Source organism: Thermobia domestica, chromosome 13, assembly GCF_964235325.1.
Source record: "Thermobia domestica chromosome 13, izTheDome1.hap1.1, whole genome shotgun sequence".
NCBI classification, from domain to species: domain Eukaryota; kingdom Metazoa; phylum Arthropoda; class Insecta; order Zygentoma; family Lepismatidae; genus Thermobia; species Thermobia domestica.
In genome coordinates, this window is record NC_137466.1 from 212,023,883 (window position 1) to 212,168,061 (window position 144,179).

Sequence of the window (144,179 nt, forward strand, 5' to 3'; positions counted from 1 at the left end):
TTAGACTTAATGCTTTTTTAAAATCATTATCTAATTATATTCTTACAAGAAGACAGTTATAGATATGCGACAATCATTTTGGACATGAGTGTACACCCGCCAGTCAAGGTCACTGCCCATTCGACCACTGGGCCACCCTGTCTAACCTCAGTCGTTGTTTTACCGCCAATTCAGTAACGAAATTAGTACGTAATATTATTTCCCGGGTAATCCGAACCCCCCGAAATCCGAACAGGCTTCAGCCCCAATTAGTTCGGATTTGAGGGGTTGTACTGTAATACGGCCGTAGGAGTTGACTCCTTTGAAGAAACAATAAATTTACACTTATTGTATGGTGGCTCCCTGATAGTTCAATTGCACAATTTGTTTTCCTTCATTTTCTTTACTAATCTTATAAATCAGCATTCTATTGTTTTATGGCCTAATTTGCTAGTATTTGAAAACTTCGAGCTCTTGAGGAAGAATTGCGTACATTTTTTCAGTACACTATATTGTGATTTGAGTGAGTATACAGATAGTGCCACCTGCTAAGAAAAGTGGCGGGGAGAAATAAAAAAAAAATATATATATATATATATATATATATATATATATATATATATATATATATATATATATGTGTGGAAAGCGTCTTCCATTAAACCTCAAAGTGAACAAGAAAAGCGCGTCGCAGAGGGTGCAATTGGCTTGAAAGCCTTTCTGATCTAAGGGTGAAGAAAGTTCTGCTTCTGCGGATGACATGTGAAAGCTTCCTCGATGGACAGCTACTGTCAAGTGTCCCTCCTCCCAAACCACTCACGCCTTGGCTTGCTTTTGGCAAAGTTGGGCCGCCAACTTCACCAGACGATCGACTTCCGGAAATAATCGTTGGCTCAAGTCCTTCAGATCGATCTTCCACTCAATGGAACTCTCAAACGTTTTTTTTTTTTTTTTCTGACTGCAACTACAGTTTTTTTTTTTTTTCCCTTTACAACTGCCTTTGGAAACAGGACGAACAAGAGCATTGCTTTCAGGTCGCATGGATGGTGACAAAAGTGCAAGAATGGCAAGGCGCCACGTGTGATAAGAGTTGCTGTAGCAGTGTTGGAAGATTGTACACAGTGGTACAATTCAATCATAGAGGAGGTTGAATATATCAGTGGTTCTCAAACTTTCAGATGATTTACACCTACCCGTTAAGAAAAAAATTGCAGACCCCTTATGAATGGTTCCAATGACAAATACAGTATGAAGTGATAAAACTTGTAATTATTGTTGTTGAAAACAGTGGCAGATCTTGCCAGGGGACAAGGGGCCTAGGCCCCCAGTTTTTTGAAGCACAAAAATTATTTAAGGTATTGTGTCTATATTTTTGGAAGTTTATGTAAACTCATGATATACCAATCATAGTCTGGGCTCTGGCTGCCATCCCTCCGCCCCAGTTTTCATCTTCTAGATCCGTCTCTGGGTGAAAATAATTTGAAAATGAGGAAAATCAACACTTCGTTATTATATATGAAGTAATAGGCTACAATAAAAAACAAAATGAAAGTAAAGAGTGGTTAAATTTAAGTAAAGTCTAAAAGTTATCAAGGAAGCTTGGCATGTAGCTACAAGTGTGGCCTTTGTGTTGTACAGTCAAGAACAGAAGTTCTTTCCGTTTGGTAAAAATTATTTTGGGAACAACGATGGAACGTACACAGTCTTACCGAGTTTCAAGGCTTGGACGTATAGAAAATTACATTTGTTTTTAATTTAGTAAAAACTGTACTCAAATTGTCCTTCCATTCAGAAATTAGGAAACTAATTTCATCAAACGAAAAAGAAAAAAACTTTTGTCGCTGACTGTACATAGGTGCAAATATGAAAAGTAAATAACTAATTGTAGATCTAGAAGTTACTGGGAAAGAATGGGCTTTTGCACACTGTAGGAGGGACACAAACACACATACATACACAAAACTAATAACTGAGAGAATGAAATATAGACACACAACGCGGACACGGATTTTGTCCCATTGTCGAATTCAAAGATTAGATAGATTGACAAAAGATGGTATACGCGTTGGTAGCAATCGATTTGATTTGATTGATTTTTAATTTAGATTCCCTTTCAGCAGCGAGCCTCTACGAAACGTGGACCTACAGCTTAAATTGAGCGTCCGCATCGAATCGAACCCTGGTCTCCCACGCCATAGGTCCGTATGCTAACCGCTTAGCCACGAGGGAGCACGCTTGCACTCAAAATCATTGATAGGTGCTGCCTATGAGACGAGACGAGAAATAGGTCTAAGTTTTCTTATCTCACATCGTAAATTTATTAGAAAAATCTGGTCTCGTCTCGATTCTCAAAATTGTTTAATCTCGATTCTTAAATGATATTCTCGTCTCGTTATATATATATATATATATATATATATATATATATATATATATATATATATATATATATATATATATATATATATATATATATATATATATATATATATATATATATATATATATATATATATATTTTCAATATTTCAATTTTTTTTACGTAAATTAATATACAAGGTAATATGCAATTAGAAAAAAATATTTTTGCATGAATCGCGTATTTATGAATGTTACCAAAATGTTACTGTACCTGCATTATCTTGCGCCATCCAATTCGAAGCACAATATAGGAATAAGATGTTATACCCCCCCTATAGTTCTCTGCACTTTACACTTATCGCTACTTACTACGTTTTCGGTGTGTTGCTTTAATTTGTGAGTTAATTGCAGTCCAGTAATGACTTTTTTTTTTTAAGACAATATGCGTACCCGTGGTCAAAAATACCAAACTTGTCTTCTTGGTCAGAGATTCCAGCGGAACAGTAGAATGATGTCATCCCAAACAGTGGGCAACTGTCAATCACTTTTGTTTCTGACGCAGGTTGGGTGGGAGTGGAATGCAAGCAAAGGATATAAGGGTGTTGTGAAACAGGGTACCTTTCTCTGGGTTACTGAACAGACAGTTGAGGAGGCAAAATGTTGTCACACCTTCATGTTCTTCCTTGGTGACATACGTATGAATTACTAAAAGTGTATTTTTACTGTAATTTTCAACTTGTTTCTAGGGAAATTGTCCGTAAAACGGAGGTAAATAATACATATGAAAGACAAGAAAGACTGTCCGTGTCCGTACTAGAGAGTGTCCGCTTTAGAGAGGTTTGCCAATATGTTTTTTTCCTATTACAGTGTTTGGGGATGACAAAATATGTCCGTTATGGGAGGTGTCCGCTTTATAGAGGTTTCACTGTATATATATATATATATATATATATATATATATATATATATATATATATATATATATATATATATATATATATATATATATATATATATATATATATATATATATTATGTGTGTGTGTGTGTACAAACTTTATGCTCTGATTTTCTTCTTAATTTGACCCGGAAGTAGTCAGATCCTCGCCCCAACAGAGCCACTGTGACCCACAGACCACGAAACTTCATGACACAGAATCTCGAATCCCCCCTCTCTTTCTCTCGTCTCAATAAATCTTTTTCTTTCTTGTGTGCATATGTATATGTATGTGTTTCAAGGCATTGCACTCAAAGATAACTGCAAGGAATGTCAAAGTATAAGCACGTGAGAATAATCGGAAAACAATGCTAGATGTTTTTCTTATGCTTGTCCAAAGTCTAAGTAAACGGGCATCTGTAACGACCAAAATGCTTTAAAAAAAGTTATCGCGTAGAATATGAGCAATACTGTTAAGCTCAAACAGTATTGTGTTAAATTTTCTTCTAATCTGTGTTGAAAACCAATGTATTACTTTTCAAGTGGGAAAAAAGAATAAACATAAAGGATTTAGATTTCTGGGCTTTTGGTATCTAAGGCCATTTAGCCCGTCACGTTTTGAGGGATGACGTCCCTCGGCGAGCACACAATCCCGGGAAAGGGAAGGAAGAAAAGATTGGGGGAAGGAAGGAAGCGACCTGGGACCTCTAAGTTAGGTACCATCCCGGTATTTGCCTGGTGTCAATGAGGAAAACCCAGGAAAACCTCATTCAGGGTGGCTGGCCTCAAAAAGAGTTCTACATTTTTTGACCGAGTGCTCCCACTGGGAATCGAACCCGGGACCGCTCGCACCGAAGGCAATGGCGTTAGCGACTACGCTACGCGCGGTCATGCATAAACATGAAATTGAATTTGGTATTTGCAATATTGTATATTGATTCCTAATCAAGAAATAACCTCCCTCGTGTTAGCGTATGTGCCTTTGGTAGGAACTCATGTGATTCGAATCCCATAGCCTGAGTACTAAAACTCCAATTCAACCAATCATTGATTGAAGAAGAATGTCGCATCCGTGAACATTCGAGCTCGTACACTGGACACCGTTAATGCATTATAAAATTCTACAATAAGGCTGGAGAGCTAATATATGGCGTTTTGGGTAGCAAGAACTAACTCAACAAAGGCAATTTGACCAAACTGTCTATATTCACTTGACGTGTTCTGAATAGCATTGGGCACAAAACCGTTTTTTTGTGTGTGTGTGTGTTTTGTAAAACCAACACTGGTTTAGAAAACTACCGAGAAACAAATTTTCTCAAAACCGGTTCTGTTTTCTATTAAAAACCGGTTCGGTTTACTATCAAACTGGTTTGGTTTTCTATCAAAAAAACGGTTCGATTTCCTGTCAAATTGGTTTGGTTTTCTGTTAAAAACCGGCACGATTATCTATCAAAGTGGTTTGATTTCTATGAAAAACAGGTTCGCTTTCCTATCAAACTGGTTTGGTTTTCTATTAAAACCGGTTTCTCTTTCCTATCAAACTAGTTAGATTTTCTGTCGAAAACGGTTGTTTCCTGTCAAACTAGTTCGGTTTTCTATCAAAAAGCCGGTTCAATTTCATATCAAACTGGTTTAGTTTTGTGTAAAAAAAAACGGTTCGATGAAAACTAAAACGGTTTTAAAAACCGATTTTCGTCCATCTGTAGTACTGAGCAGTAAAATTTCCAACTAATCTATGGAAGTCAGTTCTCGTGGTCACAGTCTATGCATAGGTTGTCACTCGTCTTTCTTTAAACAACGTAGTTTCCAAATAAATTTATGGTTATTTCGATCGTTTCGAGAACATTAGTAAGAGTGATTTTCGGCAAACAAGTCTTTGTTGAGTTCGCCCTTACTACCCAAAAGGCTTGATATGAATTCGACTGGTTCGGGTCGAACCGAGTCTGAGAAACGAAAGTGAGATGCAGGTAACACGGAAAAAAGGATCATAATCCAAGTGACCTACCGTATCACTGCTAAAATTATGATTCTACAGCGTGTTAAAAGCAGTCACGGAGCGGGTCACTTGTCCGGGTCATTCAGGCCTGGGAGTCTCTTCTCAGGTCCGTCTGACCAGGATAAACCAAGCGGCCTGAAAGTAGCTAAAATATCAGCCTTGTAGCGTTACTGTAGAATTTTATATTTGGTTAATGACGTCCATTACTTGACCTCGAAAATTGATTGGTTTGATTCCCGGTGTGGCATTTCTTAACCGAGGTACCATACCTTGAATATTTCAAATATAATTTCATTTTTATTTGTCTTCTCATGAAAAATAGCACAATAGATTTTGAACATAGACTATACAAAAAGAAATAACGTTATTGCGTTAAATACCGTTTTAGCCGTTGCTGACACACTTACGGTACCAAATTTCACAATATACCCAGGCTCCTAACTATGAAAACATTTACGATCACTCCAACCCCAATCATTTCACAGATTCAACCTGTTGCATATAAGTTATTAGGACGTAAAACTGAATGCAGTTTATACGAAAAAGACCTTTATGCATTGCAAGACCTGTAACGCCCAAATATTCACCACAAACTTATAGTGTTATCGACATAAACAAAAAAAAGTGTAGAACAGGAAACTACTTTACACAAAAGTCTAAACAAACTCGCTGAAGACGTACGAACTGGTCGAGCGGTCTATCAATCATAAGTTTGTGTTCAAACCCTGTAGGAAGTATTGGTTTCGTTTTTTTTTTCCCTTAAAAGTGTGTTCCTTGTTTTCATCAGAGGACTGAAAACATTTCTTTGAATAAATCTTTGGCAACTACTTTTCTCTGAAATTCGATTAGAAGGGAACATTATATGAATTGCAATTCTAAAATCCAAAACTGAAAACAAAATATTAAGTATGTTCAATATTTCATTATTATCCTTTGATTTGTAATGAAAAACTAATTATAAGCATTGATGATTTCAGAAGATGCTCCCCGGGTAATGGTTAATATATGAATGAGAGGAAATTGATAGAACATTATTAGTCCACTTTGAGCATGGGTCGAAGATATGGCCACGAATTTATGTCGACAGTGTCTCAAATTCTCCCACAGGTCATGCCCTGAAATCATCACTGTTTCAAAGGTTTCCTTAACAAATACCTAGGTAGAATATTACATTTATTTCTCGTTCTACGTTTTGAAATGACAAAATCATAATTTTAAAGATAATTATAATACGATAAGCATAAAGGTTTATAGAACTAATGAAGTAAATAGTATTGCATAAGTTATCGGTTTCTAATCGGATTAAAACTAGAATATTCGCTTGCATCGCACTTTAAAGTAAATCCTCTCTATATATAATTCTTACTGGAAAGCATGTTTAACTCCAATTACTTAATCAATATTTTTAATAATATATTTTTTATTGTAATATTTTTACTATTCAATGTCGTATACACTTCATTTCCCAAAGCAAAACCTCGCAAATATATAGTGGGCTAGTGAATATTATCAAATAAATTATCATTTAGTTTACGTAAATACTGCATCGCCTGATTTGAAACTTCGTACTTTAACTAATAGTAATAATAATAATAATAATAATAATAATAATAATAATAATAATAATAATAATAATAATAATAATAATAAAATCATAGCCATATCTTATAAGAATTTCAGGCTTACTCAATAAATGAATTCAACGTGATCTCTATTCGAAGTTCTATTTATTCGAATCCGATAGAAATACAAAGAGAAACTTCGAGAACAGGTAAAAGAAAAATGTTACTTTGGTGGGACTGGAACTAACCTTTAAGAATTCCTTTCAAGTTACAAATGCCTTAGACACTTTGGGCCTTATGCAGAGTTGTTTTGAAGCGCGATTAGCGCCATACTAAAGAGTTCGACTAACATAAATCTCCTGCAGTAGTCAGTGTTTTAGTATGATGCTAATCATACGTCGAAACGACTCTGCATAAGGCGGTTTGTTTCTTGTCTTTAAGAGTCTTCATCCCGGCGTAATTAAAATACCGCTAATTTTACAGTAATTATGTGATATCTTCAAATAGATAAAAGATAATCGAAATGTGGAACAAGAGCGCCCTAGACAATATTATTTTACATGAGAAACCGTTATCACGACTCACTTATCTGCTTTCGATTTCGAGCCATTTTGAAATCGGCATTTATTTTCGCGTTTCTAAACAGCTGAAAACGGAAAGCCACTATGTGACTTTTGATAACGGTACCTCACGCAAAATAATATTGTCTAGGGCGCTCTTGTTCCATATTTCAATTATCTTTTATATATTTGAAGATATCACATAATTACTGTAAAATTAGCGGTATTTTAATTTCGCCGGGATGAAGACTCTTAAGTTAACTGATTCACTGAACATATCTGAGTAAGTTGTCTTTATTTTCTACTCGGTTATACACGTTTTACAATCATTTCCTTTAAGCTTGAACGACAGGAACACGAATGCAAAAACATTTAGGTCAATTAAAATTCCCCCACCGGGAATCGAACCGGGGACCCCGTACATCAAAGGCACACGTGCTAGCCACTAGACTAGCGGTAAGAACGAATGAAATCTGTTTTGAAGTGTCTGAAATTTATGCCTATTTCGCCCTGATGTAATATGTCTATTGATGTTTTTATGTTTGCCGTATTCGTTACTTTGAGGAACGATATACGTTATTTATATAGGTTCTATTACGTATTCGTCCATAAATACTATATAAATTATCAGAATTATTCATGATCTTTCATGAAAATTCGCTGGTGCATGCACAGTAGACGGACAGTGTAATTGGTAGGTGAGTTCATCAGATATGTATTTCGCCGACATTATTTAATAGCTATATAGAAGAGATAGCGAAAACGAGTCTACCTAATGAAGATGGAATTTCGATAGAAGAAGAAATGATGAGGTGTATACGGTTTGGGGTTGATACAGTTGTTGTTGCAGAATCTAAAAAGAAAATTAATAAGATGTAGAAAACTTGAGAAAGGCTTCTGAAGAATATGGGATGAAAATAAATGTTAGAAAGACAAAATCCATGGTGATTGAAACGAAGCGATGGGTGTCAAATATAGAAGTAGGAGCGGGAGAAAAGAACAAATGACTAGTTTTCGATATCTGAGTATTATTATTAGTGATGATATGATATGCGAAGGTGAAATAAAAGCAAGGATAGAAATGGCGAAAGAAGCCTTTAGGATGAAGAAAATACTATTTTGTGGGACCTTGAATAGAGTTGAAAACGACTCATAAAATGCTTCGTGTACTGTATATTACTGTATTTATAAGGCAGTATCATGGACATTACGCAAAAATGATGAGAAACAATTGAAGGCTTTCGAAATATGTGCGTGGAGAAGAATGGAGAGAAATAGCTGGGTCGAGAGGAAAACGAATGAGAGGGTGTTAGAAATGGAAGGAGAAAAATATTATTAAGGAGAGGAAGAAAAATTGGTTGGGATATTGGTTAAGAAGGAACTGTATCATGAGGGATGTGCTAGAGGGTATGGTGGCAGGAAAGAGAGGGAGGGGATTAATTAGACTATATAGAAACAGAATTAGGCTATTGGCGATATCAAAACAGAAAAATCATAAGTGAGGATAGAAGATCGTGGAGCATGGCAGTTTCTCAGTCGCGGTGACCCGCTGGTAATGGCGGAATACTTCTGATATAATGATGCCGATGATGCACAGTAGAAACAGAAAAATCAACTTTACTGTCATTGCTAATACGAATCACAATGCAAATTTCTACAGGCTGTCAAACGGAAGCAGTGGTTGCCAACCTGAGGACGCGCAGCTTCCTCCTGGTTAAGCGTGAAGAGAGAGTAAGGGGGCGAAAGCTACTGGCAGAAATGAATTCTGAAATAAATAAATAAAGCACCACTTACAATGACTCTTTAAAATTTAGCTTGACAATTTTATAATGATCGTTTGAAAAATAATACTGTACTAGGAGGGTATGCTAAAGACTTGCTTTAAATAAATATAAATACCTGACATTATTATTATTATTATTATTATTATTATTATTATTATTATTATTATTGGTCTCCCACTTCTTGGCCGAGATGTGAAACATTCACCACCTTCTTCATATCACTACATCAATTTCTTCACTGTTTTCTTGTCACAGCCCATACTCCTAGCTATCTGAATGGCAGTTTGTTCCATAGTTACTCGACCTACAGTAACAGATAGTTCATAGTAATAGTTCCCCTCTCAGAGTAACAGATAGTTCTCTACAGCCTTTAGAGCAAGGCATTTTGACAGCACTTGATACCTTCTTCGCTTCACGGTCCACCAAGTTCTACCGCGATAGAATCCATGGTCTTCCAGAACGTTGGCAGAAGGTCATCGATGCTGATGGGGACTATTTTTGATTTTCCAGGTACGTCTTAGGTGACAGTTCAGTGTTCAGTGTGGTTGGTGAAAAAGTGACAGAACTTTCTTAGTTCCCTTTATATTAGGGTACTAGCATTCTGTTCCTAACTAAAAGCACTTTGGTGCAGACACTATAGTTGCTGATTCGCTTGTTTTCCTTCTGTCTTTCGCCCTTTTCTTTCGAATTTTCAGCAAGCGAAACTCTTTTGCTTAGCTGGTTTCTCCTTTTTTGCTCTTGTTTATTGGCGTACAAATTTACACTTCAGCTCATAAATTTAGAGTGAATAAGATGTTCAAATGTTAAAAAAAAAAAAAAGTCAATTAGGTTATATTGCTTCCTTCTATATTTAGATAGAAATAAAATAGGACTATCAGCGAGGAAAGGTTAAAAGCATGTTTGTTACTTTGATTTGGCTTTGTTCTAACCGAATGACCTGGATGGCATAGAATTGTTTATATGTAATCCGTTCACTAAGGTTGTGCTTAAAAACCTAAAGAACAACTTGACTTTTCCCCACAAGGTAGGTTTTCAATGGGGCTTGAAGCTTGCAAAAGTTTGGCAACCGCTCTTCAGATTTTGATAACACTACGCGTATCTGTCGCATCATTTGAAAGGTCTTTCAGCAAAATGAAGCTGATAAGACCATACTTACGCTCCACTACGAGTCAAGAAAGACACGAATCCGGACGTTCTTTCTATCGATAATGGAATAGCATCTACTTTGGATTTTGGTAATATAGTTGATACTTTCGCAGCTACTAAAGCGAGCAAGGTAGCATTCTGAATGCTGGCGGAACACAGGCTAATAAAGTAGTGGAACTATTGCCGAAAGTAGTTTCATGTTTCAACTTAAGACAATAAAAATACAAAAGTACCAAAAGAATAATAAAAAGCCGTCAAGATCTGTTAATTGGCTGGTGATGGGTGGTAATGAAAAGTAGGATGGTACACAACCCATAGTAGAATTCTGTGCTCACATATTTAAACTATGATGTAGCCCTATCCCCAATTATTCAATACATTCAGGATTTTTTGTTACAGTATATTCTAATACTAAGTGTGTTAGTAAGTGGTAATGGAAACAGTCATAAGTGGCAGAATATAAATATGACTGAATTATTAAATACAAAGTAATGGACTCATAAAACAAATGTGAAATCTGGAAACAATAGTAAAAAGAACAAACAGGAGAGAAAGATTCTAATGCTTAACTATTTATTGATATTTCGGCAAAAGCAGTGGCACTAAATAGATCGTATCTTATCACTGGGGAGAAACCTAGTAAACGATAAATGAAGAAGATACGCACTGGAGAGAAATTTATTCTAGCCATTATTTACTAGTTCGGTAAAAAAAAAAAAATAAATAAAAATAAATAAATAAAAAATAAAATAAAATAAAAAAAATGAAATGAAATATTTGAGTTTTACGTCCCATGGTTATGCCGGTTAGGCTAAAGGAGACGGTGATGATGAGTAATGAATGAAATGGTGGAATGAAGAAAGTGGGAGGAAACGGGAGAACCTCGAGAAAATCCACGCACACGGTGTTTGTCCACCACAAAGTTCACTTGGCGGGGGCTGGGATCGAACCCGGGACCCCAAGCACCAGAGGTGAACGAAAAAAAAAGTGTGTAAGTATCATGTATTATCACTGGAGAGAATACGAATGTTAAAGTGAATGAAGCTAATTGTATGAGAAAAATCTAATCAAATAAAGCCCATGTAGCGTAAACTAAGACAGGTGAGAGACTATGAATAAACTTATCACATGAGAAATTGCACAGAACAAACACCAAAGGCGAGAACCGAACAAGAAAATTCTAAGGAAACTGATAACTTACATTTAGAAACCACATCGGTTATATTATTATTTGCATATTTTTCAATATCAGCTCATTGTTACATTTTGTACGTAAATTTGTCTCTAAACGTATTATTAGGAGCATTACTTAAACTATTCTATCTAATTACAGTACGCTTTTAACCTAGAATATTATAACTTAGGTGTCGAATAAATTCTGGATTCTTTGTTGTTGTTATGTTTTGTTTGTTCTTATGATTATATCATTTCTGTCATGGGTTGTAGTTTCCGTTACACTTGTATCCCTAATCCTTTTTCTGTCATGCCCCTTGTTTAAAAATGAATATATACTGTACATATATGATATATATCCTGAATGTCACCCCCATTTATTTAACATATCCCAAACTAAGATGGTTTAAACACACACACACCAACGGGAAAGGGGGAGGAGGAGTAAACAGAAAGAATAAGTATGCAAATGAATGTCAAAAATAGCAATGCATAAATCATGATTGTTCGAGAAGGGGCCCGATCTACTTCACTGGCCCCGGGCCCCAGTTTGCCTTACGCCGCCACTGTTGTTATGTAAAATTAAAAATACAGAATATAGAGAAACATTACACTACTCCTGGACTCTAGGATAAGCAAACTGATCTGAAAGAACTCCAATATTACATACCATCAGCAAACTATTTTCTAGTAATAAAGTAGGCCTGCTCATCAGAACACAGTTTTTTCATATTAACCCCTTACTGTATATCGTTAATTATGGCACCCTAGTTGTTGATAAATATTTTCTGCCGGGACACTTCAGACACTATACTTTTAAATTCTGTCCACCATCACCCTCAGCTTTTAAGAAAAAGTATTCTTTCAAATGTTCGAACGGTAAAATATTTTCGTTTTCCAGCTTTATAAAAACAACACCAATCAAAGCAAAATAGACTATCGGTATCATTGTTTGGAGCTGTCAAAATCTACGACAAAATCTTCCAGGTGCTTGCAATCAGTACACGTGATTTCCCTAAGGCTTTCCTCATCTTCAAAAACCAGCAAGTCACACTACGAACTTATCTGTTTCTCTGTGTGTCTGTGACTGTCGGTCACTGACATACGTAGTTCATGCTCGATTGTTTCATTCTGAGAAATTCACTTACAGGAAAGAAACATTTCTTTCCGAAAAAAAAAAATATATATATATACATATATTGTAGTTACTCATCCGAAATGTAACGCAAACTAGGTATGTTACTTAAAAATTTGTAACGCGTTACTTGCGTTACGTTACTTCCCAAGACTGGAGATTTGTATATACGTAGTGTGAAACTTCATCCAAACATTATGATGTACAATCCGCGGCAAAAAACCTGCAACATGAGGATGTAAGTTTATTGTGATACTACGCCTAACAGTACAGGGAATGAACATAACGTCTAAGTGGAACGAATCACGCCAGGATAAACCTTGTCCTCCTCCCGTGTACGCTTATTTTGGAGCAAAAGACTTCGTCATTTCACAATAAACTTATATGCTCATGTTGCAGGTTTTTTGCCGCGGATTGTACCAACGAAACAATTAAATAAAGTTTTTGTCCATGCTAATGAATCAGTTTCGGTCACTGCGATACATTGAATTGTTTCAGTTTGCGTCCATAAAGTAGGTTACCGAACAAATTATGTACTTTTTGAATCGCCTGTCGAATTTGCTTTTCGCTTTGGTTATGGGAACTGTTCTTTTAACGGATGCAACGCAATTGCACATATAAAATGTTCATGGTGCAAGGAAGTCTTTTACCTCCGTCATTTTTTTCACCGAACAGAAGAACAACAGTGATCAATTTTCATCTCTAACTTATCGTTATTGTGAACACTATAATGACTAATTTTAACTAACAAATCCGTTAGTTATTATAAAACAGTTTTTTTTCTTTTTTCCTGTTACTCCGATTGATTTCAATTCGTATTTCTGCTAATAATGTTGTACTTAACGTATTTAAATGCGCAAATACTCATTTTTTTCATATAACATTCCAAGTTGAATCTCTCGAACAGTTCTCAATTTTATTAGCTTGTTGTAATCAGCATGAATTGGTCTTTCAAATAGCATGTTTAGTTTCTCTGCAGGCGAGTGCTCACTCTAGAACTTCCCTTGTCAGAACGAGTTTTTAAAAAAGCGCGGGAAAGGGGGGGGGGGGGGATGAAGCAGTTCCGAGTTATTCCTGAAAGTCAAGTCCTTCAACTCTTGTAAAACATAACATGCTAATGAACAAATATACCTGATACAAATAAAACACACAGAATGAAGAAACTGATTTATATTTATTAAAGGGGAGGAAATGTAAACTACATCAAGAAAATGGAGTAATATGGTGATTAAGATTTATATTTTTCAAAAACATTGGTCCGTTTTAAATCTTTATATATAAATTCTATCAGTCAGCATTCTTTTTACTGTAAGATGCGAGATTGTAGATAAAGCAACTCATGTCTACAGAAAATAGCACCAATAATATGGCTGTATTTTTCATTACAAAAAAGGGAAAAAATGTCATTAGTATTTTATATCAGTGTTACAGAAATTAAGATGTATATTACATATTAGCAGAAATGAAAATTAATTTCTACTAGACACAGAAAAAAATTATTTATAAAAATATTAATATATATTAATAGAAAAAAATGGAGTATGATTTTCTAACAGTACAAGTTGATCCCATCAACAATCTTGTCTAAATTATGAGATTTTCTTAAGCTGTTACAAATTCAAAGGTATTAACAATGATTTTGAAACAATGAGCATTGCTTCAAAATTCTAAATTCAAGTCTTTTCTAAATCCATACAAGGTTCGCTTCGTACCTTCCTCTCCTATCATTCAACTTCAGTGGCTATATTTTATTGAAAGGCAAATAAGTATTGCCAACCCATTCTATACTCACAAATCGCTTGATATTTTTTAACTTGTGGCCTTATCAGCGATCAAAGATTGATTGAAATACAGAAAGAACGTTGGTAGATTCTGCAAGTTTTCTAATGTTTTCTTCTGTTAATTAGGGTAACTTCCAAATCAATTCGCATGCTTAATTCCCTCTAAAAATATACAGTGATACACTGAAGACGAAATATAAAAGAAACTATAGACAAAGCAACTAGATCTAAATTGGCGAGAGTTGAAGTAAATCTTCAAAAGGGTGTTACAAAACTTCGTCACCATGTTTTGGAAATAAATTTCTCACATCAAAATAAGAAAGAAAGAAAAAAAAGTTCATATGGACCTGTGGTCGGAAGTGCATAGTTTCGTCGGAAGTGTATAGGGTCCGAAAATGTAAAAAATAAATAAATAAATAAATAAATAAATAAATAAATAAATAAATAAATAAATAAATAAATAAAAATAAAATAAAAATAAATAAATAAATAAAATAAAATAAAAAATAAATAAATAAATAAAATAAACTTTAAAGGTCCATAGTTCCACAACTATAGGACCGATCGTAGTCGGGTCAAGACATCACTCAGAAACTAGTATGTGAACTACCCAAATATCCATCTTTCAGAACCTCCAGTATTTGCACAATCATTTTTAGAGAGGCTGTTTGAGAGTACTTTATCACTCTCCATCTACCCCTCTAAAAATTGGTGCGCACGTAATAGAGTGTTCTGAAAGATGGATATTTGAATAGTTCATATACCAAGTCCCTCGGTGATGTCTTAACCCAACTACAATAGGTCCCATAGTAGTGGAGCTATGAACTGTTAAGAGCTCACTTGTTTCACGTTTTCGGCACCCTATAACTCCGAAACTATCCACTTTTGAGCACAGCTCCATATGATTTTTTCTTCTTTTTATTTTGATGTGAAGAGTCTGTGCTCAAAATATTGTGACCCTTTTTACAATACCCTGTGTATATATATGTTTTCTTCTCTTTATGCCATTTGCCTCCTGTCCCAGTGTACATGCCTATGATTACTACATTAAATAATAATGATGAGGACGTATTGATCTGTAACAGAGAATTCTTGAATAATTTTGGTTACAAATGGATCCGTTGTACTGTTATAAAATCGCACTATTTAGTACGCAGCAAAAAATACACAAATACAAAAGCTTAAAAAAAAAGTAGCGACCATTTTACCAAGTCAAGTTTAATAAAGAGAGAAAAAAACAATTGTTTCTATTACAATATTTTCACATATGTACAAAATAAATATTTTTTTACTTATCTATACAATATATATATGTAAGTAGAGATGACTTAAGTCTTTTTACGTTACTAAAATATCGTGGGAAGACTAAGCAGGGCGAGTTCTAACAACGTTATAAATATTTATAATTACACAAATAATTAAGAGAGAAAATGAAACGTCATGTATATGTTTTAATATCCGTTCTTTCTTTGATCATTCTTATAAACGAGATTCACAATCAGCCGAAAGATTCAACTAAAATGTATAAAAGGTAACTGTACAATAATACCCCTCTATTTTAGTGTGAAGGATGCTGGATTCAACTTCGGATATCATTCATGAAATTTGCTCAGCATACGGTAGGATTGTAAACTTGCCAGTATTTCATCAGCCTAGCAAAGGAATATTGCTGTTATTTTGATTAAGGCCGGTGACAAGTACAAACTTGTTACCAGCTCCTTTATGACCAGTATTTTGAAACTGTAGTACAGAATAAAACATCGAACATCGAAATTCTTCACCAGTGCCTTTACAGATACTAATTTCCGTTGTATTATACATTAAGCAATATACAGGGTTTGGTCGGAAAGTAGTAGGACTGATTTTCCCCCCCGCCCAAACGTGGTGAAGGAGGGGGATCTTGTTGGGCTGGTTGGGTGATGGTGGGCTTAGATACCAACGCACCAGTCGTCAGTAGTTTCCAAGCCTTTACGGAGTGTAGATCGAATTTAAGGTGAATCCCTTTCAAGTTGCCTTGTCAGCTCCACAATGAATCGTTTGTTAGAGCAGCGTTACGAGGTGAAGTTTGCGTCAGACTGTGAATCCTGTATTCTACGTGGAAATACTTGAAAGACTCAGAAAACGAGTCGCCCATGTCCGTCCAGCAATCGCTGGATCATGGAAGCTTCATCACGACAATGCGCCGAGCCACATCGCTTTTGCTGTCATGGACTTCCTGACCCAACATGGCATCACACAGCTTCCCCAGCTACCCTACAGCCCAGATGTCACCCCTGCAGACTTCTGTCTCTTTCCCCGACTGTAAAAGGTCATGAAAGGACGGCACCATGGCTCGGTCCAGGTCATTCAAGAGTCCGTAACCATGGACCTGAAGAGCATTCCAGTTTCTGCGTTCCAGGGAGTCTTCAGTGATTGACAGAGTCACTGAAAATGCTGTGTTGATGCAGAAGGGGCATATTTTGAAAACGATTAAGCTGATGTGTCAAAATCGTGAATAACATTTTTAAAAAATAAATCAGTCCTACTACTTTCCCGAAAAACCCTGTATTTTTTAAATCTATGTCGGTTTTTACATTTATTTAACATAAGAAATTTGATAACAATTAAATTTTACTGTGAAACATTGTTTTCAACAATAGAGACAAAAGTGTTTTGTCATAATTGTGCGGCATAAAAATAGCGATAAATTTAAATTGTCCGTCGATTGTTGGCAAATAACTGTTAGGCATTTCGCTAGTACAACGTTTCTTTAATTTCACGTCCCTAGCTGCTGCACATGACAACTTTTCCTTAAACTTACAACTTCCTTCCTTAGGACTTCTTACAGCAAATTCCTGTAGTTGAAGTATACGTTTTAAGTGCAAATTTCATTTTGTAAATCCAAAATTCTCACATAAGGATTAATACATATGTGTTCATCTGTTCCGATAATTTTAAAGAAGAGGCAGTTATTGGTAAATACAATAAAAAGATCACTACCGACTTCAGTTTCTCATTTTTAGCACAATATATCTATTAAGTTTATTGGTGAATGTAGTAAGGATATGCAGAATACATGTGCTAATGCACTTCTGTCCACAATAATATATTTCCTTCTCAAGGATGAGCTCGAACAGAGATACTTCACCTTTAGGCCTATATCATAGGGAATTTTGAGGGAGTTTCGGTAATTTTCTTTTCCAGAGTTGGCAACCCTAGCATACGGAGAGACCGTTTTTAAGATTTTGAAAGTTATCTTGGTTTCACCACACGAATACCAGGATAGTACACTATATACTTCTCACTGCAACCATTACTTAACAGATTAAATAAACAAAAATTATCTTGCATTGCAACATCGCTACACAAAGGTTCCTTAAAATACAAATAAAAATTGGCAAGTTTCGACCGTGTATACATTGTCTTCAGGCAGAAAAGTTGTAAATGTTTACTGTCAATAGCTATATTACCTTGCGCCCTATAATGTATTTTCTTATCTATTCTTGTTTGCCGACGATGTATCAACGATCGAAAGTGTTCACAGTTTTATTTATTTATTGGTAGAAAACATGTTTTCATTTTCTCATGCCCGCATTGAGATTCCTTAGTTCTAAATAATATTAATTATTAATTCAGACAATTATTTGGTCACCTTGGCTGGATTAAAATTTATCTTCATCCGGTGTAAAACGTCCCAGAATTGACGCAACCTCACTAATTATGTAAATGTTTCACAGTAATTCACTGTCATTGTGGTTAAAAGAACCATGCCATCAGTAAAAGGTTCCCACGCTTGGATAAATTTTTAATTGTTAATACTAATTTAAGGGCATTGAATTCAATGGAACGGAATTTTTGTCCGTTGGAGTCACAAAAAAGACCTCAAGGTTGGGACCTTTGAAGTACTACTTATGCCAATGGTAAAGGCGCCCACGCTTCGATATATTCTAATAGCACTTTTTATACCAATTTAAGGATTCTTAATTGTTTTAACTTATTCTTTAAGGGGTCAGGAGAATTTTTACAATTAGTATAAGCGGTATCCTCGAACATTCCAACTCAGACGTAGAAAGGGTTTCTGGCGCCTGGGGACAAAGTCAGTTTTCTCACCCCTCGTGACAAAGTGTGAGCTATAAAGGGTCCGTCATGCTTTCCCGGAAATGTTAAGTTTCAAAATTTGAACACCTTCATTTTGTTGCACATTTTCAGGGTATAAAAAGAGGATGAAAAAAGTAAAATTGGAACATGACGTGAATGGATTGTGATTCAATAATTCAATAATTCCATCTCCCCCGGCCTCAACTTCCTCGTCCTCAGCTGGCAAAGGTCAATGTGGCCATAGATAATGTGAAAGTACGATTTGACATTTCCATACTCTCGACACAAGAAGGGGTGATTTCAGCACCACACTTCGACCGCCCGTTACTCCCCAAATACCCATCCGACAAAGCTGAATTTGAATGAAAGTAGAACTTCTCCACCGGAGATCAAACCCGAATCATCTGGTGGGTAGGTAGACACCTTCCTGAACATGCCATCACAGCTCTCATCTAACGAGAAAGGATTTCATTTAGTGCACACACAGAAATTGGTGTAATTCCTCAAATAAGTATTTTCCACCTGAAGAAGGAGAATACCACAAAACTGAGCCTAAACGATAAAATTTAGAAACAACATTCCATTTTAGAATGACAAGAGAGAGAGAGAACAGAATACACGGTACAATTTTCTGCCCTGAAAACTGTGGAATTTGTACTGTTGATTCCAGAATTTTTTGGAATTCATGCGAAACTGAAAGGACTTCTTGGTGGCAAGAAAAAATAAAAAGGAATAATAATTATTATTATAATTATGTGTATGCATACGACTTGCCGATTGCCATTAGATGGCGTTATTTTTTACACAGGCATTAATGTGGTAAAATCTGTATTTAAGAGAGACATGTGTCAATTTCAAAACAGAATAAACCCACTGTTACTCATTTGATCGGAATATCAAAAACGTGTTTTCTGTTCGGTGTGTAAATGTGCACTAGCCTGGGACGTTTTACCTCATCCCGCGTATTTACCAGACATAGCCCCTTTCGATTAGTACTTGTTTCGTTCGATGCAACATGGACTTTCAGAACAGCGCTTCAATTCTTATGAAAAAGAGAAAAATTGGCTTAATGGATGCAGTGGCGTAACTAAATGCTTGGGGACCTCCCCGCAAACAGCATGGAGTGAGGCCCCTTCTCTACGTCCCACTTCATGATTTGGGGCACCTGATGGCTTGAGCCCCCCACCCCGCAATGCGGGGTCTGCGGGGCCCTTATTTACGCCTCTGAATGGATGGACTGCACAAAAGATTAGGAATTCTTCCAGCGAGAAATCCCGTAATTTAACTGAAAGATGGACGAAGGTTATAGCTACCGACGGACAATATTTTGAATCATTTACTGTCTGTCTACCTTTCGAAGATAATTGATACAAATATAATACAAGCAAAAACCGAAATTTATCAAGCTCTTTCTTCCTGGTAGTCAAAATCATTAACTAAATAACAATCATTATTTTCATGCTTCATACAATTATAAAAAAAACTAATGAAGGTCAGAAAATCGCGATTTCCTCAACATATTAACCACGTCAATTAGATTTGTAATCACAATACATATTTCAAATACAATTACTGCATTTTAGGTACAATTTCTGCATATACTGTGTCGGTAGAATCCACATATTGCATCTTGTAAATAACTTTATTCTTAATTAAGAAGAATACTAATTACGTTCTACTGAAACAAGTTCTTTCGATAGCACAAAATACTGATCCTACACACATGAAACCAAATGTAACAATCTCGAAATTTATACCATTTATATATTTTAATACACATGACAAACGTAGCTTATGATAAATTGCACCAATTTAAGCATAATTTGAAGTAACTTTTGTTATTTGGTCCCACGAATAAAGCAAAAAATGCCCTGTCTCATATCATTTTTAATGCTTATAGAAGTAGTCCAATTTAACGTCCTTTATCTTTTACGCAAGTACACGTTAAAGAATGAGATTCAAAAGATTATGATACAAAGTCACATTATACCGGGTGTAGAAAAATACCGCGGCGTCAATGAGTGCCATGCCGTGGAAAGGGGGCAAGTCGAGAGGGGCGACGGCACCGGGCGCCGAAGTAAGGGGGCGCAAAATTCGGGAGGATAAAAAAAGAAAAGAAGGAAAGAAAAAAGAGAGGAAAAATTATTTGGAATATTTTAGATCAACAGCAGTATTTTTCAATCTAATATTTAATTTGATCAGGATCAGTCAGATTTATACTTTTTGCGTCTCTAGACAATTGCTAAAAGCGCCGCACCCGTATATAAAATCGAAGGGATAAAAGTAATAAAAAAAGTTCTCAAAATCAAGGAAAAACAGGGTTTATTTTTGAAACTTTTCTTACGAGTCGCGTCAACCATGGTGGCGCTTCGCGGCTAGTCTATTGACCTCACTCATATGTACAGGGCGCCGTCGTATATTCTCGCCCCGGGCGCTGATTTTCCACGGCACGACACTGGCGTCAATTTATTCCTTGTCCACTGCTAAATAGAAAATAAACTAAAAAAGAAATTATCTATTTGGAAATTGTGTGAACTGAGGCAGTAAACTTTGATAGTTTACGACATATGATTTTTTTGCTAATCTTCGAAACATGAATTGTAAAGAAACCATTCTCTTGTTTAATGGTATATTATACTGTTTTCAGCGAAATTTTATATTTCTTCTCACATGCTCTTTTGTCAAATTTAAAACAAATTGATCAATATACAAACAGCTTTATTTTAATGTAAAAGAAATGGAATACGCTATCAGTAATTGTACTCAAATTTGTAGATTCGTCCCAATGGTATTAAGAGCCTGAATACTAAAAATAATACAAAATTTACCATTTTTCTTTTGCTTGTTTTTCATAAGTGAAAGGAGATAATGAAATGCCACTTACCGCAATCATAGACAATGTTATTCTACAACAGAACATATGAACCTGAAAAATTTTCAGTGTTGCCATCCCTAGAAGTTACAGTGTTGCCAGAATAACATTTCCCCCCAAAATCTAAGTTAAGGCTGCGACTAGAGGAACGAACTTTTTAAATAATAGAAGTATTTAGTTTGTAATAAACAAAATATTGGGTCGATGCGTAAGTTCGTGCGGTATTCTTTGGGTTGGCAACAATGCAGCGTGAAGCGATTGTTTATCCATTGTTTTACCGCAGTTTGGAGTTTGTGTGTTGTGAAACATAGGTTTTCTTGATTGTGAACCTATTATTGTATACAATTTCAGACAAACTAATATGGAATGTCAAGTTGAGAAAAGTGATCGTTTCCGTCACATTTTACTTTTTGAGTTTAACGGAGGATCCAGTGCAGCGAATGTTAGTATTATCATCTTTTCTGCTCTCTCTCTAACCACATTCAGGAGCAAGTGTTTTCTGAAGAAGCTTCTCTTGACCAATGGCTAACAGATTTCCATTTCTTCCAGTCAAAACCAAAACAGTTCAACAGGCGAGGCATTGAACTGCTACCTGAACGTTGGCAGAAGGTCATAGATAGCGGAGGTGAATACATCACTGAGTGATTGTCAGTTAATGTGAGTAACAGTAAAATGTATGCAATGTATTGTTACACTCGTAGAATATGTTAATGTTATGTCTATGTTGTTTTTGCATTTGAATTAACAGAACAGCAGAATAAAAATAAAATATAAGAACCGCACGAAGTTATGCATCGACCCAATAGTTTTAACATACAGTTATTAAAATTAAATAATAATGTTATTTAAAAAAGCAGTTCACAGGATACCAAAACAATATGATACGTAATCAAATGCAGTTGAGTTCGTTCCTCTAGTCTCTGCCTGAACTTAGATTTTTTGGGGAAATGTTATTCTGGCAACACTGTAATTTCTATGGATGGCAACACTGAAAATTCTTCAGGTTCATATTTTCTGTTGTAGAATAACATTATCTATGATTGTGGTAAGTGGCATTTCATTATCTCGTTTCACTGATAAAAAACAAGCAAAAGAAAAATTATAAATTTTGTATTATTTTTAGTGTCAGGCTCTTAAGCAAAGGACATGTAGGAGGTTGCTTCAAACTGAACAATTACACAATATGTCACAGCTTGAACTTGTAAGAATATGTGAAATTTTGGATTTCTATGTGGAGTAATACAGTGGGTAACCTTGTTGCCAATCTTATAATTGAAAAGCTCGGAGACAATACACAGTAGTACTATGCTTTTTGTTAGTGAAATTCGAAATAGCAGACAATTTATAATTTAAAGAACATTGTAGATCTGAAAACCACACTTGTTACTGCTGATGCGAACAGAATAAAGTTGGAAATATCCAAAATTGATACGAATGCCTTTAACAAATTGTTATAAAAATTGATCTTCGTTTATTACTTCGAAGCAGAATTTAAAAAAAAATTACATAGTACTATACGCTTCTCTATAAGCCGTGTCTCAAGCTAAACATTTTCCTGTAAGTTTTCAACTTATGTCTAGGAGATAATTTTTCTTCTCCCGGTATAAATGTTATAATAATTGTGTACAAAATTTTACAATTTTCTTTTTCTTTTGGAGATTCGACATAATTTGGACTATTTCGATTTTTTACGCGATTCAAAACTTACAAAAGGTAACTGTATTCCCTTGTCTTGATAACAAGAACTCCATCGTAAAATTTAGTATACAATTATCTGTACATCCTGTATATACAGAAATACAACACCCAAACAAATCCTCTTTGGGCTGAGCCAAAAATCATAGTCTTGTTACAATAAATATTTCTCGATAATTAATATTCATTAAAAAGATACATACAAACAAACACATACACACAATATATATATTTACATACCAATCAAAAACTTGTATTAAGTAGTAGTAGAAATAGTAATATTACTATTATTATTACACTTCAGACATCAGCTCTTGGACCTCACTAAATCCCACTTATTCAGATCTGGTTTCGTACACAATTCCAGAGTTACGAAGGAGTTTTGAGTAGCATTTTGAACGCCTAGGCAAGTACCTGCTGCCATGTTATAAATTGGAGTCTCATTCTGCAAGAAATTATGATATTGAGGTTAGTAATTATACTAATATTTTTGTTTACTAAATATCTAAAATGGCAAAATATGACTTGTACATTTGTACAGGTAGCCATATTTTAATTTGATGTATTAAATTTAAAATACTTTCAGTTTACTGATGAAATGAAATATACTACTAGATATTTTCAGTATACTGATGATCTGAAATATACTGCTAAATAAGAGCTTTTTTCTAAGTTAAGCCATTATCAACTTTTCTAGTATACAGATCTCACTGCGCCCAACTATCGGAGTGAAGAGTAGAAAATAGCCAAAAAGTGACGTAGCATACTTTGTCATAATCGGATTGATTTGACAGGACCTGACGTCCCTTTCAGCAGCGTGGCTATATAAGACGGGACCTACTGATTAATATGGAATCCGAATTACATGAGCTCCCGGCGGAAATCGAACCCGGGTCCCCCCTAACTGCTTAGCCACGAAGGAGCTCGAATTTATATATATTTAAATTGAGATAGAAACATATTACGTGGCATCGAGAAATCTATATTTTTACCTACTCTAGTTAAAATACTGTGATCTTGTAATTCTCACGACTGGTGAGTTTTGACATACAATTCAATTTGACTTTTCAGGATAGCACATTTGTCAAGTTCGTAAATTAGTTTTCCTATATTAAATCTCAATTGTTGTAAACATTTTTCATTACCAAATATTCCATATACCACTTTGAACAAAAGACATTGGTCTGCAATTTACCTTCTAGCAATTAAGTTATCACACTTAAATTCATTAACCAGACTTTTATATAAAATATTTTCCTTGTACGAGGATTTTTTTTTTGTACTTCTTATAAGATAAGATAAGATAAGATAAGATAAGATATGCTTTATTGTCATTAAACAACATTTGTTGCAATAGACATTGTCAAATATAACATATATATATATATATTTACAAGTTTTATCACACTATCAGGCAAGTTTTATCTATGTATCATTGTTCTTGCTTTCAACTCTTGATAACATATTTTTTCAAATTCAGAGATACTATATACAGAATTGCTTATAAGGAAGGATTTACAAAAGTTTTTGAAGTTGTCGTGAGGCATTGTGCGTAATAACGTATAATATAGATGTCGTTAAGAACTTGTTTTGAACTCTCTCGATTTCCTTGATATAACATTGTTAAAAGGGATTCCACATTACAGAAGCATATTGCAACTTTTGGTAGTCTAGGATATAGAGGAACCTTTTGGGGAGTCTGGTATGTAATAAGGTATGGATTGCCAAGAGAGACACCAGTAACAGTTAAAACAATATATAATAGTAAATCTTAAGTGGATACGAAATTAGGAGATTCTTTTCAAAATGAAAATGAAATTTTTGAGTTTTACGTCCTACGGTTATGCAGGCTAGGCTAAAGAAGACAATGAAGATGAAAAATGAATGAAATGGTGGAATGAAGAAAGTGGGAGGAAACGGGAGAATCCCGAGGAAACCTACGCACACGGTGTTTCTCCATCACAAAGTTCATTTGGCGGGAGCAGGGTTTCAACTCGCGACCCCAAGTACCAGAGGTGAACGCTCTACCACTGAGCCACCGCGGCCCCTAGAAGATTCTTTTCAGTATTTAATATGTATTCCATTGCATCTTTAAGACAATACCCATCACCATTATTCAGATTTTTTACAAATAGTTTTTTATATTAGAAAAATATCAATACACTAAAAATCAAAATATATAGACGGCAGCACTGGTGAACAATTTGGTTAAAATAAATTGCTACTTGATTCAATAAGATAAAGATTAAATACTTATTAAAATTGTCCTACTCAAAAACACTTCTTTCTATTAACGCACAGAGGAAAAAGTGACTGACTGAACCGGGATTCGAACCCGGGAACTCAGGCATACCGTGCTGATGCGTTAACCACTACTTAGTCACCACTTAGTCACTTTTTTCATTCTTTGTGTTATAGAATTCACAACTACAGAGGATCTGTTGTTTGCTCTTTCATTAATATATACATTTTCTAATATTTGACCGTACGTTTCGACTACTCATTATTTGCCATTCTCAACACAGATATTGCCAGAAAATTACATTTGCTTGACGAACTACGTAACTGTTGATTACCGGTACAGCAAGTTTTCCTTTATCCACAACTCATGCACATTCAGTAATTTCAATACTAAATTCTCCTTGCACCTTTATAACTTTTCTTTCTTTACATTAACCGGTACCTTGTAGTGGCTATTTCTAATTAATGGAATTTTTGTTTTGAAATGCTCACCGGTTCTTCACCTGTATTTTATTTCACTTTACTGATAAACATTATATATATATATATATATATATATATATATATATATATATATATATATATCAAAGAAACTGACGAAATTTAAATCTTATCTCGAGAACCCTGATATCATGTAGCCTACAAATTTAAAATCTCTGTTGAGACTGACTTTAAATGCACAGAAAAAAAGTTTACTGAATTTCTATAACATATAGTTTCCATGCTTAATTAAGAATTAGCTAAGCAATATTGTTTCCTACGGCATGAAGGTTAAAGTAAGAGAAAGGTGGTAAAGCCAAATATTTAAAATTTATTAGCTGACTAGCATAATACTCGTTCTTCGCATAGAGAGACTACGTATCATTTTAGACATAAAGAGTTGAATTTGGATTTAAACAGCATCGGAAGTGTCTCTGTTTCTCTCAGCGACTCCGAAAACTATGGATTCGACACTACTATCGGTCATTTTCGATCATTAAATATCTCCCATTTCCCCTCCCCTAAGTTGCACCGTGAAAGTGAAATGATAAAAACCATCTAAGGCTCGAACCTCATCTATGTTGAAAATTTGACCGAGATCAGTCCCAGTCGGGTGGTTTAAGAGATATGAAATCGAAAACCTAGACATTTTCATTTATATATATATATATATATATATATATATATATATATATATATATATATATATATATATATATATAGATAGATAGATAGATAGATAGATAGATAGATATAGATAGATTATGTGTTTTCAAGGCTAAGTTTAACGTTTTCTCTCAGCCTACGTGTGTTGTCCAATGAAGTCAGGGCATAAGATTTTAAATTTGTACGTCAGATGATACCAAGGTTCTCTAGATAAAAGTTAAGTTTCGTCAGTTTTCTTTGACCCATTATGTTTATCAGTATAGTGAGATAAAATACAGGTGGAAAGATGGTGAAGATTTCAAAGCAAGATTCCATTAGTTACAAATTGATAACTTTACAAGTGAGAATGAAATGAAATCTATCAGTTTTACGTCCCATGATTATGCCGGCTAGGCTACAGGAGACGGTGATGATGAGAAATGAATGAAATGGTGGAATGAAGAAAGTGGGAGGAAACAGGAGAACCAAGAGAAACCCACGCACACGGTGTTTGTCCACCACAAAACTCACTTGGCGGGAACAGGGTTTGAACCCGGGACCCCATACACCAGAGGTGAACGCTCTACTAACTTTACAAGAAACTGGTTAGTGCAAAAAACAAAAGTGATAAAGACACAAGGACAATTTAGAGAGGCAAAGATTATTGAAAATGCATAAGTTATAGATACAGCAAAAGATACTGAACGGTGATATATTTTGTCAGACAAATATAGTTTTGTGATAAGTCCTGTACTGAGGATGGCACTAACCATTTGCCGAAACGTACACATTTAAATAAATAAAATGGTGTTTTTGGGTAAAACAATTTTAATTAGTTGGTTATAACAATTTGCATTCCTCTGCTTGAAATCAGCCGATTAATAAATATAGTGTAACAAAGCACATTATTTTCCTTTTCAGGGCTTTTACAGTCTAAGTTAGATTTCCTACCTTGGAGGTCTCATATAGTCTCTGTAAAACATAAGTTGTTATAATAATAATAATAATAATAATAATAATAATAATAATAATAATAATCATCTGGAAAAATAATTACTATTTGTTGGGTATTGATACTTACCTCATTTCTATGTTTCCACTCTTGACTTCCTCCCATTTCATGGCATTTGGCTAGACGAGGGAACTGTTCTGCCGCATCGAGACAAAGCAACTGAGCGAGCACCAATTCATTTTTATCAGTCTCATACCACATCTTCACAACAAAAAGAGAAAAAAATATTTCAGATTACATTTATGATACTAATGAAGTATAAAAAATCAAATTTACTACATTAAAGCCCTTTCGTTTGTTCCAATGTCTACGATCGAATAACAGATTGTATGCCCCGTTTAATCAAATGAAAAATTCATTATTTATTCGTACCAGCATTTTATATAAAATAAATTACTTACCAGAAAATAGTGAAACATATCCATCGAACACTAAGAAAAGGTACGCACTTTCGCTAAATACTTTATCAGGTAGGAAGGAGAGGAAAAAGTAGAATGAAGAAAAATAAATGAGAAAGCAGAAAAGTAATTGTGAAACGCTATTGTGGGCGCCATCTTCGAATGATGTCAAACCATTTTTCCCCCTTTATCTAATAAAGTGTTGTATGTACGGTCTTTTTAGAGTTCCGCAATGTTCACTTCTAAAAAGTACTTCGTGTTTCACACTCCATACATCTGAGTTTGTCTAGATATGTAACTTCAAACTTTGAAATATTTATCACAGTTTCCGAAAAGCAGCATGTTTCTTACAAAGCTTTGGAACTATACTTTCCTGTCTATTTTTTGAAGGAATTCTACGCACACGTACTAAAAAGGAAACCAATTACTTTAGTATATTTTTGCAAAAACAGGACGACAAAAACAATTTCAGCAAATTTTATTATTTTTTAAAAAAACAGGAGGATAGCAAAATTTTGCAAACGTCTTTATACGTAATATAAATAAAACCTGGAATTAATGGCAAAATACTATAAACTGAAATTTTCATATTTTCAGGAAGAGTGTAATTTCACAATTTGGAAGCAATTTGATGCCATTTTCCATTTTCCCTTTCACTGCTCTTTACCCATGCATGAATGACATATCAAAAATTTGACTCGTTGTTATCTGACTAAGCGATCGCAGTGTCTGATAATAACTGCAATTTATTGCCGTTGAAATGTAGCAAGTTGAGGGAGATGCTAGTGAATCTCCAGTTTTTGGAATGTTGAATGACAAGATAAACGAAGATGCATACTTTAAACGAACAGCCAGGTAATGGCAGTTATTGTGAGTCACTAGCGTGCGTGACACACATTCTTTTCAGTGTTTCAAGGTGCCCAAAGTAGGCCTTTCTAAGAGAAGATGGAAAAATTCGTGAGTGAGTTGGGTATACTGTGTTTTCAAACAGATGGTTAAGTAGTATTTTACAAATTATGTGAAACTGTGGTTTCCGCTAAGAAGTGTTACTTTTGTCATACATCATATAAGCACTACAAAACACAAATCTGCAAGGACCTAAATCAGCTGGTGAAAAGATTCAGAATCTTCTTAGATATTCATGGATTTCGCTTCAACTACTAATAGTTCTGCTGATGATCTGTGTGAAGCTCTAATAACGCAGACACTCCTTTATGGATGTTAAAAAATGTCTCCTTTATAACCTTTCTTAAGAAATACACAAAATAGGAGGTTCCAAGTGAATCGTCTTTGAAAAAACACTTATGTTGATGGTGTATACAACAGAACTATTGATGAAATCCGTAAAAGTGTTGATGACAAAAATATAAGGATTGCAATTGTTGAAACGTGAGATATTCTAAGCCGTAACAGCGCTAATGTTGTAAATGGAACTTTGGAAGAGGGGAGAAAACACATAAACGTGTTTGATTACACCAGCAGTAATGGAAAATAAATTGGTACGCCAATTGTACAGGTTTTAATAAAATCGCTGATTATTCTGTCGTCAAAATACCTAAAAACACGAAAAGAATCTCCTTTTTGTCACAAACGGGACCAAATACATGAAAAGCACAGCAAAAGCCCTTATGTATGCTGCATGTCACCTGTCTGGCACACGGATTACATAGAATTGTAGAGGAAGTGAGTTCTCATTCTTCGACGTTGATTTCTCATGTGAAATGTGAAAAAGTTATGTCTGAAAGCTCCCTCGTGAACCAGAGTCTTTCGAAAATTAGCCTCTAAACTTCCGCTCTCAACACAGCTGGTTCTGACGAGATAGGGTACATGGATTACAGCTGTTCTCTATTATGCTAAAAACTTCGAATCCATCAAAAGACTCACTTAAGTAGAGTCTTCAATTAAGATTGTTCAAAGTTTGGTTAAAAAGAATTCCTTGAAAAAAGGATCTAGCTTTCATTGCAACACATTTTGTAAAGTTGCTAGACACTATTACCAAGCTTAAAAACTTTATTTGGTTCTCTAAAATCCTTCGATGACCTGAAAAAATGAAATCTTTGAGTTTTACGTCCCAGAGTTATGCCGGATAGGCTAAAGGAGACGGTGATGATGAGAAACGAATGAAATAGTGGAATGAAGAAAGTGGAAGGAAACGGGAGAACCCCGAGAAAACCCACGCACACGGTGTTTATCCACTACAAAGTTCACTTGGCGGGAGCTGAGATCGAACCCGGAACCCCATGCATCAGAGGTGAACACTCTACTACTGAGCCACCGCGGGTACCCTTCAGTGATCTGAGTGTTGAAAGTGTTATCGTGTTGTAAGTGCTAATTCAGATTTGGAAAAACTGAAGAGCATTGTTAGTGTTACAGAAGGTGATGCTGACGTGCACCTCCGGTAAACTCAGCAGAATACTTGCCAGACATGGTATAAGAGTTACTCATAAACCTCCAGTCAACATCAGATCATTACTCAAACCAGTGAAAGACGACCTTCACCTGCGCACTACTGATGTATACCGTATACCGTTCGAATGTGGCAGAGCATAAATAGAACAGATTGGACGTACAATAGAACAACGATGCAAAGAACACAACAGCTATACATAAGACTTCAGCAACGTGAAGTCAGGACTAGTAGAGCGTAGCCTAGAGCTTAGACAGAATTTATTTTACAAATACCACCATAGTAGCCAAGTGCAGCAATTGTTGGGACAGAATAATAAAGAAAGCCATAGCTATCTCACGGGAAAGGAACAGTCTTAATAGAGACAATGGGTTTCAACTCAGCCCTATCTGGTCGGCCCTTTTCAGGAACAAAAATATACATTCAACAAAGGCATTTCTCGTAGCCAAAACAACAGCCAATCAGGAGAGAGCATCTCTCAGTCAATCAGAAGCAAGCATTTCCCTCAGCCAAACACAAGCCCCCATTCAACACTATATATACATGATTACGTCTCCGGTCTCTTCATTACAATCCCTGAAGATGAATGCGATGTCTGCATTCGACATATCGTACGTCAATACCTTCACCTGACTGATATTCCGAGAACACTTACTAAAATCACGTCGCCAGGAAAAATACTATTATTTCTTCAACTTTATTTTAGTATTTCTTGTGCTTTGAAAGTTTTCTAAACTGCTAAGGGAACTGCATGTAAATAAAGTGTGGTAGTGTTTTGGATTGTTACTACTGAAGAGTGATGAATGGATCGTTAGATGTCGTCTCTTACGGGTTATACAATTTACCGGCTTCCAGAAATTTTAAATTGTACGTAATAATTTCAAAACAAAACATTTTATTTCTTAGGCTCTATATTTTTTATTCGATTATTAGACCAATTATAGGATACAGTTTTTAAATATTTTATTGCCTATTTTTAGTTCAAAAGGTCTTGTTTGTTTTTGCCATTTTAATGACATCTTTGTTCTTTCTATTTCTTAATTTTGCCAGCCACTTTTTTTTTTTTTTTTTTTTATTTATTTTGCCATTAATTCTGGATTTTAATCATAAATCAAGAACTAGTAACAATACTAACAACAGATGATTGAAAGTACCTTGATTTATTTCAAACATCCGTTATTTAATTAATCGTATTTATACTACAGGGAAAAAGTACTGACCTTTATGTAAAGGCTATTGGTTAGTAATATGGGCCACAGGGGCTCAGTAGTAGAGCGTTCACCTCTGGTGCATGGGGTCATTGGTTCGATAAGAGTGAGCTTTGTGTTGGACAAACATCGTGTGCGTGGGCTTTCTCGGGGTTCTTCCATTCCCTCCCACTTTCTTCATTCCACCTTTTCATTCATTTCTCATCATCACCGTCTCCTTTATCCTAGCCGGCATAAGCGCGGGACGTAAAACTGAAAGATCTTTTTTTGATTGTTTGTAGTTTAATGCAGTAAAGTTCTATCACTATTTTTGTACAAATAATTTTGTTTGTTTGTTTGAAACACGCTGAAGTCTCAAATACCCACATAGTCAATTCTATGAAATCTTTTGAGTTTTATGTCCCACGGTTATGCCGGCTAGGCTAAAGACGACGATGATGATGAGAAACGAATGAAATGGTGGAATGAGGAAAGTGTGAGGAAACAGGATAACCCCGCAAAAACCCACGCACACGGTATTTGTCCACGACAAAGTTCACTTGGCGCAAGCTGGGATCGAATCAAGGACCCCATGCACCAGAGGTGAACGCTCTACCACTGAGCCACTGCGGCCCTTAGTCAATTTTAATTTACAATGTATAAACATATAGAAACTCACGCTTGCACACATATGCTTCAGTACTTATGAACATATAGAAACACACGATTGCAGATACAGATGGTGATCAGAAAAATGGAAACACCTGTACGAAATTGCAACTTACCAGATTAATATGGTGTCGGGCCACCTTTCGCCTTCAGAACAGCCTTGATGAGACGTGGGATGGAGGCATAGAGGTCGTCAATGGTAGCAAGTGGAATTTTACACCATTCCTCGTGCAGGGCATCGGCCAGTTCTGTGAGAGAGGATGGAGGTGGAAATCGTCGCCGGAGTCATGTTTCCAAGACGGACCACAGATGTTCAATTATGTTGGCATGTGGGGATTGGGCGGGCCAGGGGAGGTGTTGAACTTCATCTCGATGTTCCTCAAACCACGCTGCAACAACGCCAGCTGTGTGAATGGGTGCATTATCATCCTGGAAGATGGCGTCATTGTCCGGGAACAACATCCGGACCATAGGATGCAAGTGGTCTCCTAAAATTGTGACATAATCGTTGGCAGTGATTCGGCCGCTAAGTGTGACCACAGGACCCAATGAAAACCATGATATGGCGGCCCACAGCATATCGAGCCGCCGCCATGTTTCACAGTTAAGCGGAGACACTGCAGATCATAAGCTTCTTTGGGCGTTCTCCACACAAACACGGCCCGTGGTTGGGAATAGGGTGAAGGATGACTCATCCGACCATATCACACGTTTCCAGTCCTCAACGGTCCAAGTTGCATGGTCGCGGCATGCGAAAGCGTTATGGTTCCTGATGAGCGGTTTGGCCCGTGCAACACGACCCCGTAAGTTCATGTCATGTAATTCGAGGCGGACTATGATTGTCGAAACAGGGTGGGGGAGGTGCTGATTGAGTTCCTCCATCACTTGCTCCGCAGTGGCACGACAGTTCTGCATGACAATGCGCTTTAATACCCGGCGTGACCTGTCACTCATGATTTTCTTCCGCCCACTGTTCCGCTTCCCCGATTTGGTTTTCCCCTGTGTTGTGTAGGCCGTCATTACCTTCGACACTGTCCCACGCGACACACCTAACACAGTAGCCACTGCCGTCACACTCACTCCACATAACCGCGCACCAACAATTTGCCCTCTTTGAAAATCTGAGAGGTCTCCCATTTTACACTACCTCCGTCAGCTGCAGCCACTGGACACTACTGTTCCACTGCGCCTGACGTAGTATGGAGACCGACCTGCGCTGCGGGCGCCACGACACCACTGCCAACCCATACATCTGACGTGTTCCTAACTACAGGTGTTTCCATTTTTCTGATCACCATCTGTATATATGCTTCAGTATTTCTACAGTGTAATTGTTAATTCAGCATTTGGATTTCTATTTTTTACAAATACCTATTTCCTACACAGAGCACTCTAAGAAATTTAATTGTGTATTTTCTACCATAGTACAATATTGAAAATGGACTAAAGCGATAGAACTATGATTATTGTGACTTCGTGCAGAAAAGAAAATATTTTAAATTTTATTTTATTAGACTAACCTGTGCTTTTGTTCTGAGGCAGTTTTTCAAAATAAGGAAAGCGCCTTTCGTTTTTGTGTCTTTCTCGCTCTGCACACACAAATTGGTCTTTGATAGTCGGATCTGTCAAAAGAAAGAATGCATATAGTATTATTAACTACAATTTCCAAATATTATAGATTTCTTCACGGAAACTATTTGAAGTAATATGTTAAGGTTTTCACCTTATATTATACTCACTTATGGATAAATAAAAGCAAAATGACGTACAGTCAACGACAAAAGTTCTTTCCTTTTGATGAAATTAGTTTCGTATATAACGTAGAATGAAAGGACAATTTGAGTACAGTTTTCAGTAAATTAAAAAGGAATGTAATTTTCTGTACGTTCCAGCCATACCAATTTTAGCAAACGGAAAGAACTTCTGTTACTGACTGTACATACCTTGTATATATAAATAGATACCGTATTTGCGCGATTAAAAGACGCACTACTAAATTTACTAAAAAGTTGTGTGTTATACCTTTGCAAGTGTAAGGCAATTCTATAGAAATTGCATCATGAACAAACGAACTTCGACACCAGGAGAAAGTTTGCAATATGCATCTGTGTCAGAAGTGTGGCGTCGGATTTTGGCTGCTTGGCGGTCACTATCGGAAGAACTTGTTAAGGATTTTTTTTTCTTTTTTTCAATAATCCTGATGGGATTAAAGATAACCTTCTTTCTGAAAGTGGATCTGAGGAGCATTTTGGATCGTCTAGCGAGGGTGAAGAATCAGACACTGGTGATGTTGAGATGGTGGGAAGTGTTTGTGCTTGATTTGGATGGGTATAAACAAGCTGACGCAGTTTTGCTAAACAAAGTTGTTTTTCTTTTTTCAAGAACAGGTACTGTATATAAATATACCGTATATATTACACATACTGTATAACCAAGATACGTATTCCTGTTAATAAAAGTATTAAGTGTACAAATATTTTTTGTGTCGATGTAAGGTGTTACCCGTACCCAAAGAAGGTGACAATTTTTGCGAACAAGGTAGGTTTTCCTGCTATTTTCTTCTTAAGACTTTGATGGTTTACAGAAGTAACTGCAGTATCTTATAGTGGTACTAATTTCAACCCAGAAGATACGTGTACATGTCATTTTGAAATTGACGATTGATTATCTGAGGGGGGAATTCTCGATTATAGGCTGCACCATGATTTTTCAAGCCAAAATTTAAAGGAAAAAGCGCGGCCTATATTCGCACAAATACGGCATTGGTTATATATATATCTTGCATGGTGACAATTTGCTGTATAACGTATTTGCTCGAATATAGGCCGCACTTTCTTCCCTAAATTTTGGCTTGAAAAATCACGGTGCGGCCTATAATCGAGATTTTCGCCCTCAGATCATAAATCCTCAATTCAAAATGACATGTACACGTATCTTGTTGGTTGAAATTAATACCATTACAGATTACTGTAGTTACGTTTGTAAACCATCAAAGACTTAACAAGAAAATAGCAGAACAACATATCTTGTTCGCAAAAATTATCACCTTCATTGGGTTCTGGTAACACCTTACACTGGCACAAAAAGCACTTGTACACATAATACTTTTATTAACAGGAATACGTATCTTTGTTATACAGTATCAATAATATATACTGTGTCTGTTTGTACCCACCCAAATGACACACAATCACATTCTACTATCTCAGCATCACCAGCGTCTCATCCTTCACCCTCTTTAGACAATCCAGAATGCTGCTCAGATTCACGATCACAAAGAAGGTCAACTTCATGAGTCACCCTTAGTTATGCAAGAATTAAAGAAGGAGAGGGAGAGAGTTACATTTCAAAGTGCTGTCTAATTGAACTTTCTCGTAAATTTAGTACCGCGGACTATATTCCAGATTATTTATTTATTTTTTTTCTATAATCTCGTGTCAAAAGTTTAGGTGCGACCTATATTCGAGCAAATACAGTATATATCCTTTATAAATGAATAAGTTGAATGCATCAGGCACTTATTTGGTTACCTGTCAATGTCAACAAACAGATATAGGGATGACGAAAAGGGACATAGAAATCAGAATTAAAATAACATATAAGGCATTCCAAGGACCAAAATCTCGCTGTCTCGGCACTATCAAAACATTTAACTTCTTCTAAGCATATCATCAACAATGTACAATTACTAAACAGAACAAAATCACTAATAGTAAGGGCGACTTATAAATCTTACTTCATCAGAACTAAAGTGCCAGAATTAAATATAGACTAAGGTTCACTGGACAAGAGGTGGAATAACATGTTAAGCTTTTCAATTCTGCTGTAACAACTAATCAACACTAGGCAGGTAAGTGCGAAACTTTTAATCATATTTAATTCCCACAGAGATTAAAGAAACGAATTCGCAAAAATTTCTAAAAAAAATCATCAACAGACTAAAAGTAAACACTAATATTTTTCATTAGAAGGTTGGAGTATCACACTCGCAAATTTTTCATAGTCACAAAATTTTCATAACTGCAATTTTTCAATTATAGTGTTTAGCAACCGTGTTTTGACACTGAAAAGTGACTTGACTAATCATAAACAAGTATGACAAACGCAAAAATTTTCAATTTAGTGGAGCAACCCATTCGTAAGAAAGAAAGAAAAAAAAAAAAATCTTAACCTCAAGGAACATAGTAATCAACAAAGGACTAAAGATGGATGTACATACAAAATTAACACTAACACAATCATTGAATGCAAAAGCGCTTTATATATAATTAGAAGTTTTGTAATTTTTCCTTTTTTCATTTCCACAATCACTAAAAAACAAACAGGGGCCTGATATTAATAGCATTATGGCAGTTGTATTACTCGCTGTTCGCTACTAAATAAGACTTACATATTTGATTTTCATAGTGTTTTGATGGAATATGTAGAAGAACCAGAATATAATCCATTAATAATCTAGTGTGATATTGTTAAAGTCCCAATTAGCGCACAAGAATTCAGGTGGAAGAACAATGCAAAATGTAGGTAACAACTAGGATCATCTTCAAGGTAAATGGCTTAAAAAAAAAGAAATCTCACAGGTGCATATACAGAGTGTTTCAAAATAACTCCGACAACGTTTGGGAGGTGATTCCTGACACCAAGATACGACAAAAAGTACAGACCAACCTGGGTGCACAAATGTTTTCTTTCGGAGATATAGGCTGCCGAAAACATGAAAAAAATTAACTTTAAGGGTCCATAGCTCCAAAACTATGGGATCTACCGTACTCGGATCAAGACTTCACTTAGGAACTAGTATGTGCGCTATCCAAATATCCATGTTTCAGAATCCTGCGGTACTTCCGCAACAATTTTTATAGTGGTAGTTTGGCTACGGGCATATAATTTGAAGTACTCACAAACTATCTCTATAAAAATTGTTGCGTGAATACCTTAGGATTCTAAAACATGTATTTTTGGGTAGCGCATATATTAGTTCCTAAGTGAAGTCTTGACCCGACTACGGTAGGTTCCATAGTTTTGGAGCTATAAACCTTTAAAGTTCATTTTTTCATGTTTTCGGCAGCCTATAACTCCGAAAGGAAGCATTTGTGTACCCAGGTTGGTCTATACTTTTTGTCTTATCTTGGTGTCAGGTATCAATCACCTCCCAGACGTCGTCGGTGTTGTTTTGAAACACCCAGTATATATAATCCTTAAGCAAGGCAAGGTATTAGGATTATCAGATCTTATGCTTTCCCTGTAAGTTCTACGTTTTTCTGGTATGTTTTACGTTATATATTTTTAGTTTCTCGGTAAAATGATTTCTTCCATTTTTTTAAATAAATAAAAGAAAGCATAGTTTTGGATACATTGAAGATGTTTTTATAAGTTAGTACGAAAAAGAAAAATATATATTTTTAAATTAGATGAAATGATTTTTCACACACTGTTAACAACTCAAGCCAACGATGTAGTTTAGTTTTTACAGACAAAATGCAGTAGGTTGCGTTTTTATACCCGTCTAACTGGAGCCTCCATCTTACGTTTAAAAATAATTTGGTTTCAGCAGCTTAGCATTTGTCTGCCAATCCTGAACCCAAGTTAACTTCGGTTGAATCAATAAACTATATACACAACTGCAATCCTTCTAACTCAAGCTCCCTATTCCCGCCACAAACTGGGGCCGTGGTGGCTGTGGTAGAGCGTTCACCTATGGTGCATGAGCTCCTTGGTTCGATCCCAGCGCGCCAAGTGAGCTTTGTAGTGGACAAACGCCGTGTGCGTGGGTTTACTCGGAGTTCTCCCGTTTTCTCCCACTTTCTTCATTTCACTAATCCCTCATCATCACCGTCTCCTTTAGCTTAGCTGGCTTAACTGTGGGACGTAAAATTTAAGAGATTTCATTTCATTTCATTTTTTCCTGCCACAAACTAAAACTCTAGATCGAGAAAGATCTATGAAGGCCGTTTCAACTGCCTTTCTACATTTTTCTTTTAGTATCTTTCTTTTTAAGTTAAAAAAATATCTAGCGCCAACCTCGAGAAGATCGTGCAGCAGGAGCACAAGAAGCTATTACAGATTCATTCCTTAACAAAACAACACAATCCCTTTGTGGTCGATTGCCTAATGCATGTGCATTCTATGCGCAAGAACATGGCTTCTTCAGGTTTTTCTTCAAATCACGACAATCCTCGTACAATCACTTCCACAAGTTTATAGAACAGCAATTTAAACAGTCGAAAAAGGGACTATACCTCCTGACAACTACTACACTTCTATTGCGGAGACCTTGATAGATACTCCAGAAAACTACCTAAATCTACCTTCCCATCAACCCGCTTGGCTCCTTAACTTCACATAATCTCAAAAAAAGGCTGTACAAAGCCAACATATTCTTTCATCAGGGGGATAATGTTAACAATAAAGCAAAGTTTGATCTTTTCCTATGAATGCTTATCATTTAGTGAATTCTACACTTACTTGGTATTGAGCGATGTAATTCCTTTGCCTGGAGTGCCAGGGCTGATATTTGTTCTTGCTACTTTCTAAGCCTTTCCATTTCTTTTTTTGGTTCGTGTCGTCGTCAGAGGGCACTGTGAGCTCCGGATAAATATTTCTTAAATACCACTCGAAGGACTTGCACTGTAATCGCTCACGCAGTCTTATTCTCTCAGACACATCTCCGTAGCTCATCTTCTTCAGGCCGGGACGCAGGCGGAAGAAATATTCCTGCAAAACAGCACGATATTCTGAAAAAAGATAAAACTAGATTTTCTTTTACATATATAAATACAGCGATTGTAACTTTTTGATATGCGAGTTTCTGAATTGAAAATAGAATTTAAAAGATACAGAATGAAATGAAAAAATAACATACCTTGTAATCGTCCATCCACACATGGGCTACTCTCAAGGAATTTCTTGTCATTGTGTCCTCTCCATCTGGTGCTCCATACGGCCGTCTTCTCCGGAAAACATGGCCAACTCGAGAACACGGGATTATTTCCAATTTGCCACCACACATCCAAATCTAGGAAAAAATATATTTATATGTACTTTTGTGCTACGCAGTGCCTTTGCAAATAGTACCTATTGTCGCTAATTTAGAGATAAATAGGCGTTATATATTCTGCTACACAGAATAGGCCGCATAAAAGCTAACTTCTTGCGTACAGCGCAGGAAGCTTTTCAGTTGTTTGTTAGCTCAAAGACGGAAATCTAAAATAGCGAATCACCATCGCAGTGAACTTGAAGTATTTTCATTTTTCTCCTGTATTATTAAACACACCACTCTTTGTTTATTCCTTAACAGGAAGAGTAGTTAAACTATTTTATGAATAGGTGGAAAATTAATAACTCAACGTTACAATAGTGAAACACAACTCCAACTTATAGTTTTTTAAGAGATCAAGTTTAACACGGGTTTTTGAAGCGAGGAGGAATTTATTTCTCTTGTAAAGACTCCACAGAAATGATGTAACTTTTTCACATTTAGAAACGAAATTAAAGCTGGAAGAGAGCAACGAAACGATCTGAAAAAGCTTTTGTTTTCCAGGATAGAAGATAAGGTATATTTACCTCTAAATTATTTTCGCAGCGTATATCAAATTTTGAAATTTTTCTTTCGGTAATTTCGACTATCTACACTATGTCTTCTACAGAGGATCAGACAGAATTAAGAATTAAGAAAACTCTTTTTAGAAAAAAAAAAGTATTATTTCTTTTATATATATATAAAATTTCGACCCTCTCTACGTAACTAACTCTTCGGCCGCTATTACTTTTCGTAATTGTTCATGCACGTATTGGACACTCTTGAAACACTACAATATAGATTTTACCGGAAGTTCATAAAGTTTGAAGAGCCTTACAGACTTTTACAAATTAAATAACTTTTCGAAATGTTGTCACGCTTGCAGTTTATCCTATAGCGTCCATTAGCAAAACCACTTTTTACTTTCAATAATACAACTTCAATATGCATTCACAAGCAATAATTTCACGATGAGACTACAGAAATATTTACAGAGTAAATTTCATTGCACTAAACGCTTTTTTAATTACAAACATAAACTTAAGAGATGATCGTTACGTCTTCAGTTTTTGTATGTTTCTAGAAGTACTGTTTTATGAAATTCAGAGCAAAAAATCAATTCCCGAGAATCGAACTCCGGTCACCGGCTTTCTGCGCTGGTGTGCTAATCACTACGTTGCCAGTCCACTTCCTGATCACCCTGTGATTTTTACTATTGAGGTTGGTAGTAGCCATGGAATGTATCTCCATTCTGCTATATGACGGAAAATAAATATAAAGCTATTAGACACGCTCCTATGTGCAATTATTGTACTGCATTTCAAAGACTATTTTACATTTAGGGCTATGAATGTTTATACCTGTAGTTATTCTTAGTTTTTTAGGTACTTTCATTAACACAACAGAAGAGCTCCGAAAGAACTTGCAACATTGTATTGGAGATATTGAACGGACGGATGGTGAACACGATTGGTCAAAACCATTAATTTAAAAAGCTCTTTTATTTAAACTATGATTTTTCCTTTAGATAGATTTGCTTCATTTATTTAGATTACATATGAATAGACATAAGTTTGTTTGGTTTTAACGTACTTATGTAACAACAACGACGTTATGAAGCACGTACCTACAGCTTAAATAAGGTTACTAGATCTTACATTTTCCCGTTAAGCTTTACGTTATAGGTTTTCATATTCGCCGTAAAATGATTTTTTAACGATAAATAAAACAAACCATAGTCCTGTACATTTTAAAAATGTTTTTATTCGACTTTGTTTGTGCGTTTATTATTATTATTATTATTATTATTATTAGAGGAGCTGATTTTTCACGTACTGTTAACAACGCAAGCAAACGATGTAACTTAGTATTCTGAGAGATACAACAGTTGCGTTTTTACCTCATATGTAGCCGGTACCCCAATCTCATGATTAGCAACAATTTGGTTTTAGCATAGTCTTGATCAATCGTGATATACTGATGTTTAGGAACACAAACTACTGTAAACTAATAAAATCAGATCTCCAAATGTTTACGAATTTCGATACGTCCTATAAGTATTTTTTGAACATATACAAAAGAAAAAGAAAATGAAATCTTTGAGTTTTACGTCCCAGGGTTATGCCGGGTTGGCTAAAGGAGGCGGTGATGAGAAGAAATGAAGGAAATGGTGGAATGAAGAAAGTAGGAGGAAACGGGAGAATCCTGAGGAAACTCATGCACACGGTGTTTGTCCACCACAAAGTTCACTTGGTGCCAACTGGGATCGGACCAAGGACCCCATGCACCAGAGATGAACCCCACTGAACCAAGGACCCCATGCACCACTGAGCTACCGCGGTCCACGTATAAAAAAGAATGAGAGACGCAATACTCATTAAAATACTGTACAGTTAGAAGGAAGCAAAGATTTGCGTCGTATACTTAGTTGGTTTGATTTGAGTATAGCGTCTCTTTCAGCACCTAGTTTATACGAGACGAGGACCTAAGGCTTAATGTGGAATCCAAGCCACATGTTCTCCGATTTAGAATTGTAATGTACAGGGTGGCCCACAATAGTTCAAATGATGTTTCAAAGACTGCTGTAAAGAAACTAGCAATATAACTTGAATATAAAATTCAACATAAACACATTAGTCTTATATCTTTCCTTACAAGAATTTTAATCTCTGTTCTCCATGGTATGGTCCACCAATGCACCATCCAAATCAATACATGCCTGGAGACGGAAAAGCAATGTTGTCACAAGCAGATTGACGTACCCGTACTGGTATCCTATGGAATTCTTCTATGATAGCTTCCCGTAGTGTGGCCAAATTGCGTATGAGATAATTAGAGACCGGATGTTAGGCAAAATGCCTATTCTTTAATATTAAAGATATGATCAATAATAAAGTTTTAAAGTTTATATGGGGGTTATAGTTTCAATTTAAGCCAATTTTATTTTGCCTATTTCCCCCGTTCCTGCCTTAATAATTGCTTTAGTGCCTAATGTTGCCTATTCTACGAATTTTCTTCAAAATAAGACTTTATTGTGAACAATATATAATTTAGTATTTCAAGAAAGGATTCTGCCTCTCCGGAGAAAAAGTGTTGTTTGTAATACTAATAAGATAGTGTAAAACTTTTGACTGGTGTGTGTACTGATAAAGTGTATAAAATTTGGACTGTTAAGGTGCAGTGATAAAGTGCTGTATAGAATGTATTTACCAAATACACATGGAATACATTTCAAGCGTCGTTTTTCTACGTGAACAAACAGGTATGTTTCTATATTCTTTGAACATTATGATGACTCGAATTAATTTTCAAATTGTATTGAGTATTTATCTTCATTATTTCGAGTTATTTTAGTGCCTCTTTTACTGTCTATTTTTCACATTTTAAGTGCCTATTTGCCTGCCTATTTTCCAGGTTTATAATGCCTAAACATCCGGTCTCTAGTGATAATGATAGAACACTTTGTTCTTTCAAACAGACCATAAGAGAAAGTCATAGGTTTCAAATCGGGAGATCGAGCTGGCCATTCCACAGACCTACGTCGACCGATCCAGCGGTTTGGGAATGTTTCGTTCAGCCCCACCGTTCTGTCATCATGTCGGGCATACACTAACGGTTTAAGTCCAGTGACCGTTATTCCTGCTTTCACGCTACACAGTGTTGTCATATCGAAATTTTTTGTACAGAATTACAAATATTACAGTTAGTCAAACACCATATACTTCTTTGTGTTTCATGTGTTGGAATTCTTTTCAATGAAATTCCAATCAACCTAGTTTCCGATCAAAATTATCCTGTGTTAATATGTGAAATCATGTATGCTTGTTGTAAATCTTCCGTATCACATATCTTACGTATTTTCTTTTTCCCCTAAAAGTCGCACGTTCTCCCTTTTCCCTCTCTGAAAAATTTGACAACTCTAAGCTTAAAGTGAGATCCAAACCATTACTCGGTTTACGCCCGAGAGAAATTGTTCTCCATCTACACTCGAATGCGTGACCTCTTGATTACAAAGACGACGACTCTACCGACTTATCTAGAGACAACATCTAATAGAAATACGCTGTACTGATCTTGACACTTCAGAAGAACAAAACGATACCCAGCTACAGAAGTGATATCACTGTACAGAGTTATACACATTATTAAAATAAATGGAAAATTTCAAAAGGCTACAGAGTACAAAAGATCTAATTTAATCCAAGTTAGTTCACTGAGTCAGCAAAGAAATACAGCGACTTAATTTAACTTGCATTTCAGTCATTCATACAGATACATATTCAGAAATCCTGATTTTAACAAATCACTTACATTCATGTTTCTTGGATTTGTAATATGTGAGAAAAGATTTAGATAGCTTGAGATATGACGAGAGGTCACCACGGAATTTATGACTTGTACTTTTTCTTTAAAAGTTATATTTTTGGTTTAAAACAATAGTTTAAAAAAAAGAGCCAATCCTGACGGTCAATACAAACATACATTCGTACGCAATAATATGGATGTAACAACAATTACTAACCTAATTTGCTAATGTGCTAAAGAAAAACTGTACTCACTCAGACACCCAGACTACAAATCTCACCCCCAACAATTCGGCAAAGAGTTCTGGCCATACGCAATAAATAAATAAATAATAAAAAGAAAAAAAAAAAAACTTTCAGAAAATTAACACTGCTAGAAAATTCTCCGTATGCTTATAGAGATCCTATATGCTGTGAACGGACCTGTATCCTGTAAATCAGGAGCTTAGAAATCAATGAAACATTAACTGGAAGTCTTACCTGTTTCATCTGTGTTTCATTTCCATTTCACTGAAAATCAAACTTGGATTAAGTAAAACTTTTTTCTTTCTTTCCTTAACTGTGCCTTGAAAACCTCGGTATTTTAGGACTGATAAATTTTAAACTTGTCTCCTTATACCATTAGGACTTACCAGTAAACGATTAATTGAACTGCATTCTTTAAATAAAGAGAAACCATGGATTGTAAAGATGTTCAAATTAACAAATCACTACGCACACTTTTATATTAGATTCCTCAAGAAATCGAATATGTGTTTAACCCTCTGTTTCAAATCTTTGCTCCTTGAATATTCTGAAAATATATTGATGTGTTAAACACATTTTTATCTGAAAACCATACGCTTTGATTCAAAGCCGAACCCTGTCTTCTGGGTGCTTTTGGTGAGTACAGCTTTACTTCATTATTTAATATGCACCCTCTCAAATCATTTAGTAATTTGCTATAGACCTAACCCTGTAAGTCAGGAAAATTAACAGCTAAGCAACAATGTAATCTTAACTTTCTACGTACCCTAAATGATATTTCCAAGTTTTCTCCTCCCCAAATGTTCATTCCTGAGTCATATTCTCCTAATTCTTCGAAATAAGATTTGTCAATTGCAAATAAACCTCCTGCCATCGTAGGAGATCTGAAAAAAAATTAAGCATTCTGTAAATGCTTCAAAACACTTCCAAGAGAATTTACATGCAACAAATTTGTTTATTTACTAACAAAGTACCTAAGTACATAAACAAGAAATTTCAGTAAAAGTTATGGTTTTATATTGTCTTTTCGGAGCTTTTTAATTATACCATTGGAAGGGTAATGGACATGTATCACGAAGAAAAACACAGCTGAAAGGCATAGAATATCCGAGAATTACACAAAGATATTAGCTTGAATTTTTGGATAGTGTTTATTGTTTATTGACACTGAATTAAAATTACGAATAAGTCAAAAATTTTAGAATTTTGCTTAGTAATACTACTTATTTTGACTCCTGTCGTCAAGAAGTTGTATTAACCTAACAACCGATTTAAGATTTTTGCGAAAATCGAAATAAATACTTCAGCTGCTAAAGAGATTTACCTACTGCTTAGTGCTTATTCCAATTTAATAAATAAATAAATAAAAGCTAAGCAAGTGCAGAATTCACACTGCAATTCAGGTACTGAATTCTCTGAATTTCCATGACTAACCAACTATATTTTTCCTGACCCAAGAACATTACCATTTATAGTTAGGTTTAGAAGAAAGAAAGAAAAAAAATCGGCCTCCACCATCCCCATCGAGTTTTAAAAGTCTTTTTTTTTTTTTTTTTTTTTTAATTTTTAAATCCAGTATAAGCTTACTTTCTTACTCTAAATGCTTATTATGAGTCAAACTTTCTATATTTGGATATGTGGTTTGGATTCCACGATAATCAGTAGGTCCACGTCTCATATAGCCTGACTGCTGAATGGGATGTTAAACCGAAAATCATCTCAACTCAACTCAAGAATTGGTGGAATGAGAAAGTGGGAGGAAGCGGGAGTATTTCGAGAAAACCCACGAGCACGATGTTGTCCACCACAAACTTAATTGGCCGGGGATCGAATCAGGGACCCCATCTACCAGAGTTAAGCGCTCTACCACTGAGCTACCGTGACCCCCTTCTATCTTGATCGCTGAGGCATTCCTCATACCTTTTGTTGGCAGCTAAGAAAAAAATAACACCGACTCTGAAATATAGCAGGTTTCTTTATTTTCGATATATTTTTGAACATTTCCCTCACGTTCAAAGTTAGTGTGAACCCTACAATGAGGAAACTGAGCAATTATTCCAGAAAAAAAAAAAACAACACAACTGATCCAAAATGGACAAGCAGCAATGTCAACACAAAGTTGATATTTCAATGAAAAACAAATTGCAAATAACTTCAGACAATTTATGAACAACCTACAATTTGAATAAGCTCAAAGGTGTTCACTTTTGTTCCTCCAAATCCTTAAGTGATCGTTTATAAAATTATATTAAATATCGAATCTTTGCTGACAGCTGTCAGCATTATGAAGATTTAGGTACGGGACGATGTTTGATAGGGACAGGAATATGGAACTCAAAGGCCCTATGAAGTGTTGTTTTTAGCCTCGTACTAAGAATTTCACTAACGCATCGTGCTTACTTCCATATTTCGTGACATATTGGTGGTGTTACCTATGATTATTATCGAAAAAGGCCAATCACGTCAGAAGGTTGTCCAAACACATTAGGAGTAATCAAGGTAAGAGAGAATTATTCGACCTTCCTTGTTTCTCCTGTGTTTGAACAACCCTGTGTAAAAGTTAGAATTTCTATTATATAGAAATTCTAACTGAGCATCTTAATTTCATTCAAAAAATAAATTCTAATTAAACCCCATCTTTATTTCATTAAACCCCAACAAATGTTCTACCCTTTTCATCTCCTTAAAAATGAATGTACTTTGTCAGACATATAAGGTCAATAATATAGCCAGTAAACGGGTTTCATCTCAAAAAGATCTAGGTGTTGTCTTTGATGAAAAACTCTCCTTTGCGGATCACATTATATCGACCTCATCCTGAGCCATGAAACTACTTGGTCTACTTTTTAGATTTCCTGAAATGCAAAGTCACCCTGCCCTTAAGATATTTTACATGACTTTTATTTCCCGACCATTGAATATTGTTCACCTGTATGGAATATGGCTGTAGCTACTCATCTACCTCGCATTGACTCCGTTTTAAACTTCTTTCTTGCCATAGTTAGATTTAGAATTCCTGAGTTGCGTGATCACACTCGAGACAGATTGTACCCCTGAAAAACGACGTTGCGAAGCTGATTTACATATAAGATCATCAATGGTAAAGTTGATTCTGATTTCTTATTATCGCAGATTAACCTATGTGTTCCTCCGCGACGAACTCGCTCTCTATATCTCCTCCTAGGATATCAATTGTTAAGTGTTCTTTGTTTTACAGACTAGCACATGATTATATATAACACAGTTTCAACAGATTTCAACATTTATACTTCTGAATGAAACTTTAGAAATCAACTGAAGAGAACATTGTAAATTTACAGGTGAGTTTTCTTATTATATATATATATATATATATATATATATATATATATATATATATATATATATATATATATGTGTGTGTGTGTGTGTGTGTGTTTTCAATGTTGATGTTCAGTTTCTGTGCTGTACGTAACTTAGTGAATAAAAAGTGTCATCCACAATATGCCAATAAATTTTGACTTCAAAATGATCCAGAAAAACATTCGTCAAAAAAAGGGAATATCCCACAGCTAATCTATCCGTTGATTTCCCCTAATTAAATTTCCATCAACTTTTTGTCAAATGAGTTTCTATTTTAAGTAGATTTATCACATGGCCCTCCTTCCAGTACCAGTCAAAAATCCAGTACCAATTAGGATGGGATTTGATTATGCATCTTAAAATTACATCATCGCCAATAATAATGAATGAGTATACAACAAACCATTACAAGAAGGAAAGAAAGGAAGTCCTGATTACTTTACACCAGGGCTCCTCAACGTGGGAGTCGCGAAGGTAAGCAGCAGAGATAAATATACTTAGAATCTAATATCGGATAATATTTTTAAATATATTTTTATTTTTATACATACTGTTAAGAATAACAAAAAAATAGGTCTACTAAACATTTTCAACAGGTGCAGAGTTGTTTAAAAATCAATTTTAATGAAAGAGACACGATATGAAACTAATGAGAACTGCATATTAAAATACCAGAAAAATATAAATGCAACAAAACCTGCATATTGAAATATAATTAAAATTGAAAGCTAATAAGATACCTGAGCATGATGTGATTTCACTAGTGTGACAATGTCCGTTCAATCTTCGTGACGCACACTATCAAGTCAGTTTCAACTGATAAGCGATTTCTTGTCTTTGTTTTAATGTTTACCGTGGAAGAAAAAACATTTTCGCGCTGGTACGATGCAGCAAATGGAATTATTACTTTTAAAGCAGCACACACCAGAGCAGGATATTCTTCTCTCCTCTTCAGCCAAAATTTGTCCGTCTTCGTTACTGACAACCAGTTGTGGGTTTAGATCAGCTACCTTGATGGCCTCTTCAATGAAGGGGTTTAGTATCCTTCTTGAACCAGCACTTTTTATCGTAGGAATATATTGCTGTTAATATATACAAGAAGTGGATTCTACTATTACAGAATAGAGGGATATCATGAGAGCTCCGCAATAGGTATATTACAAATCCCACATAAGCATATTACAAACCAGAAATTATAAGGGGGTCGCTAGCAAAAGGATGTGATAAAATGGGGGTCGTGATAAGGAATTACGTTGAGAACCACTGCCTTACACTATATACACATATTATAAATGTTAAGACATTTTAAGACTGTATATAGGCCTAACTACTCACTTGATAGGTTTAACGAAGTCTTCGTCCTTCGACAGCGATCCATAAGGAACGTTCTCCCATTTGAAATGTAATCCCCAGTTGAAACCACCTCTTACTAACGGCGAAGCTGTATACTGAAAGGTATCTGCGTTGATTATGTCAATCACAGGGACCACAACATTGGTTTTATTCTCCTGGATACGAGTCAACAGAGGCTGCAGCCAATCACGGTTTACTTCACAGTGACTATCCAGAAATACCAGCACCTAGATAACAATTTCTTTATTACTTCAAATACTCAATATAAATAATTCAATATTATTACTACAGCGTGGTCCGGAAGTGGGCGTACCCCTAATTGGTGTTTTCTGACGGTTTTAGGTTTTACCCACATTTGTTTGGAAACATTGCTTGGCATTGTCTGGCAACATTGCTATCCATGTTCATTCGTTTTCTGCTTAGTAACAGTTACTTGTAGTGAAGTTGGAGTAATCAACAATGTGTAATCAAAGTCCACATACCATTGAACAAAGATTAGTTGTTGCGCTTTGGCTTCAAGAAAGGCGTTACACAGATAACACCATGGAAAGTGTGAAAGCGAAATATACAGACCGCTTTGGTATTAATTCACGAAGAAAACCAACAATGTTGTGGTATTACCCTTGTGACTCCGGACTATCTCCGCAAAACATCTGCGAGAACTTGGCGCAGAATTCAGTTGTGTTACGACATGGATGGTGATTATACCAATGTTTATGACTCTTACGACTTCAAGGTAACTGTGTACAGACATTCTACTATAACTAACACGATACTGTTGAAACAAAATGAGGTGCACGCCCACTTCCGGACCACCCTGTAGAAAAGAACTGTGTCACAAGAAAGAAAAAAAAAACTATTCTCTTAACTAATTGAAATGAAGAAACACTAGTGTATTCCTTCTCTATTTTTCGATTAGAATATAAAATTATTACAGTGAAACCTCTACTTACTGACACCTCTATAAAGCGGACACTTCCCTTAACGGACATATTTTGTAATCCCCAAACACTGTAATAGGAAAAACCATATTGGCAAACCTCTTTAAAGCGGACACTCTCTAGTACGGACACGGACAGTGTTTTCTGTCTTTTATAGGTATTATTTACCTCCATTAGAAATAAGTTGAAAAGTGTAGTAAAAATACATTTTCAGTAATTCATACATGTGTCACCAAGGAAGCATTGTGACATTTTGCCTCCTCAGCTGTCTGCTTAGCAACACAGATGAAGCGCCTCTGTTTAACAACACTCTGTGCGTCTCTGTTTAACAACACTCTTATGTCCTTTGCTTGCATCCCACTCCCACCCAAGCTGTTTTAGACACAAAAGTGATTGACAGTTGCCCGCCGTTAGGGATGACACGTTATGCTACTGTCCCGTTGGAGTCTCTAACCAACCAGAAGACAAGTTTAGTATTTTTTTGCCCTCAGGTATATATATATATATAGTGTCTCAAAAAGGACACTTCAGGACTGCAATTACCCCACAAATTAAAGGGATATACTGAAAACGAAGGAAGTACTGATAAGTGTAAAGTGCAGAGAACTATAACATGTTATTTCCATGTTGTGTCTCGAACACAGAGTATTGGATGACAGAGGATAATGCATGTAATATTCGTAAATACGTGATTGATGCAAAAATATTTTTTTCTAATTGTATATTACCTTGCTCACTAATTTACGTAACAAAATACTGAAACCTCTTGAAGGCGGACACCTCTCTATAGCGGACAATTTTTGACTCCCCACGGCTGTCCGCTTTAGAGAGGTTTCACTGTATTTAGTTGCTGTATTCTGAAGGAAAAATTTCAAGGCCAAAGTAACAGCTCATTCCATAGCAGGAGCGGCTCTTGAGGGAAGTCACACCGGTAAAAATTAAGGTTTGGAAGTTTAATTTTTACTGACTTGATTTCCATCACGAGCCGCCACTGATTCATAGGAAACAAAGGGCAAATCGTAGACGTATTGGAATATCCAGTATCAATGAATTATTTGTAGTTTGGAGACTTCTACAATTGCTATAGTAATGTTCAACAACTGCAACATTTCAGTAGAAAGATCAATTATAAATGTATTAAAAGTAAAACGGTTTTGTACAATATGATCTACATGATTAACAAAACACAGAATTATTACTTACAATTAGGTATCAATGATAATTCCAGTCAAGTGAAATACTTGTATCCATAAAAAAAAAGGTTGTTTTTTTTTTTTTTTCTAAAGATACAAAGATAATGGTATTTTACTTACAAACAGTGGTGCTACTCAGCCGGTTCGCCGCAATCGCTTGTTAAAATATTTCGAGTTCGCAGAAGCATTTGTTATACCAAATCATAAACTTGCACACACACGCGCGCTGCTGGACGGGAGAGCTTATTGGATACAAATTTTTCATAGCCCTATTTAAAGAATCTTGCTTTGCTCTGTCTTTGTTTTTGCAAATGCTTTCAGCTACGGGGTTAAGCATATTATCTCTCAGAACAAGGTATAAGCGTTTATTCCTTAATCTCAAATGCTCAGATATCAAGAATGAGAACTGGGGCTATAGAAGGAAGTGGTGAGCGTTATTTATATTTGAAACGCATACATGCAATTATCAACAATTCTCAATCCATTACTGGATGAAGGTCTTTCCAATACTTTTTGACAACCATCTCTCTTAGGCAATTCGTTTCCAAGATATTCGCAGTGTTACATAATTTCGTCATATCACCTTGTATTACAGGGTGTCTACTAAAATTCGTGACTTTTTCATGACCTTTTCCTTCCCAAACCATAAAATTTAGTAACATTGTCAAGAGCGAATTGGACCGAACTTTCATGCATGCGATAGAAGCGTGGTCTGTTTGCGATTTGGTAGCATCTAAAACCGACCAGAAACATTTTTGGTGGTGAATTTTGACGTTTTATAGAACAAAATTTTCCTACCTACACTTACATTTCCACAGATTAAAAAAAAAAAAGCTAAATTTCTTGACTTTCATGACCGTTTTCTGATTTCATGACTTTCGTGACCGATAGACACCCTGTATTAGGATGCTGTGTAGGTCTCTACTTGTCACTTGTGGTACCCAGTAAAAACTGTTTTTGTCTACCTCCTATGATTTGTTTTCTAAGAGAATTTCATATATATATATATATATATATATATATATATATACAGGGGCGGACTGGCAACCATAGGGCCCACCCTGCTAAACTGAAATGAGGGCCCACTGCATAAAAATGTAAAAAATGTATTTGGCATTCTTCATATGTATTACAATAAAAGTCAATCTTCGAACCCATAAATAGTATCCCATATATTCATACAAAAGCAAAACATTAATTACAAAAAATCTGAAGTAGGAACATCTGAAGTTACACCAACGCTTACTGAGCCCAGTGCCGGCAGCTAGTGCTCTCAAACGGGTCAGGTAAGGCCTCATCGGGTCAGGGCTCGAGTCGAACCTCCTTGGGTCACAGGTCGGGTCAGGGCTGCTCTAGCCACGGGTCAGCTCGGGTCAACTTTTTTATGCATCGTTTCGGCTAAAACCTATTCGGGTCATGAGTCGGGTCGGGTCGACGTTCAACTCGACCCAACCCTCTTGACCCGAGAAGGATTTAGCCGAAACGGCGCATAAGAAAGATGACGCGAGCCGACCCGTTGCTAGAGCAGCCCTGACCTTAGCGTAGGTGACCTGACCCGACCCGTGTCTCAAGCAGGCTTAACTCGACCCCTGACCCATGAAAGCCTGATCTGAACCGTTTGAAAGCACTACGCGGCAGCAAACAGTTCAATTAATTTCGTGTTCGCCTGTTAAAGTTGTGTAATTTCAAGTAAAAATAGCCATAAAAGATAAGCTACAATTGACTGAAATCATCCAAAGACGTGGTGTATACATAATAATTTATAAACACCTTAGACAGAAAAACAAAAATATACCTGGCAACTGTCCTGCAGTACTCGAAAGAGTTACATCATGCTCATTTGTTTCTTGGGACTTCACAGATTTAAATAGCCTACGTTGTTTTGGGTCAGATGCAGCATTTTGTAAATCACATCTTCGTTTGTGTTCTCGCTTTTTAGCACCACTTTTATATTTTTTCTTTACAGCAATCTTACAATCACTCCTACCATCCATACTGACACAACCACATCTGTCTTCCACGACAAGCGACACGTAACTGGTGTTCCAATAATTGAATTACTGCTATCGGATTTGCTCTTCAATCTAATATACAAATAAAACACGAGCCGAGGGCAGCAACTTCATAGTAATTGTTTGAGGTTTGTATAAAATAATCGTTGATAGTGGCGACTAATTTCTTTTCGCTTTACCGCACTGAAAAAAAAAAAAAAAAAAAACGAAGCCTGATCCGATTTCCTTCTTCGAAGCTTGGTCTGAGGACAATGCAGTTCAAAAACGTTCCGGCACCACCTCCACTTTCCACAATAACAATATCTACGAAACTGTTGTTTCTTTAAAACATCGCCACTCGCCGGCTTGTAAAAGGACCGGAGTAGGCAATGGTATCCAAATCCAATAACAGCCTGAAATCTAGTGTGTTTCTTATATTTAAAAAAAGTAGTAGTTAACGTGTTCGTTTTTAACAGTTGCTGTATCACAAACCCCGCAATGTTTTAGGGCCTGGTTGCCTCATAGACGGAACCTTTTCAAGTCGATAAACGTGAAGAAGAATGAGGTCTGTTCATGAAAGTTTAACTTTACGTCTTTTTTATGCAAAACACAAGTTTGCGGGAGTTACCCTGCCATATTTTTGATGCTGGTAGGTTTAATTGAGCACATCTTTTTAAAATTGGTGGAGGGGGCCCACCTGTTTGGGGGGCCCACCCTGCATTTGCAGGGTAGCAGGGTGGGCCAGTCCGCCCCTGTATATATATATATATATAAAGAGAGAAAGAGAACCGGTTGTTAAAAAATTAGAATAGCACCATTGCTTACAAACATGTATCCTACGTGGTCCATTAGCGAATACTTCAATTATTTATATTTCTTAAGTAGTAAAATTAAAACCTTCATTAATCACTTTCTGAAAAAAGTATAAACAACATTGTATATGACAACATAGGCCCATATATCACAATTAGAGGTATTTAAAATTCGAGGAGGAGGTACGAGTTTTTATCTTACTCATAAAGTTTGTTTTAAACATTGAGCAAAAAAATAATAATCCCATTTTTGAATCGTATAGAAAGAAGTCTTATGAATAGAGTGAATTTTATCATTGTATTAGATTATTCGAATCGCATCTATACGAGTTCGTAGGCATGATTGAACTACGAATGTTCCATTAGCAATTGTAAAATTACTTAGTGAAACAATACGATTCATATTAAGTCTATATTGGTTTCAACACTATAATTGAAATAAGAGCAAAGAACAGACTTCTAACATTTTTACTTTTAACTCAATTTTCTTAAACTCAATTTAGGATTTAGGAAATTAGATTTTTGGGCTTTCGGCATCTATGGCCAGTTAGCCCGTCACGTGTAAGGGATAACGTTCCTCGGCGAGCATGCTATCCGGGAAAAGGGAAGAAAGGAAGCGGCCATGGACCTATAAGTTAGGCACCACCCCAGCATTTGCGTGGTGTGAATGAGGAAATTCCAGGATAAACCTGACTCAAGATGGCTGGTCTGAAAAAGCTTTTACACTTTTTCGACCAAGTGTCCTCACCGGGAATCGAACCCGGGACCGCCAGCACCAAAGACGAATATTTGAAGAAATTTATTGATCTATCACAAATATATATATATATATATATATATACATCTAGTACGTAAATGTATAACTTATCTCGTAAGAGAAGTATATAGTATGTAGTGTAGTGTATAGTCTCGTATATAGTATGTACTAACTTGTCTCGTAAGAGAAGTTACTTAATAAACTCACGAATTTACATTGTAAACAAACTGCTGAAGACAAGTACATTCGAAATTTCTTGTCATTTCAATATTTCGAACACATTCACCGAAGGAAATTTAAAAAGACGAAAACACTTTGCACAAATAACCGGATAAATCGTCCACAAATAATTGAGAATTTGCTCTATACACTTATAGCTTCTATTAGTATATAAATTAGCTAGTAGTTTAACTTCGACAATGTTCTTCAGAATAGTTATGTGGTAACTTATCAACAGGATTTACATTTTGTTCTATATGAGACAATATTTATTCTTCTAAAAATCAAAAGAAACTTGCCTGTCCGCGTGCTTGCCTTGCACCAAACATTCTGGCCCTTATTAACCCTTCCCGCCTTTCAGTCTTCAACAGTATTACTTTCTGAGGAAGTCTCTCAAGAATATAGGTTCTTAAATCTTCATGTAATCCCTCTGAAAGACATCAGAAATAGAAAATATTATTAGCTAAGAATGTATGAACTAAGGAAGACGAAAATAAGCAAATAGAGATTATATCTGAATTAGATTAAAAGAATGGATAATGTATAGACACTTTACATAAATTAAGAAAAAGGATTTCGACTTGCACCACAATTTAAGTAATGAAAAGGCACCAAAGCAAAATAGCGTGTCTATTAAAATTCCAGAATGAAATTTCGTGACTTTTTCGTAACCTTTTCTTTACTAAAACATAAAATTTCGTAACATTCAAGAACTGATAACAGTACAAAAAATTCTTTAGCACTTATCTTTATCTTATCTCTACTTTCAAACGCTATTACCTGAAGCGATAAAAACTTGGTGTCTTCTCACAATTGAATAAATTGGTAAGAAGCGAAGGTTGTTTCGGCGATCCGATGCGATTTGCATCACCACTGCTCAATGATGTCAGCTGAAGAACAATTTCAAGAGCGAATTTGGGTGCGAATTAGGCCGAATTTTCATGCATGCGATAGAAGCGTGCTTTGCTTGCGATTTGGTAGCGTCTAAAGCCGACCATACACATTTTTGGCGGTGAATTTTGACGTTTTATAGAACAAAATTTTCCAGTCTCCACTTATATTTGTACTAATGATTTAAAAAAAAAAAAAAAAAAAAAAAAACCGTAACCCAAATTTCTTGACTTTCATGGCAGTTTTCTGATTTCGTAGCTTTTTCGTGACTATCGTGACCGGCAGTCATCCTATATAAAAATAAGTGAATTTCCTTTCCATATTGCCCTAAATTGTAATTCAGTCTGAGCAAAGTTGCGAAAAAATTTGGGTTTCAGATTAGTTGCAAATCACTCATCAACAATGAAAAGTATTTTATTTTTATTTTATTTTATTTTATTTATTTTCCTTTTAGTTTAACGTCCCACGATTATGATTTCAGCCTAAAGATGGATGATTAATAGAAAAGAATAATTGCGAAAATAAATTTTAAATTTTCTGTGCTCTCCCAACGGGAATCGAACCCAGGACCACGTGCACCAAAGACACACGCGTTAGCCACTAGACCAGTAGGGAGAACTATGCATTTTTCAGATTACAAAAAAATTATTTTGTTAACAACACTATGCATGCTGAGATGTTATTAGGTTATCTGTCAATATGACAGTTCTTACATTTGGATGACTAACAGAGAGACAGAAACTTGAATAAAAGAGTAAATATACAGATGCAAAGGATCAAGGTTCTACGATTTCTGGCTTATCAAAACGTGAATTTACTATTAGAAAAATAGTCATCGCAAGCAGAAAGAAATGTACGGTATTCGAGCACTATTACATTACGACCACACATCCAGTGTTAAATTAGAATAAAGGCAACCTTGACAAGAATTGACAAAGTTATCAACAGCTTCATTGAAAAACGCCAAGTGTCATTAATTTAAAATTAAATAAATAATGGAAATTCCTGGTTATGCCCACACGTTGCAAGTTGAAGCAGCTTATCTAAGATCTAAGTTTGGCACTGAAGTGAAGACAAATATTTGAAATTATATATAGCTGTGTAAATTGTTGCATATTACGTTGGTTGTCTGTTACCTTCAAGATTTTAGCTAGTACGTTTAGACAATCATCAAGTTATTTGATATTAGATTTTCTAGAAAAGGTCTAAATTGAAAATAAAACGAAAATGAAATGTTTAAGTTTTACGTCCCAGGTTATGCCGACTAGGCTCAAGGAAACGATGATGATGAGAAATGAATGAAATGGTGGAATGAAGAAAGTGGGAGAACCTCGAGAAAACTTACTATGCACACGGTGTTTGTCCGCCACAAAGTCCACTTGGCACGAGCTGGGATCGAATCAGGGACCCCACGCACCTGAGGTGAACGCTCTACCACTGAGCTATCGCGGCTCTTAGGTCTAAATTGAATAACATACAAAAATCTTTGGAAGTCAGCATTCTTGAATGAGTGTTTTCCAGATGATAGCAACACAACTAGTTACTGCAATAGTACCAGGAAAGTAATCAATCAGAATAAGGAATTTTAGAGCATATAAAAAGGTTAATAGTCGTTAATCTTAAGAAAAATGTACCAGACTTCATGTATGTTGAAGTATTACCCTTATTATTAAGTATAAAAAATAACTTAAATCACCTGAATCACTGCTGTCGTCTACCAATAGAATTTCTGTCAGCATAGAAGCCGGAGTGCGATCCAATACACTATGGACTGTCCGGAGCAATGTATTCTTATCTTCATTGTAGAAACAAACCACGACACTCGCTGACGGAAGATCTTCGGGATAAGTCTGGTCTTTACATCTGCAGTTGCAATGGAAATTGAAACGGAAAGAGAGAGCAAATTAAATATAAAGCTTTGTAAGTGCTATGAAATCTAACGCAACTTTTGTATCATTAAACGTATTAATTGTTTATGTAATAACATATTTTAAGACGACTTCTTTATAAAAGATCTGAAGATCTTCCAATTCTTTAGTTTAACAATATACTAACAATGTGAAAATCTCTCCATTATTGTTAACTTATCCACTTAACTTTAAATTTGTGTAAATATTAAATTAGTGGTATAGGTAATTAGTGAATATGTAATCTTTGTAATACAATGAAACTCAGAGATTGTTCAAAACAGTCTAGTCCGCTCTTTTTATTAAAATGAAACACTTCATATATAGAAATAGTTATAAGAATTTCTAAAAGGTTTATACTATTTACAAAATTATAAAACTGAAAATATACAATATGTACGTACACATTCGTATCAATTATACTCTAAACTATAAATGTGCTTCCTTTGGGGTTATGTAAAGGAAGGGTCTTTAACTATTGTTTGCAGACAAGTGACGAACTTAAGACTACCATTCGCCGTGAAATAAGCGCCACTTCGCAGGATATGTTAAGAAGTTATTCCCGCATCGACTTCAGCAGTGTTTCCACGCAAACAGGGGTCATGTGGAGAAATTATTGTCAAAGTATAGTAGTAAGGTCTGTTGGTCTGTGTTACACACTGTAATAATTGCAAGTTTATGTACTTAAATTTCATATCTGTATTAAACTACTACTTGAATTTACCAGATTTCTGTTATCATTTGAAGTTGGTAGATACAATACGAGCCAATCTGTAATTTTTGTAAACTGAGTATGAAACTTTTTATTGCGATAATAACAGTCGGCCGAACTGTTTTGAAGTATCGTCGTGGTATCTATGTTGAGATACTTAAAGTACAACAAACTATGTTTCGTTTTTGACGTCACTTCCGCAGAAGTTGTAGTGTTCAGTCTCCACACCGACTTCAAGAGTATAAGATGGCTATTCCAGTAGCAGACTGGGTAGTGTACAGATTAAGCCGGAGATCCAGGTCTGAATCAAGATCCAGTCGTATTTTTACACTCTTTGTGTATTATTGAATTTACACTTAAAGAGAAATTAGTGCGACCTAAAATCGGTTGTTTCCTCCATTCACCATATATAAACTCACTAAATTTAGTCCTAATTTTGTGTTATTATTTATCAAAAAAATTGCTGAAAATTTACATAAAGTATTACCTATAAAGAATGGGAAAGAATTTGATTTATTTTCATGTTCTACTACACAACCTTACAGTAATGACACAGAAGTAATCTCAGAAGACTGTTCAAAAACGATTACTACGTAGTGAAGAAAAGAGCTTCAGATTACAATAATAACAAACACGAGGTAATAACCGAAGATAAAGGGAAGAAGTGGATAAAACTATAGTGAATAGAATCAGGGGAAATTATGCTACGTTATTAAAAAATGCCTATAAATCAATTTTTATACTACAATAACAAAATAATGTAAACGCAAGTCAGTTACATTTTCACTTCCTTACAGATAATTACACAGAGGTTGATTCAGTTATATTGGGCCGAATTCAATGTGCAATTGTACCGCGCATGTGCAACCCATCGCCACGAGATTACCACAAGGCACACAACAGTATCTCGTTAGTCTCACAGTCAGGGTTGGCTGGTTTAAACCAAAAAACAAAAAATGTCCGTAAAAGTGAAGTGTTCGTAAAATCTTGATGAACGCACATTTGTGGGTTATCGCGTGTCACTTCCGCATATTATTCGTATTGTATTCAGACCTAAATTCTCTATTCATTACTCAAAGAGATTATACTAAAAAATCAACTTTTTTAAAATAAGTTTATGAATGTTACTTTTGTGATTTTTTAATAGTTTATTATTATTGATTTGCAATTGCAATCAAAGAAAAATTCTATATATTGTTTCGCTTTAATAATGTTTACTATTGATAAAATTCATCGAAATACCGTTTTTTTTTTTTGGGGGGGGGGGTCATACAAACCTTACGAGAGGCATTTACTGAAATCAGACGTATCTTTGGTATCTATTTATGTATAAATGGGTCACAGCCAAAGTGGACTCAAATAATTCTGATCTTTATTCACTTTTCTTACTTATATGCAAATTAAGTCGTTGTATTTCTTTAACTTGGACTAACAAAAATTGTAGTGAACTAACTTGGACTTTATTAGTTCTTCTGCACTCTCAAGTATTTTGAAACTGTCCATAATTAAGTAATTATGTATAATGGTTTCACTTGTGCAACTGTTTATCTTTTTGTCCTTCTCAAATGACTCTTGACAATTAGACAATTATATTATAAGTATGTAAAGATCAATACAACGTATCAGGAGTCCTTTGAGAGTGAGTCGGCAGACGTATCGCATTTGTGGCCAATTAGTCCCGGTTTCGAGTTCAAATGGAGTACAATTTGTTTTGGATTTAAGTCGAAAAGCGGTTTGGACTCCGCTTTAAGCTTATATGACCCCTTCCAGCATAACCCGGTTGTTACATAATAACACCAAGGTGAAACAAACTTATTTCTGTCCATATGTGATATAAATACATAGAGTAAATTAAACCAAAACAAAAAAAAAAAAAAAAAAATTGAACAAAAAAAAACAGGTTTAAACAAAAAAGTTTTTTTGATTTTTTTCAATGAAAACCATGGTTTTTGCCAACCCTATTTAGATTTTCATTTTCCAGGAAAACTGCGTGTATCACCTACAATAAAAATTATCTTTTCATTCCCTCCAATTCTATCACGTCAAAGCTTTTAGGTGTAACCATAAGTGACGATCTCTCATGGTCTGCTCACATCTCCACTTTAAACAAGAAGCTAACTAGGGTGTGGTTTGCCTTATATAAACACCAAGGTATGGTGTAGAGAGAAGCACTCCTTAGCTTTTCACACAAAGTTTAATTCACTAATTAGTTTCGGAATAATACACTGGGAAATTGCTGAAAATAGTTTAATAATTTTCCAATTGCAAAAGAAAGCGATTAGAATAATTTTCGGATAACTCACAAAGTCGTCATGTAAAAGATTTTCATAGGAAAAGCAGGCATCTTTTTCACCTTTAACGAAAATGTTCATAGACATGATACAAAACAAGACAGTCACATTTGTGATGCATCAAAAATGTGCTAACATAAGTAAAACTACTTCAACAATATATCTAATCTTACGGTTTTTAATTTAGTACGAAGTTAAATAAGGTTTGCTGTAAAGTGCTATTTATCAGGGCTTGAAAAATCCACTCGCCAGTGGCGAGTACTTTTTACATTTTGCGAGTATAAACACTGTGACTGCAAAATGGTCTGGCTAGATTTTTTTTTTTTTTAGGCTGGCTAGTACTTGCAAGCAAGATTTTTCAAACCCTGGCTGTTATACTACTAAGGAATATTTAAATGACCCATTAAATGAAGAATTGGCAACAGAGACTTACTCTTTCAGTACATGCCAAGTGTGATATAAATGATTTCCTACTTAACATGTAAATGGTCATCTTTATATACTTGATGCCTTCTATTTTATGGTTTTATATTTGAGTAAGATGCATAAGTGTAATATTATGTATACTTTCTGCTACCTGATATTTTGCATATATTTCACTGACTACTATAGTGCTTACATAAAAATGTCCTATGTTTTGTAAGCTAATGAAACAAGACAATAAATGAAATAAAATTACAAAAAGTTAACCCTAAATGACTACACAACTTTATATAGCTACTCACAAAACATGCCGTGTATCAGGAATATCACGATGATAGCTCAATCGATGACTCACAAGAACGTTGAACGCATGGTTTTTGTATCCTTTATCCCTTAGCTCTTGATCAGCGAGTGAATGTACCATCCCTAAATCATCAAATTCATGATTGAACGGTTTCTTGCTCTTCGGCTGTAGTTGTTTGATGAGTGCGTCACTGTTTTTATACTTGCTTATGTGATACGCGCTCTTTCCCATTTTGTACGGAGGTGCAACATCATTTATCTCATTTGTCTCTATCATATTGAGCATTTTATCAGGTACGTGATTATTAGGCTTAAATCGAAATCGGGAACTAGCAGTGGTTTGTACATGATGGTTTGATTCTGTCTTCGGTGAATGTACATTAACATTGTGTCCTCCAAATGCTTCATATAACGCCCACTCTTTATTTAATTTCGAACACAAATATAAACTTATAGTCCATGTTATTGATGCTACAATTACTCCCAAAACGAATGAATTACATCGCCTTATACATAACATTGTTAAGATCGATATTTGAGATCACACATCTACACACTTCTTATCAATAGCGCTTACCCGTCAGTTATAATTACATACAATTAGCAAGTTAATGAAAGAAGGGAGTAGAAAAATTTATGTCCCTGCATTTCCTGCATTACATCTGCAAAAATTGTATTTTCCTTGCACTTCGTCTATTTGCACTTTCGGTCAAAATACATCCCTGCACTAAAATACAGATGAACACTACTTGCGCAAACTTGCCAATTTACTAATAGAAGACAAAATTAACCCGTAAGAAACCCTGCTATATTTTAATAACTGCATTGTTTATCTTTAGTTGAAATTATTTATGAGTTTTCAAACCCATCTCACAACTTCCATCCTTTTCCTTCCTACTGCCACACCACAGCTGCCAACCTGCCATATTTCGATCATTTGGCAGATAAAGTGTGCCAAGTCTATTGCTACGTTCTACACTTGTACATTTTATTGGGTGAAAATATGTACCAGATCTTCTTGATTCAATTTCGGAACAACGAAATGTGTCAGGAGAATTTCAGGATTTCTAACTTTAAAAATAAATAATGGAAAGATATTAGAGAAAAGTTCTTATGTAGTAATTTTTGCACCAACATTTCCGGCATTCTGAGACAATATTTTTTTTCTGAAGTAACTTGGGAGAACATGGGGATGGGACCTATTCCGTCATAGTTTGTGTCAAAGCAGCACAAAATCTGTGTTTCAGTTTGCGATGATATGTATAGCAGCTATAATTGATTTTGGCAAATTTTGCGTTGCTTTACGCTCAACAGTCTTTACGAAATAAGGTTCCATGAATATGAATGGGGATAGGAATAGGAACAAGGATTTTATAAAATATATTATAACATCCTTGAATATATTATAACATCCCTATTTTATAACATCCTTGAATAGGAAGGTATTTTTATAAGAATATCTACAATTATTTTGTAACAGTGAAAATTGGTTACTGACAAGGACTTAATCCATTCCACACCAACCACATCTAATATCAAATATTGTTATTCTTCTTTTGGGTTGCTACTTGCCTTAGCGAAGATCGCTCACCCGGCAATTATAGACGGTGTTTTCAAAAGAAACAGATGATGAAATGAGATGAATCTTTAGAGATGCTTATAACATGCGAAATAACGTAGATCTTTGTAAATAAAGATAATAGGCATTAAGAACAGGTGGGGATAAGGTGAAAATTAACGATTCGACATTAAATGGGCCAGAACCGTGAAATTTATGAAGAATAGCGAGAAATGGCTGGCGATATTATTGGTAGAGGGGACAAGAGAAAATGAGATGATTGATGGAGCCAGTATTGAGACCATAGTTACAAAGTAGAGTAGAGCGTTTTCGGAGAAGATATAAACGTTGGGGAGTATACATAATGTGAAGTCTGTTACGGAGCAGAAAATGGAGGTAGGAGGGAGAGAGAGTTTGATGAATGAACCAAGATGGAGAACGGAGAGAACAAGGATGGTGCCAGTACCAACGTGCCTTTGTACATGAGGCATTATAAGCAGTCCAGCGTTGATAATGAAGTGTAGTAAGCATTGGCGGCTAATGTTAGTGTTGCAGCGTTGGCAACGACCAAAGTATTTCAAGAAAAAATATCATCATCAATAGTAGTAAAGAACAGAACAAATACTTTTTAATACTCGCATATATACACTTCAAATAATATAATTTTTACTTCTGTAACTGTCCGTTCAGTTAATCCGTTTTAAAAAGCGAAAAATAATCCGTCACAGAGTCTCTAATTTATATTGTGTTGCAGCGAGCATACAACAACCAGATTCCTTCAGCGCGGCAATTGGAGCAAATGTTAAGTCTCCTTTCCCCTATCTCAGAAGTTAAAGGGACTGGTCGTTGCAGTGCTTCTGCAACACAGCACGGTTTCCAGTGAACGAGAAGATTTTTCGCGCTAAATAAGATTTCTGAATTTTCTTTCACTAGCAATTAACAAATGGAATTTGTTTTTATGCATTCATATTTTTAAATTACGGGACCATACTAAAAGAAATCATTATAATGACAATTTAAAAAAGTGATTCCAGAATTACAAAATAAGAAAGAAAATATCTAGTAGAGGAGAAAACAAATGAAAGTAGACCCGCATTTACAAGTTAATTCTTAGCTTATATTGATAATGAAGGCTTCTTCTACAGTAATTTGTGAATCAAATATTAATAAGTCAGTATGTAGAATCGCTCCCCCCTCTGTGGATAGTATTTTAGTATAAACATATTTCTTTTATAAAATAAGTATATTTTATACTCTATGATGGGGAACGCCACCTTGAATTTGGGACTAGTTAGCAATGCTCAGGGGCGTAGCTACGAGGGGGGTCCACCGGGCCCAAACCTCCCAAAAATTTCGGAACTTGACTAACATTTGTAGACTTTCTTAACGAACTATACTTGTTTAACAGAGAAACGATTGATGTAGGCTAAATATTTTATTTTACGCCTCATCATGTACTCTTTCTTTTCTTATAAAAATAATCGTTCTATGATTTTTTCTAAAAATATAGCTTACAGTAAGTAAGAATTACTTATCGTCTTTTCGGGTGCAGTATAAGACAGATTCCATATTATGTAGACGTATTGGACTTCCCTCAAATACTTTGGACCCCTCCCAGTTAACATTTCTGGGTGTAGATCTAGCAGTGCTGTTTGTTTTGATGTTTTTTGATTTTTGGCTTCTGTTACATGCTTATCCTTCATCTGGCGGGTTTCAAGCTTCCCTTTCCAGAACATATCACATTGGTAAGCGTTGTTTCGCTTCATGTGGAAGTATATTGTGTTTATCGTGCATTGCGTAACAACCAAGACGGATGATTTGGAATGTAGTTTATTCTTTTACGCACATGTGTGTGTGTTGATGTATGAATATTGGACATTCGGAATTCATATAACAGTACCTCTTTTGTATCAGCTGTTTTAGTTATTAGTTATTAGATTTAATTTTATTATGTGTGCTTTAATTCTGTAAATAACCTACAAATTCTAAATGAATTTAATACCATGACTTCTGTAAATAACTTACAAAAAACATTGACCAGCTTTCAACTGAGGAAAAAAATTGCAATTAAGGCTTAGACAAAACAAGCAAAGCGCAATTCGGGAGAGTGTTCGAGAGAAAATCCAGTTTAAATTTACAGGATATCTTATGGCAGTAGTGTTGTTTGCACCAGATACATTTCGTCTATTTATTTTAAATTTTCCTGGATAAACTGTGAATGAAGTGTGTTCAATGTACATTTTTTTTATAACACTAATCTCTGCTGCGAACTCTCTTCAGTCAACGCTGAAGAGGAATTCGGATCACTGTCAGGGACTGAGTTTGCTAGAATGAATCGTTCGCAATAATCTGGAAAAAATATTTAGTAAATCTGCAAAGCTTCTGAAATTAATATTAACTGTATCTATAGTGTCAGCAAAAGACGAAAAGTTTTTTTTCCACATGAGAAAGAATTGACACTTTCAAGGAACTGAATGTCCCAAGAAAGGTTATCACCATTGGTTATGCTTTCCATCGAAAGAGACCTGACAATAAAAATACCAGAGTTCAACCAGCATGTATTAGACAGATTTGCTCCAATCAAAGAGGGAATAATGAACTTACTAATTAATTAAGGTGATTAATCGGATAAAATGTTCTGCATTTTTTATTTTTTAAAAACAGAATTTTATTTAATTTAACATGTCACATAGCATTTGCATCTAAAGTTATGCTGATTAGTCAATAAGTCCACTTTATATCTTCTGTCTCCGATCGTTCGTACTGCAACACCCGAAACCACAATCCACCGGCCGCCACTGGTAGTAAGTCGTGGAAAAAGGTCAATAGGCGAGACTGAAAGATCAATCTGAGTGCCGCGCAGGGCTCTGAATAGTGCTCTCAACGGGTCGGGTTGAAGACCGACCCGACCCGAATTGACTGACCCGACCCGACCCGACTGACCCGAACCGTGATCCGATCTGATTGACCTGACCCGATAACCCGACCCGAGATGACCCGGTTGACCCGACCCGACTGACCCGACCCGACAACCCGACCCGAGTAGCCTGACCCGACCCGACCCGACCCGTAATTCGACCCGAACTGACCCGATCCGAGTCGAGTCGGGTCAACCCGACTCGTTTGAGAGCACTATGGTCACGACACTGGGTGAACGCCAAAATGCACTCACATTGGGAATTAAACCGGGACCACGTGTACCGAAGTCTTACACGTTAACCACTAGCTAGATCAAGACATTAGATATGCATCTTAATGAATATTTGGCACTTTTGAGGTTTAGTTATTTCTTTTTATAACTGATACCAATGTCCGACGTGGGAGAATTTTTTTTCTTGCTTTAGTTCTATGTGACGAAAATTTATTCAAGGTCAGTGTTCTCACCTGCTCGGACGGCAGGGGGTCTTCTCGGAAGGCAGTAGCAAGAGTATCTTGGCGGAGACAAAAGGAAATCGTTTAACAATGATAAGGGTTGAGGAAACAGGAGAACAACTGTGATTTTTTCCAACCCTTCAACTTTCATTCCAAAATAGGTTCCTATGATTCCGTGACCCGTGCCACTTTGATTTTTCTTTCTCGGTAATTAAAACGTATTTTACAGTATATATATAGTTGCACGTAAGAAGATACATAATATGAATTTTGTAATTTAAAATTTAAAACTACAGTATGATAATTAATTATAAAGTACTAATTTTATTTCATCACTTTTAGCCCAACAAATGAAATTCAAACAATTCGCTCCCTGGGTCTTGGTCATCAATACTGCGTCTTATCCTATGTCTTGCAGTCAAGTCTTGGTCCTGCATTTCGTAGTCTTGGTTATCTTTCATGCTATACAAGAGCCAAGAATGCTCGCCTCATCGGTACAAATGAAGACCAAGTGTGATTTTGATTATGGTCTTCCATACTATACGGAAAGCAAGAAAATACGCTCATCGCTACTTGGTGATCACCAAAACAAGGCCAAGAGGGAGATTACTATGCACTTCGTCTTGCATATCCAATCTTTATCTTGTTCTTGTATCGGTGTCCTTGGGCTTGGTGAAATAAAATGAAATATTCAGTTTAAGGTCCCTCGATTCTGCACCGAGGCTAAGGAATATGGTGACCATGAGAAATGAATGAAATGGTGGAATGAAGAAAGTGGGAGGAAACAGGAGAACCCCGAGAAAACCCACTACACGGCGTTTTTCCACCACAAAGCCCACTTAGCACAAGCTGGGATCGAACCATGGACACCATCAGTGGCGGAGCCATGGGGGGCCAGGCCCTCTTGCTCAAATTCTTGGCCCCCCTAGTGCCCCCTCTCACACAGATGATGCTATTATAGGTCGACAAACGGTGAGTTGCCAGTGGCTACAAGTGAAACTACTTCCAAACATCTCTCGACAACAAAGTTACGAACTGCAGAATACCGTTGCGTTCTGAATAAAATAGCTCCACTCGTTTTAGTTTGTAGTACGGGAAGATCTAATTCACGGAAATCTGTGGGATGCTTGCATTGACCTCGCTACCTGGACATTCATTTAAACCTCTGTCCATTATCTAGTTATCTCCTTTGTTTTTGACAAACAACCAGAAAAATAGAAAATCAGTTTGCATTCTCATTCGCTTCAATGTTGAAAGTCATACTAAAATATGATATGCATACTTACAAATAACATATACTGCAGTAAAACATTACACTTGTATTGGACGAAAAAAGTCTTCGTACACTAAGTAATTGATTTCCATTGATTATGGCGACATAGAACAAATGCAAAGCATCCATTAAATAATTTGGTATTATTATTATTATTATTATTATTATTATTATTATTATTATTATTATTATTATTATTATTATTATTATTATTATTATTATGAGTTTATCTACCAAACAACTATTTATTATTAATAAAAATGATTAATCAATTATATTTAGTTACGTATGGTAGATGACTTCAGATTATATTATTTACTAACCGACAGTATCCCACGCTGTCGTATCTGTGCATAAGAGGTAAGTTCTAATCTTTTCTTTGTAGAAGTTAAGTAAAAGAACCTGTTTTACCTCGAAATGCTTAATTACAATTTTATTTACACAAAGACAATTCTAACATACAAGATGATATTAACGATGCTATTTGCATATACGAGTTACTTGTCACAAAAACTAATTACGCTAGGAAACTGAAACTATGCTCAAACTGTCTTTCTTAGCTAACTTTTGAAAGTGGTAGCAATTGAAACTCACATGAGTATATGGTAACTTCTCACCCGAAGTCCAAGGTTAATCTCTTTGCACATGGCTAAAAAAAAGAAAAAAAGAAAAAAGAAAGAAAGAACGTCTCTGTTGCCTCCGTTTTCACTCTCCCCCTCTGCCAGCCTGAATCCCCATTATATTACCAAATGTTATCAATCTTTAATTTCAAATTAAGTGCTTTATGATTTTTTTGCAATTATAAAGTCTCATTAGTGTCTATCACCGTTGTCCCTTAGGATAAGTTATTATAACAAAGGAAAAACACAACCCGACAACCCGACCCGAGTAGCCTGACCCGACAACCCGACCCGAGTTGACCTGACCCGACCCGACCCGCTTGAGAGCACTAGCTCTGACACTGGCTGCCGAATCAGATAGAAAATTCCCGAGGATGCCTACATGACCTTTGGACCAAATTAAGCAAGTAGTATAGTTGAGGGAAATGCGACGGTATACTTCAGTAAAAGAAGACGCATTTCATAAAAAAAAAATCCAGGAGGATTTCGAAGTCCAGGGGGAAGATAGTAGGGATTGTAGGAGAGATTTAGAATCAGTGGGGGACAGATAGATGGATACTGATACTGAAGAGAATGAAGAAGAGTCGCAAATAAGGCATAAACTTCAGTGAGAAAAGTAGTGACATAATGGGGTAGTTTAAAGTTGAAACATTGCTGAAAAGAGGAATCGTAAAAGGCTGATCCCAAATGCAAGCCCTGGCCAGGACCATCGCAGTACAAATGCACAGTGTGCTGAGGGAGAGGAGGTATGGAAGAGGAGAAACGATGTTGGTAAGAGACGGGAGTGGAAAAGTGGGCGGCAGGGTATTGGGGAAAAATTATAGAAAAAGATTGGGAAAAAACAGGATAGTCATGGAAGTAGCAAGGGAGAGTATTCGTGCGCTGGATATGTAACAGATGTGGTGTAAGGTTTAGGTAACTGGTGTATATGGAAGGGAGAGATGCAAGATATGGAGAACGTTTGCGGCCTGTATGAAGGTGTCGCAGCAGAGTGAGTTTAGGGAGGAGAGAGGATCGGGTAAATTGGAAACTTTGAAGACAGAATTTGTCTGAGAGGTGTTTCAACTGAATTGCTAAGGGTGAAACTCGGGTCTCAGAATAAAGCGCAGTAGCAGCAGTGGTGGATGGAAGGCTAAGAGTACGGCAGAGAGTAGTATATTGAAGGGATTGGTATTTTTGAAAGACCCTAGAAGGAGATGGAGATAGAAAAAACCACCATACGTTAAAATAGGTAAATAAACCTGTTTATATAACAGGAGGAGAACACGGAAATCTGTAGACCAAGTAGAAGTGGAAATAGAGCGAATTAAACGTAAGAAGAATTATGTTTTTTGATGTAGAAGTTAATAATGGCAGATCCAACGTAAAGAAGAGTCTAAGACGATTTCGAGATATTTAACAGAGGGACGGCGAGGAAGGGCAATACCGGTAAATGTAAGGAAGGGAAGGGAGGGAGTGCGTTTGCGGGTAAAAACGAGAAAGGAAGTTTTATTCCAGTTGATTCTTAAGCCATGTTTGGAACACCAGGTGGAGAATGTGGTGGGAACTGAAATGAGTTGGGGTATAGCAAGTTGAGGGGAGATAGAAGTAATATCGAAGGCTACATTATCACAATAGGAAATAAGCCGTACAATGTTACTGGTTTGGCGAAGAATAGGGGCCAGAAAGAGATTGAACAAAAGAGGAGATAATACAGAACCTTGATGAAGACCATGGGAAGTGGTGCGACCTTCAGAGAGTTGGGAACCGAGGCGAAGATACAAGGTACGTTGGACCAGAAGGTTGTAAATAATAGGGAGATATTTCGAAGGGATGCCTTGTTGCCAAAGTATATCTATGAGGTCATAAAGGGGAACAGAGTCATAAGCCTGAGAAAGGTCAATGCATACGGCCAAAACAAACTGGGTACGGGAAAAAGCAAGCCAAATATCGGAGATAAGAACGGACTGACAGTCGGAAACACTGGAACCAAGTCGATAACCGTATTGTTGTTTGTAAAATAAAAGGTGGTGTTCAGAGAACCATTGGATGCGCTGTTTCAGGAGATGTTCGAAGACCCGTATTGTTGTTTGTAAAATGAAAGGTGGTGTTCAGAGAACCATTAGATGCGCTGTTCAGGAGATGTTCGAAGACCTTTAAGAGACATGAGGAGAGGGCAATAGGGCGGTAATGTTCAGTGATACCAGGTTGTTTTGTGTGTTTGAGGATGGGAATAATAAGGTAGTCTTTCCATGGAGGGGGAATTCGTTCAGAAGACCATACAGTGTTATGTAAGGTGAGTAAGAATTGCTGGTACAGTGGAGGAAGATGTTGTAGGTGTCGGTAATGTATGCCGTCTTTGCCAGATGAAGAGTTGGGTAGACGGGATAAGATGAGAGTGAGTTCAGACATGGTGAAAGGAAGATGGACAGGGGTGGATGGTTCTGGGGAATAAAGAGGAGAGCCAGAGAGAAGGGACGAGGCACGTGGATGGGGCTAATTGGGAATGGAATTGATGGAGCCAGGGAGAGGAAATAGATTCACCAGAGGGAGGAAGACACGTTTTTTTACGAAGGAACCGGTAAAATTTCCAAATTGAGGATAAAGAGGAACCATAACATAGGTTTGAACAAAATTGTCGCCAAGCATTACGACGGGTTTGTTGAAGAATACGGGTCGTGGTTGCTTGTGTTTGTTGATATACCAGGAAATTGTAATAGGAGCGAGTGGCGAGGTATGTTTTAAGGGCTTGACGCCTTCGGGAGATCCATTCCTGACATTCCCAAGTCCACCATTTAGGATAAGGAGAATGGACAATGGAGGAACGAATTGAGTCAGAGGGATCAGGGTGGGAGTGTGATACTGCCTGGGAAAGGCGAGAACATAAAGCAGTGTGAACTGTGAAGATGTAAAGGATCGTGGGACAAGAGAGAGAGGGAGAGAAATGGTCAAAGCAGGAAGAATAAAGGGACCAATCGAGGTTAGTAGAATATGGGTGATCTGTAGGGGATAAGGGGGGAAAGGGAGGAGAAGTAGCGTTATGTAAAATGATGGGGAAGTGATCACTGCCGTAGGGGTCGGAAGAAATAGTCCATGTGAGGTGGCTAGAGTAAGCAGAACAAAAGGTAAAATCAGGAGCGGTAGGAAGTTCGCGGGGACGGAGAAGACGTGTAGGAGTGCCGGTATTCAGAAGAGTACAGGGTAAGGTGGGAAGTAGGCAATAGAGGGCAGAGCCAGCTGGGTTGGAAAAGGGAGCCCCCAGAACGGGTGGTTTTAATTTACGTCACCGCCTACAATCCGGAGCGGGGAAAGGAAATTAAAAGAGATAGAACCAGAGATGATCAAGAAGGTGAACATGAGGGGGAATATAAAGGTTAACCAGGGTGAGAGAGTGAACGGTGAGCATTTGGCATTGAACTTCTGGGTATTGGATGGGAGGAGTGTGTAGAACGTAAGGTAAAGTGTTATGAATGCCGAAAGAGAGTCCCCCCTCGACCGTCTGGGCGAACATCATGAAGCCAATGGTAGGAAGGGATGTTAAAACGGTAGGAATCTGTAAGCCAGGTTTCTTGGAGTAGGAGAAAAGACGGATGGAATAAAGATATGAGATGATGTAAGGCGTACAGTTTACTCCGAGAACTCCTCATGTAAGAGATTGGAAAAGAGTGAACCAGATGATGTTATAGTGAATGTGATTGTAATAGCTTGAGTATGGTGATGCAAGATTTATAGTCGGGAGGAGAAAATTTATGTTGAGATTTTTCTAAAACAGAAAGTATAGAAGAAACAGCGGAGGAAAAAGAAGATATAGGATCTGCCGCATGTGACGGTTTCTGAAAAGCTGTGACGGTGCTGGGAAGGGGAGAAAATGCTAAAGGGGAACGTTCAGTTGGAAGAGATGGGGGCCGGGCAGAAATAGAAGGCGAAAAGTGAGGACTAAGAGAGCGTTTTTTTTTCTAACACCGGAAGGAGAGGAAAGACAATGAGAAGTAGAAGGCCGAGAGATAGCAGCTGAATATGAAAAGGAAACAGAGGTAGGGATAGAGGACGAAGTAAAGCTAGAAGTGGCGAGAGAGGGCGAAGTAGAATGGGGAGGTGGATCTTCCTTGAAGGAGCGTTGAGCAGGGGTCGTAGTCAAATAGCATCGTTTAGCATCGGTATAGGATAGATGTTCTGTAGCCACGAGGGTGTTAATTTGAATTTGATTGCTTACCACGGCAGGCCTGCTTAAAATGGCTGTAAAATAGGCAGTTAGTACATTGTTTTAGTCGGGGATATATGTTTCAACTGGAAGGTGAAAATAGAAAAGAGTGCAATGGGAGGGGAGAGTATTGGCATCGAAAGTAACTATGATTGTTCCGGTGGGGACTTTTTTGTAAATTTAGTCCAATTTTAGGGGCAATTTTAGAATTTTTAATATAATTTAGCCTGAAATTGTGTTTGGACCACCCCCCGAAAAGCTTTGGACCCCTCCCGAAATAAATTCCTGCGTACGTCCCTGAGTGGGAGGTTGGGGGTAAAGAAGAGTCAGAGGTAGGGGGAACAGAAGAATCATCAGAGGAAGAACTTTACGAAACATGCGGCGAACATGTAAAATTGGAGCACTACATCGCAACGCAGTGATGAGTAAATATTGTTATTAAACTGTGTAACTACGTACATTCTACAGCGCATTCTTGCATCGAATTTCGTATGTGTTGCCAGATTTTTCTGTATGTCATTACTGACTAAGATTTCGCATACTGTAAAATTAATTATTTTGATGTACATTATGTAGAATATCTCTGTTACTACTGAAAGAGTTACGAAATCTAAAATTACCTATTGTACTACAATCAGTATTCCTTTTGATATGAACATTATGAATAGGTACCTAGTTAGGTCGAGTTTTATTATTATAATTTTGTATCATTACTTGGTTTTCGTAATTCTGAACAATTACAAGCACACGATTAAAATTAACACATTGAGATTAAATTAATATTTATTGCAACGTGCAACGCAACAACATACGTATAGATGTTGTTACGTTAAGTATGGATGTTGTTGTATAATACGGGACTCTTTTTGATAAAAATTTAGAAGATTTAAATCGTCGTAAGCTGAAATTACGAAATCAGTTACACTCTTGTCTACTTCAGAATCGAAGCGTCTATTCCTGACCTGCGCATCACGATTGGCTAACATGAAATCGTTTTCAAAGCCGGCTATTAAGGCGTATTTGAAATCTATATATCCATGTAACTTATTTCTTATATCCTTAAACCGTGCAGAATATGAAAGTAACAAAATGTGTCGTATAATTTTAAGAAATTGTGATCTAGGTATATCAATTAGGTCATACTCTTCTTCAAACATTTCGAAGAAAGCCATTGATCTGCTCGGCCACTAAATTTGGTCATGGATCGAACTTCACTAAATTTAAAGTGAGTTTTAGAGTACCTTACTCTGCTATGTTTTATATGAGTTGGGATATCCTTCTGTATATAAAGATGAGGATTCATATTTCGTATAGACCTTCTTTTTTCTCCCCCACTCGCAGAGTTGGAAGCGGATTCCTCAGTTGTATGTGGGTATACTGGCAGATGATCCTCTTCACGTAACTGAATTTCAGGTACTCGGAGTTCTAAATTTGCTGCGTTCACCACTGGGATTGGACTACCATCAGTCGTTCCAAGTTTTTCCTTAAGTATTTGTACTCCTTCTTGAAGGGATTGTCATTAGTTTGGATATGCACTAGGGATGGCCAGAGCCGGTTCCTGGTGGAACCGGTTTTTCGGATCCAGGTCTGCAACCGGCTCTTCGGATCCAAATATGGAACCGGTTCTTCGGATCCAGGTATGGAACCGGTTCTGAAACCGGATCTCCAAGAACCGGTTACCGAACTTTGTGACCATCCCTACGCTGAACCCGAGCTGCTGGCAGACTGTCAACAGTGTGCTAGATGAAATGGTGGAAGGCAGGCGCCCAGGCGGTGACCGCTTGTCACATTTGGCTAAATAAACTGGGTAATTGGCAAACTAATTGGCTAAACAGGCAAACTGGCCAACTCATTTGGCTAAACACCCACTGGCGGACCAATTTTTTTTTCTGGAGGCACAAGCGGGTCTGGGCGGGGAGGGCACAAGCGCATGATCCTCTTTGAGTGTTTTGAAGGTGAACTTTGTGCCTCCTTTACGGGCCTTTCGGATTCAGGTCTAGAACCGGTTCCGCCGGAACCGGATCTTTGTGGCCATCCCTAATATGCACTACGTTAACTGAAACTTGCATAACCTCAAATTTTTGAAGGATTAGCTTCATTTTGGTATCGTTCACTCTAATTTCGTATTTAACTGTCCTGTTATTCGTTGGGTCATTTCTTCGATTTGGGCATCCGCTCGTTCTGTTACTTGTTGGGTTATTCGTTCTGTTACTTGTTGAGATATTTGATCTGTAACTTGTTGTGCCATGTTGTTCCATCCGGCCATCGTTCTGTTTTAACTTTTGTTATCGAATTCATCAAGACCAAGACCAAGACTTGTGTAGGCCAAGTTGTCGAATCATATCAAGCATATGATGTTGATTCATTTGATGACATACTGTTATCATCCCCTGTATCGCAAGACTTATCACTATTATTTTGAATATTCATCTTGATATGTTCACACACCTTCTTATTTCGTAGTATCATATACTCTGCTTTAATTGCAAATTATGAGACTGGCGTACTTATCTTCCAGCTAGTCTCGAAGTTTCCCGGGCTTAGGCACCAGAAAATGTTTAACCTCAACAGATAGTCACTTATTTATCACCCTAAGTTCGTTAAACAGTTATAGAACTATTTATAATATAACTGGCACAATAAATGTCCAAATGATACCACACTGGGTAAAATAGTTTTTAAACTATATATTTTCAGAAATTTTTGTCTTCTACAGATTCTATTTGTCACAATACTTTTACGTCTCAATTCGTTGTATACTTATTATATTTCTACAAATCAATCATAACAGTCTCATCACCATAACAACTATACAGAACAAAATAGCCATTAAACAACCATAAAGAACTTTGTCAGAACATTAAATGACAAGCAAATCAACATTAATAACTACATTTTCTTCTTCTTTTTCTTTCTTTCTGGCTCGTGCCAGGTTTAAAAAACACTTTTTGCCCTGAACATTAAAAAGATTGAAAACGTTATCGTTACAATATCAGCCTTCCACGAAAAGTGGAAATTTCTCGAGAAATGTACATTCATGTCCAAAACGATTGTCGCATGTCTATAACTGTCTTCTTGTAAGAATATAATTTGATAATGATTTTGCAGAGTACTATTAATACTGATACTTTGTGTATAATTGGGAAATGTATATTTGTGGTAATTATAAATACGAAAATTAGAATGACTAAAACAAAATGTTGCTAAGTGGACAAGAAAGTTTTATTTTCGTATTATTGTTCGTATTTACTGCTCTTTTGACATGAAATTTGCCAGATACATATCTTTGCCGATTGTATACACACTAACATTGTAAGAAATACTGGGCAATTCGTTATCAAATTATATTTCTACAACAACATATTTATAGATATGCGACAATAATTTTGGACATGAGTGTACATATGAAATCTGAAGAATAATGTATGTACACTGGAATTGATCATCCTTATATTTTAGAAAAACAACTTATTTGTGCATTTATTGTACAGCCAGCGACAGTAGAAAATGGAGGTTGGATACATAAGAAATGATAGCTTTTTCCAGTATCAGAATAGTTTCACTCGATGTCTGATAGTTGGACAACCAACATGACAGCAAACACGTGCCCGAAAACATAACATGCCAGGATATTCCTCCACTCGGAGGAAAAAGTATTACTATCTGAGAGCATCATTTAGAGAAACAACCACGAGATAAATCTGCAGAAATTCCATTCACATTAAGTTCAAAGAGATAGGAATTAATGCAAAGAAAACGAAAACAATAATACGCTTCATGCAGAAACCGAAAAAGTACGGATAGCTAAACAAAATGAGAAAAGAAGGAAAGAGGGAAAGGAAAGAGCAAAAGATATGGGAATAAATTAAATTTTAACACTTAAGGATAAACAGTTTCCGTCTTTCCCGCTGCCCCCATCTTGGGTTTTCTTCCTTCATAGGATAAATCTCTTTCAGTATCAAATGCGAACATCATTTAGTGTTGAATTCCTTGAAAAAAAAATTAACTCAGTTTAGGCCGAGACTCGAACCCCAGACCCTTAGAATGACAGTCTCACGCGGTACCTATTTACCTACACAGACTCTATCTACTATGTTTATAAATCTGCTATTACCCGCGCTGTTATCAAACGTGTTAAATGAGCCATTGTCGGTGAGCCACCTAAGTTCCATTTGAAGTTTAAATTTTATTTACCTCACTTAGCCATCTATGTGTAGCAGTCCCCTTGCTTTCATAAAAAGCATTTGTTCTGTAGATTAAAATCAAGAATGAATTAATCTGTACTCTTGTGAGCTTACTGGTGCACCAACATATCTATCTATCTATCTATCTATCTATCTATCTATCTATATATATATATATATATATATATATATATATATATATATATATATATATATATATATATATATATATATATATACGGTGGGCCATTTTAATCAATCCACGGAAATATCTGAAAAATGATAAAACATAGAAGAAATGTTTGAAGTACACGTTATATATTGCTAAGGGGGAAAACCAATTCCGTCAAAAGTACCCCTCTCCGCCGCCCGTAAATGGGGGTAACGGAGGGTAACTCTGAAATGTCAAATGGGAACATGGGTCGAGTAATACCTCGTTCGAAAGGTCTTGGAAAACTAAGTAACGCTGTACTAAAAGATGTTTCATATGGAGCACCAGTTTCAAAATGGCCGCCATGATATAGTTCGGAAACTCCAGTGCCCGCAGTATGAAAACCATGGAAGGTAAATGAAAAATTGAAATGAAATCTTTGAGTTTTACGTCCCACGGTTATGCCGGTTAGGCTAAAGGAGACGGTGATTATGAGAAATGAATGAAATGGTGGAATGATGAAAGTGGGAGGAAACGGGAGAACCCCGAGAAAATCCACGCACACGGTGTTTGTCCACCACTAAGTTCACTTCACACTAAGCTGAGATCGAACTAAGGACGCCATGCATTAGAGGTGAACGCTCTACCACTGAGCCACCGCGGCCCGACCAAGGATAGATGCAGTTACGAAGAAGAGACCTTATCAAATTATAAAACAGCTTTCCCAGGGGAGAGAAAAGTTTTAAAGTTTCCTTCTTGCGCTTCAACCTATGATTGAAGTAAGGAAGATTATTATTATTATTATTATTATTATTATTATTATTATTATTATTATTATTATTATTATTATTATTATTATTATTATTTTATCGAGAATGTACTTCTGGGTTTCCTCCTAAAAAATACACACACTATTTCCAACTATAGTTAACCTACTTTTTACAAATTTGTCTAATTCAATATTGGTTTAAATAGTAGTAGTTTTCAAGCTATATATATGAGTTCTTTGACTAACTGAATAGTGCACGCCTCTTCTGGCTCACTCGCCACTATTTAACATTAAATTTCAGATGCCTCGATATATTTGTGTAAGTTTATTATTTTTAAAATAAACATTACGTAAAAGGTCTATTCAAATTGATATCAAGTTTTTCTGACATTTGTATATTACGCATACCTTTCTTCATTTGCATTACTCACATTACCCCAGAGAACGAACAAAGTTTAGAGTTCTCGTTTGCACTTCTCTTACAATAATAAGCAAATATACGAGGAACAAATTTACCATTATTGACGATGCGGAGGGGAGGAGATTTTCTGGACTAGGAAGGAATGTGTGCGGGCACAGAGCAGAGATCTGCACGGGTCGGAATTTTCAGCCTGGGCCCGGCCCGTGAATTTACAATGTGAGGCCCGACCCGAGTCCGAAATATGTCTTAGCATTTAGGCCCGAGCCCGGACTGAGCTCCGTGATAATCAAATGAGCCCGAAATAAGCCCGAATCACAGAAACTTAATTATTAATGCAAGATTGTATTTTTATTTACAGCAATTCGAGGTTTGATTTTGCAGTTGTGTTTTAAAAGTCCTTCAGAAAGAACGGTGCAATTTGTGTTTTACACTATATTTACAAAGTTAGGCCCGAAAAAGTCCAAGAAATATGGTTGTATATTTAAAAATTCACAGCCCGAACCCAGGGGCGTCATTTAGGGGGGCAGGGAGGGGCATTTCCCCCCCTGAGTTTGAGATTTATATAGATTTTATCAATAGAATAGTAGTAAGTCAGTGAAAAACGCGAAATTTTACATATATCAAGGGGTCTTGCCCCCCAAGCCAAATCTGAAATGACGCTACTGCCCGAACCCCTCCCGGGCCCGAAGTGATACATGCTTTGTAGGCCCGAGCACGTGCAGTCCTCTAGTGCAGAGGCGTTTCAAGTGGTGGGCGACTGCCCACGGCCTTGCATCTTTAGGGACCTCGCAAAGACCAACGAGCCTAAATCGATTTGGCTCTCACTTTTGTCGATGCAACAATAGAAACAAGTATGAATTCGGACTTACTTGCAGAAAAACAATACATAAGGCTTCAAACTAACTTTTCATCTATTCGTATATATTAGATCGCTAGCATATGCGACAGGCGGCGAGTTTATTTTAAGATTGCAATAATGAATGTGTATAAGTCTTTATCGTTGGGATGAATTGTTTTCGATAAATTTTATTATAATTAGCAATTTTTAAAAAAGGGGCAGAAAAAGGGGGCAGGAAGGACTCGTAAACCTTACTCGCCTTGCTGTGCAGATGGTATGGTCAAAATCAATACTGGATAGTGAAAGTGTAAGTGTAAAGGCTAATATGGAACAGAGGAACAAAAGAGAACTTCTTCAGAAGGGAATTGGGAGGGGAGGGGAGGAGAGTACAATGCTGTGACACTTGAAATGCGTCTTGATCTGTATACTTCAAGAAACTTTTCTTATTAGATTACGCAATTTCTAGTTTCTTACTCCGATTACTCAAAGTATTCAAATGTTCTCGGAGGGAGTGACCGCCCCTCCCTTTAATCCGTCCGTGGTGTCATTCAGTTTTGCTTTTTGCTACTAATTCAAAATGCTTTCCGAAACAAGTTGTCTTCTTGTGACTGCAGGGGGTGGAAGAAACAAACAAACCGTGAAAGGAAGAAAGAAGTTGTTTTGGGCTCTTCCAGTCCAGACCATTCTAACCACTGAGAAGTGAGAATCACATTAAAAGCAGCTAGAACAGATGGTCAGCCCTCTCCCCTCTGCAGCATACTTTTTATTCTCTGTTGCCAAACTTACTGAAGAATATATTGCAATTAATCTAACGCATGTAACGTAAATTGGAAACCGTGGTTGGATTTATATGGGTCTAGTGTATTTGTATTAAACATTTCAAGTCATTACCTGCAATACTTTGTTAGAAATTACCATATTAAAATTTACATGTTTTCAAATGGGAACTTAGAAACATAAGCGAAGAGGTAGAAGATCCCCTTAATAGGTGAATAGAAGGGACCCGAATCCATGACGTCAAGACCCCATTCCTTGAGCTTCGTGGCCTGGGCCAGACTTTTGACATTACTACTGCACTCAGGGGCACTGGTTAGGGATGGGCACGAGCGAGTTCGAGCGAGTTTTTTTTTTTGAAACTTGATTCGACTCGAAACAGACATCTTTTAGCTCGACTCGAGAACTCGACTCGACTCAGGGGACCCGGACCTTTCCAACGCTACCACTCGCGTCCAGCAACTCCATGTCTAACATGGTCGTCCTGACGTAGGAGAATCGACTCCATGCTTTTTTCATAATTATTCTCCAAATGGATTTATATACAAGGTAGTTTGGCAAGTTTAGCAGCAGGTCTAAAATAAGCCTCTTGAGAGTGACTCTTATTTGTTAAAGAATACATAACGATCGCTTTTGGCTGTCTAAGCGGCTTGGTAAAAAAAAAAAAAAAAAAAAAAAAAAAAAACAGCGTAGCATAACAACAAAAAGGTGTTTCTCTTATATGTTAAAAATAAAAGCACATAAAGTAAAGTCAAATCTTGGTAAGGTGAGTGTCGGGGGACGCCGAATTCTACTTTGCCCCGGGCAACGAAATTTCTAGCTACGGCTCTGACCTCCAACACATCGGCCTTTCAGAGTCTCATCCCTTACCTACAACAACGTAGTTTGTTTAACCTGTTATACAAAACGTTTGGAAAGAACCTGTGAGTCTGACTTATTGATAGCTATGCAATATATTGACAGAGTGCTAGTCTTCAGTTTAGCGACGAAGTTGCCCTTAGGCGAATATCATGTTGCTCTCTACTTTTGTCTGTGCCTTGTAAATCGTAACATTGTGTTTAAAGGCAAACAGAAACAAGGTCAGCTGTTTAGTTGTTTGTAGAACATCTTGATAAGACGTTTGTGTCTTTTACACAAATACTTTTTGCCAGATTGCTGTTTAAAGCCTTTTTGCATTATACACTATAAAGCAACATATCCAGATTCAGAGAAATACACAGAAAGTTTAAAGAAGGGTGAAAAATATCTTTATTATTCAGATGCTTTATTATTATTATTATTATTATTATTATTATTATTATTATTATTATTATTATTATTATTATTATTATTATTATTTTCTTGAGTACAGAGATACAAAGAACAAGAGCTCCGTCACCAATAACATGGAAGCGAAAATGACTTCGAATTGGATAGAATAGATCAATGTATTTAATTTCGGGGAGAGGCTATAGGGCAGACACGGATCCAGGGAGCGATCGGGGCAATCGCCCCCCTCCCACGGAAGAGGAAGCTTTCTTATTTTATATGTAAATAAAACCCATCCCAAAATTTGGAGCTCTTAAAAATAGCTAAGTAGTAGTATTACAATCCACCCCCACCCCCAGAAGTCCGTTCTGGATCCGCCCCTGCTACAGGGGTACTTTAGGGTTCACTGCTTTTCCTTGCAATCCACGCTCATTGCTGGATAAGTATTATATTTTATTATATTATTTGTCAAATTGAGCGAAATAGTTTTACCACAGCGGCAAATTCAACAATTAGGTTTAGGAAAAACAACTCATTGGTTCAAACACACACAGAAAGACAGAGTCCATTTGTTAGGGGGGCTTTTTGAGGTTCGCGGCGTCTCCCAAGAAGAAATCTTGCTAAAACATATGTTGTTTTTAACAAGGAACGTAAATGGGTATCAGGTATATCAGTACTTCAAATGAAAAGCAAAAAGAAAAGAGAGACAAAGATGAGTGTAATTTCCTATACTGTCTTTTTGGCATTGAAGAATACCGTTACTGTTTTACTGATCTACTGTACGCACTTCTGCGTTTTACTAACCAAGCCACAATCATGCTATATATACCATATATCGGCTAGGTCCAATCTGATGCCAATGCGCCTTTTCTTCAAGGAACATTTTTTTTTATTATTATTATTACACGCTCAGAAACAAGGATAATCACCCAAAACCTGAGAAGATCTGAAGAATGACCCAGTAACAATAAACTGACAAAGAGAAGGAAAGACAAAAGTGGAAAACTATTGTAATCCAAAGTCGAGGCATTTTTTCTTGCAATAACCGACCCTTCAAGTCGGGGGAAGTTTCTTGAAATAATAGTAATATATTTTTAACTTGCTCCTTATTTTAGCTTACGTAGTAATTTAAGACACAATGATGTATCGCAATTTGCAATACATTTTTCAATTTGCAGTGCAAACATGTAAATGCAATGTTGCATTTCCATGTTTGCACTGCATTGCATTCCCATTTGCACTGCAAACTGCGATGCGATACTCCATTTAAAAAATGCAAGGAGATTCCTGACCAGTTCTTTCAGAAAAAAATGTTCAGGGTGGGGGAAGGGGCACTGCTGGTACTATTCTATTTATTATTGTATTATAGACGTAATATTTTGGTTTCCTCCGGGGGGCACTCTCAGACCTCCGGGAGGGGGGCAGTGACCCAAAAACATATCTGGAAGAAATACTGTTCCTGACACCAAGATAAGACAAAAGGTAATAACAAACCTGGGCGCACAAATGCTTAATTTCGGAGTTATAGGCTGCCAAAAATATGAAGAAATGAACTTTAAAGGTCCATAGCTCCAAAACTAGGCGACCTACCGTAGTAGGGTCAAGACCTTATTTAGGAACTAGTACGTGAGCTATCCAAATATCCATGTTTCAGAATTCTGCCATACTTCTGCAACAATTTTTATACAGGTATTTGGTGAGTACTTCAAATTATATGCACATAGCCAAAGTTCCTCTCTAAAAATTGTCGCATGTGTACTTTAGATTCTGAAACATTGTATATTTGGATAGCGCACATATTAGTTTCTAAGTGAAGTCTTAACCCGACTACGATAGGTAGGGATGCGCACGAGAGAAGATTTGAGGCTTTCTCGTCTCGAAAATGTGCTGTCTCGACTCGAAAAATGTATTCTTTTTTATTGCAAGAGCTGTGTCTCGACTCGAAATTTGTCAGGAAAATTCTGTCTCGACTCGTCTCGTGCGCATCCCTAACGATAGATCCCATAGTTTTACAGCTATGAACCCTTAAAGCCTCGGATCTAGGATATGATCAAGGGAGCGACTAAATCACAGTTTCCCGCTTTATTCAGTGTAAAGCAGGATTGAAGCTTATTTTATCCAGTGTATACCTGAGTGTCAAGAGGGCTGTAGCTCCCCTTGGATCCGCACCTGTATAATAATAATAATAATAATATATATATATATATATATATATATATATATATATATATATATATATATATATATATATATATATATATATATATATATATATATATATAACTGTTTCTGAGTAATTAGTTTCTTCAAAACTATTTTTAAAAATATGTGAAGAGTTTTGAGACATTCGAGTCGAATCAAGATTTTTACGAGCAGTCTCGATTCGACTCGAATTTTACAAATTGTGTCTCGACTCGTGCGCATCCCTACTTCTCGGTTCGGTTCGATATTGAATAAGCTGTGAGCCAAGCCGCACAAGTCGTTGACAACCGTAGACCCAGGCAGAACAGTTTTAAACATATTTGCCTGGTACGCTATAACTTTTAACAAATTTTGGCCCAAGCACGAACACTTGCTCCTCTGGAACTCAAACCCAGAACCTCGTGAACGATGTCCTTGTTTCCTAGATTTCACGACTACCGAAATCGGCAGTCAACTAGTTTTTAGTATTCAGACGCAAACCGCCTATCTTTCAAGCTTAATTACAGAATTTAATAATAATAATAATAATAATAATAATAATAATAATAATAATAATAAGTTGTAGTGGAAGTAGCAACATTGATAATAATTATATTGTTTATGCAGAATAAGTGAAAAACGAACTTGAAACTACACACAAGATTTGGCTCGACTTGGCTCAACTCGACTCGAAACTCGATCCAAATTCGAGTCGAGTTGGAAGAAATTTTTCGAGTCGAGTTTTCGAGTCGAGCTAAAAGATGTCTGTTTCGAGTCGAATCAAGTTTCAAAAAAAACTCTCTCGAACTCGCTCGTGCCCATTCCTAACCAAGTGTGATTATAAACCAGCCGTTACCCGCGCTATCAAACGTCTTAAATCAGCCATTGTCGGGAGTTACCCCACTTACACTTGAAGTTTGAATTTTATTTACGGCCTTTAGCTATCTACGGCAACAGGCCCCATGTTTTCATTAAAAGCATTTGTTCTGTACAGAGAGAGAGAGAGAGAGAATTGTAGGTTTATAAAAATCGGATTAATGGGGGTTAAAAGAGTGATTTCGTAACTGCGAAATGGGTGATCGCATCACTACTGACATCTGGTAGCGGTGTTACGTAATACACCCATTAGAAATAACGCTTCGAAACGACAAATTGCATGTTGTGCCGTGGATAAGTCGGTAAGGGGTCTGCTTATTGAGTAGGCAACTCGAGTTCGAGTCTTGAGTACACCAATACTTTTTCCTTCAAAATACATTTCTATATTTTTTATATATGTTATTAATAATTGCTTTCCTGCATTTTTTGTAAATTATCTTAAATTAGTGAAGGTTCAGTAAAATCAAGAAGGTTAAAATACATATATATGATTGTTTTATCCGTATGTACAGTCCAGAGATGGAGCGGGTCGGGGGGCCGCGGGTCAACAGAACGTGACCCACTGCAACCCCCCACTCTGACTTAATAACGTATTACGACCCACAGACTCATTCTGCTCAGTGCATTGTAGACAGCTTCTGAACATTGGTGAATTTGTCTTCTTTCAAGGCATCCTTTTTCTTTTCATTTGTTTCTATTGACAAAAGAACTTCAGGCAATTTTAGATATTGATATTTGCAACTGTAATAATAGCAATAGGACTTATTTGAGACGCAGCCTGTGATTTCTTAGAGGAGCTAACTACTGGGAAAAATGTTTCAATCATGTGTAATATATGAATTATTATATAAAAAATTGAATGTAACTATGTGTGCATGATCATCATATCCAAATTGCAAAGTCAAATGAAATGATTTTTGGTATATACTTAGGCCTCAATCTCAACTAGGAAGTTATCATAAATTCGGTATCGATTTCATTATATTACATATTCTAAGAGGGTCCGAATTTTTGCGAAAAATTTAGTATCTCACAAGCCGTTCAAGTTGGAGAGCTGATATTCAGTATAGTAATTCTTTATCTAATATAAATAAAACAAAGAGTTTGTTTGTGTGTTTGTCTGTCTGTCTGTCCGTGTGCGGCCTGGGAACCAGACGAGTGGACCGAGAGTTACCAAATTTTGGTCAGGGGTACCTAGCCCAGGCCCCAGATCAAGACGAAGTCGTTTTTTTAAATTTCGAACCAGGGGGTCTCAGGGGGCTTTTACCGGAACCGGCTTGGGAACCAGACAAATAGACCGAGAGTTACCAAATTTTAGTCACAAATACCTTGGTTCACGCTCCAGATCAGAGTTAAACGTTTTTCTCAAAATTCGAACCAGGGGGTCTCAGGGGGGCGTTTATCGGGACTGGTGTCTGGTGATTCACGTGTAGAGAATTCATTTATGTCTTTTAATACTAATTTAGATAAAGTAAGTGTAGACATTGCTTCAGACAGCTTTAGTAATTTATATAAACAAATCCCTATTTGTGATGGACAAGATGATTATGTATTATTTCAATTTCTATTGTCAGTTTATAAAATAGCTAGTTTAAAAACCTTCCCTGAAGAAAGCATTCTCACGGCACCTATAGGAAAAGTCATAGCCCATTCAGCCCTGACCCACACAATTGTGCACGTAGAATGAATGACCAATCTTTCCATCTTTCGTAATTATTAAAATAAAACAATACTGTTTTTGTGGAAAACTGAATTTGTGATTTGTAACGTAGCCTGAGTGGAAGATAAAATATTTCCACAAAAACTAACGCTATGGGACAAGTACTGGTGAAGTACATAAACAATTGGTTTTAAATAACTAAAGAAATATATATATATATATATATATATATATATATATATATATATATATATATATATATATATATGTTGGGAGCAATGTTCGAAAACGGCCATTGGCCGAAGAAAGTGATCAATTCTAAGTTTGGACAGATGCAATTATCCAAAGTACGAAGAAGTCTATCATTTCGGGGTTTGGTCGCTTAATAGTATCCAAAGCTAGGTTTGGATAATTACAGTTCATCCAAAGCTCAATTTAGAAAGGAAAATAAGAAAAAAATTTATTAATTTTTTCACATTTTACACATTTTACAAGATTTTTATTTTTCAATGTTTAAGAAATGAAAATGTATATCACAAAATTCTGTCAAATAAGAAGTATGAAATTCGTATATGAATAAAAATAGTTCTTCGTATTAATTCCTTCTAATTCAGCTTACTTTCTTTTTTAGAAGACTTTTAGAAAATATGCACCATATAAAAATAAGTACAATAATTAATTAAGCATTAACAGCAAAGTGCGTTAAATGTTTTAAGTTCAGTTATTAACACAATGAAACAGTGAAGAATTTGAAAAACGTGTGCTGAAAATTTTAAGCTGTAAGTGCGAAAAAATATAATGAACTTACAGTTATAAAATGGAATAACTGAAATGCAGATTCGCCACATATACAGGCTCTTCAAGTACATTGTAATAGGTCAACTGTCCAGTTACTTGTTCCTACACGCACTTGAGGAATGACACTTTGAGTTACACTTTACACCCTTCTTTACACAATTACATTTTTTGTTCAAACAGAAGTTCCTGCAGCCGCACTTAATAAACCCCTGCCTGGAGTGTGTTTCTGCTTCAGCTACACTTCTAAGTGAAATGTCTCTCTGCGGAACATCACTGATCTGAAGAAACTGTTCATCTGCGAACTGGAACTCATTGCGCGCGTACAGCTTTCTAATAATTCCCGAAGAAGTCCCCAACTGGTAGAGATCGTTATCGTTTCTCCCCATAACCACAGCCATGACGTTCCTCGGAGCAGCTCTGCCTCTGTCCAATTCTGGGATTTTGATTAGAACAGTTTGTCCTACGTCTGCACGAGGGAATTTTTTACTTGACGCCATTAACATTTCATTTGCTTGTCGCTTTAAATGTATTTTGGATCCCTCACGTGCCTCTCGTATACTCTCACTTCTTGTGCAGATGTTGCATCTTTTTTGTTGATTTGCGCACGGACATGGAGATTCATTTGCTTCCACAATTGCAGTGTTGATGGTCTCTAAAGAAGCTGGAAATTCTGGAAAAGTCTCTCTTTCCTGCCGAAGATTATTAAGGGAATCACGAACGAATGAATGCTGTGCGTCCTGTCCTGAAGTGTCTTCTTGTACATCACGAGTCAATGAATACTGTACATCCTGTCCTGAGCCTTCCTCTTCCTGCATGGTGTCACAGTGTGGATCACGAGTCAATAAATTCTGTACATCCTGTCCTGAACCTTCCTCTTCCTGCATGGTGTCACAGTGTGGATCACGAGTCAATGAATTCTGTACATCCTGTCCTGAGCCTTCCCCTTCCTGCATGGTGTCACAATGTGGATCACGAGCCAATATTTCTTGTAGATCTTCCTCATTGGTCAAGTCTCGTAATAAATCACATGGAAGAGATGAATCCGAAAGTCTATTTCTCATGGGAACGCCAAACAAAGCCTCGTAGGGGCTCCGGTTAATGCCCCTATGGAAGGACCTGTTTTTCTTCATCTGGACAAAACGAAGACCCTCAGCCCAAGACGAACAGCTATTTTCTGCCATCCATGTAATAAGAATGTCTCGAACATCTTGGTTCGCTCTCTCAACACTTCCTTGAGACTGAGAGTGGCGCGGCTTGCCGTGCACTATTTTCGACCCAAACACTGAGGCCAGCTCACTTGTAACTTCAGCTGCGAACTCACGTCCGTTATCACTTTGAAGAATACAAGGTGCACCAATAATGCAAAATATATCCATCAGATGATAAGCAACTTCTGATGCTCTTTTTGTCTTTAATGGGCGCAAAAACAGAAACTTTGTGAGATGATCCTGATAATTTAATATGAACTTGTATCCTTTGTCCGGTTCACTCTGCATGTCGATAAGATCAACCTGACCCCTAGAATTAAGCAGATTACTGAGAATAGGTTTAACAGTCAGTCCTTTGCACTTTTGCTTCTTTTTCAACTGACACTGCCCACACAATTTGAGATAAATATTGATGATCTCTCGTGTTACATTACAGTACTTTAGCTTAAGTTCTTTGTCCAAGCATCTCAAACGTTTGTGGCCAGTGTCAATGTGAGCTTTATGAATGACACTGTATAATTCTCCGGTGTGACAGAAATACCTAATAACACTATCACCATCTTTACGTTTTTCGATAAGTTTCTCAACCCCACCAATACTTAAAACATCATATCTCTTCAGGCGACGATAGTCCAGTGACGTCAGTGACTCACCTCTTTTCTTTTTCTCTTGCGAAGCCTTCAACTCCAACAGCAATTCATTGTACTTCTCTGGAGATAACAAGAACGTATTATCTGCTGTACTAGCTCGAACGTAGTCGTCTAGTTTTGCTTTGAAGTCTTCTGCTGCAACCATACTCATTGTTGTGCACGGTCTTCAATTTCACTTCAACGAATAAACAATTGTGAGTGGCAAAGAAAGCATACACGTTAACACATAAAGCTACCGCCTGACTGAAGACTGACTTCTGCTTTACCCTCCCTATATTCTCCGAATGCGCATGCGCCACGAATAAAAAATTGCAATGACATCTCGCAAGAACAACTGGAAATAACTAAATTGAGCTTTGGATGAACTGTAATTATCCAAACCTAGCTTTGGATACTATTAAGCGACCAAACCCCGAAATGATAGACTTCTTCGTACTTTGGATAATTGCATCTGTCCAAACTTAGAATTGATCACTTTCTTCGGCCAATGGCCGTTTTCGAACATTGCTCCCAACATATATATATATATATATATATATATATATATATATGTGTGTGTGTGTGTGTGTGTAATAAATAAGCTGAAACAGAAGCATTAATACTATCAACTGAGTAAATCGCTCAATAGGCTATTTGAATTATGCAATGAAATAATACATAAAGTTCGTCGGATATAATATGTAAATTTCATTAAGGAAACAGGACATAAAATTTGACTTAAATAATTTTATAAACAATTTGATCACTCCAAAATAGATCCTACAACAAATATAAAAAATTAATAATTGTGTATTCATTGATTATCAGCACAAATATATTCAATATTCTATTAAAGTTATTTTATTTGATAAACTTCAATAATCTTCAATCAACTTAATAGGATAACTTTGAGATAAAAGAGTATTCAATTAGGAAAGTTAACATTTACCAATATTTTTCGCATATCAATACATCTTTCATAGCGAATATTACAATTTATACAATAAATATATGGTTTTGTTCCAAAACAAGCTAATAAGGAACCTTCGAAACAACTTTAAACACAATTCATTTATACTCAATACTCACAAGAATTTGACTAATACATACACTATAGCCGTATTCACAAAATTCATGAAAAGCAGAATAGCATTTGCCACTAATAAACTTCAACATATTTTTGGATCAATCACAGAATATAGAATAAATCTTGAGATATTGGAAGAAATTGCTATATAACTCTACTATCCATATAGCAATAACTTGAGCGTTGTTATCACAAAATTTCATACAAAACTTAACTTCCCGTAATAACATACAGATTCTTGCCTTTCACGTTTCTCTTCCAGTTTCGGAATGAAATTGTTACAGAAAACATTTCGTCGATATTTGATAAATAATACTCATGAATTTGTATACATTTCCATGTTTTCACTTCTGACTATGTATAACTTGTAGAAAACTAAAATGAAGACCCAGGGTCAGATACTGAACCTTGAGAATTTGACTGTCCACTTCTCTATCGTAGTCGTAATTATGAACATACGGACGGCTACGGACAAATCACAGCCTAGCGCACGAGTTCCAATTCTATCCACTATCACATGAGTAGTGCTATTTATACTTTAAATTGACTGCCAATTTCCTCACCTTTTTAACTTCAATGAAATCGTTACATACATCCAGCAGTATATTTACAAACAAATGCAACGTATATTTTTCCTAATTATGAATGTAAAAGTACAATAGTCATCTGTCAAAACAAAAATTAATAATTTAATTATCTATACCCAAGTAATAATAATATTCTAACTACAAAATAAAAATCCCCAAAACTAAAAATTCCCAAAATAAACTACCTAAATACAAACAAGAAGTCCCAAGTCTAAACGTCAAAACGTAATCTATAGTCTTAAAAGTCCAAGTACTAAATACATTCATAAACAAACATATAAATAACTAGAATCCTGAAATAACTATAGAAATCAAATTTTCCATAGATGTGTATAAATAAATGTACAAAAATTCACAAAAGTAAATCCCCACGTTAAGCGGGTTTTCATATCCAGGCTCCTAACTATGAAAACATTTACGATCACTCCAACCCCAATCATTTCACAGATTCAACCTGTTGTATATAAGTTATTAGGACGTAAAATTGAATGTAGTTTATACGAAAAAGATTTTTATGCATTGCAACACCTGTAACGCCCAAATATTCACCACAAACTTATAGTCGTATCGAAATAAACAAAAACAAAAAAAAAACAAAAAAAAAATGTGGAGCAGGAAACTACTTTACACAAAAGTCTAAAGAAGCTCAGTGAAAACGTACGAACTGGTGGAGCGGTTTGGGTGAATAGTCTATCAATCATAAGTGTATGTGTTCAAACCCTGTAGGTATTATTCAATTTGTTTTTTTATTCTTTCTTAAAAGTGTGTTCATATTTTCATCAGAGGACTGAGAACATTTCTTTGAATAAATCTTTGACAACTACTTTTCTCTCAAATTCGATTAGAAAGGAACATTATATGAATTGCAGATCTAAAATCCAAAGCTGAAAACAAAATATTAAGTATGTTCAATATTTCATTATTATCCTTTGATTTGTAATAAAAAACTAATTATAAGCATTGATAATTTCAGAAGATTCTCCCCGGGTAATGGTCAAGATATGAATGAGAGAAAACTAATAAAACATTATTAGTCCACTTTGAGCATAATCGAAAATATGGCCACGAAGGGGGAAATTTATGTCGACAAGGTCTCAAATTCTCGAACAGGTAATGCCCTGAAATCATCACTGTTTGAAAGGTTTCCTTAACAAATACCTAGGTAGAATCAGGGGCGGATCCAGGAGGGATCGGGGCGTTCGCCCCCCCCAGAAGAGAAAACTTTATATATAAGGTTTCTATTTATATATAAGGTTATATATAAAGGATAACTTTATAACTTTATATAAATACACAGGAAGCTACATAACTTTATAGTTACTTCTTGTTAGTACGAATAATTACGACTACAATTTTGTTAACATACTCTGAGTGGGGGGAATAAAATATTCCAACAAAAACTAACGCTATGGGACATGTACTGGCAAAGTACATACATAATTGGTATTAAAGAACTAAAGAAGTATATATATATATATATATACCAGCTGAATATACCCGTTCTTCGCATGGGGCCAGTACTTGGAAGTCAACGCTTGTGGAAGTATTACTATTCATTTCGGCGACCGCGAAAACTTTGGATGTGACACTAATATCGATCATTTTGGATTACTTTAAAATGTCTCGGTATCCCCCCTCCCCGCTGACTCCCGGCCGCATACAATTGTAGCTGAATTTGCAGGTCATCGCTAATGAAAGTCTCACCATTGATCTCACCGACTGCGAAAATTATGGAATTGACGCTAATATCGGTCATTCTGGATTATTTTTACATGCCTGAGTATTCCCCCTCTGACTTCCGGCCCGCATACATATATAGCTGAATTTGCAAATCATCGCTAATGGAAGTGTCACCATTGATCTCAGCGGCCGCGAAAACTATGGATTCGACTCTAATATCGGTCATTTTGGATTATTTTTACATGTCTCGGCATTTCGTGTTCCCTCCCTCCCCGCTGACTCCCGGCCCGCATACAATGGTAGTTGAATTTGCAAATCATCGCTAATGAAAGTGTCAGCATTGATCTCACCGACTGCGAAAATTATGAACCTGACGCTAAAATCGGTCATTTTGGATTATTTTTACATTTCTCAGTATTCCCCGCTGACTCCCGGCTTTCATACAATTGTAGCTGAATTTGCAAATCTTCGCTAATGGAAGTGTCACCATTGATCTCAATGACCGCGAAAACTATGGATAGGACACTAATATCGGTCATTTTAGATTACTTTTAAATTTTTCGGTATCCCCCCCTCCCCGCTGACTCCCGGCTCGAATAAGGTGAATTTGGAAGTTAATGTGATCAGAGTTTCACCATTGATTTCAGCGACCGCGAGAACTATTAATTCAACACTAATATCGGAAATTTTCTACTACTTTTACATGTCCCGATAAACGCCCCCCTGAGACCCCCTGGTTCGAATTTTGAGAAAAACGTTTAACTCTGATCTGGAGCGTGAACCAAGGTATTTGTGACTAAAATTTGGTAACTCTCGGTCTATTTGTCTGGTTCCCAAGCCGGTTCCGGTAAAAGCCCCCTGAGACCCCCTGGTTCGAAATTTAAAAAAGCGACTTCGTCTTGATCTGGGGCCTGGTCTAGGTACCCCTGACCAAATTTTGGTTCCTCTCGGTCCACTCGTCTGGTTCCCAGGCCGCACACGGACAGACAGACAGACAAACACACAAACAAACTCTTTGTTTTATTTATATTAGATAAAGAATTACTATACTGAATATCAGCTCTCCAACTTGAACGGCTTGTGAGATACTAAATTTTTCGCAAAAATTCGGACCCTCTTAGAATATGTAATATAATGAAATCGATACCGAATTTATGATAACTTCCTAGTTGAGATTGAGGCCTAAGTATATACCAAAAATCATTTCATTTGACTTTGCAATTTGGATATGATGATCATGCACACATAGTTACATTCAATTTTTTATATAATAATTCATATATTACACATGATTGAAACATTTTTCCCAGTAGTTAGCTCCTCTAAGAAATCACAGGCTGCGTCTCAAATAAGTCCTATTGCTATTATTACAGTTGCAAATATCAATATCTAAAATTGCCTGAAGTTCTTTTGTCAATAGAAACAAATGAAAAGAAAAAGGATGCCTTGAAAGAAGACAAATTCACCAATGTTCAGAAGCTGTCTACAATGCACTGAGCAGAATGAGTCTGTGGGTCGTAATACGTTATTAAGTCAGAGTGGGGGGTTGCAGTGGGTCACGTTCTGTTGACCCGCGGCCCCCCGACCCGCTCCATCTCTGGACTGTACATACGGATAAAACAATCATATATATGTATTTTAACCTTCTTGATTTTACTGAACCTTCACTAATTTAAGATAATTTACAAAAAATGCAGGAAAGCAATTATTAATAACATATATAAAAAATATAGAAATGTATTTTGAAGGAAAAAGTATTGGTGTACTCAAGACTCGAACTCGAGTTGCCTACTCAATAAGCAGACCCCTTACCGACTTATCCACGGCACAACATGCAACTTGTCGTTTCGAAGCGTTATTTCTAATGGGTGTATTACGTAACACCGCTACCAGATGTCAGTAGTGATGCGATCACCCATTTCGCAGTTACGAAATCACTCTTTTAACCCCCATTAATCCGATTTTTATATACCTACAATTCTCTCTCTCTCTCTCTCTGTATATATATATATATATATATATATATATATATATATATATATATATATATATATATATATATATTGACAACAGTAAGTAAGAGTATAGATTAAGTTATTCTTGATTTTAATCTACAGAACAAATGCTTTTAATGAAAACATGGGGTCTGTTGCCGTAGATAGCTAAAGGCCGTAAATAAAATTGAAACTTCAAGTGTAAGTGGGGTAACTCCCGACAATGGCTGGTTTAAGACGTTTGATAGCGCCGGTAATGGCTGGTTTATAAACACATTTGGTAGAGCGTGTGTAGGTAAGTGGTTACAGCGTCTGACTGTTATGCTAAGGGTCCGGGGTTCGAGTCTCTGCGTGGACTGAGTTACTTTTTTTCAAAGATTTAAACACTATAAATGATGTTCGCATTTGATGCTGAATGAGATTTATCCTATGAAGGGAGAAAAACCAGGACGGATACAGGGGACAGGAGGAAAGACGGACACTGTTTATCCTTAAATGTTAAAATTTAATTTATTCCCATGTCTTTTGCTCTTTCCTTTCCCTCTTTCCTTCTTTTCTCATTTTGTTTAGCTTTCCATACTTTTTCGGTCTCTGCATGATGCGTATTATTCTTTTCGTTTCCTTTGCATTAATTCCTATCTCTTTGATCTTAAAGTGAATGGATTTTCTGCAGATTTATCTCGTGGTTGTTTCTCTAAGTGATGCTCTCAGATAGTAATACTTTTTCCTCCAAATGGAGGAATATCCTGGCATGTTATGTTTTCGGGCACGTGTTTGCTGTCATGTTGGTTGTCCAACTATCAGACATCGAGTGAAACTATTCTGATACTGGAAAAAGCTATAATTTCTTATGTATCCAACCTCCAGTTTCTACTGTCGCTGACTGTACCTATTTGTTATATATTTGTATCATTAAATGAAACTTCGCGCATTTTCAAAGTTTCCTTCAAACATGATAAATTTGGCTCGCTTGTATCAATTTAATGGACGAATGGGAGAACCGAAAGAAGCACACTTGTTTTTTCCAACGAAGCAATAAATATTGTCAAGGTAGGTATTGTGTTAAACTTATACAGGTTTTGATGAGTAACAACACGATGTAACATCCGTTACAACAAATATTGATGAATTCATGTAAAATGGAACATAGGTGTTATTTACACCAAATCTGCAGAAAGTAATAATGAAGACATAACTACAATGCCTCATCTACAAAAACTGGTTTATAAATATATTTCCTTTTTAAAAAGTGTAACGGAGATTACATGTCTTGAATTGACACTGACACGATACAACCTCCGTTACACAAAAGAATTATGTAAATTCATGTACAATCGAAACAATAGATTTCTTATTTACACAAAACCTTCAGAACGTAATAATAAAGCCACACAAATACGACCCGCTCGGGAGAGTAATGCTCCCCGAAGTACGTTTTTTCGCGCGCTACTCTAGCCAGCTGTTTTACGCGCTATCCTAGCCAGTTGTTTTAAGTTGGGTCACAAAATTTATATCATGGAGTACAAGGGGAACAAAACGAGCCCTGCGGGGCTTCTAACCCGTTCCTACTACTACTACTACTACTACTTATCTGCACAAATGTAAGTAAATCACTTTTGAGTATTATTTTCGTATTATTTTAATTTAAAAAGTGTTATAAAAATGTTAAAAAAACTTTCCTCGGGCCGGGTTTGAACTCACGCCAAAAGAAATTTTTACTACTAACATATAGCACTAGCCCACTCGGCCACGAAGACCGACAACAACAAACATTTGATGCAACGTGACAAGAAATGGATAACGCCAACCAATCAGAACTGTGTTTGTCGTTCCTACTTCCGGGAGCATTAATCTCCTGAGCTAGTCCTACACAAATTAAGTCTGCACAAGAATTCTATAAATATGCAGTCAATTTGTCTAAAACTGTCAATGTGCTTCTTGTATCTCAAGCTGATGTTGAAGAAACGGCTCGCCTCTTCCTGAACAAACACTGAATGTTAGCTACTGATATAATTGGAGTACGGAACTTCCATCACTTTGAGAAAATGGACGAAAATAATATTTTAGTTGCTCTTACCGCAACGTCGAACTTAATCAAAATACACGTTTCTTCCTGGTCAACTCAGCAACCAGCCATACAAACATAATCTCAAAGGCGTTTAAAGTATACTGATGTATACACCGATGATGATGATGATAGTGCCACATTGTCTAGCATACGAGCTATTCTGACGTTTCTGGGAAATCAGTTGAAAACCCTGTATCGGAATTGGAACTCTCAGTACATGATATTAAAACAGGAACTTATGTTCAGATTGATTTCAAGTGTGGCGCTACAAGTAAAGTTGCTTATACTGTATGTATGCAGGCATCTGTCAGACAGGATGTGAAGACGATGAAGTTCGGGTGGCATTTCTAAAATTGTGTGAAAGTGACGGTACATTGTTTTAGTTTGATGAATATACTGAAAAGTATGTTAGCTACGAGCAAATAGACAAAATTTTACCTCCTGCAAATCTGACGATAATACGTACGTAACAGGATACTGTACAAATTTTCGCGTCCAGTTCATGTATATGAAAAGTTAATATTTGATTAAAATCAGACAAAGTACCCGATCTTCTAGAAACAAACTTTAAAACTTGATGGAGTATATATATTTATCTTAGTTATTTTACGAAAGTAACAGTTTTATTTGTCTCTTTCCGTAACGTGAAGTTATTTGTATCTTACGTTCTATAGTTGTTAGTACTTTCCAACTTCAGTGCACAATATCTTGTATTGCTCTTGAGTGGAAATCCCGAGCTTGGTATCAGTTATCAATAGACTGGTTGTCTTATTTCTGCTATGTAATGCACTCTTTTCCCTACACCCATGACTTGATTACAGAGATATTACATCTCGTCTTGTAAGTCTTTGTCTTGTTTGGTATTAGTAGACTTATAAGACGAACATTCATGATAAGTTTATAGACTGCCTACAGTTGTATGTATGATGTAAATAATTATTGTAATAACATGAACCGATTTATATTTCGATATAGTACCTCAGTCACTGTTCTCAAATTATTTGTAACCTCCGTTACAAACATGTGTAACCTCCGTTACACAACGAACATATCAGAAATAATTCAAATGTTATTTTTTCTCCTCACAACTGTTCTTTCAGTTCATACTTTTATCTTTTATCTTCATAGTTTTATCTTTTAATAAACAGAAAAATCGAACAGCAATAGTTTCGGTGCTAATTCTGATTGGAAAAATACGAAGAGTTAAACCTGTTCCCCAAAAAATGAAACCTCCGTTACACAACAAATAACGTTTATTTCTCCACAACGATGTGATATTTCCACATGTACCTTTATAGTATAAATGATGCCATGGGCATTTATTGTTTGCCCTAGCACAAGTTTTATCTGCTTTATATCACTTTGCAGTAGTAAAAGTGTAACCTCCGTTATGAATGGGATGGCTGATATATATACTGTTCTCATATATATATACAGGGTCGGATCCAGGATTTTCTGAGGGGGTGCACCAATAACTACCAGTACATTTGAATTGAATCGGAATTTTTAAAATGCCTTTAGGCATTTGTGATTTGTGGTGTGAATGAGGAAATGACCTGGAAATACTAAGTGTCTGTTCTCGGTGAATCCGTCCGTTTAGAAAATTGACTTAAGCTATCGATTTTGCAAAACTTCCCTTTGTTTTAAACCCAAACGGAAACATGACAGCAGAAATTTTCGGAAAGTGTTGCTATTTTCACTGATAGCTTCTCATTTTAGGACATATTTTAAGTTGACAATACCTAGAAAGGCCACTCTGATCACCCCACATTTGACACCGTTAATTCTTCAACTTAACGATCATTTGCATATTTGGGGCTTTCCTGTGTTTCTTATTAGCGTTCAACAATATCATAGCAAAATATATTTTTGCTGACATTCCACTGCGATAGTGAAGTTTGCACCCAGCACTAAAAGTATGCACCTTCCGGGATTTTACAATGTGAGGCCCGATCCGAGTCCGAAATATGTTTTAGCATTTAGCTCGTACGATAATCAAATGAGCCCGAAATAAGCCCGATTTACAGAAATTTAATAATTAATGCAAAATTGCATTTTTATTTACAGCAATTAGAGGTTAAATTTTGCAGTTGTGCTTTAAAAGTTCTCTAGAAAAAATAGTGCAATATGTACCGTTGTACAGTATATTTACAATGTTAGGCCCGAAAAGACCCGAGAAATATGGTTGTATATTTAAAAATTCACGGCCCGGGCACGAAGTGATATATGTTTTGTAGGCCCGAGACCGTGCAGACCTCTACTCGTAGATGGAATTCAATCAAACCAAAGAACTGAATCTTCTTCAATCATTTTGGATTCTCATTCCAAACCAACGTTTTAAGTCTTTAAACAAGCAGATTCCTAGTTTTTTTTTTTTTAAGTATACCATTTTCTTGATTTGTATCTACAGACAAGAAACTTTTGTTTCTATAAAATGTCTTTTTTCTCCTCAAAGGAACACTGAAAGAATTCGTACTACAGAAAAATAGCTCAATACATAGGAAACCAGTCGTTCACTTCTTTTAAAACTGAGGAATGTGATTTGTATCAAAATACTACTAAATTCCACTGTAATTCGGTCTCGAATGTTTTGAAATTCAATTATGAAATATTAAACTCTGTGGTTTAATAACACTTCTATCCTTAGCTTGTAGATGTAACATTTACATTTTTTACTGATGTGACTTCCTTCAAAACCCGCCACTGTACGCGTATCTCTGCGCAATCTTAAGGGGCACGGTGATTTAGTAAAAAAGCTTGCGAGGAGACCCTGCTTCGATCCCCCGGCAAGTAAATTTGTTGTGGACAATAACATGTGGGTGCCCTGTCTCGCGGTACTTTCAGTTGCTCACATTGAGCTTCTCGTGGCTAAGCGGTTAACGTACCGCCTTTGCCATGGAAGACCCGAAGTCGATTCCCGGTGGAAGCTCATGTGGTTCGGATCCCACGTTAACCTTCGGATACCCAAGGGAGGTACAAATGTACCCCATGCTATTTTTTTTATTGTATATTTTATGTCACAGACACCCGAGGTTGACTAGCGTTCTTTGCATAGTGGGCCGGACTGTAAAGAAACTTATTTGTTCCTCAATAACACATGTTGTAGGGTGTTCTGCTTACAGCTTACGTATGTGGTTAAAACTACACTGGGGTACATTTGTACCCACATTAGGTATCTATGTTACCATATTTGTTTCAAGTATTTTATTATTGTAAGGAACCAAATAAAGAACAGGTAGGCCTAATATTAGAGCCTATTGCAACATATCATATCGATGCAGTCATGGGCGGCGATTAGGGGGGGCAAAGGGGGGCAGTTGCCCCCCCCTCCACTTTTTTGAAATTACCCATTAATATATATAGTTCCATTTGGAAATATAAAGTTTTGTATGTATTATTGGTTCATAGAATAAAAAGGTGCTACAAAATATTTGTCGTTCCATGAGTACGCATTGGCTGTCTTCCCGTGGAATTAAGAAAGCTACAGGAATGGGTTTGAACTGCCACTAAAAATGGCCCAAAAATTAATCTATTGGAGCGCCACGATTCGAGCGTACTTTCATTTCTTCTTGCAAGGGCTCGATATGTTAGTCAGCTGCTCTGGAATTAATTGAGATAACATTTCGCAAGAAAAGAGGTCCTTCACAAGTTATTCTTTAATTGCACAAAAATCAACAGTTCCTAAAATGTATTTTCTTCTTTCTAATAATAAGGAATATTTTGATTTGATTTTTTTCAGTTTAACATCCTGTTCAGCAGCGAAGTTATATGAGACGTGGACTTAATGAACAACGTGGAGTCCGAACCACGTGAGCTCTCCCCGGGAATCGAGCCCGAGTCTCCCACGTCAAAGGCGTGTACGCTAACCGCTTAGCCACGAAGGAGCTCAGTAATGAATATTAATTTTGCAGTGTAATATAGGAGTTTAGGGGTGTACATATACAGTTTTGTATATACAATTAAATTTAGTAAATTCAGCATAATTCTAGGTTTCAGGATTGTTTTGTATAACTGAAATGTGGAGTGACTCCTGAGTATTGCTGAGTTTTGATATATTCCAAGAAAGTGAAAACTGTACTTAATGGCAGCGAACATGTTTCGGGAAGCTGCAAAAGTATTTCTTTAAATGTCGTAGCATATGCTTGTAGTATTCACTGTCATTCTAAGAGTAATAACACATAAAATAGCATGCGTGGAATTAAAAATATAAGTTGTTCATTAATTTCCAGTTTCAATATAAATTTTGCAAAAGAAGCCTCATTATTCATTACTATGATTATTTGATTAATATTATCCTTTCTGTTTATTTGTTTTGCAAATTTGTTATTAAATAGGCCCCTAATCTGATCACACAATTTTCCAGACAGATATTCATGAGCAAGGAATCAAACTACTTCTTACACCTTAGTTGTTTAAGAATACAAATGGCTAGTATCTACTTGAGTTGCTCTTGTCAATTTACTTAATAAAATATGAAACAAGATATACGGTATTTTAACTGAAAAAGACAGTATCTTAATAGTTATACAACTTTTCGTTAAACAAAGTGTTATAAGCAATCAGGAAAACTACCATTGATATCAAATATTCAGATCATGTCTTGCCCCCCCCCACTTTTAACGTCCAACCGCCGCCACTGGGGATAGGTGCTGATTGCCACAGGTGTTGACTGCCACAGCCAATTATTGGTGCTGACTGCCACGACTGTCGCTGATTGCAAATATGAAGGTGCTGACTGCCACGACGGCGTGCTGACTGCCACGAACCTGGGGGGAACTGTATTTGGAAAGAGAGGAATTAATTCCTCATACTAAATTTATGATTATTGATTAATTTAGTAGGGATTAATTAGGGATTAATTTAGTAATCATCACAGCAAATCTATGTGGCATCCTTTAATTTACAATCTTGCTCACTAAGTGGAACGACATACACTTGGATGTTTATAAAGGGATTGTCTTTTCTGTTATATGTACAATTTGCACATTTCATTGTTTATATTAATTGTTTTATTATATTATTCAATGGATATTATGGTCTGAAGACAGCTGACAAGGGAAGTTCGGGAGAAAGCACTCGCCTGCAGAGAAATAAGCATGTCATTTGAAGGACCAATTCATGCTGATTACAACAGGTATTAAACTCCTGTACGTTGAGAACTGTTCGAGATATTCAGCTTGGAAGTTTATATGAGAAAATGAGTGGATGCACGTTTCAACGCGTTAAGTATTCTCTCCCATGGCGAAGACTGATGGTTTGAACTTGCTATTGCTTGATCACTGGGGTCCATTCACAGACAAATTGTCCATTACAAGTTGCATGACGGATGGCAAAGACGTAATGGTTGAGAAGATACCAAAGAATTGCACACGGTTTGTGCAACCATTTGATGTGTTTTGATTACAATCAATCAAATATTATGGCAGGAGATCTGTACATAGTATGGAATTTCTTCATCCGGACGTTATAATGTACCAACGAAACAATCAAATAAAGTTGGTGTCCATACGAATCACTACCGATCACCGCGATACATTGGATTGTTTCAGTTTGCGTTCTACAAGACAGGTTACTAACAAATTATAGGCCTATAACTTTTGAATCACTTGTCGAATTTGCTTTTTGCTTTGGTTCTGCGAACTGTTCCCCTGACGGATGCAACGCAATTGCACATATAAAATGTTCATGGTGCAAGGGAGTCTTTTGCCTGCGTCATTTCTTCATAAAACAGAAGAACAACAGTGATCAATTTTCATCTCTAACCTATTATTATTGTGAACTATGTAATGACTAATTGCATCTAACAAACCCGTTAGTTATTGCGAAACACTTTTTTCTGTTATTTCTGATAGCTTTCAATTCGTATGTCAATATTCGTTACTAATTATGTTGTACTTAACGCGTATAAATGCGCATATCCTCATTTTCTCATATAAACTTCCAAGTTGAATATGTCGAACCGTTCTCAACCGTACAGGAATGTTATTAGCTTGTTGTAATCAGCATGAATTGGGGCTTCAAATGGCATGCTTAGTTTCTCTGCAGGCGAGTGCTTTCTCCCGAACTTCCCTTGTCAGCTGTCTTCGGACCATCATATCCATTAAATAATATAATAAAACAATTAATATAAACAATGAAATGTGCAAATTGTACATATAACAGAAAAGACAATCCTTTATAAACATCCAAGTGTATGTCGTTCCACTTAGTGAGCAACATTGTAACTTAAAGGATGCCAAATAGATTTGCTGTGATGATTACTAAATTAATCCCTAATTAATCCCTACTAAATTAATTAATAATCATACATTTAGTATGAGGGATTAATTCCTCTCTTTCCAAATACAGTTCCCCCCAGGTTCGTGGCAGTCAGCACGCCGTCGTGGCAGTCAGCACCTTCATATTTGCAAACAGCGACAGTCGTGGCAGTCAGCACCAATAATTGGCTGTGGCAGTCAGCACCCGTGGCAGTCAGCACCCCACCGCCACTGGATGCAGTATTGCATTCATATTGCAATATTACAACCTTTCCTGCCACAAAAATATTACGAAATTAATACAGTTCTGTAGCGTATAAACAAATTTCCGTTTCGCTAACCTAAACTAACCTACACTAACAAAACCTAACAAAGCACAACCTAACATAAACTAACATACCAATATTATCGATGACACAAATAAGGATGTTTCTAATTGCAAAAATTTGTGTTAGGGTACCCCTGAACCCCTGTTGGGAATCCGGAGTTAAAAAATATCATGGATATCAGAGGGTTAAGCTGTAGGTTCACGTCTTATATAGCCTCGCTGCTAAACTGAGATCAACATTTTAATAAAGTCAAAACTCTTTTCTCCCACATTCTTATTTCACGAATTATTCCATCATCATTCACTTGCCTTAATCATCCCTCTCCGTTAGCCTAAAGGACATAATTGAGGGTTTCATTTTCTGCGCAAACTTCATCAGGGAGACAGACAATTCCTTGTCTTCTACCTGTTTCTTTGAAAAGCGTTCTTTTAGCACGTTATGGCGTTCTTTTGTTAAAAAACAACAGAAGAAAAACAAAACGTAAAATCACGTACAAAATACATTCCACTCATTCAACATAGTTTTCTTTTATATTCTTTTTTTTTTTTTCTTTTTCACAAAAGAATGTTAGCTACCTGATCTACTTTGCACCGAAACTGTTTACAAAATGGAAACAAATCTTAATACAATTGCTCAGAGTTGCCATCTTGTTAACTATCATTTCAATCAAGAAAGTAGAAGAATTTCTAGCGGCTCAAAATCTTAATTAGTACTACTATTTAACAACGTACTGCAAAATTTGGCACACACACAAAAAAAATGCTTGTTTATGAATTTGTGACCAAGGTCAAGGACATATTATTTTTCAAAATAGCTTAAACTGGAAACGTAAAATATAATAATTTTTAATTACTACATATACTAAACATAGACCTGTAGGAGTGCCTATAGACGGATTTTAGGGCGCAGTGTGTGTTTGTGTAATGGTTTAATGGAACTTTAATTATACAATAATAACGCTTTCAAGACCGCCAAAATTAAATAAAAAATTAGTATACGAAGTAAGTTGGGGCCACGGTGGCTCAGTGGTAGAGCACTTACGTGCGGTGTGTGAGGCCCCTGGTTCGATCCACATTCTAAGTAAGTTTGTGGTAGAAAACATGGCGCTCGTGGGTTTTCTCGGGACACTCCCGTTTCCTCCCACTTTTTCTTTCTACCAAATCTTCCTTCATCATTCACTTGCCTTAATCATCGTCTCCCGTTGCTTAAGGGGCATAACTGTGGGACTTTAAGGTTGGTTTAAAGGGACAAGTTTTGCCGATAGATGGCACTACAGTCTTCGTATCTCTCCCATGCATTTTTTTTTTTTACGAAATTCACGAAAACTCACGATTTTTCTTACAAATTTCAAACAACAGAATTCAAATTTTTAGAAAAAGAACTTTATAATCTATCGAAGACAATAATCCGTGCCGATTTTTTATTTAGAATTTTCTTCATTGTTGAAATGGCTTGATTATTGAAATGGATATCTAAGCCTTTAACAATAGAAGTGTTTCAACTATGAACAAAATTCTAAATAAAAAATCGGCACGGATTATTGTCTTCGATAGATTATAAAGTTAATTCTCTAAAAATTGGAAGTCTCCAGGTCGAAATTTATAAAAGACATTGTAAATTTTCGTGAAAAGTAAAAAATACATGGGAGAGATACGAGGACTGTAGTGACATTTATCGGCAAAACTTGTCCCTTTACACTAACCTTAAACTCAAATAGTTCATTTTCACGAAGTTATCGTGATTTTGTCTAACCAATTCCGGTCTCGTCTACAACTTTTTTTTTAAAGGATGAAGAATGGTAAATTTGGGGAGATTGCACCAAGCACTTGGATCGTGAGGGGGGAATGAACAGCACCGCAAACATATGTAAACTTAGATATAAATTATCAGAAAAAAAAGTATTATAGCCTATACAGTAGTTACTGATTGCACTTATATACAGTACAATGTTTTTGACAAGGAAAACTGAAACATTTTGGCAGAAGTTTAAAAAGGAGTTCAAGTATCAACGATTGACAACAAAGTTAGATCTGAACGAACGGGATATAATTAGAATAAAAGGGGAGTAACGTATAGTTGAAGAGAGTACTTCGACAGAGATGCTTTTCTTATCCACTATACAACGCCTATCTAAATGAAATCATTAAGAATTTAAATAGCAAATATCACATTTTGCTAGCATCGTTTAAATGCATTCGCTTCGACAGTAACATAACACCTTTCGTGGAATCAGAAACAAAAATTCGGATGAAAATAATGAGAATTCGACTCCGACGTTCACAATACTATTTACAAAGAAAACAAAAAAGTTTCGTATTTGTAGGACAATCATTTTGCACTTTGTAACGCTGACAATGCATCTCGTTCCTCAAGTCCGCTATGCCCTCTGGCGGGAAAATCCTAGCATATGACGTCATTTCTACCTGTAGAAGTTTGTGCTAACTAATTATTTTGCGTGAAGAAATATTAGCGAACAAATTATTTGATGTTTTTTCTTTCTAAAATTATTTTAATGACTAAATATAAACAATTTCACAGACCGCTTATGTGAATGAGAACACATATGAAGTTTAACGTTTCATTTTCTTGGTATAACGTAAGTTATTGAAAGTTAAAACAATCTTTACTACAGGTGCTATGAAATACTTGCAACAAGTTACAATGGAAAAAGCATATAAGTCTCACACGTAGCGCAGAACTTAAAGCGTTTTTGCATCCACGTACAGGTAACTTACGTGGGCGTATTAGTTGAGGTGAGAGCTAGCGGTGCGTTTCTAAACTGTTACAGTGCGCAAAGTGACTACAATTGTGATGTCTTCCTTGTAGTGTGTTGTGTTCGAGCTTGTAGGTTTTTGGTATGTTTAATTTTGTATTACTGTCGTGTTGTGAACATAGGAATAGACTGGTACAAAATATGAAATTAGTTTTCATAAGAGAAAATTTCCAACCAAATGTGATATATTTTTGTTGACATCCTTGTGCTGTTTATAGAAGAAAATATCCAACATGTATAGTGGATGGTTGTGCTTATTAATATCAGTGTGCTTTTTACCTAATTTTGGTGATTCGGGTCTCACTGCTGGACAGAAAAAGTGTGGCCAAATTTCATGCAACGTTGAAGAATATTGTAACAGGTCGACCGGAAGGTGTAATAAATGCAGCGATATTTGTGATCAAAAATCGCACAATTATCAACAAGACACGTGCGAAATCCAGTGCCAAGGTAAGTACACTTCCGTGTTCGCTTTTACAGATTTGACTTGAATGAGCTTCCGATCTTACATTTATTTTTAAAACTATGTTCCACATAGTTTTCACGGAAATATTTATAATTCAATAGATAAAACTTTTTTGATATTCCGTCTCGAATTATACTGTAGTACAGCGCAGTCAGTGAGTTTAAAACGTCAGTCAACTAAAATAAACACGGAAGGAGTATCAGAAATTTTTATTTGTTGAATTACAGATATTTTGTTTGTAACTTTAGAGGTTAAAATCATATTATGTTATTGTACGTTATGTTTTGTTTTAAGACCAACTTCTGGATTTTTAAAATAATCTGTGTTGAAATTATTGCTACATCGATCATCACTGGTGGAAGAATGCCGAGTGGTACCTTTAGTGAATACCGGTCCGGTACAGCAAAGAATATTGGACGAAGAGAGCGGTGCCCACTTTCCCAAGTGTTTCAGCGCAATCCTCTCAAATTTGCCATTGTCTCACTCTGTTAATAATAATAATAATAATAATAATAATAATAATACTAAATCGTAGTTGGTTGTGATAAAACCATGATAAACCTGCCTTGTAGATTAAACTTTACTTAGTTAATGTTCTTAAAACCGTAATTAAAGTTTGATTGTCCCATTTTCAATGCAAAAAATCCCCTTAAAAAAAGTAAACGAGAGAAAAAAGAAAAATCTCAATGGCGCAACATCTACCCAAAACCTGCCTGTGAACACTCCTGGAAGCAGTTTTGCTGTATTAGGAATATATACCGTATATTTCTGAATCTAAGATAGCCTCATTTTTAAAACAGTAGATAGAATTTGTGACGTAAGATAGCACTAAGGAAGAATTTATGAAAATTGTACGAGGAAGGGGGAGGATAATAGAGATGACAATTATTTCATTGAAATGTCCATATATCGGAATCTCTGAAGGTTAAAGGCGTAACATTTGGTATTTGCACTTCTCATTTAAAATAATTAGTTACGTGTCCAGCGTTTTCTAATATTTATCCTAAAAAGGAAGACTGTGGGGTTTCTGGTTCGATTCCAGCTCGCACCAAGTGGACTTTGTGGTGGACAAACACCGTGTGCGTGTGTTTTCTCGCGGTTCTTCCGTTTCCTTCCACTTCCTTTGTTCCACCACTTCATTTATTTCTCATCACCGTCTCCTTAGCCTAGCCGGCATAAACATGGGATGTTAAAATATTTCATTTTTAAAATGTAAGAAAAGGGATTGGGATTACAACCTGTCTATGCTGTCGTACAAGGAGGTAGATGCGATTCACTCATCATTGCCTAAGCCATACTACTATAAGTTGAAATTTGATGAGGATAAGCAAGAGATAAGGAAGAATTTTTGGAAATACTTATGCTAAAGGGGTAATGGCGGTGTTCAAAATTTTTGCCAAGAATAGTGAGTTAGGCTCTTAAATTAAAACTAATAATGAAAAGCGTCTTTCAGCTTTTTATATATATATATATATATATAATTCCGCTCCCAAAGCAGGTGCGTCATGTAGGGGGCAGGAAGGGGCAATTGCCCCCCACCCCAAGAGTTTGAAGAATACATATACTTTAGTCGATTGTTTACAAATATGCCAATACAAAACGTGAAAGTCTTATGTCGGTGGTACTCTTGCCCCCTCAGGCGAAATCTGAATTAACGCTCCTGTCCCGAAGGTGAAATAGGGGAGTCATTTCTATAATATTCAAACTTTACTATCTTTATCGAGAAATCAATCGTCTGTGAGGATTCACTCAAGTTGAAGTTTTAAAATTCGTTAAATAAAACAAAAAGGGGAAGGTAAACGTGTTTCATTCAGATTTGTCGAAAATTTCACTCCTAAAGAGAATAAGGGAGCAATCTCTATGATATTTGAAATTCCCCCTTTATTTAGCCACGAAGTGTGAAATGTAGGGATTCGCTCAGGTTAGAAATAAGGAATTCGATATATCAACTCTTAAATAAAAACAATGGAACACTTGTTTGATCGTTTACGATAATTCTACTCTTAAGAGGGAAAAGGGATTCGTTTCTCTATGCAAATTTCCCTTCATTTCTTGAGACAGTCCTTAATGTGAGAATTCGCTTAAGTTGGAGATGTGAAAATCAATGTATAAATTCTTAAATAAAAGTAAGAGAATACGTATTTCAGTGTCTGTAAAAATTCCGCTTTTGGAGACTGAAATGTAAAAAGCAAATTTTTGAAATGCATGTTTTAAGTGAAGTAAAGAAAATTCAAATGTTTTACCCAGAATAGAATAACACATGAATTCCTTAAGTGAGGGAGATAATACTCAGCTGAGACTCCTCATTAAAAATAAGCGGTCATTTGTTGTAATGTTTTTGAAAATACCTGTTTCAAGGGGCGGTTGGGAGCCTTTTGTACGTTTTCGCCGCATAGGAAGCGACATTGTCTGGTAAATTGTGATCACATTTCGGGAAAACGGCTCAAAACTTTGAAATAAATTTTGGAGCGTCCTTAGTATCTAGCAAGAGCTGGATTGGTTTTAATCAACACTTTGTTTCAAGGGTGAATTCTAAGGGGTAAGGTTAGGGAGACACATTCGTCAGTACAAATGAACGGGCATAAAATTGAGCAATTTCCAGAATTCTGGTCTTAGATTTAATTTTTAGCGTCCCTTTCAGCAGTGAGGTTATATCAGGGGCGGATCCAGGACCGACTTCTGTGGGGGGGGGGGCGGGGGGTTGTCATACTGATACTTTTAAGGGCTCCAAATTTTGGGATGGGTTATATATATATATATATATATATATATATAAGAAATTTTCCTCTTCTGGGGGGGGCGATGGCCCTCCCTGGATCCGCCCCTGGGTTATATGAGACATGGACCTACAGCTTAACGTGGGATGAGCTCCCATCGGGAATGGAACCCGGATTTTCTACGCCAAAGGTGTATATGTTAACCGCTTAGCTATGAGGCAGCTTTAAAATTCTGGTTTTAAGGGGAGTTAAGGGGCAATTTCTACATGTTTCGCTTCATCGAAATCTACTATTTTTTGTGATCGATCACGGGAAACGGTTTACCCATTAGAAGTAAATTTTGCAACATACTTAATACGTATCTCAAATGACAAAGAGGTTTTTATCATGTCGCCTTTATTAACAGGTGTATCCTGGGGGCATAGTGGCTCAGTAGTAGAGCGCTTACCTCTGGTGCGTGGGTTCCCCTGGTTCGTTCCGCGGCAAAGTGGGTTTGTGATGGACAACATCGTGTCCCTGGGTTTTCTCGAGGTACTCCCGTTTTTCACACATTCCCATTTCACCAATTCGTCCATTATCATTCAATTGCCTTAATTATAGTCTCCTTTAGCCTAAAGGGCATAATCATGGGACGTTAAACTCAAAGCTTTCATTTAATTTCAGGCGTATCCTAAGTTGTTTCGGGAATCCAAAGTTATGCCAAAAATAGAGCATCTTATGGGTTTTAATTACACTTCCATTGAAATACGTATCTTAAGGAGGGAAGTGAGTTCAAATTTTCCATAAATCTGTTCTCGGCGTGCGAAGAACGCTTACTTCAGCTAGAGCCTGTCTATTTCACCTGTGCCCTCGGAAAATATGTGAAACTTACTTCGACCCCATCCCACAGCCCTCTGACGGATGAAACCCTCCCTTTGCTTAGGGAAAAGAACTGAATGACGTCAGCTGTGTTGCCAATTTGTCATTCAGTCGTTTTGCCTTGACGAGTGAAGATCGTACGTAGGCTACTTAGAAGAGCTAACAAGACAGTGCACAGCGAAACCTGTGGAATAATTGATTGTGGCAACGCTTCTGCATCTAACAATTGAAAGTTCTCGGCCGCAGCAACTTGTCCCTGCTCTTTCAAGGAAGGTACAGGAGAACACATATCGACAGCAGCGCCAGAAGGGGCACAGTTGAAATAAAAAGGCTCTAGAGCCTATCTGCAAGTCTGTATTAAACAAAAATGCTCGAAATTAAAAAATAAAATTGAAACTTTAAGTCGAAAGAATTGTCATTAGTTATTAGCAAGGTGATGTTATTTTTCTGATAATGTGAATACGTATCGACATTATTTCAGATAAGCGTCTCTCAAACTGTGGTCCTCGACATCTGCCATTGCAGTTCTCTAGATTGAGCATTAGTCCCAGATAATAAAAAACAGCTCATTAATTACTGTAAGTATAATATTATAATTACTAGGGCTCACATTTCTACATTACATGATATTTGAAAACATTAATTACCATGTATAGAGAAAGGGTAATAGGGCAACCCTACGAAAGCTATTTCAAACAATTGCCTTGTCCTATGTTGTTATTAAGGCAAGTGATGGAGATCATAGTTAATTTCTTTCCATTCTCTTAACTGCTTGATCTGGCTATGGGTTTGAGGAAAGTGAAATCTTTCAGTTTTACGTTCCTCGGTTACGCCGTGTAATCTAAAGAAGACTTGATAAAGAGAATGAATGAAATAGTTGTGGAATTAAGAAAGTGGGAGGAAACGGGAGAACATCGAGAAAATTCACCACAAAGCTCAGCTGGCGCGAGCTGGGATCCGCCAAGGACCCTACGCTTGTGAAAGATTCATCATTCCACTAGTTTCAGATCACATTGACAAGAATTCCTTTGTAGGTTTCATAGCTTCGTGTTCGGTTCACAATGAAAGCTAATTGTAGTTCAGATCCATGAGCGTACATATGATTGATTCGAAGGGGAGTTACTGGCAGAAGTTACTGTATAGCTTTTTATTCAAATACATGTAAATAAAAATTGAACATCAATTGAAAAAAAAAATAGTCTGGAAAATTTAATTTTCCAATATTTTGAAAGCGTATTACAGAATCTAAAATTGTAATAATATATATTTCTCAGTATAATGGTATTTGAGAAGTAGCTATAATTAGTTACACACTGGTGTCGTCTGTACGAAAAGTCTATGAAACACTTGAAGCCTACATATCACTGTCCAAAATTCACAAACAAGAGCTGGTACCACAATAAAATTTAACATACAACCAGAGGCGGTTCTAGAAGGTAAAAACTGGGAAGGGGGGCTGCCAGAACCCAGTCTATGTTAGGTATATCATGAGTTTACGATAAACTTCAAATATACATAAATGATAAATTATTTTTGTCACTCAGAAAACTGGGGGGCTAGGCCCCGGACCAGATCCGCCACTGCACATAACTCTCAATGACATTTCTATGTATGTAAAAATGTTTGGAGTGCCAAAAGGAGTGGTAGGCTCTCTTATGGACATCATTGTTGAGATCCCATGCTAAATTCGTTTGCGTCTCATATAACTTTTTTATTGAAAAGAAACTGTACAAACGTTAAAATTCCAATAGATGTCATTTATTTTGATCTCTCAAAGGCCTTTGATTCTGTCAGTCATATTCTTCTTCTCCACAAGCTTTCCAATAGGTTTAATGTACATGGTAAATTTCTCTCTTTAATCACCAGCTATCTAAAGGGCCGTAAACAGAAAGTTGTTATTTCAGGGGCGACTTCTAACCCCCAACCTGTGATCTCGGGGGTGCCTCAGGGAAGCGTACTAGGGCCCCTGCTATTTGTCCTGTATATGGACGATCTCCACTCTCACCTATCAGTTAATCTTAGTGGCCTTTTGCTTTTTGCTGACGATTGCAAATTATATAGAGGAATATCATGTTTCCATGACACAATTACCCTACAGGAAGACATAAATTATCTTGTAGACTGGTGTGAAATGTGGCAATTGAAACTTAACAGTAAGAAATGTGATGGTATTACAATTATTCTGAAAAAGTCTCCTGTTCCCTCCAAATGCCATATTAACGATTCCCCTATAACACATTCTGCCAGTCATAATGATTTTGGTGTCATCTTTGATTCGAGACTCTCGTTCTCTGACCACATCTCCTCACTAGTTAAGAAATCAATGCGTATTCTGGGGCTTCTTTACCGATTCACTGAACTACATACTGTGGCATCATTGACAACATTCTATAAAACTCTAATAGCACTCAAGATCGAATACTGCTCTCCCATACGGGCCATGGCCGCACCTACACATCTCTCTAGATTTGAGTCTGTTCTCAATTTCTTTATTGCAATAGTACGTTTTCGTGTTCCCGCACTTCGAATATTACCTAAGGAGGAAATTTTGCGATATCTTAATATCCAGACGCCGGAAGTACGCAGAAATAACTCTGATTTGAAGTTTCTTCATAAGATTGTAAATGGGAACCTAAGATCAGAAACTCGAATTCAACAACTATCCTTACATGTCCCTTCCCGCAAAACCCGGAATACCCACCTATTCCATCTTGCACGCCCTAGGTTGACAATTATACAGAGGTCTCTTTTTCACCGAGTACCCAACTATTATAATAATCTAACAAGTGAGGTGAACATTTTTTCCGAGCTACCCGGTGTTTGAAAGAGCAATAAAACGCGTGCTGGCTAAATAATATTACTTGTCCACTCTTTGTTAATACTATTGATGTTACTGTTGTTATTTTTTTAATTCTTTTTCTTTTTGTCCCGCTTGTTGACATTTCCCTGTGTAAAATGGCACAATTATGCTGTATCTGGGAATTTGTTCAATAAATAAATAAAAATAAATAAATAAATATCCATCCTCTGAGCAGTTAGACCTATATACCTTTTCTTCTCTTTTCAAATATCTCGCATGGCATAGATTAGTTTGCTTTTGGACAAGGGATAACAAAGACTTCTGAAGCAATACGTTTACCGAACAGAAGTAAGATCGGAATGTTTTGCAGGTGCGTGAAGTACCTGCTGGAACGAAAGGAGAATAAGCCAAGTGCGTGTATGGTTCTTTTTCTTGAGGATACTATATGAATGACACATGTAGACTGGAGATTGGCTGGAGTTCTCACAGAAGGAAAGGAACTTCAAAAAGCCATCTCCAGTAAGACCGTTGGTCAAGGTCAGGGAGGTGAAAGACTCGCGTCTGACTCATTCTTTCTTTTCTTTTTTTTTCTTTCTTCCAATCCAAATAAAAGACCACAGGTTAGAAGAAACCACAAGAGCGCCAGTTTCTTTACAACTACAGGTGAAACCTATCGCTTTTCGTTTTTCTCACACATTGTATAAAGTGTACAGCAGAAAAAAAAAGTTTCAGAACAACAATAAATCAATACTGTTAAAATTAATTACTTGAACAATTAATCGAACAATTTTTCTGCTATCATTCGAATATTTTTCTGGGGCTGTGGTGGCTCAGTGGTATAGCGTTCAGGTCTAGTGCATGGGGTCCCTGGTTCGATCCCAGCCAGCGCCAAGTGAACTTTGTGGTGGACAAACACCGTGTGCATGGGTTTTTTTCGGGGTTCTCCCGTTTCCTCCCACTTCCTTCATTCCATCATTTTATTCTTTTTTTTTATCACGGTCTCCTTTAGCCATCACGGCGTAACGTGGAACGTAAAACTCAAAAGAAAGATTTCGAATATTTTTCAATATTTGAATAATTATTTCCCATCAGAATAATTTCCGAATTATTATTCGGACAATTAGTCGACTAAATGAATATTGTTGGAATATTGGAATAAAGAATATTCGAATCCATTATTGAAATCTTCGAATAATGAATAATTCGAATTTTAACAGTACTAATCTGAAAACTCTTTAACCCTTTAGTGAATTATAATCCGCGATGTTTTAATGACGCTTCACGTGAATTATTTGTGGAAAAGATACTGACAAACAACTACAGATTTATGGCTATTGGCTATTGAAAATGCACCACATTCAAGCCTCTCCTCGTTGTGTATTGGCTTTTCTAAAAATATATCACACTACTTCTTTGTCTCCACAAATTTTCCCATGTTTACACGAGGTTGGTATTTCAATTTTAATTCTCTTTCTACACTTTCTTCTATCTTCGGCTTTCTCTATTTCCTATTTTCTGGCCCTGAAATTATACTTTACTTTGTCCTTTCATGTCATCTTGGGTCGTCTTCTCTTCCTTTTTCTGTTTCTTCCAGCTTCCCAATGCACTTCCACACAGTCGTCGTTTCTTCGTTTTACATGTCCTATCCATCTCATCCTCCATTCTTCAAACTTTTTACTCAAGGGACCCACCTGTACAGTGTCTTTTATTTATTTATTTATTTATTTATTTGTAAGTACGCAAATGTGCAAAACTAATAGTTAATACAAACTAAGAAAGACTTTATTACAAAAAAATCCAAATGAATAAATAGTAACCTCAGAATGAATGTACACATTTTATTATCGTACATTAGGAGCACAATTGTGTTTTTATTGTTTCCATCTTTTAGTTTATCATTGTCATTTCTTATCTTAAAAACTTAATAGTGCTTAAATGTCTAGAGTAAGTACAAAACTAGTTGTGTCTCATAAAGGAAAAGGAACAGCAAATGGAAATTCATCTGATCCAGTGGATCGAGGCAGCGTTCGTGGCAGAAGAAAACTCTTTTATACAATAGTCAACAACAAGCTTTTATTTATAACAGCCTATTGTTCTATAGGTGTAGTGCCGAGAAGTGGGTCGGGGGGAAGGAGGAGGGAAGCATAGTAACACCTTTCTGCTGGTTTAGCGTGGTTATTGAAGTTACAAAGGCAAAATCGGAACTGAAAAGGTATTATAGTTGTGGTGTTCGATGTTCGTTGTATCCAGTGTTCCTGAGTGTTCCAAGACTACATTCAATTCTTCCTGGTTCTTAGATAATCTTTTATCAAGGATTCGGAAGGGAACAGGTGACAAATTTTCTGTTCACTGTAACATTGGCCGGAGTGTCTTTTCGCTTAATAACATCAGAAAGCAAGCAGTAACAAACCACATGAAAGATAAAAAGCATATGCAAATGGCCGCGTACATCTCACTTATTGTGAATCAGTGGTTTTGATAAGAGTTAATGGTTTTGTAAATCATGACAAGCCAGTTTCTTCTTACTTAGAATGTTGTACCTCGTCTATACAGAACTTGTGGTTTTTGGTGATGTTGCTTGCTCAAATGTGGATTTTACAATGCGACTAAGGGTTAGGCTATTTGAGAAAGCGTTTTTGATGCGTTACTCCCTGTAGCGAACGCGGCCAAGGTGGCTATTCAGTAATTTTACTTTCACCAGAGTTGTAAATCATATTGTGAGCCAGTCAGGGTTTCCGGGTCTTTTTGCCTGGTCCAGATGTGTAATAGCAGAGTTCCAATACTCTGAACAAACCATCTTCCAAGCAGCTGTTTCTTGCTACAATCCCTTTGCCTGGCAACACGTCTTTCCTTTTTTTCCTTCCTTTTGAAATCTTTTAAACAGCAGGCAGTCTATTGTTCCGAAACGCACCAAATACGCTCGAGCTGACGTTTTCTCCGCGTTTTTATTGCTTTCGCTTTTGTGATTAGCCATCCACATTTAAATACATGGTCAGCATATTCCAAGCGTACGCATAAGCAATAAATACGCTTTGCGATCGCCTCAAATAGCCGGATACTAAAAGTTCAGAGACGAAACAAAATAGTTAACAGGGTTCTTAGTAAATAATATTACACAAGTAGAATTACTATGGTGTATTCAAAGTGTAATGACATACATCAACGCTCACTACTGCTGAAAATGTTCAAGTATTCAAGTTTCTGATCCCATAGAGTGAGATTCCCAGGAAAATACAGCTTCAACGTGACAAAGTTACATGCACTTTCGTTTATGGGTTGTTATTACCATACTTTAGAAGTGAACTAGTTCAGCTGTTGGAGACATAAATATGCAATATTGGAGTATTGCAAAAGGGTAAGTGTGCACGCAGTATTTGATGTCGACGTTTTTAGAGATTATATAGCTTCATATCTTTTAATCGCTTCCAAAGAGATTCATTCACCGTTAAACTTTTTTTTAAAAAGTATAATTCGAATGTCTATAGATAACCCCATTATAAACTTTACGGGCCTTATGCAAAGTCATTCTGACGCATGATTAGTGACATACTAAAGAGATGGACTAACATATGTTTCCTGCAGTAGTCAGGCCTTTAGTATGACGCTACTCATACGCCAAAACGACTCTGCATAAGGCCTTACATGTCTGCGTGCTTTCAAGTCAAATATCAAGACTCCCAAATGTTCCTGTAATGGATGGAAACTGTTGGTTACTTCCTTTGCATGATGCATTTAAGACTGTAGTTGAAGCAACGAACTGAAGAATCGTAGAATTTCTAAGCGCTCTGCATAACTTATTTAAGAATATTCCATCACGCCGTGCAGAGAACACCTATAGAGGCTCAGAAAGTTTTCCAGGAAAGTTTTTGTACTGTGTTGGCTTTAAAATAGTAGTCTTGCTCAGCTTGCCATGAACATTTAACCAGTTAATATTCAACGTGTTAGATAGCCTCACTCAACCGGGAATGGAACATGGAACTACTAGCCCCAGGGATGCTAGCGCCTTGGTTATATCCCCAATCAATCAGTCTACAACTGTGACAGTAACAATATCAGAAGCAACTCAAGGATTCTAAAAATAAATCACAGCCTTCTGAATCCAGCACATCACCCACAGCGCCTCATGAACCACAGGTAGTCTGAAGCTTCTAAAAGAAATGTTTAGTTACGCCGTAACTACCTGCACGGGCCGAAATTTTCGGCCCGAGCCCAATCCAGCCCGAACGTACCTAGGCCCGGCCCAGCCCGGGCCCGAAAAGTTTAGGAGATTTTCGGCCCGAGCCCGGCCCGGCCCGATAAGTTTTTTAAAATTCTTGGCCCAAGCCCGGCCCGGGCCCGATAAATTTTAAAAGTTTTTGGCCCGACCCCGGCCCGATAAATATTTAAAGTACTAAATTAATTAATAGTACTAAATTTGACCTAACCTCAGAGACCTTTTCTAAACTCTGGTTTACAACCTGACGCTTGCCTCCCGAATGGTACCATTGCCTCCTAGAACTTTGCCTGTCATCGAGAGAACAAAAACTTCATTTCCTGTAACAAAAATCTAACTTAATTGATTTTTAGCATAAAGTGAAGATGGCAATATTGTTTAGCGACAGGCAAAACATTCCCACCCCTTCTTGTTATATTTTGAGTTCAGTGAAGGTCAAGGTCAGAGCTCAATTTACCGCATAATGCCTGCAATCCTCTATACTGAAAGTGGAGCTGCTAAGAAATACAAACTGTAAATAGCTATTATATTCTTTGTAACATTTTTCACGGACACACTTCTTCAACGTTTGGCTTTATTCCAATTATCGTTTAACGAAAGTCAATAATTATTAAAGAATTGCAATTGATTGGCCCCAGCCCAGCCCGACCTGAAGAGAAATCAGTGTCGGCCAGCCCAAGCCCGGCCCGGCCCAAAGAAATAACAGTGTCGGCCCGCCCAAGCCCGGCCCGGCCCAAAGAAATAACATAGTCGGCCAGCCCAAGCCCGGCCCGCGGGCCGGGCCGGGCCTCGGGCCAGGCCCGGCCCGTGCAGGTCTCTAAGTTACGGGGAAGTGATTTTGCAAAGAGTTCTTTGAAAAAAAAAAAAAGCTGCAATGCGGGAGCGCGAGAGATTCCTACCTGACACTGCTCGATGACTAGAGCTGGTATTGAAATTGCGGCTTTGCGGTCGAGAAGTGACTACTGATAACTCGTCGTTAGAAGACGTGATTCATGCTGTGCTACTTGTAAATGAATTTGAGGTTCAGATATTTTAGATCGATCTTTGATTGCGAGTTATAATGAACACTGTTAAACCTACTCTTCAACCTCATTTATGTATTTTTCTTAGTGACTCTACGGTACTAAACCACATTGGGTTCAGAAGCAATTGCTACCGGTCGAAGGTGACGCCACTATTACGATCAACAACTACAATATACAGTGGATGGGATTTCCTACGACATGCATTTTTTTATTATTATTATTAATCAGTAATGCAACACACGAAGTATTTTTAAATCTGAATTACGGGAAACCCACAAACACTCAATGAAGGTCCGGAAGTGTCGTATGATAATAACAAATAAACAATTGCTGTATTCACATTTACAGTCAAGTGAGAAATTGGCGATATTCTTCCTGGTTCGAAGTACCAGCGTAGAATATAAACAGAAAGTCTACCTAAATATGAATTATTCGGTATTTAGTGATACGCGTATGTACACACAATGTAGGCAACGTACGTATATACGGGTATGCTCAAGAGAGGAAACGTTCTTCAAATATTAATGTCATTTGATGATATTCGTCAGTGCCGGATTTACGTATAAGCTAAACAAGCTATAGCTTAGGGCCTCACTTTCTTGGGGGCCCCGAAAAATTAAACGAAAAAACTGGATGTACATTTCCAAAATATAAGAAAAACTAATAAAATAAAATCTACATATAGCAATAGTGCTTCGTGTTGTGTAGGCAGTGTGATGTAAATAATTAGGTCCCTTCTGCTAGTCTGCTTCCTCAAATATCACTAGTTTCTTCATGTCTGTATACAAGGTGTCTACGTTCATCTGGACATATAAAGAGTCCTATTATCTCCAATAGCTTAGGGTCCCACTAAACCTAAATTCGACTCTGTATTCGTGTCTTCTTTTTATATTTTAGACTTCCAAATTATCCTATTCATAAGTATGGGTAGTCTTTCTAGAACAGCAGTCTTTCTGTCGAACTGTCGACAAGTATCAGAATAAAAACGGTAAGAAATGTAAAGAAATGGTTTCCTGATTGATTGATTGATTGATTGATTTAGCGTGCAACCCTCTCTTCTAACCAATGTGAGATCTCTCGTGGCTAGATGCTTAGCGTACGCGTCTTTGACGTGGGAGACGCGGGTTCGATTCCGCGTCGTGGGAGCTCATGTGATTCGAATCTTACGTTAAACTGTAGGTGTACGTCTCATATAGCCTTGCTGCTCAACGGGACACCAAAACTGTAATTAACCGACCAATCTGACCAGAAGTTGTGAAAATGACTATGTTCACTTTCAATCAGTGATCGGCGCAGCATAAAAACTATAATAGACAGTGAGAAGGAGTTTTTTTTTTTTTTTTTTGTTATTGATTCAGTACCGGAAGCATGGGTTCAATTTCCTACTTGTTATTCGTTTATTGCTACCGGAAGTTATAGATCTACCATTACAGTTTCACAATGTGGAATGAATCTCATTTGTTGCTTTTCAAAAATTAGAGCCTTAAAACATTCTCTTTCTGAAGTTTTTCTCTTTTAAAGCTTCTTTAATACATGGTTTCGGTGGTAGACTGACTTACGCAAAAGCGGAGAACGAAAATTTCCCGTATGACAAAAGTGTGCAGCTTTAGCCTGAGACTAGTGACTAAGTGGTATTGTATTTTTAGTTTTTGTACTAAATTTGCAACAGTGTGCGAATGTTGCTGGCTCTATCGTGTAGCGAGTAACATCATTCTCGCAAGTTTTTCAGGGCCCTCTGTGTCCCTTCTCACTTACCAAATTCTTCCAATATACCTGCGTTTTAGTTTCACTTTTTTTTTAAAAAAAAAAATCTTCGTGAAGAGTCATTTACACTAATCCTTTAAATTTAAATTCCAAATATAATCTTTGCGGCGATTATAATCTTTGAATGCGATTGCACAAATATGGGGAGAAAAGCTCAAAAACTAATTGGTAGGCCTACTTGAATAAGTTCACAAGCGTGTACATTTCCTCACCAATTATGGTATTTGTTGATCCCTATCGGAGCTTCTAATCCGATCATGAAAATAATATTTCCGGTCATCAGTTTGGTTACGCTTCAGAGGAACTTGGATGTTTCCTTTTGTATAATGTGTGTGCGCGCTAAATTGGCTTCAAAAATGAGTCTCTTGATGGAAGTACATGACAACTGATTACATACTGACTACGTCAGTCATCTCATAAGTGACAAGTTACTCTGCTAACGATGGAAATGAATATTCTTTATTAGTTCATAAAACTGCCTGTTTGGTGTCTCGAACAACGTTGTCTTTCACTTACGCGCTTGTTGTAGTAAACACATTTAGTCGTACAAATTGGCTGTAGGTTTGCTAATTGAAATTTTTAAAAATAACCAAATTAAACTAGTAAATAGCACGTATTCATGTATAGGCAGAAATACTGCATAGGTAAAGTTGAGTGTTAGTAATTAATTATGATATGATGATATTAACTATATTGTAAGAATAGGAACAGTGGTGGAGTACTGACCCTTCGCCATATGAGTGATTTTAACATCGTATCTGCTGGTTTTCTTGGGGTTTTCCCTTTTCCTTTCACATTGCTGTTCCACCAGTTATTTTAGAATCATTCACATCGGTCTCCTTTATCCTAAAAGGCATATGCGTGGGACATAAACAACACATTTAATTTCATTTATCATAGTTTGTCCGATAACGTATGATTTATTTACTTATTTGTCTAGTCTGTGATAAACCGCTAGGGTTTTTTAAAATTATTTTTTTAATGATGCATAAGTGATTCTTTTCCGCCAGTGACCGCCAATTTCTCACGCACCGCGGGCCAGAACAAAATAATAATGAAATTTGGGGGATCATTTTTTGTTTTCTTCTCCCCCCTTCCGTTGAGGCCAGGCTTTATTAAATGTGCATAAGTTATGTATTTTCTAAATTTTTCTTATATTCTCTGTATCTTGCTTTCTATTTCATTGCCTGGACCAATTTAAACCTGAAATATAAAGATTTGAAAGTAACTATATTAAAGGGAATATCCGGTTACAATGAAGAAAAAAAAGTTGGGGGAGATGGCTGAAATTCAGGTCAAATGTAGAAGAGACTATGTAGATGCTATATTCCAAAGGCAAATTGTCCTAAGTCCTAGGCTAGTCGAGAAACCATTGCCCCCTGTAGCGAACGCGGCCAAAGTGGCTATTCAGTAATTTTACTTTCACCAGATGTGTAAATCATACTGTGAGCCAGTCAAGGTTTCCAGGTCTTTTTGCCAGGTCCAGGTGTGTAATAGCAGAGTTCCAATACTCTGCACAAGCCATCTTCCAAGCAGCTGTTTCTTGCTACAATCCCTTTGCCTGGCAACACGTCTTTCCTTTTTTCCCTTCCTTTTGAAATCTTTTAAACAGCAGGCGGTCTATTGTTCCGACCCGCACCAAATACGCTCGAGCTGACGTTTTCTCAGCGATTTTATTGCTTTCGCGTTTATGATTAGCCATCTACATTTAAATACATGGTCAGCGTATTCCAAGAGTACGCATGAGCAATAAATACGCTTTGCGATCGCCTCAAATAGCCGGGGTCCGTGGCTAAGCGGTTAGCGTACGCGCCTTTGGCGCGGGAGACCCGGGTTCGATTCCCGGCGGGAGCTCATGTGGTTCGGATTTCACGTTAATCAGTAGGTCCACGTCTCACATAGCCTCGGTGCTGAAAGGGACGCTCAACTGAAATTCAATTCAATTCAATTCAAATAGCCGGGTACTAAAATAGATGGAACATAGTCGAAAAAGCATGAAACATTAACATTAATATGAATGGAAAATTAAACGGCGTGACAAACATCTTGGCATTTGAAGGCGGCGCTCCAAGTTCCCTTTAAATGCTGCTGGCAAATGAGAGGCCAGCGGTATTGCCACGTTTATTTTGTATACATCTACGTCTATCCCCTGTCACCTGATTAAGCTGTAGTTTGTTTGCTTAGCCATAGCCACACCCCTTTACCACTTGGCAACGTCGCGCCAGAGCTTGCGTTTTATTCGTTTCGCTGAAATGCCAAGATGTTTGTCACAAGCTTTAGTAAGAAAAATGAAGTCGTCCACATATCTTAATAACTATAACAAGGATATGGCTAATTAAAAGCTTATTGCAAAGACATAATGAAGAGCTTAAAGACAATGTATAACACGTAAGGTAAATATGGATAGAACATTGTCGAAAGTCAAGTGCTTTGAGTAAAATCACTAATAATGATAAAGAATATGCATAATCTTCGAATTACCCTGGGCGCCCCACACAGTGGTTACGCGCTTTATCTCACATCTGGATTTGGGATCTCCAGACCCGATTTAACACGCAACATGACCTTCGACCTGATCACGTGGAACAGTATGCTTCTTATGGGAAACCGGCTAGGCTAATTGCATTTTTCTACAAATCGGGCCTGGTATATGCCATTTGTCCATAACTGTTTTATTCAGAGTTTCAGTAGCAAAGGAGATTGCTCTGTCATTACGATGTCACAAGATCATGTGTTAATCGTCTGCTCATCACAAGAGCAAATGAATACAATAGAAAAGAAGAACCAAATTGCATCGCCTTTTTTTCGCTGAAGGACTTTCCACCAGCCTTGCAGAGCAATAATTATATTCATGTATTCACGAACGGTGTAGTTAGCTATTATAAGAAGACATGCGAGTATCAATTTGTGACGGAGGTGTCATGTTCTTTACATACAATGCAGGTCACGTGACTTTAGTAACTGTTCCCATAAGGCTTTGCCCTGTTAAAAGGAAAATTGCGTGTCGCATTTTAATTGAAAAAAAGAAACAGAAGATAAACCCATTACCGACCTAAGCATTTTATGGTTTACCGGTAACTTTTCTGTCTGGTGTAAAATGTCGTAACAAATAAAATGAACTCTTCAGTGTAGCGTACAGCAATTTATGGCCTGTAAGGTAGCAGATGATCGTGTTGTAAGAGTACGTGCTCCCTGTAAGAGTACGTGAAACGAAAGTAGTGGAAGAATTGAGTAGTTGTTGATTTTTGAGTTTAACATCCCTTTCAACAGCGAGGCTGTATGAGACGGGACCTACTGATTAACGTGAAATCCGAACCCCATGAGCTCTTGCCGGGAATCAAACCCGGGTCTCCAACGCCAAAGATTGAGTAGTGTTGCCGCGAGAGACTAGAAATAAGGTTTTCTTTTATCATATAAATTTTGTAGAAGTCTCGTCTCATTTTTCGTTTTCTTTTTTAATTTCACCTAGAAGTGACCAGAATCCTTCCGTGTCACGACTCTCGAGTGGCCCACGAATTGTGTGATATAACCAGGTCCGTATTTATATATTGTGCGCCCCTGTGTTCTAAATAATTTGCTTCCCCCCGAAAACGACCAATACTCGTATTAGAGTTGACTTCATAGCTTTTGGGATCGCTGAGACGAATCCCAATTTTAATCCAATTCAACTTCAAGATCATACTCCACTATCCAGGGAGGGGGTGAGATTTAGATAGTAATCTAAAACGACGTATATCACACACCCGGAAGAGTGTTAAAACTCAAAAAAATAGAAATTTCGAGTTATCTTCGCTCAAAGAGAATAAATAGAGAGAAGAGAGCTCTAGATGGTAGAAATACCAGTATTCCAGGAAGCGATTTTGATAGAATAACAAAGTTTAAAAGTCATGTTCTCTGTAATTTTGACTTGTAACAGTCTTCCACCGGATGTGCGATATATTAATGTTGAATTCATAGTTTTCGAAGTTGCTGAGTTTGATTGTATCAGTTTTCATGACTTTCAAGTTCATCCTCATCCCTTGGGTTGGAAGTGGGAGAGGATGACTTCTTAAAAATAATCAGATAAGCTAGTTTATTAGCAATGACTGTAATTAGAGCGAATTAAACACATTAACATAATATTTTCTCGCGCTTGCGCGGAACTCTGTGGGTTGCTATTTTTAAATATTACTTTATTGTGAATCTTAAAAAGAATTCCAAAATATTGCCGCCCTGTGCCTCTCTAAATTCTTCCGCCCTGTGCCCGAGCACAGAATAGCACTTACCTAAATACGGGCCTGGATATAACGATATTTAAATCATATTTATTATTGGAGCATATTGTGTAATGACTTCTGTATGTTTACGTGTTGGGAAAACCTCTTCATTGTTCGTACATCCACTTCATCAATTTATATTTTTGGATCAAAAGATCCAATATATTTCAATCAAAAATTTTCTTGTACGCCTTACTTATATCAGGAGAACTACATATACTGTAGCCAAACACAAACTATCGCTTAACTCAGTATGATGTGCTTACTTCGTAGAAAATACGAAAACTCGAATTAGGGGCCGTTCAAAAATTCTGTGGCCCCTGATCCAAAAACTAATTCTTGGCCAAGATCACAATATTTTGATCCCTTTTTATAACCATTCCTAAAATCCTCGTTTATACTATGAATCCTGGAACACTTAAACAGTGCTTGAGATTTGTGACTTGGATGAACTATACACTGGCCGACGAACGATGATTTCTGACAGCTCAGCTCGCGAGGACAACTGGGGAGTGCAGTATTGCCATGTGCTTCTTGAACAAGGGGAGAATCGTCTACTTTCTCGTTGAGGGTGGGAAGGGGTTAGTGAAAGTTTGGCAATGTGCGGTGGTTACCATGGAGATGCGACAGATTCTGAGCCTTAGGTTGGTTGACCTGCTGTCTTCTGCTCGCTCGCCGTGGTCTTGTCCAAAGCTGTCAGAAATAATCGTTCACCGGCCAGGGTATAGTGTTGTCAATGAAACTTATAAAACTTCTCGCGTCGTTTCGAACGTGGAGAGAGATTTCTCATTTAGTCCGAAACACTAATTAGAACCAAAGAGTAATTACACGGTAGTCACTACTACAGCATTCAAGATCTGATTATCTTGCGTGCATGTGTAAATTTTTTTTAAAGCATGTTCTAATAAGGAAGCTTTACTTTTTCTGTGACGCAGATGAGTGAGACAACCTCAATAGTAATGGAAACGAAACTTGTGTTAAAAGGAAAGAAAGTGTGGTTACGGTTACATCCGTGTGAACCCAGCGTCATCGTAGCGAAGAGATGTAAAGAAAATAAGAGTAATGGCCTCGCATGTCAATACTTCAGGTGCATTTCATGAACTAGTTTATAGCGAACGACTCAAAACGCTTGAAGATTTATTAGTCTCAATTTCTGTCACTCTATTCTGTCGAAAAATCGCAGTTGCTGCAGTCAACATAAGAAGCGTTCAGAGTAATCCTGTTTTTTTAAGCAGCGATAGAGATTTGAAGCGCAGGCCCCACTAGTTCAGAGGGAAGGAAGACGCCAAACAGAAATTGTTCTTGTACCAGTGTTAAATTGCTTTTCTAGCCCTTTCTTTAGGACACTAATTGATTATATAGTGACTAACCAATAATAGTAATTTGTTCTGTATCAAATAAAATAATGTTGGAAGCTGTAGAAGAAGACAGGAGTATACTAAAGAATATTTTTTTTTTAAAAAAAGTAGTAGGTTAATCGAGTACATTACGTAACATGAAGGGTATGAAGTGAATGACAGTAAAAATAACCCAGCGGAAGACCACGATTGAAACATATGGACGAGGGAAGGAAAGGTACAAGGAATTGAAAAATTTGGTCCAGGATAGGCTGGAATGGAAAGTTTCCGACTATATCACACATTTCTGATCATCATCGGTTTATGTTGCTTGTTCGCTGCACCATTGGCGTTGTTATAAAGGGTCATGTTCCCTTACAAGCGATTTCGTCTTGCACCAGATCCCGTATATCCGTGTGTAACTCATGGTAAACTGTGATTGTCGAGGTGCTTGTTGAGTTCCTCTATCTTGCATCACAGTTGCACGACAATTCTGAGTGGTGAGTCTCTTGAATGCGTGGCGAGACCTGTTAGAGAGGGTTTTCTTCCGAACATTGTTCCTCTACACCGATGTGGTTCCGCCGGAAGTTTTATTGGTTATCATCTGGAACACTGTCGCTTGCGCCACACTCAACACACTTGCGACTTGCACCATGCTCACAAAATATAATCGAGCGCCAACAATTTGCCCTCACTATCTACTGAGCTTACCTCACGTAGTATGAATTTTGTCCTAATATACCACCAGGAGTAGCCTGGCGCTGTAGTCGCCAGGTGACCATTGCCAACTAAGACATCTGACGAGTTTCCAAGTTGAGATGTTTCCATTATATTGAGAAGGATTTATCGTATTGAGGGCATAGGAAATCAATGTAGTCGTTTATTACATGACTACACTTAAGAGTCTTCATCCTGGCGAAATTAAAATACCGCTAATTTTACAGTAATTATGTGATATCTTCAAATAGATAAAAGATAATCGAAATGTGGAACAAGGGGCCCTAGACAGTATTATTTTACATAAGAAACCATTATCACGAGTCACTTATCTGCTTTCGATTTCGAGCCATTTTGAAAATCGGCATTTATTTTCGCATTTCTTAACAGCTGAAAACGGAAAGCCACTAGGTGACTTGTGATAACGGTACTTCACGCAAAATAATATTGTCTAGGGCGCTCTTGTTCCATATGTCAATTATCTTTTATCTATTTGAAGATATCACATAATTACTGTAAAATTAGCGGTATTTTAATTTCGCCGGGATGAAGACTTAAGATATTCTGGAAACAAGTATCCTTCACAATATGCTAATGAAACGTCACAATATGCTAATGAAATAAACAATGTAAACCAAACAAGTGTCAAAATTTGTATGTTTATTGAGGAACATTTACAAAAAGGAAAGAGATCCTACATTAAAATTTTTGACAAAAGAATATTAGGAAAAATATAATATAAATGTTTGCATTACTTCCTACCACACGAGGAACTGCAATATCATCGTAATTAGTTCTATCCTAAATGTCATACAATCAAGCAAACAACAATGTTTAATTAGTTGCATATATGCCAGTCACTTTTATTAGGTAACAAGGGTTTCTCAATCTATTTCATATCACGACACACTTTTATCATATCTTCTTGTCAGCAATCGCCATAAATAACTTTGGGTTTGCAATAAAGTTTTGAAACTTCCAAAGTATGTTGTACATAGGTGTCGGAATCCTTATACAAAGGCTGTGTCCATCCATCTGTTTTTTACGACAGGTATCAGAGCAAAAACGGTAAGAGATATTGATAATAAGAATTCAGTGTCCCAAGAATAGCTTCCATGTCCACCGTTAACACTCTTATCCAAACCGGAAGTGGTAGAAGTAAACGATTTTCAGTTTCAATATTTATCGCCGTAGAACAAAAACAATAACAGATAGCAACAACAGTCTTTGCAGTCAGTTCAATGTCCCAACAGAAAGTAGCATCACCCGCAACACTCTACCGAAACCGGAAATTGTTGAAATTTACTACTCCTTCCGGTTTCAATACTGATTTCCATAGAGTCTGAACGGTAAAAGATACCGAAAACCAGTTTTATGCATCTGATTCAGCTCGCCAAGAATAGGTTTTTATCTTCTCGTTAATCCTTTATTCAAACCGGATGTGGTTAAAAATCAACTGTTTCCGGATTCAACCTTTATCGCAATAGACCGAAAATGGTAGTTTTCTGCTGTCGACTCAGCGTTTCAACACAACATATCAACACTCGCAACACCTACCAAAGCCGAAAATGGTTGAAATTTACCAGTACTTCCGGTTTCAATATTGATTTCCACAGCGAAAAAACGGTAATAGGTATGGAAAATCTATTTCGTAACCCAGATTGAGCGTTCCAAGAATTAGTTTTGTCTCAAATTTTAGTTTTCTGTTCAACCCGGAAGTCGCGAAAATCTACAGTTTTTGATTACCGACACTAATTGCATAATAGATAAAACGGAAATAGATAGCGACAGCTATATATATATATATATATATATATATATATATATATATATATATATATATAATATGTATTTATCACCGTAAAAAAATATGTTTCATTTCCGATTTTACTCCTCTACTGGAACCACAAATTTGTGGTACTTTAAGTTTGAGTATTGAATTCGCTTAGTTTGGAAGTCTAACGTAGTTTTACACTGTGAAACGAAACTCACTTGTTTTAAGATTGCTGTCTATCACTAAAGTTGTATTTGTAAGTTATTTTTCTTGTATTCCAATCTGTAGTTTCTCACCGGTTTAATTCATCTTTCATTCCAATTGTGTGGTAATAAAAATATATGTCTATCAAAATAAGAAAGTCAAAATCCTATATATTCCGCTACTAGGTCCTAATTAAGTTACACTTATGTTTTTTTCACCTTCCTTCGCTACTCTCGTATATTATTCTCGCGACCCCTTAGGAGTCCAGGTTGAGAAAGCCTGTCCTAGCTTTCAAATGATTTGAACATAACATCAACATTGGGCGAAGCCATGTTTTGCGTATGATGCCTTCTTATTAAAGCTTTACATGAAGACCAATTGAAAGGGGAACAGATAAAACGAAAAATCAAATATAAGTGTATATGGGGGGAGGTATCCAGTAAAACGGTTTAGGGAGGTTTCAAAAATTAAGTCCCTATGGAATGCTGGAGTTACTTGTGTATAGTTTACCAAGAGAAAGAAATAAACAAGTGATTTTTCCAGGGAGTATTTTTCAAAATTGTCTAGCCATAATAAAGCAAATCAAACCTAGACGGTTGTAGAGTTGCAAGAGATATACATTTTTTATATGAGTGCAGAGAGAGAGCGTAGGTATTCTGCCATTGCTGGAAGGTCATTTACAGCAAATTAAGAATGTGGGAGAACAACCATAATTCTCAGCTTGTCTCTTCATCTCGACGTTTTAACTCTTTTTTTTTCTTTCCACCATACTATCTGTTACATTCAATAACAGAGTTTCTTCTCAATATTTTCTTTCTTACTATTCTCATAACTTCCTAATTTGTTTTCATTCGACTTGTCTAATATTTTCCATTCTGCTCCATACTCATATTTTAAAGGCCTCTTGCTTTCCATCGCTTTTGCGTAATGTAGGCCTAGACCTACATGTGCTAGTTACTGTACTAGGGTTGCCAACTAGCCGATTTTTCACCGGCTTGACCGGAAATATTGCTGTTATTTTGATTAAAGCCGGTGACCGGCACAAACTTCTTACCAGTCCCTTTATGACTGTTTTTTTTTTTTTTTTCAAATTTGTATCTAGTTCCAAACAATTTTATCCAGTTCGAAATAGATTTAAAAAGTAACTTTCATTCTGTAAATCCAAAACTATCACGTTTCACCATGTATCAACGAATAATATATTTTGTTCATCTGTTTCGTTAATTTTAAAGAAGTGACAGTTACTGGTAAATACAATAAAATGATCAATGCCGATTTCAGTGTCTCATTTATAGCACAATGTATCTATTAAGCTTATTAGTGGGTGTACTAAGGATGTACAGAATACACTTTTGTTCACGATAGTACATTTCCTTCCCATGGATGGATCCAAACACAGAGATTTCACACTTAGGTCTATATCATACGGAATTTTGAGGGGGTGCCGGTTTTTTATTTTGCAGAGTTGGCAACCCTAGTCACTACCAAATTTATTTATTTTCTCTTTGTAGTAGATGATTTGAATTATACCTACGCTTACAATGTAGTTTCCAGTCTAACACCTACGCCCACACATGTAATTTATGTATAGAAGTCCAGGAATCGCTGGAAGCTTGTCTTCTGTCCTTGAAATTCGCCTGTAATCCTCAAACAATCGGATGAAAGAAGTGCGGACGTAGGTCAAACAAGAGAAACTTGATTGTCTCGTTTCTTTCTATTACTTGTTTACAATAAAGGTCAGCTGGTTATTAGAAGAACTCAATATAATGCTCGTTCATGGGCTAGACAAAACACTGCTGGTCATATCCCGTGCTTGTTTGGATTATGACGTACTTCGTGTGCTGTTGTCAGCACGGACCACGAGATCAACATTGGAGATATCAACAGGATGTGGCAAAGTGTTAAAGAAGATATCGAGTTACATCTGCCGAGGCTCGGAATCCGTTTCCTCATTGTGTGTGTGTGTGCAATGAGCTTTGGCGAGATTAAATTACTACATAGGCACACTACATACACAAAAGGGAATACAAACTGCTTGTATTTGAATTGCGACAAGAGAAAAACAACAATATAGTATTAGTTTGAATTGTGATTGAGACTTAGTGCAGTATTTCTCAAACTGTGGTTCGTGGTCCACAAGTGATCGTCGAAAAAATCTTCGTTTTACTCCCTACGGTTATGCACTGTAGGTCAAAGGAGGCGATGGTAATGAATTAAAAAGAAAATGGGAGAAAACTAGAGAACCCCGAGAAAACTCAGGCACACGGTATTTGTATACTATAAAGCCCCCTTGGAGTGAGTTGGGATAGAACCAAGGAGTCCACACAGCACATATGAACGCTCTACCTCATCACTGAGCCACCACAGCTCCATGTAAATCAATAAAAATAAGTTCGTTAGCAAAAGTAACGTTCGTAGGTTAGGACTTTTCCTGTTCATGTTACTTAAATTCTAAGGATACATTAGAGTGCAGAGGCATAGCCAGTACCACCCTATTTGACCTTAGTTGCGGGCGGGATTTCTCTTTGCCTCTATAATAGGCCATGGAGATACTTAGAGCATGGCTCTTCGATGCGTTCGCAACGCGTTTTTATGGCACATGCGTAAGCTTGGAATACACTGACCATGTAGTTAAATGTGGATGGCTAATTACAATGCGCTGCAAATGCGAAAGCAATAAAAAACGCGAGAATACATCGGCTCGAGCATATTTGGTGCGTTTCAGAACAATAGACCACCTGTTTAAGAATCAGTAAAATATGTCTAAAGAAAGGGAAAAATAGGAAAGACGTGTTGCCAGGCAAGGGGATTTTAGCAAGACCTTTGTCTTCTCACAAGAAACCAACTGAAGCAGGTCATTCTGATTCGACCTTTCCGGCGCAGGAAATAAAAAAAAAATGACCTGGAAACCCTGACTGGGTCACAGTATGATTTATAACTCGCGAAAGTCAAGTTACCAAGTAGTCACCTAGGTCGTGTTCGCTGCGGGGACAACGCATCGGAAACGCATCCTGGTATAGCCATACCCTTAGAGAGTGAAGACGGCCTGAGTGTGATGAGGATGATGCCTATTGGCATATGCATATTATGTATTTATAGGGTTGTACGCGATTATTCAGTCGGTGGTTGTATTTCGATGCGGTTTTCACTGACAAGCAAGCTATTCCCAAGGAATATTTCTACGTATTAATTAATTATCGAAAATAAAATAAAATTCCTGCAACACGTAATGAGAAACTTATCCTCAAATATGTTGCAACCAGAAATTCAACGAAATAAGGTGGGTTGCATATAACAAAGGGGTTTGAGAACATTTCTGTAGCCAGTTTTCTACGGATGATTTAACATTGGTTGAGTTCATTTTGAGCTTAAGGTGATGGGTGTTTAGGTCATTGGTGACGTTATGACTTCTTACATGCCGGTTTTGCTCAACGGATGTTATCCGGGCCCGGTTGCTTTATATGGTAATCCATGTCTCTTGGAGGAGAGAGAATGTGGTGGGGGAACGAATTATACTGTGAGAATGGCTGCCTGCGGCGGGAGACAAGGAGTTAGTTGCCTTTCTGGATTTTCCAAGAATGTTCAGTTCTTGGAAACACGTCTCACAACACACTAATTTGCTCTGACGTGCTATAATACTTAATATATGAATTTATATTAAATACTATAGTACTACAGTTTATTTACTATAATTAATAAGGATATGTGCGTAAATAATTGTTGCTTTATATTTATTTATTTATTTATTTCGACTTATTTTACATGTCGAAATAAATAAGGCAACAATTATTTACCCAATATCAACATTCTATGTAGTTTATGGGTTTATTTGCTTCGGCTGTTCCGAGCTTAAGATATAAATAAAAACACATTAAGAACAAATAATAAAGAAACTAAGTCTGCCTAATGGATAAGAATAAGAATTGATATCAAGTGCAGTGAGCTAATCAGTACGGTACTGTATACCTACTTTTGGGTCGCCCTGTATAAAGAGTGAACAATAAACCTCTGGACAGAGATGCAAGCTCCAGCTTCTGGTGCGTAGGGTGCCTGGTTCGACCCCCGACCAAGTAAGTTTGTGGTGGACAACATTGTGGTCGTGATTATTCTTGGTACTTCCGTTTACTCCCACTTTCGCGTTCCACCAATTCTTCCATCCTCATTCATTTGTTCTAATCATCGTCTCCCCTTAGCCTAACAGACATAATCATAGGGTGTTAAACTCAAAGATTTCATTTAATTTCTAGTCTCCAGCTCACATTCTGTGTCTTTGGAACCGTCATGCATTCCATGGCTCTTGAAGTCAGCGTTCAGCCATTCTCTCACTCTTCAGACTGATATAATTTGTAAGTTATAATTATGTGTATAACCATTTAAAAAAGTGACTTTTTTTAAAAAAATGTAAATATTGCATTAATCTTAAAAGAAATATACAAATAATTCCCAAGCAGAGTACTGCGAAAATTTGACATTTTCACATACTGTACGAAATAAAGTATTTCGTATTATGAACTGAATGGACGTATTGTGTGTTACGTAAGCTAGCCGGGATTACCCTACATTATTTCAAGGGTTCCTCGAAATGAAAATGGAATTTCTAATCACTGGGATTGGTTTACATAAATATCATCACGAGCTAATTCATGTCAACATGGAATGACTGGATCTTCTCAGCCCAGAGGAGAAAGGGAACATCTCCATTCTTTTCCCTTTGATAATCATCTGTGATGCGTTGTAGATAAATTAATTCAGCTAAGTTGCAATTCAGGAAGATGTAACACTTCTCTGCAGCTTCTTTCCTCTTGTTTTAATACAGTAAAAGGAGTTTCAAAGCAAAATAAAAATCCTCATGTATGCATTTACATGTTATAGGCCTACTTCATGGAAATTTACTATTTTAATATTCACGCAATGAACCATTACCTACATACATATACCATTAATATTGTACAGCGTAAACCTGATTTTCGTTTCAAGTTTACTTTAGAAAAAAAAAATGTTGATACAGCGTGAAGTCCGCTTTATGGAGGTAGTGTGACCTAGAAATTTTGCTTGCTGTGAAAATTCTCTCTCCTCCCATCATACATACACAGAGAGAGAGAGACACAGAGAAAGAAAGACAGCTATCTTCTTTGTAATGGACGTCTGCTCTTTAGTTTTGAGCAACGTATAATACTGCAATTCTTTAAATATCTTTTCGCGTGCATGTTTTAGCAGATGCCCGAAGTCCTGAGGTCTGTGCTCACAGGTTCAAAACTCACCCTTACCCGACGTGATGTTGAAATGAGAGGCCGCATGAGCGTGAGGTTCAAATGTGTCCGTAAGGTTGAGTGATCGTGATGTTCAAATAATTCGAAGACGAGTGAGCATGATGCTGAAATGATGTGTGTGTGAGGTCGAATTAGAGTAAAGTCGAAACAATATGAGTTGGAGGTTGAGTGAGCGTGATGTCAGATTGGTGGTGTGAGCGTCAAATGAAGTGAGTGTAGTGTCGATTTTGATTTGGTTTGATTTTGGGTTTGGTGTCCTATTCAGCAGCGAGGCTGTATGAGGTGTGGACTTCCAGCTTAACATGGAACCGAACCACGTGAACTCCAGCCGGAGTATGATGTGAGCAGAAGCCACATTTCTATATATTCCACAATTTTATTACATTTCTATATAACATGTTATCATTTGATTGCAGGAATTAGAAACTCATCGTCCCTTCTTAACTTTTTCAATTTTATAAAATATTACAATCAAAGTATAGAATAATTCTCTTCTTAGTTTTTTTTTTTAAAGAAAGTATCAAATATATTACTTAGGAAACCATGCCAGTCACATACACAGAATTTTTTTTTTTCGGAGAGGCTGGAATTGTAAAGCGTAGTACATAGTTACTTCATGTACTTAATAAAATCCTTTATCGTAATGATCTAAACACCTTTCATCTAGTTTGCTTTAGATAACCACAGTTTACAGATCTCTCATTCTTTTTGTTGATTGAGTTAACATGAAGCTTTCTCAATTCCTTACACAATAATAAAGAACTTCTGAATAGTGTTATAGATATACCACATTGACTTGACACCTACTCTTCTGTTCCAAGCGCTGCTATCGGCTGAAGGAGTTCCACTCCCTTTCGTCATCTGCTTTCTCGCGTACCAACAGCTAAACCCTTATTGGCTCAACGTGTGGGTGTGTCGAGGGTGTGAGCTTTAGTTCGCATTTTTGCCACGGATCAAGACATTTTGGCATCACTATACCAACGAATAAGATTTTTAAAAGTATCCAGTCGTGTTTTGTAAATGTATGTACAAAATTTATGCTCTCATTTTTTTTATTTTTTTTTTTTCGTAATTTCATATAGAGGTGTTCAGAATCCATCCACCTAATGAAAGATCCACGAAGGGTGTGATAGACCATATTTATTATTGGAGTGTAATGTGTAATGACTTGTGTGTCTTTAACCGTTATTAAATCCTCTTCATTCTGTTCGTACAATCACGTTAACAATGTATAGTTTTTATACTACGAAATATGTAATATTAAAACAGTGTGTTAGATCTAAGACTTGGGTGAACTAGTGTCGCTCACGAGACTCTTGAATTTCTCCTCTTGTCTCTTCTCGAAAATGAGGCGAAACTTTTATGTTTCTTGTCTTGTCTCGAATTAAAAAGTCACTTCTCGTCTCAATTTTCGTATAGTTTCCGAGACGAGACAAAAAAATTCTTGTCTCATAGGTAACACTACTTGCTAAGAGCTCCTGTTTCCTTGAGTTGCGTTCTTTTTTTTTTAAGTAGGTGACAGGGTGGCTCAGTGGTCGAGCACTTATCTCTGGTCCGTGGGGTCCATAGTTCGATCCCCGGCCTTGAGGTCCTTCGTGGCTAAGCGGTTAGCGTACTCGCCTTTGTCGTGGGAAACCCGGGTTCGATTCCCAGCTGGAGCTCATGTGGTTCGGATTCCACGTTAATCAGTAGGTCCACGTCTCATATAGCCTCGCTGCTGAACGGCACGTTAAACTCACTCGATCCCCGACCAAGTTAGTTTGTGGTGGACAACATCATGTTTGTAGGTTTTTCTCGGGGTACTCCCGTTCCTTATGCACTTAATTTTATCCATGAAATTTTACATTAACTTCTCAACTCAAGACAATTCTCACTGCGTATTAGTGAAAACTATCGTATTTGATTTTAATATTAATCTATTAATCCTGAAGTCTTCAGTATATTAATTTTAATTGTTCCTTTTTCTTTCATTAATTTTAAAAATTTAATCAATTTCTTCTTTACTAATATATATATAATATTAAATTTTAATCCATTAATTGTTTATACCTTTTTTCAACTATGCTCAGGGGTAAAAGTACCGGGGAACGCGGTAGGAAGCCGTCCCGTCACCTCCAAAAAATATGTAAGGCGTCCCCTCAGTTTCTAAAAAAATTGCAATGGGCATAGATAGATAGGGGGACGGCGTGACGTAATGCCCGTACCTACCGTCCCTCTACCTTTACAGATCCACTTTTACCCCTGACTATACTTATATTCTATCTGTAACAGATGTTTGCCACTGAATTGATATCGAAATGTTCTTTTATAGAAATATTTGCAATAATCTAATTTCTATTTTAAATTTTACAATGAAATATGAAAGAAATAAAACCATTCAAAAGTAAACATTACCTCTGGTTTTAATAATTTTTAAGCTGCTGCGAGAAGATCTTTATGATGGTCTTCTGAGGGTTCAATAATAATAATAATAATAATAATAATAATAATAATAATAATAATAATAATAATAATAATAATAATAATAATAATAGTCACTATGTTTGAAGGTAACTGTTTGTGACTTTATATCTCTTGAACCACCCGACCAATCTCAATCAAATTTTCAGTATAGATGAGGTTCGGGCCTGGGATGAGTTTAATCGTATCACTCTGACGGTGCAACTTACGGGAGGGGAGAGGGAAGATATATAAATATGATCGAAAATGACAGATATTAGTGTCAAATCTATAGTTTTTGGGGTCGCTGAGATGAACAGTGCCGTTTAAATCCAAATTCAGCCTATTATGTTCAAAATGAAACGTATTCTCCCCTTGCGAAGAATGGGTATTCTGCCAGTAATGTATGGTATAATTTGAATGCATCCCTGCACTGTTAACTCCTGTAGGATAGGTGATAAATAGAAATGAATTATATTAACAATAAGCAAAAAGAATCGGAGAATTAACGGAATCCACTGGAACAGTGTTCTCCATTACAAACCCATATGATTTGGGATCAACTTTGTGACCCTTCACACCACCGAAAGTTGAATGCTGTATCACCGAGTCGCTGAGAAGTGGTACCCATAATAATAATAATAATAATAATAATAATAATAATAATAATAATAATAATAATAATAATAATAATAATAATAATAATAATAAGCGGACATTTGCAATTATCGTGTTGTAGTTTATATGCTAGTAATGGCTCGTTAGTCACCTCGGACGTAAATGAAAGAAGCATCCTGTTGACTTGCATGAAATCATACTTTACAGGAGGATGTTCATTAAAGATAATTACTCTGACACACTTTGAGGCGCAAGGTTGCTTAGCAGCTCTGAGCTCAGAAATTCAATAAATAAACAAAATACTCGTCAGCCACTTAGAAGAGTTTAACATTGTTTCTGTTACTTAATAGACGTGTAAGATTCTCGCGCAAGTTAGTCAACATGTAAAATTTTCGTTTTAAACCTTGGATAGTAACCTACGCACATCTATCTAGGAATTCGAGATTTTGAAGATCGTTATTATATTGCTAGCATAAGCTCTTGAATCACAGTCCAACTCTGGGATCACTTGTAAGTACTTGTAAACAGAACTACATGCAGGTTCAGGCGCGGCTCTACAGTATAATCAGTCACGTGCCTTCCTAATTACCATGTTTTTTATAATGGATATTTATTGTTGTATACTAATACAAAATGAATACTAATACAATACCGAATGTCCATGGGAGATTCGGTAATGGCGTGATGTTCCTTAGGGCCCAATTTTTTATGTTTGTCTCCTTCTTTCGTCATGCTTTAGCAGACACTTCAAAGGGTAAACACGAATTGGTAAGTGTGTTTTCAGTCAAGCGTCTGGCATATGTATATTAAATCACATACTCATTGTGACTTCTTATAGTTTAACATCCACCGCCGACCCTTATGAGAGACGATGATGAACGAAATGATCGAATAAGAAACTACAAGAAAATCTGAGAACCGAAGAAAATCCCCGCACATAGTGTTTGTCCACTACAAAGCCCACTTAGAGCGAACTGAGTCGATGTGACATCGTCTTTTCTGTTCTGTACGAAGAGAGAAAAAACCAGGAGAGAGCTGTGATCTATGCGAAGATATCCTATTTCGCTTGCTAAGATCGACTTCAGCACAATCGTATACATAATATTGAAATTTAATAACTCTTGGCGCATGTTTACGTAACTATTTACTTTATTTATTTTGCAAGCATTCATTGAAAACTTCTAATGGAAAATGTTTTAAGTATATATTTTTAATTTATTTATCTTTGAAATGTTAACTTTGAATGCAAACCTACAGAGTCATAGACAAATGTGCTATACTTGTAATTCAAATAAATAGTTACCCCTGTATAAAATACCTGTAAGTAGAGAAAAGCAAACTTTCGCACAATAAAATTTCGAATTCTGTAGTTGATGCATGCAAAGAAATACACAAACATGAATTTTTTGCTGTTTTTACTTACTTAAAGATCAGAATTGTCGAGAATTTCAGTCCGTTATCAAGTCATTGTAGGATAGGTTTACGCCGAGAAAGTGCTCGGGGGATTCAGTAAGGTTAGACTTGGAGAACTACTCACAAATTTCGGAACTTCCTCGTGGAAATATGGTTAGTAAATTTCGTCTTCGCTGTACAATACAAAGATTGGATTCCAGATAGGGTTGCATATGATTTTCACCTGACGTTAAGTTGTAGGTCCACCCCTTAGTATTGAAAATGATTAGCCAAATACATCATTTATTTACTTTTAAAATGATGCACTGAAATCCAAGTATGCATTCAATTTGCATTATGAAAAGTACACATTTTACAATACAAATATACGAGAAAGGAAGCTAGTTGGTTATTCATCATTATTCAGCTTTTTTTATATCCGTTTTAAGTTACACTGTTAATGAAGACTTGTGGTAGTGGATGTGTGATCGATTTTTTTTTTCAGAATCGCTTAAAAAATCGATCGCTAGGAAATTGGTGAACGAGTCTTTGTTGATAATGTCAATTGTTCCGGCCGTTCTACGTCATGAGTAACTTGAATTCTTAGTGCTGACTAAAGAATTCAAAACTGGATTTATGATTCTGCAATGGCAGAATCGTTGTTTTGGTCTCCTATGTTTTATTCAGGGTGGGAGAAAATATTTTTTGTTTATTTTTAATTTAAATCGAATTTTTTAAAATTTAAATCAAATCTTTCTCCTCGTATAACATAAGTCGCGAACTGAAGAAAAAAAACATTAGGAATTAGGATTAAATGTTAATTATGACATTTAAGTGAAAGTATTGGGGTTGAATTTTGAAATAATCCCCATCATTAACCTGTTTCAGTCCCAAACAATGTTACTTAAGCATTAAGGAAAAAGTACAGCAACGTTTGTCAACATGACACCTTTTTAACCAAAAGTTACTAATATTTGGCAGGGGTATATTAAAAAAAAAATCGGAACTCGCTTGCGGCACGAAATAATATAAAATACGTGTTTTGTGCCTAAAGTTATAAATCTAAAAAAAAAAAAAAAAAAATGTTTGTTTCGGAGAGGAGATCGAACCCCGCTAAATACGCCCGTACTGTCTTGGAACAAAAAACAGACACGCACACAAAGGAATTTTTGTCTTAAATGTCGACGGTGATTTCCCCAGTGAAATAAATAATGATTTACAAACCGAAGAGAAGAAAGAAGGATTCCACAGTTTCCCGTTCAAAATGGGTTTTTCCCTAATCATCTTTTGCATAACACTCGTTTTCATACTGTGATGTACATACATATGAGTCTTGTTGTATTATGAGTATAATCTTCCATAATCGAAATAACAGAATAGAAATGGGATTTTAGTTATTTTCACTTTAAATTAATTTATTTGGGAATTTGTTTTAAATGAACATTTTTTTATTTTAAAAAAATCAATTGATTTAAATCTTTATTTAAATAGTCCACCCTGGTTTTATTCAATGATTCAATGGAGAAGATGTGCTGACAAAACAAAATTAAAGAGATTTCAGTATTAATGCTAAGAATATGAACATACAAACGGTAGAATATCATTTATATTACATAAAGAAAAGAATAAAAATACTCTAAAGAATCAATAAATTAAGTTTTTCTCCATTACCATGGAATGATAACATTTTACCATGTACTGTGATTTTACTCTTTTGGAACTCGGAGCTGCTGCTGTGTCCTATGTTATTATTTCCCCTCCTTACTATTAAGTTCTTAATTGGTGTCCCGTGGAAGAAAAAAAAATATTTTTTTTTTGTCCTCCTATTCTCTTAGGCTAATAATCTTCCAAGAATGAATATCAATTCCGTATAATTTGTGATATCAACTAACAACTTTCTAATTATTCATAACTTTCTATCTACGTCCTTACAAAGTACTTGCTCGTAATGTCTAGGGTATATGGTTCATATCAAAGAATATTAAATGAAATTTCGAGAAATTAACTAGGTGATTATTCGTTTATTTACAAATAGAATACTCTAATTTAAAGGTAGGGTACTAACTTTATCTCAGGACGCCACTCCGCCCTATATGCACTCTATCTTCCTTCTTACCCTTCCCCAATAACTAATGGAGAAAGGAAGTATTTTAATCTAAACTCTAGAAATCCTAATTTCCTTATTAATCAACTTACTCTCTATTATAGCAGGGACCTGTGGAAATACGGTTTACAGAATTCAGTTACTTCTGGACCGTACTCCTTGCTTTTAAAGACGGGACCTTGACTCAAAGGTCACTGTCTGGCCTAAACCTGTCTCTGGGACTCCAAGTTAAGTCCACAAAAGGATTCTATTTAGCTTAAGCAAATAATCATATAGGATAGGTTGGTTTTAGGGATAGGATTGTCAGCCTTTACTCACGGCTCTAAATTTCCTTACGCTCAAGGAAATAAAGGAATTTGGTTAAATACTCACTCTAACACTCTCTTAAATGAAAGTTGCAGTGAGAAATCTCTAATCTCTTACAGCACCTAAATATGCTATAATTACATAAGCAGGGATCGAACCCAAACGCATTTGGATTTCAAAATTAATGTTCCTCCACCACTAGGACGGAACCAAAACCTCGAGTCTATACGTGCGTCACTCACCTCCGCCATAGACCCTTAGGAAGCTTATATACTCCCATTCTAAACAAGCAATAGTAATCCAATAGCCTCTGTTATAGGCGTAGGATTAAGCATCTAAAATTAACTTATTTCCTAAATCCCTATCATTTGAATATCCTATCTAAAGGCCAAAGCTCAATTGCTTAAGCGGGCATCTGTAATGTAGTAGAATCACTATTCTCTCTACATACAGTCTCTAACTAGAGGGGACTCTCTCCAAACTGCACTATTCTCTTACAGTGCAGCGGACTGGCTGGCCAAGATCCTACATTCAGGAATCCTCAAAACGCACAGCGACGAAGATAGGGGAGGCAGCCCTTTTATACGGTTTGGCCTGCTAAAAAAAATAGCAACAAAAAAATCTTTAGAAAGTTTTTTAGCGCCAACTACTCGAAATGGAAAATTCCCAGTAAGGGAGACTGAAATACAATGGATTTAGCAGCTAGCCTCCTCGACAGGCTTCAAGAGAAAAAGTTAGCATGGAAAAAAGCAACGATTAGCACTAGCTAACTGTAAGTAATAATATGAATAATTTTTAAATAATAGGGAATGATGCTCTAATATATATATACATAAATATACAACATAAATTGATTAAATATTTCCTTACACTAATAATAATAAAATAAATGAATAGATATATATATACCAATAAATTAATATACTCCAGGCCTGGATTTCTAACTTATAAATAAACACAATTATTAAATAGAGCAATATTTAAATTATATCAGTTATATTTGAATATAATATCAGCAAGGTCGCAAGACGTACCTTGCACCCGTTCGACCCAGCAAGGTTTTTTCCTTTCTTCTCCACACACACATTTCGAAATCGTTTACTTGTTTTCCGTCACTTTTTTGTAGTGCTCAATTTGGAGTTCGTATAAGTACAATTCTCCACATAATATCTAGTTAAATAGCTTTCTCATCTGCGAAAAAAGTAGGTTATTTTATTTGGTGGAAATAGTCGGAAGAAAAAAATTCGATTTTTCAAACGTGTTCTATCTTTTGTAGAGTTAGAAACAAATACTTAGGCTATGGCTATACGAGGATGTGTTTATGATGCGTTACCCCCGCAGCGAACGCGACGTAGGTGGCTACTCGGTAATTTTACTTTCGCCAGTTATAAACCATACTGTGAGCTAGTCAGGGTTTTCTTCATTTCCCACGCTGGAAGGGTAGAATTAGAATGACCTGCTTCAGTTGGTTTCTTGTAAGAAGACATGAAAGTCTTGCTGAAAACTCCGTTCCTGACCTAAAAGATAGCTTTGAAGGTCATTAGTTTTTTTAACTTAAAGTCTTTATTTAAATACGTCTTTCCTTTTTTCTCTTCTTTTAGACATCTTTTAAGCTAAGTTGCCATGCTGCAAGAATCTTTGTAGCTGTCATTAAAAAAATCTTGTAACCCCATCTTTCTATTTACTGTTTACACAACACCACTTCTTGAAAACAAGAAAGACATGTCCACCCATGCAGCAGTGCACTCCAGTGGACAAATAGTGAACCTCCTCATTAAAAACGTCTGTTTTGGCGCGCTTCCTCTCCCCGTCCAAATGAGTCCATCGTTTCAGAAGCGGCGAAACTGGTTTTTCTTTGTCAGTTGAAGGACGATAGTACGTAGCAAGCAAGATGACCCAGAAAGTTGCACATGGTTTGACTCCTTGCAAGATAAAACAAATTTTGCATGTCCCTTTCAAGACTATGTTTACATGGAGAAATATTGCAGGATTGCAAGAGTTTTTTAACGACAGCTTCAAGATTCTTGCAGCATGGCAACCAAGCTTTACTGATTCCAAAACAGTAGGCGGTCTATTGTTCCGAAATCCACTAAATACGCTCAAGCCGACTATTCTGCGCGTTTTTATTGTTTTCGCGTTTCAGAGCATTGTGATTAGCCATTCACATTTAAATACATGGTCAGCGTATTGCAAGCGTACGCATAAGCCATAAAAACGCATTGCAAACTCATTGACTAGCCGTGCACTTAGATTTCAGCGAGGATATTGATGAAGGTTTCGTTCAAATTGGTTAAATGAGTAAAATAATCTATTCATGCAATTATTTCATTGAAGCTGTTGCAATACTTGCCTGTGTTGTTCCAATTGATATGATTTTGTAGGCTGTTCGTATTTACTATAGCAGGACTAACAAGAGATGGTCTCTGACGTTTGTTACTACATGTGTTGGGACAATACAGCCCCTACTTTGGTACTAGTGTCACCAACCACGGTTACTCTGTCTTACTAACTAACTAACTAACTCTATGGCCTATGGAACCCGGAGGTTCAGTGCCGCGTTCACAAAAGTTCTCCACACCATTAATTAAATTGCCATTACAGTTGCACCGAAAAAAGCCTTGAGTAGTGGCAACGTCACTGCGAGCTGTCAAAGATCTTCTCTTGCTGGCTCCTCTATAGTATCCATGAACATCCATATTACATACAATATATGTTTATACGTATTTACTGGCTTAAAATATACGACAATATAGATAGATATGCGTATAGTATGCTCTACGTAATATGTTTTCATGCATAACAATAATTGTCTTCTTACATTGACTTTAGTACGAACGACATGTTGGCATATGTGCTGTATTAATAGGTGATGTTTATACAATAACCTCAGCACAATTGTATTTCTAAGGTAGTTTTATGATTGTCCTAGCAGCAAGTAGTTTGTTTCGAATGAAGTCACAAAATGACGCCTTTGCAAATTCTTTTGTATGAGCGAAATAGGTATATTTTGTACTCTGTCAACCGTATGACGCCATAGATATTCCAAGAAGGTATCTGTATCTAGAATTTTCCTGTTCGTTTGTTGCAATTCCTGTTTGTTAGTAGGCATCGTTACATTCTTTTTTTGATTAAAAAAAAAAGGATGAAAAATTACAAGGTCACTTCGGTGTTGATTTTAAGCCATCATTACTCCAGGAGTCGAAGTACAGTAAACAATGTGTGTGATGCTCGTTAGCAGTAAAGACCAGGAGTTGTGTCAAATTAAAACACTGAAAATAACAGGCAAAATAAATTTCAAAAATGGCAGTGTGTATTGCAAAAATGACATATTAAAATGCGTTAATCTACGATAAGAACTAAATAACACTAATAACCAGTGGCGTATTTAGGGGGGGGCTTCCGGGCTTAAACCCCCGAAATCTTACTTACTATAGTAAAGTATACGAAATATCTTGCAGAATTTTCACATTTTCAGGCAAATCCCCCCCCGAAAGTTAGCAAAGTTCCCCCGAAACAAAATCATAAATACGCCACTGCTAATAACTATAATTTTGAAAGTATCAATAATAACACATGAAAACAAATAAACAAAAACATTACAAACCATACAAATGTTAGTGTCGTAAACATAAAACTGCAGAGAAAACAAACTAACGAATACCGTAGTTAAAAAAAAAAAAAAAAAAAAGTAAAGAGAAAAGAAAAAATCGTTACCAAGATATGTCTTGTACCTAAAATCCGTCCTTGACAGTTGATAAAGTAGTCATGCTATACAACGTAGTTCACTTCTGACTACATGATGCACCTATTCTCATTAGGTTGTCTACACAAGTTATATCGTCTTCCGTTCAAATATTTAAATGCGAAAACTATGGTTCAACAGCTATCGGTTTGATAGGGCCATGTTTGAAACACATCACAAGCTTGGAATTCATAGGAACATCAACCGTGCTTTCCGTCGTGCCATGTTGGTCAACCATTATATATCCTGTCCGCTGAGCAGCGTTAAATTTGATATCTCATAGTTGAGCTGCATTCCACGGTCATGGCAAGTAATGTGACTTGTATTTCTGGTAGATATGTGAACAAAACTTAATAAGTTACCAGAAAATGGGAAGTAAGGCCAATGATAATAATAAATAGAATTATTATCCACAATTTCTTGTAAACATGGCGTTTTGACACAATTGCCAGTCTTTACTGATCAGATATACTTTTATTAGAAAATGAGGCCCCTATCTACCCCAAAGTAGGGTTGACAACTTTGTGTAGCCTGATTCTAGATTTTGCATTTAGACATACAAAATTACCATAAAAGCAATCATACTGATTACAAAGTATGAGATTGAAACCAAAATATAAAATTAATGTTCACAGAAAATTAAAAAAAAAAGAAAAAAAACCGTTTTATTAATTCGAGAAAATAATCAATCATTTAAAGAAAAATTACAAAATTATCTAGAGAAATGTCCTTTTATGACACGTTGTAAAAATGCAAAATTGACAAACTATCTGGCAAACACTTGATATAAAATGGTTTTCATTCTGCACAAGTAGAGATCAGATTGCTCTGACCCTATCATAGGAAAAGTAGCACTAGGTTGGTTTTTTGACTTCTTTCTTCAACATATTCTCCTGCAACACCAAGACACTTCTCCCATCGATGCACCAGTGCTGCTATGAATTTACAGCTGCTATCAGCTCAGAATCAACAGAAAATTTCTGCCTGTGCATGTTGTTCTTCAAATGTTTGAACAAATGGAAGTAACTGAAGACAAAATCTGAGGAGTAGGGGTGGTGAAAGCAGTAATTCAAACGATGCTTCTCTAATAGCGGGCCTTGCAATGCGTAGATTTGAACAGGTGCATTGTCCTGATGCAAAAACACACCACGAGTCAACATCCAACTTCTCTTTTTCATTGGAATCACGTATATTTCCTTATTACGTCACTATAGTAGGTGCCAATGATGCTTGCTGTAGATAATTTACAAAAACAACACATTTGCTGTTCCAGAAAATTGAGACCATAATTTTTTGGTTGCTTTCACGATTACATTTTGAACTTTTTTTGTCTGTGGAAAATGGAGATTTTTCCACTCCGTGATATGTTTAAATTTGGGTCAAAGTGATGTACCAAAGTTTCATCCATAGTTGCAAAACGGTCAAGACAATCGCCTGTGTCAGCATGAAAGGTGCATTTCTTATCACTGGTTCGGTTTCGAGAATCTTTCATCTTGCAAATTTTTGCAGGTTTGACATTTGCAAGACCTAGATAGTTACGATTTGCACAGTGCCATATGAGAGGCCACACCACTCTCTCAGCAACATAACGGTAGTGTCTCGATCGTGCAACAGGACTAGTGTGTTCGGTTGTCGTGACAGTTTTTGGCGCTCCAGCTGTATGTTAATCTTCACATGACTCCCTACTCACAACACCATATCTTCAATATGCTCTTTGATGGAGAAGACTCTCTTGGTATGTGTACTAAATCCTCATGAATTTTGCATACTGGCCATTCCTTCTCCACAAAATATTTGATGACCACTCTTATCTTACTATTTTACATTCTGGCACATTGTTACAGCCTCACTCAGCCAAACCA

The 144,179-nt window shown here is 36.6% G+C and overlaps 2 protein-coding genes across 2 annotated transcripts; one reads left to right on the forward strand and one right to left on the reverse strand.

The window, feature by feature from the left end:
- Positions 1-13,788: 13,788 nt before the first annotated feature.
- Positions 13,789-61,758, reverse strand: Pgant35A (polypeptide N-acetylgalactosaminyltransferase 35A). The gene is made up of 10 exons (XM_081737319.1): positions 60,800-61,758; positions 56,861-57,027; positions 54,573-54,703; positions 48,343-48,587; positions 44,432-44,549; positions 38,960-39,112; positions 38,563-38,811; positions 33,618-33,719; positions 27,506-27,637; positions 13,789-23,503 (listed from the first exon to the last, which is right to left on the reverse strand). Exons 1-10 carry the CDS (start codon positions 61,318-61,320, stop codon positions 23,366-23,368), a joined length of 1,956 nt encoding a protein of 651 aa, XP_081593445.1. The 5' UTR covers positions 61,321-61,758; the 3' UTR covers positions 13,789-23,365.
- A 42,280-nt stretch (positions 61,759-104,038) lies between these two features.
- On the forward strand, positions 104,039-108,934 carry grnd (grindelwald). Its single transcript, XM_081734958.1, has 2 exons — positions 104,039-104,765; positions 108,838-108,934. Exons 1-2 carry the CDS (start codon positions 104,549-104,551, stop codon positions 108,909-108,911), a joined length of 291 nt encoding a protein of 96 aa, XP_081591084.1. The 5' UTR covers positions 104,039-104,548; the 3' UTR covers positions 108,912-108,934.
- The last annotated feature ends 35,245 nt before the right edge of the window (positions 108,935-144,179 follow it).

Bases quoted from the DNA above. Each gene is read 5' to 3' on its own strand.
- Pgant35A (XM_081737319.1), bottom strand. From the start codon at position 61,320: ATGTTATGTATAAGGCGATGTAATTCATTCGTTTTGGGAGTAATTGTA. The intron at 48,588-54,572 runs GCAAGTTTCTTT...ATTGTTATCTAG, and splicing joins CAAGGCAAGCACGCGGACAG to GTGCTGGTATTTCTGGATAG. The intron at 44,550-48,342 runs GTGAGTAGTTAG...ATTTTTTTTCAG, and splicing joins GACTTCGTTAAACCTATCAA to ATCTCCTACGATGGCAGGAG.
- grnd (XM_081734958.1), top strand. From the start codon at position 104,549: ATGTATAGTGGATGGTTGTGCTTATTAATATCAGTGTGCTTTTTACCT. The intron at 104,766-108,837 runs GTAAGTACACTT...ACATTATTTCAG, and splicing joins GTGCGAAATCCAGTGCCAAG to ATAAGCGTCTCTCAAACTGT.